The sequence below is a fragment of the Chanos chanos genome, chromosome 1, assembly GCF_902362185.1.
Source record: "Chanos chanos chromosome 1, fChaCha1.1, whole genome shotgun sequence".
NCBI classification, from domain to species: Eukaryota; Metazoa; Chordata; class Actinopteri; order Gonorynchiformes; family Chanidae; genus Chanos; species Chanos chanos.
The window spans coordinates 58732763-58870429 of record NC_044495.1 but is presented as its reverse complement, the minus strand read 5'-3'; the positions used below and the strand labels follow the sequence as shown (position 1 = coordinate 58870429).

The window sequence follows — 137667 nt, the reverse complement described above, 5'->3', positions numbered from 1 at the left end:
AGGGGCAATTTAGCATCGCCAATACACCTAACCTGCATGTCTTTGGACTGTGGGAGGAAACCCACGCAGACACGGGGGGGAGAACAAACTCCACACAGAAAGGACCCTGGCCACCCGGCCGGGAATCGAACCCGAGACCTTCTTGCCGTGGGGCGACAGCGCTACCCGCCGCACCACCGTGCCACCCGCGCCTACTGCATCAGTCTAAGTCCATTGTATCTGTATGGGTCCATAGAATAGGAACGTTATGACGTGCTCTGCAATGTTAAAGACAGTATTTCCAAATATGAGCAGCTGACTGGCTCCCTTTGTCATTCAGACGTGTGGTCACTGAACACTCATCGAATTGCCTCATCACATCAATATCGGAGTCAAAACAACATCAGCAAAAAAAAAAAAAAAATTCAACAGAACCCATTACGTCTAGATGTTCCCATGTGAAACCTCACCGACTTTTTCCGTTCGAACTCAGATCTTGCTTCCCCTTCATAGAATTTTTGCTCTTCTGAAATTTGTATCATCCGGAATTTGTTGGAATGTGAGGTTTCGAAGGTGTTGCGGTTTCATCTATCATTTTTTTTTTTTTTTTTTCTAAAAGGCAAGTTATATTTTGTCAGCTTGATCCTATACAATTTAATGGTTTTCTTTGATGTGTGAACAGTTTAGGGTCAGAACGAAAAGGCCGGTATAGACTATGATTTATGTTCTGTCACTTATTCGATAGTTAATATGTGCTAATATTTATTATGAATGAACTGAAATGAAACTATTTGCATTTTCTGCGCCTATATATACTCTTTTGATTTAAGGCACCTGGCATTAAGTAGATATCAGTGAGAAGGCAGAAAGGTGAGGGTAGCTAAAGAGCTTTCTGCTGCATGAACACTGTCTAATGTGTATGTATGTATATATGTTTGTGTGTAGGTATGTATCTCTCTGTGTGTTTGTTTGTTATTGTTTGCTTGGTCATTTTACAAGAGTGGTTAGATAGATAATCATAATTCAAATTATCCTTAGTGAACTTTTATTTCACTATTTTATTTTACTACTGTATCTTAAGCATCATTCTGGATGTTCTAGAGTGCATGGAACTGTTACTAATATTTCTGGATTCACAAGAAGAAGAAAAAAGATTGCTCTAGAACACTGAGACTGATTAATGACATTCTAGAACATAAACTGTGAGCCTTGATGTATTCTACCCAAACTAACATCCCACTGTTACCCAGCGGCCCTTGTTTGGAGAGCCAAATGCATCTAAAACGCTGGCCCGCGCACAGTTTAGTGTCCGCACTAACGTCAGGGTTCACAGCTGTACAGGCTGTCAGAGGACCTGCAGGAGAAGTTCCACTCTGGCTTATCTAGTCACAAACAATCTCTGTGTGCAACTGCGGCCTTGATCACACCTCACGAGATCTGTGACGTGTCGGGTGGTATCAGCACGCAAGAGCTCGTCTCTTCCCCCATGTTTCCCAGGCACGCCACGGGGCTGTGCCCTGGGCGTTTTTGGGAAGGGAAGGCGAGTGCTAAAATGTGATAAAAAAAACCCCGAATGATCAGAATGTCTCCGCGCCCCTGCTTCGCCGATGGGACAAGGCCAGTAATCATGCACTTCAACACGTTGCACTTAACCGACTTAGATTAACGTCTCATCATACTGCACTATCCGCTTTTCTGACTGTATTAACCTTTTTCACTGTACACAGCTGCAGCCTTTACATTAACCTTAAAACTCAAGACGCATTCCTTTGGCTCTTCACTCGGCGCTTAAATGACAATCATACTAAAATAAAATAATAATACTTATATATCAGTGTGAACTCCACCTGAGGGTCAAATGTAATGGAGTCTTTCTGAGACCCATATTTACTGATAGGCTACTCTTTGTGAACAGAGAGAGAGAGAGAGCGTGAATGAGGTAGAGTCAGTAGTGGAGACACTGCCAACCACTGTACATTCAGTGCCACGTGTGTTCGGATAGCTTCTCTTTCCACCGCCGCTGTGAGCGCTGTCAAAGATATTGATGTGGTGATGTGGGGGTGATTGGCTCAAGCTTGCGATCCCAGTACAGCAGGAAAAAGTCAGAGGATGTCTCAGAGACAAAGGCAGCCGCACCATGCCAGTGTGTGCGTGTGTGTGTTTTGTTTTTTTTTTTACAATTTTTTAAATTAATCATTTATTTATAATATTATTAACCCATCACATATGGTGCAATGTGATGACTGACCAGCACTGACCAAGTAGGGACAGTGAAGGAGAATGTTTCTAATGTTTCATTTTGTAGAAAAAAGATATATATATATTTTACTCATTTTAATGATTTAATTAATAGCACAGCAATCTTCAGAGAGGTGCTTTGAGACAAGAGAAACGTTAGGTGGGTATGTTCAGGCTCTTCTCTTCTACTTCCCCTCTAATGCCCTCGCTGCCGAAAACCAACTTGCTAACTACTAGCAGCTAAAAAAAAGCTATTTATAATACGTGTAATTTCCCTTTGGTTAGACGTGTTAAAAACCTCAAAGAGAAGGAATTATATTTAGCTGAACAACTACCGTGCTTTACAGTAATTAACACACGCCGCAATTTGACACCAGAGCCTTTTTAAACCTAGAAGTCACTCAAACCCCTAGTCAGACGTCAATCATTTCCATACATTAGACAATTCGTACTGATGTGTATTACACATTTGTCATGGTTTTCTCTTACGAACATAAAGAGTTTGTTTTTTACATGCTCGATTATGGCGGCGTTCTTTGAACTGTGCTGGATTTTAGAAGTTTTAATCCGGTTATTTGTCACGGACATTACAGTTGTAAACATAATCAGAAGCGACAGGGTAAATGACTCAAACTAATTGTAAAATGCACTGAGGTGGGAAAAACCCATTAAGAGTTGAGCCCATGACAAAACGCAAAGGTGTACGATTAATTTCAGACAAAAAAAAAAAAATTTCCCTTTATGTGAAAAATGATAAACAATGATATTGTACATGTGAAATAAGTAAATAAACGGTATGACAATAGCTTCCCTTTGTTTCTCATGCTCTTCCACACTCCCTTTTACGATTTTGTAAATTATACATAATAATTCAAAATGCAAATACACTTTTGGATCTTAATGCTCTTTTAGCTCCACTTGGCTTCTTTTTGGGGTTGGAGAGAGAACAGTTTCTTACATGTCCGGGTTTCTGAATGTTCGTGTCATCCGTTGACCCAAATTCATGCTAACTGTCTTAGCACCTGTTTCTAAATTCTCAGCTATGGACAGAGCATAATTTGCTTTCTACTGCTGCAGAGGGTTTCACAGTTGTTTCTGTGATAAATCCAGCAGTATTCTATCAGAGACACATACATTTTTTCACACACAGTGTACACTTCACAGACATAATACTTTCACACCATCACGTGCTCTCAGAAATCCCTCATACAGAAAACACATCTTCTAATAACAGATTCTGCTGTTTGGCTTACACAGGGTAGTAAAAATTCAAAGGTTTTAATCATTTGAAAGTCACTGTTTAGCTTGTCTCCACAGCAGTTGTTTTCATCAAACGCCCGACTAGCAGCTGGGCGGTTTTAGCAGGTCGCTAACCACTCGTTGTGGGAGATGAAAGAGCCACTGTATAGCCGTAACTTCCATGGCGTGAACCGAATTCACGCACTGAAATCTCTCACACCGAGCACAGCTAGTTAGCCCAGTCCAGATTTGCTCTTCCGTCTGTTTCTAATGACTGGGAAAAATACCAGGGCCCTAGCAATCATGAACCAGACGGGAGAGTGATTCCAATTAATGGTGGTGAGGTAGAAGACAAAGGAGCCTCAGATAAAACAAAAGAAAAACAAAAAAAAAGACCAGAGCACTTCCATTTATCTACTGCAGCTCAGAACTGAAGAAGAACTCTTTTCTCCTTAGAAAACAATATCTTTCCTTTTCCGTTTTCCATACAAAAGTGGATCAGATTTATGTTGTGAGCGAGTCACCGAGGAGAAATAAAACAGCATTGAGACAACAGGGCCAGGATTTTGATGGTAAACATCCTGACGTGAGTCAATCAAGTTTATCATGGGCCTCGACTTGGATTATATTCGCACCCACTGTTCTCTCCTCGCCCCCGCGCGGATGGGTTTAAGATTAGTATCGGTGCGGACAAGTGCGGTTCCTTGTCTGCCGAGCGCAGGGTAACACCGATTAGAGGATCAGAGATCACCTAATTAATCTGACTCAAGGCTTTTCTTCTTTTCTCATGTTTCACATTGACACAGCGTCCGCGCTGATATATGCTAATTGGATTTATTAATAGTAGCTACAGACTACAGACCCAAAGCAGGTGACAACTGCTGAGCTGAAAAAGTTTTCACTGTTACAGTGAATCACAGCAGAGGTGACAGCCTTCAAGCCTCGTCATTAACGTCAGAGAACATTCTCTCTGCTGCTAAACTAAACCACAGCCATAATAATATTTACAACAAAACAAACAGACAGAAAAAAAAATGACACAATGTCATTTCTCTAGTTTTGAAACTGTTAACCTTGTATCAAACAGCTCACCAAAACATAAGGAACAACGCTGATATTAAATATCTTTGGGGTGTCTGCGTTTTTTTTTTCGCTATTGGGTCGCGTTTTTAGCGTTTAGCATGTAGCATGGCGTGACAGGGCTTTATCGCTGACAAATGGAATATGGACAGACCATCTTCAGCTGAACAGGCAAGTCTAAGTGAAGTCAAACCTCCACGTCTCCTCTCATCAAGCCCTTGTCTCCCTGTGCCGAGGAGAGAGAAAGGACGAGTTTTGGCTGAATGGAGTTAATTGTTACTGTTGCTGAGCCTGTCAGCTTAATGAGCGCGCTCTGTAGAGTGCCTGCTCTCTCTCTCTCTCTCACTCTCTCACTCTCTCTCTCTCTCTCTCTCTCCCTCTCTCTCTCCCCTTTGCTCTGAGCAGGCACGGGAAAGAATGTTTCCGGAGAAGGCCCGGGGTAAAATTAAAGTAGACAGGCCCGCGTTTGTGAAGACTGACCTGTAAAGAAGACTCAATCAGAGCAGTTAGCGCGGCCGTCCCGTGATTGGTGTGTGGCAGTGTCACTCTCGCGGTTGGCGCGGTGACGGAGTGAGGTCTAAGCAGTTTGTCGTGCGCTGCGTGGCTTCACAGAATGAGCACGCCACTCAGGAGATAACGGAACTTCTCCTTGGTCTGTCCCTTCTCCACAGGTCACTGACAACAGGGCTGATTCTGCATGTTCAAAAGGACATTGATCCTGGATTTGGGCTCTCTTTTGGTGGTCTTTTCAGAGAGTTTACTTCCCAGAATTACACGTATTGCCATGTTAATCAGGCCATTGACAAAACAAAAACAAACAAAAAAAAACCCTCTCAAACAGAAATGAAACAAAAATGGTCTTTGTGGTTCAGTTTGAATATGACATCTGTTGAAATGGATGTGCTCACTCTTTCTCTCTCCCTCTCTCTCTCTCCTCATCTCTGTTCGCTTGCCTGACAAGCAGCCTTGTGCTGGCAGCTTTGTCCATCAAATGACACCTGCTCATCCTGATTGTTTGTTCAATTTCCTGTCCAGAGCTGTGTAGATTAACGTCATTGTTGACTTCCAGCCGTCGTTGTTTTTCCCCCCTCTTTGATAGAATGTCTGTGAAGCCCCCTGAGAATGGGCCGTGAATAATAAATCACACGCACGCACACACGCACGCACACAAACACACATACATACAAACACGCCTGCCAGCACACGTATGCACACACTTAGACATAGACCAGGAAAAAGGGCACATGGTTAGAGAATGAGAGGACAGCGGACAGGAGAAAAGGGAAAAGAAAGTGTGTGTGTGTGTGTGTGTGTGTGTGTGTGTGTGTGTGATAGAGACAGAACAAAAAAGAGAGAGAGCGTGACTTTATCATGTGTGAGTGCTTGTGTGCACACGCACAGGCGCAAGTGTGTTCATTTGAGCGTCGTTGAACAACATACCCACCAAAGAGGGCAAAGAACGAACGGAAGAAGAAGAAAAAGAAGAAGAAGAAGAAGAAGAAGAAGAAGAAGAGAAGAAGGGCAGAATGAGTTGCTAACATACCCCTATCATAACTCCAGTGCAAGACAGACGAACTTACATCACGCGCTAGAACTTTTTCGCTTTTACCATTTAACGTTACCTCGGAGGCCCCGCAGTCCAGACACACTGTGACAGAGGAGGCGCGCTGCCTAACAGTTTGGTGACGTTTACACGCAGCTTAAATTCCCTCCAGGGATGATACACTTTCAAAGAAGCCATTCTGTGATACACGATGTTGCTTAATGCAGTCTAAATAACACAGTAACAACCGCGCTCTCGCGCCGTCCATTGCCCCAGTTACATTTGCCCAAGGCACTTCTCTGTAACCAGGGATGTTTAAGCTTGTCATGATTTCGCAGACCACTGGTTTAGATGAACACATCAACGGTTTCACTCCGACTCCCCCCCCCCCCCCCCCCCCCAAACTGCATCATATAGGTATTCTGGGTCTTTAGCCATTCATCCGAACCAAGCGTTCCAAAGAGCGCAGGATCCTTATCCTCTGCTGATCGGAACAGCGAGCGCGCGCGTTCGGAACAAGTAAAGAGACTGACGACATGCATCATTAATGCGACACGTTCTATCGATGCTCTCACTTCAGGCTAAAACGCTCTGCAGTCATTTTACAATGTCAACAATGCATGCTGTGAATGTTACTGCTTCTTACTGACGTCCGCATTTGTTCTTATCCAAAGACTGTGCTGCCAATGTTATCGATGATGCAATTACCGAATGCCAATTGTCTGTAACCGCTTGCTCTGAAAGGCAGTTATAAGGTTACACATTACATGCCATCTGTTTCATTGCGGCCTGAACAGAGGAGAACTTAAGCTGACACAAAACTGAACTGAGCAACCACTAAATGAGATACAGAAATAGAACAAAAAAATGTAGGCATTCAATTTGAGTTCAGCTTAACCGGAAAATCTCCTGGCAGTTATCTTTTCCAGAACAATTGTATTCTTATTATGACTGCAAGAAAAATAGTCAATGAAAACACACACACACACACACACACACACACACACAGTGTACTCTCCACTCGAATCTTAGGCCGGTTTTGTAATCTTGTTCGTCGTCGAGAGGTTTTTAAATGCACCTAGGCAGTCACAAATGACTTCACACGTGGTGATATCTCCTCACTCATTTTGACAAGCCTGCCACTGTACATTGATTCTAAAACCTTATAGGACCTACAGCTTGTGACAAACTCCTCAGACGGCGGGGGACCAGCTCTCTCTCCTCAGTGTCAGCCTCTCTGACAGCTGCCATTTTCAGTACTGCGCATCACTCCTGTGGTCTGCACAGTCACTCGCTCTCTCTCCACCACGTCGTCTTCCTCCCATCCACGGAATAAAGATTTCAACAGCCGGGGAAAAACGCCTTGTCACAGCCCATTAGAGCGCGGAGCGGCTATAGTTTCTCAAAGCTGCATTTTAACTTTCAGACAAAAAGTCTAGCAGTGGGTCTAAGATGCTTTTTTCTCTCTCTCTCTCTCTCTCTCTCTCTCTCCGGTTACATAGAAAAAGAGACGAGATTCAATGAACGTGTTAAGGGACCTACTGTTCACTCAAAGTAACCATTCTTGAGATAAAAGATGACCTGAATGGACGTGTCCCGATTCTCCTCGAGGCTCCCTTGCTATGTGACTTCGCTCCCGTAATAAACGTGATACCGATGTACAAAGGACACGCACTTACCGTTATAAGAGTTTTAAGGTTATGCCGGAGAGAAACGCATAGAAAAAAAACCGACTCCTGAGCTTCATTCAAAAGTTATGTGGCGACTTTTTTTTCCATTCCCGTTCTCACACCACACATTTCTCAGCTAAGTCATGGTTCTTAAATGTTCTGTCTCATTGAAATTAACGACGAACGAAGCCGCCGTTATATCATCAGTTTTAATTCGTGTTTATTTTGTGTGTTCAAATTCAATGTGTCTTACTTTGATTTGACGAAGCATTAGTAGGCCTTGAAAAGCCAGTTCATCTGATCCATCATCTGGAATTAGTCCTCTATCAGAGTCTCTCTATTAGGGGGAGAATAGTTGGCCGCCGCGCAAGTAGACATCATAGCTGATTACGTCGGTGAATTTACAACACGCATAACACAATTGGGCAAAGCCACAGCTGCGTAGTGCGCATCAGCTATTCTAGCGGTGTGCTCCTCATTCACTATCTGGATTCCCACCAAGCAACCGTGTGTGTGTGTGTGTGTGTGTGTGTGTGTGTGTGTGTGGTGGGGGTCAAACTGGAGCCTCACTCATTTCACATTGCTTTTATAAGGTGTCAGTCATCCTGGACGCATCAAGGTTGCATGAACATACACTAAACAGCACGAAGCGCACGGGCTATCAGCAGTCAGAGTACTTTAATACAGTAGATTTCACCCAAAAAGAATGCTTAACTAATGCCAAGAACATCAGTGAACCAAAACTGGTATTTGAGGTTTGTGGTTTAGGTATTAGCGTTTCCTACATTAGCCTACTGTAAGTATGTGTTTTGTATTTCAAACTGCATTTATGTGCACCTATTGCTTCTTTTGTGTTGTTGATTTGGTCATTCATTGGACACATTGTGCCCAGTTTCTGTAGCACATCTGCTTTTAAAAAAGTTCGTTTATTAATGGCAAGTCCCCCATCCAAGATGAAAACTCATTTTCCACTCTCTTGTAACTAAGAAAGCAGCAAACAAAAAGAAAACAAACAGATGCGTTCTTTGTTCTGTGTGAGTGCCTTTCCGTTTGGGGGGAGCATGCAGCAAGTCATATAATACTTGATCCTTGGCTTTATTTTGATTTGTATTGATTAGGCTATGCGCTCTTATACAGCTGCGCGAGTTTAGTCATGTTGTGATTTACTGTGAATACAATCACTTGTTTTCACTGAAACGTTGCCATTTCGTTAAACAAAACCAAAACATTACTGGGGAGTCGCTCCAAACAAAAGAACTTTTGCTTTGCAGTTTCAGTTGCTCTTTCCCTCGCAGACTGCATTTCTCTATGTGTCACTATTCCTTGAAGAACCAGGTTGGCACAGTTTTAGCCCTCTCATTTTTCCCCCCTCCTTTGTTTGAACTTTTAATACGATTACTGCTTGAACAGGATGACAAGGGTCCCGTGCGTCCGTCTTCCGACGTGAGTATGAGGGGTCAGCGCAGATGACAAAGAGTAGTGTCCGGACCAATCTCAACGCTTCAAAGTTAGTGTCCTTCTGTGCAAGTGTCGTCCATCGACAGGGCCACTAATCTGGTGTTGAAGGATTCTGACGGTAATGAGGTCTGTGGATGGGTGTTACAGTGTAGAAGCGTTTTAAATCGAGGCATTTATGATACCAGTAAGTTCTGGCCAATCTCCGCAATATTTAGCCGGACATTGAGCCGCACAACCGAAGCCTCAGCGCATATTAGCTTAATGCGATCTGAGAGGGCTATTCTATATGGGAAGCTGGACGCTCCGCGTGCCGATGGAATTTTGACCAGCTCTGAGGACAGAACGTTTCAAACTGCACGGACGTGTTGGGGGTGGCCAAGCATCGCTAGCACGCTCGTGGTAGCGCTGTTTCTTGTTCAGAGAACGCTATCGATGTGAAAAATCGGTCGTTTTCTTCCTCGTGCCAAATATATGGGAGTGATTAACAACGAGACAGCAGCCACCATCTTCTCTGGCTACCTTCCTGCTAACACGTTGCATGCACATCTGAAGTCTGAAAAAAACAGCATTGTCACGCAGTTCCCTAGACTGTGAGAGACAGGGTGTACCAGGAGTAGTCAAGACTTAAGTATGCACGGGGAAACAAAGCAGATTAATCTTAATCTTTCATCTACGGGAAGAGGAGGATATGGATAAAGGGTGTAGACTGGTGACTGTTTTAGGTTTGAAATTGTTCCCTGTTGTTGAAATGTTGTCCATTTTCCACTGTGTGGTGATAGCCTGATTGGTGCTTGGCTTCAGAGAGTTTGAAAAGAACACATATTGACCTGGAAACTGGAATGAACTGAGTCATTCTTGAGAGGTGACCTCTGAAGTTGATCATATACCAAAATGTCTCCAAGAGCTAGTCCAAAGAGATTAGAATTGATTTAATTTATGCAAGCTATATTGGGACACAAAGAGGTATCAGAAAACTCTTTAAGATCTTGTGAGTCATCTGCAACCTCTGCTCATTCTCATGAAATAGAGAAAAGTTATTGGTTTTCATCACAACTAAAAAAAAAAACCCCTTGTTTTTCTCTCCCTTGGTAAGAACATCCATTTATTTTATTATTCTCTCATGTCCTTCCGCAATATTTCACTTTGTCTTTTCTTTTTCTTTTTCAGATTTAACTTTAATGAACTTTCTGAGCAGTGGTATCTCTGTGCTAGAGGGTTAAAAGCAGGGCCACACACACACACACACACACACACACACTCACACAGCTGTGTATTGATGTTCTCTCTAAACCCCCTGTTCTGGTACAGAGCATTCCTCTGGAGTCCAGTGTTCAGTGGGTTTGCGGCGGTCTTTGATTCTTGCTCCCTCGGTCGATTCGGGCTAGCAGGACTTCAGAGAGAAAAGGCATCGCTGACAGACCCTCCTCAAGGCATTCACCATTACTTGTCATCTCTCCTCTCTCCAGCAACATCAAAAACGTCCCCCCCCTCCCCTACCCCCCCCCACCACCAAAAAAAACAAAAAAAAAACAACAACCACTTCAAAAATCCACCGCACTGACCCCTGCGTGCAGCCCTGTGGTGACAGCTGATTTTCATTTGTAACACAAAATAAATAAATGAATTAATAAACAACAACAAATACGGTGGAACAAACGACCAGAACAACTCAGGTAAAACATGTAAAAACAAATCGGTGTTTATTGTGGCTACATGAACCATCAAGTTGATGTTCGGTTTTGGAAAAAGGGACGACATCTAGCATTGCCTTCCTTGGAAAATACATAAGTGCAGGTAGAATGGGGTTGATGAATATTCAAAAGTTGTTTGTTTTGGTTTTTTTTCAAATTTGGTCCAATTTGGTCCTGTGATAATGTTTTACTTAATAAAACCTCACACCTCTAAGTCACTAACATCTCTACACTGCTGTCCACACTTGGCCTTCAAAAAAGTTACTACCCAGCACAACAACATAGTTGGTTGTCACAACTCCCAGCATTCGAAACACTTTCTTTTGACAGCGTACGATTCACCTGGACCCTTTTGTCACTCACTGGGGGGGGGGGGGGGTTAAGGCAGCATCTCCAGGAGGAGCAGTACCTGAGCTGTGGAGGTCCTGGTTTGCTCCTTCAGAGTTTGCTCCCTCTAACTGCTGAGGACAGCGAGGCCCTGAGGCTTCTGCAGCCTGGAGCTCTGGGCCCTTGGTGGTTGGGCCCAGGCACGGAGTCAGAGCTAGTTTGGCACTTTGACCGAGGGGACCTCTGGACCGGGTCTTCACTCAGCCCCTATTCCATAGCTTTTCCAACCGTAAGCCTAAGCCAAACAAACCAGTAAAGCCATTCCAGTGGGAAAAAAACACTACTGTGAGTCTGTGGAGCCACTGGGTTTTATCTGAAAAAAAAACCCAAACAAACAAAAAACTAGTTTTAAAGCATTTTTGAAAAACTGCCTTTTGAGTCTTCTGAAACTGTAGTCTAGAGACACACTCTACGGGCACAGGGAGCAGCTGAAGTTCTGGAAGCTAAGCAAGGATGGTTTGAAGGTTTTTCATCGAAATTTCAGTAAATTCTCAATTTTCCCACAGAGAGCACTGCACTAGGACTGTGTGATTAACATGATGATGATGAGGAGGAGGAGGGGGAGGATGAAGGTGATAGCGTTGTAGAAGCCTGGGTAATTTTTGTCCCCGTGAATTTTCATGGAGGTTCAACCCATTCCCAGCTCACAGCACAGGGAGAAAGACAGAGAGACAGACAGACAGACATGGAGAGAGAAGGAAAAGGAGAGAGGGAGACAGACATTCAGACAGACAGAGAGAGAGAGAGAGAGACAGGGAGAGCGAGAGACAGACAGACAGAGAGAGAGGGAGTGCTATCACCTAGCCTAGACAAACAAATCATTCATGAGGTAGAGTCGGGATGTGCAAGCAAATGCCCACATCTCTTTCATCCTCACTGAAATGTTCGCTTCAGAGTTTTGGCGCTGTGTGTCTTCATTGTGCTGGGTAAGCTACAGAGGAATGAGAGTGTGCTCTTTAGAAGTGCTGAGGCTTTTTTTTTTTTTAACTCACTCTCTTTGTCTCTCTCTCTCTCTCTCACTCTCCCGCTCCCCCTTTCTCTGTCTCTCTCGTTCCTTTTCACCCCCCCCCCCCCCCGCCTTCACTCTCACTGTTTTTTTTTTCTCGCTCTCTCTGTCTCTCTCTTTCTGTCTCTCTCTCTCTTTAACTCCTTTTCACCCTCCCCTTCACTCTCACTCTCTCTCTCTCTCTCTCTCCCTCCCTCCCTCCCTCCCTCTCTCTCTCTCTCTCTCTCTCTCTCTGCACAGCCCTTGCTGTGTTTTTGGCTGTTGTAACTGGCCGTCATGTGTGGCAGTGCCAGGTTTTGTGAAAACTGGCGCATATGGCCGCTGAAGTGCCATATGCCATAACAGAATATTTTTGGCTGTTTCTTCATTTGTATAATCGCTGGATCCGGTATAAAAGTGCCTCGTTATTAATTTATTCCTTCCCCCATTTTTTTCCCTTCAGAAGAGCCATTCGATGCGAACCCCGCTCGGAGAGTTAACTGACGGCACAGTGAGGGGAATGAGCTGAGAGAGATCCAGGGAAGGTGCTGAGACAATAACCAGAGAGTGTCCGTGTTACCTACAGGTCATGTGGGTGCTCACAGGTAAAAAGGAGAGAATTGAGAAGATGATACTAGACAGGAAAAAAAAGAACTGTGGAGTGGTCTCTCTAACTCTCTCTCTCTCTCTCTCTCTCTCTCTCATATGCACAGTTAGGCAGAAGCCACTGCCGCCTGTCTTGCTGCTGTGAGAAAGGCTAGGATCGCTTCCCTCTTCTCTTCTGCCCTCCATTGGAAAGACTATGGAAGGTCCTGCGACAGCACGCTCTCTGACAGCGCACTGCTCCACTCACGGCTGCTCCACCGCTGATTTATGGGACCAGTTTTCACAGTAGCTTGACAAAGGCACCCCTTTCACCACACACCGCCACCATCTGACCCAAACACAGTCTCATCAGGGCTTTCCCTCTCTCTCTCTCTCTCTCTCTCTCTCTCTCTCTCAAACAGTCATTACAAACTCAACAACAGCAGAGAGAGAGAGTGACAGAGAGAGACAGAGAGAGAGATTGCTTCAGCCCAACTATAAATTAAAGTACCACCATAATTTGTCTAAAAATAATAATAATAATAATAATAATAATATTAATAATTGCACAATTAGCAGCTAATAAACGGTAATTAATTACAGTATTTTGTTTGTGCAGCGGTAATGGATAACAAGTACAAATAAAGGTACAAACAATATTGTTGCAGGAAAAGTGTTGAATGAATGAGCATGTCGGTGTTCTAACGCCGCGTGGAGTCCAGAGGTGAGGGGACATGACGGACAACTGATAAACTCAGTGAGGAAATAAGACAAGATTAACGTGCGTTGGCCAAAATAACATGAAACATACCCCTGTTAAGCATGTGTGAGCAAGTTACACTGCTCAGAGTTGATGATCGTCACTTTTTATATGACCAAAAACAAAAAAAACAACAAAAAAAAAAAAAACAGAAGAAGACGGTAGCATAAACAATTTCAAACATGCGGTTTAATCCATAAAACTCATATCAGTGTAATATGCAGATGTTTTCGGACCCAGTAACTATTTTCTTCCAAAAATGTAATCATATTCGCGCAGTGTTGTGAACTGTAATTTGATTCACTTGAGTGATTTTAACAAGTCCAAATTTGAATTCAGGTGCAACTGTGTTTTCTTTGCCCTCCCCTCCTTCGCTTTATGCAACCTGTGAGCAAGAGGAAAAAAAAAAATTCTATACAAAAATTGAGAAAACTATGCATTGACAAGTTTGAGTAGCCTTTTCTCTTTTTTTGATTGAAATATAATCCATGCTGTGATCCATAAACAGTCTAAAGACAGAAATCTATATGCAATATGGGTCACGTCAGGATGCTTGTAAATATTAATCATAACATGTATAGTCTTTCTCTCCTTTTATCCCCCTAACAAATCTCCTATTGTAAAAATGACACGCAGTGTATGTTATTCCCAATAATCTCCATGCTGCATCTGTGGCTGTGCTGTATAATTTTACCCATAGCTTTGTCTAATTGACACAGAACCTCTGTTCATCTCAGAGCAGATCTGTTAATATCTGGCCTGGGTCTGTTAATGACAAAAGCTATCATTGTGGGGCTGCCCCAGACAACAGCCCATAATGCAAACAATAGATTTGTGCTTAATCCACAAACAGCTCTAAATCCAAGACCACAATCTTTTCTTTTTTGAATCTTTGTGGTGGGATGATAATCCCTCAAAACAGATATTATGGGCATTAGTCTCAAATGAAAGTGTTTTAAACCATCTCGAGACATTGAGGCCAAAAAAAAAAAAAAAAAAAACTATCCCTCTCTGCCACCACTCTCTTTTTTCCTGGTTTCCTACTGTTTTTTTTCTTTTGCATGCTTGACCTTCGACTGCTCAATTAGCCCAATTTGAGACTACAGAGAAATCTGTTTCTCCCTCTCTCTCTCTCTCTCTCTCTCCCTCCCTCTCGCTCTCTCTCTCTCTCCCCCCCCTCTCTCTCTCTCTCTCTCTCTCTCTCTCTCTCTCTGGGCCGTGCCACACTGAATTTGACACAACAGAGATGGGGGGGGGGGGTGCACAGAGATGAGGCAGCAGGCTCTGTAAAAACACTAGTAGTAAAGAGGGGGGGCGGCATTTGTTTGTAAAACAATGAAACGGGAGGTTGGGGTTTGGGGTTTGGGGGGGGGGGGGGGTGCGTTCTGGCCATCCGGCCTCTGTCCACCACCATGGACTGCAGTTCATGGCCAAGCAGATGGCCACTGATTGGGCAAGCTTTTGCGGCTTTAATTCAGAGCACTGTATGGGAACCGGGCCTCCTCATGCATGGATAGGCGAAAGAGAGAGAGAGAGAGAGAGAGAGAGAGAGAGAGAGAGAGACAGGAGGAGATTTATGGCTAAAAACACATAATTCTTTTTACCGACGCAGATCTGGAGTAAGAGAAAAATCAACTATATGAGGGGGGGGGGCGGGGTGGAGGAGGGGGGAGGCAGGGGTGCGGTGAGGGGGGGTGTAAGATTCAGCATCAGAAATTCTCCATTGCAAATTATCCTGAGTATTTCATCTGTGATGAGGAATCTATTTTGAGGCATTTGCATTTGGATGATGGATTTCTTAGTGTATATGATGATGATGATGATGATGATCTGTCTAAAGATCTGCCCCGTGATGGAAAACAAAAACAACAAAACAAAAGAAAACAAACAGGAAAGACAGAAATTAATCTACGCTGTGACTCAAACCATTGCGCTGAGCTCAGTGAAACCCAGAGATTTAGCCGTATCAGTCAAGCTTGGTCTCGCGCTGATGCCTGAGCATTAGAAGAAGTCACTGTGTTATAAATTAGCATTGGAGATAAGATGAATTGGGAAACGATAACATAAACAAATAGAATCACAACATTCTGCTAAAATTCTTGGTTCAGCGCAATAGGGATCAAAAAGAGACAGACTCCATAAACATTCATTTAATGGGATTCCTCAGTGAATCAGTCAGCTGTGAAGTCAGTTGTCTAATAGGACATGAAATGTCTCCACTAAAAGAAGTCACAGATGGAAATTCTTGAAGACAACATGATTGAGCCTAAAAGAAACCATCACCGTTTCCTCGTCATTTTAAATCTCTTTGCTGAACCTTCGCGAGCACATCGTTTTACACAATTATCTCTTTGATTTGTAAGTGGCCAAGACTAATCAAAAATCACAAATTGGATTTGTTTTGTGACTTTTTAAACAGATGTGAGCACATTTTAGATGTTTTTTTATTCATGGATTTATTTTATTTTATTTGTTCCACGTTGCGGTTTGTCTTCTTGTAAAAGCTGACTAGTGACAAAATCATTTTTTATTGTGGTATAAATTAACTACACTTTAGCATTCTCTACTACTATCCTCTAATATGCTTTGATGGTTTAATACGTGTTTATATGTATATGTATGTGTGTGTGTGAAATAGTAACAGTTTGTTCAAATGAGTGTAGCCTCATTTCATTAGAATTTTTATATGAGATGATCAAAAATATGATATTAAATTATTTTGTGTGTGCGTGTGTGTCTAATTGGACAAAGCAAGGCTTGTGTACAGTGTACAGCTGTACACAGGCGAACGTGCAAACATTAAACAACATTTTCAGGTGACGCTACGTTCATGTATACCTTGCCTCCGCAGAAACTGACACGTTTAGAATTACTGTTATATATTAACTGTCTTAAACAATTTCAAAAGTTTGTCTGCACATTGTGTGCTGCGCTATTCAGACTGGAATAGAAAATGTAATAATTATATTCTTTTTCTTTTTTTTAAAATGTCAAGAATCCATCAAGTTATCCAACCTGTAGATTCTCACTCCCTAACCTTTTAGATTAGATTAAGTCAAAATGACCATCGAAACGGCACAGTAAGAAATGACAAAAATCGTAGGTCACTTCGATGTGTTAATTGAAAGCCGTTTAAATGGGCGCAACACCACGTCAGCTCACGGGAGGTAAATCTCTCATCGATAACAACTTTCTTATTCTCTGAATCAGGGATATCAGTGAGCACAGACCTGGATACCGTCCAAACCCGCCGACCACTGTCTCAATAAACTAATGTCTCTTTTATACACCTATTCCGAGCAGCCCGGTGCAATTATACCAAATGTTGAATCATTCCATTAACATTAAGTGTACGATGAGTAAAAGAAACTACAAACAGGGCAATTATGGGCCTGGGAGCCTCTGGCCGCAAAAAACCAAACAGCGCTGTCCTGTAAACTTAGGACAATAACAGTACTCATTCAATTTTGTTGAATAGCTAGCAGGATACTCACTATTCATTCAAGCAGATGTTGCTAACACAGACATCATGAATCCTTCCGCGCTGTGGTCGGGCTTGTGCTCGTGGTGCTCTCGCGTTGTCCTCTCGTCAGCATGCAGCGCCACAGCAGGTGCTAACGCGCCAAGCCTGCTGGTCGTCTCACCGTTGCTTTGAAGACAGCGCCTCGGGTGTTGAAAAGTTACAGTTCAACAAATTGTTGATGCGCGGTGCATGGGTTTGCACTGTAACATCTCCGTGCCTCACCACTCAAACGGTAGGCGTATATACAGCCATATACGCGCAGAATCTCACATTGTGTTTATAAAAGTAAATCAAAAGTGAAATTATCGGTCGCATTATTGTAATTGTTAGATTGACTGAATCTTCACACTGATTAGCTGAATTGCTAGACTACTGTTCAGAGATGTTGGTAATTATATAGTTAGTGTACGGATAAAGCATTGAATAGCCGTTCAATAATAATAATAATAATAATAATAATAATAATAATAATAATAATATGGTAATAATGACTTCATGTGCACTGTTTTTTGCAAATACATCATCTGGCAAAATATGTAAATTTCTGACCGTAAAACAATGATGAATTACCTGCTCAAACATGTACCCTGCTAAAACCACTCATCTTCACTAAACTGGCAGCTTTGGTGCAATTCATATTTGGAGATTTGGGTTTGCAACAATTTAAAAAAAAAGCATTCTGGTGGTAAATCTTATCAACTGGCTGTCGGTCAATGAAGAGTTAAAGGGAGGAGACGGGGAGTGACACGCCTCATTGGGCAGATTATGCGCAGCAAACAAAAAGTGTGTATCTGTGTGCCAGTCAGTCAGTGCATCGGCCCCATCTGCACGCCGCTCCATGCTCGCGAAATCACAGGGCTATAGGAAGCACTGTCACTGTCAACGGATTGGGAAATGTATTGAGAGCTGGGGACTTAGATATCGAACGTGTTCTTGAAGAAAAAAAAAAGTGATACCGGTATCAGTTGAACTTTGTGGATTATTCTAACCCTGAACAAAAACAAAAGGTGAGTGTATTATTACTATTTTTTTTTTTTAGCTCCCAGTTTTGACAGCCCCGAGGGTTCCGGATTCATCGTGATAACGAAACAGAGCAGCATCCTAGCGGCAGGGTGAATGAGGGACAGCCCCGCAGATGGGAGAGGAAAAAACGCATTGACTTGGAATTCAATACGTTCTCGCGCGGAGAGAAGCAATTGAGTTTAGGCGTAATAAAACCATTGTAAACTTAGAAAGATAATACGTCTCGTACAAAAACCGCTATAAAATTCGCCCTGAAATAGGAGGTCAACGGGTTCCTGTCCTCTATTTTAGAAATGCGCATATATTCCGAGGTCTATTATGGTATTTAGTTGAGATGCATATTCATTGAGCCCTTTGTGTGGTTTTCCCCTGTGAGGGAGCGACCTTCAGAGCTACAAAAGGGAAAATCAGTCTTTGGAGAGAGACAGAGAGATATAGCTTTTATCCAGCAAGGAAACTTTTAGCATTTGCATTCCGTTCAAATCAATTATCGCCTATACGTCTATGTTGTTTAAAACGGCCGCTCTCTCTCTCTCTTTCGCCTCCTCTTTCTCTTTCTCTCTCAGTCTTCATGCTTTAAAACGTTTTCAAGGCAAAGTTTTGTTCAACATCGGACATCGCCAGAATAATAATGTTTTGCGAACGCGCAAAACGGTAGTATTTATTTTATTGTTTTAAAAGGTAACTCCGAGAAATGCGGGCCATTGAACAAATAAATGCATCATAAGAAAAAAAAATAAGACTTTTATACCACTATTAGAAATACACAAATATTTGACCAAATGCAAAATGTTAGCTTATTTAGAGGAACGCACATTGTATACCATGTGCAATGCTCACTCTAATTGAGAACAAAACGCGGAGGAAACGTGCAATTAACAACTGACTTAATTAATGTCCTGACTTGATTTATTCCATGTGATTTACTGTTAGAATGTCGATGCATTTTCACAAAATTCAGCAACATGCAACGTAGGCCGGTTACGCGTTGGGAGGGGGCGGTCGTGAAACAAAACACACAAACCAACAAAAATGGTTAAATATTCATCCACAATGAGAAATTTAACACAAGATAAATTTAGTCTGGTAAAAATCAATGCGGAGAGCATCAGTGAGGAAAACCATGACTTTCCACATTACAGAATCAAATTAATTCTAAATTTGTTTTCTTTTTGGTCAAGGGCATGTTAATCTTCATAAAAACAGGTGGACCGAAGCATTTTGGGTGCGTAACCCAATCTTTTTCGCTTAGCAGGCTACTTAACAAGTTGCGTAAGTAAATAACTTCATGCGTAACAAGATGAGAGAGATTCACCTCATTCGTAAATATGCGTTCAGGGGTATGAAAAAAAAAAAAATTAACTCCGCGTGTTGCCTTAATTAAAGTCTCCGAGGGAAAGTGGTGGATTATGGTAATGAGCAGACATACGTTCCCTCTTGTAGAAAGGAGCTAAAGGTTAGCTGACATGAAATCAGCCGCTCTGACAGTGCACTTGAAATCCATTCGATATGCTCTTCTGATTCTAAATGGACCACACGGTTTCATAAGGCCACATTTTCTCTCCCCAACTCAGTGCCATGAAAAGTCTGTTAGCCTCCGTCCGCGTCAGTTTTTAAGCATGATGAAATACATGTCGTTACTGCAGCTACGATTATTTCTCACGGAGCGCGCAACATAACATCAATAATAGAACCAATTGGTTATTATTATTATTATTATTATTATTTTTATTAGTATTATTATTATTATTATTATTATTGTTGTTGTTGTTGTTGTTGTGGCCGCTTTTGTTGATACTACTACAAATGAAAGAGAACTTCTTCCTTTTTGTACATAAAGAAAATAAATAATTTCGGACGTCGGAAATGGATGCAAAGCAGTACAGCTGAGCGGCAACTTGGCAAATCGACGATTCAGTGATACCCTCTAATTCCTCAGAGAGCAATTTTGTATAAAATCTCAAGTCACACAAAATAAGCTTACCTGACTAGGCCCCTGAGAACCAATTAAACCTATTTATTGTGCTACGTGATGGGGAGGCGTTATTTGGACTCCCAGTGTGTAGTATTATTCACTCTTTTTTTAATTATTATTGTTTGCAGCCAATAATGGAGGAATCCAGTTCCCAAAAACTGGTGTGGGACGGCGATGCCAAAGCGATGCAACAGTGTTTAACGGATATATTCACCAGCGTTTACACCACCTGCGACATTCCAGAAAACGCCATTTTTGGGCCATGTGTTCTGAGTCATACCTCCCTGTATGACAGCATCGCCTTTATCGCCCTCAAATCAACAGATAAGCGGACGGCGCCTTACATATTCAGGGTACGTTGAATGTTTTAGTGTTCATTCTACAGTTTGATAGTCATAGAGGCGCTGCAGCCTTTTCGTGTTCGGTTAAGTACGTCTACTGTGAGTTAGGATTTTTAGGTTTAAGCTCTATAACTGATATGAGTGCTTTTGAGTTTGACAAGAGACCTCGTGCATTGTTTTGTAAAACGTTTATGTCATAAACTAATAATTATCAAAATTGATCGGCATTTGATGTCACGAAAACATGCAATACTAATTACTCACAGTCACAAAATAAGGCTTTAGTTGTCTAGTTGTCTAAGTAGAACGCGTAAAGGTGAGGAGTAGAAGATCAGGTGGAAATTGTTGGCTCTGACCGTTATTTGCTGTCACTGGTCCGCGCAGGTGGACACGTCAGCCGCCAACAGCTCCTCAGAGGGCCTGATGTGGCTGCGGCTAGTTCAGTCGGCGCGGGACAGAGATGAACAAAACCTGGAGGCCTACGTGAAGAACGGCCAGCTCTTCTACAGGTCCCTCAGAAGAATCGAAAAGGACGAGGAACTACTGGTGTGGTACGGGAAAGACCTGATAGAACTGCTGCTACTGAGTTCCGGAAGAACACAGATAAAAAGCAAAGGTAACGTCTGATGAAATGCGTATTCATAACAGCTGGCACTGTGTTTAGCACTAATAATTATTTTTGGCTTGTACGTGGTAACAACATGGTAACCGGTGCGTGGTATGCTAATAGCTATTAGCTTACTTTTAAAGTATGGGTCAGAAATTCAAATCGCAAGACCTTTTCAGAAAAAAATCGGAAAGGAAGCAAAGCAAAGAAAAGAAAATGAAGCAAAATGTTAAGTTAAAACTTAATTAACATCAAGTAACTAAACAGTATGATTTTAAAAAGACGCTTTCATGTATTTGTTTCAACAAATCGAAACAACTCGTGCATAAATCGCCAGAATCAGACGTTGCAAAAAAAAAAAAAAAAAAAAGGGATCTAGGACAAACATTATGTCATAATATCACAAGCTACAACTGTGTGACTCTTTTTCATCCAATTTTTCATGATCCTTACTCCTTGTATGAGTACTATTCTCCCCAGAGGCTCAAGTTACTCAAATGGCGCATTCTATTATATTATATTATATTATATTATATTATATTATATTATATTATATTATATTATATTATGCTTGTAAATGCATTAATGACACACACTCCATCCGTCACCATTGAAACCATGTTCTTCTTGTGTTTGTATAGGATCTCCACCCTACTTGTGTCCAGACTGCAGCCAGCGATTCCAGTTTGAGTTTCCTCTGCTTGCTCACCTGAGATTTCGCTGCACCAAGAGATTACAGAGCCTCACCAACGCAGACGATGAGAGTAAAGACAACGGCGACCACCCCAGCGTGCCCCCTACCAGGTCTAGCCCAAAGCTGGGCAGGTCGGACTGCTTCTCCAGCCCCCAGGATGGCAAACCGTCAACAGACTTCCACAACCTAGCCAGGGACCTGGAGAACAACAGAACCAGTGCGCCCTCTGACAAGGAGGCCGAGATCTCGAGTGAGAGTTCTGGAAAGCGGAAGTTCTCCGAGATGGAGGGCAGCAGGAGTAGCGGGCTTCCTCAGACTCTCAAGTCTAAGGAGGAGCTGGCCAACTCGGCGCAGCAGTACCGTGGAGCGTACGGGTTGGAGGAGACGAGGCGGGCTTTCTCCCCTGCCGGCTCCGAGCCAGGAGAAACCAAACGGAGCGCTTTCACGGAGGTCAAGAAATCCCCTCAGGGCCTGAAGAACAGCGCCAAGAACCTGAGCTCCAACGTGGAGAACAAAGAGGCAGGGAGGCCCGGTAGCAACCCCAGCGAGAAGCACCTGAACATCAGGCAGGTTCTAGGAGAGACGCAGCCGCCCCAATCCCGTATGGAGGGCTCCTCCGTGGGCAGCGCCTTCACGTCCGTCCCCCAGCAGGGAAGCACGGCCGAGAGGAAGAGCGCCTTCAGCCAGCCTTCCCGATCCTTCTCCCAGCTCTCCCCGCTTGTGATGACGCCCAAGCTGCTGCCAGGGGTGGACTGCCACCCAGCTGTGGGGGACACGGTTTCGTCGAGCAGGCTTTACCAGGCGGACCACCTGGCCGCCAAGCTCCAGGGCTCCGAGCTGGGCAGCAACTGCCCCGTACCGGGTGGCATGGCCAAACAGAGTCCGTTCCTGTACGCCACGGCGTTCTGGCCGAAGACGTCGGGACCCATCCAGCTGCAGATGCCCTCGGCCCTGACGCTGCTGCCGCCCTCTTTCACGTCCCTCTGTCTGCCCGCCCAGAACTGGTGCGCCAAGTGCAACGCGTCTTTTCGGATGACCTCCGACCTGGTCTACCACATGCGGTCACACCACAAAAAGGAGTACGCCATGGAACCCCTGGTCAAACGCCGGCGGGAGGAGAAACTAAAATGCCCGATCTGTAACGAGTCGTTTCGAGAGCGACATCACCTCTCGCGTCACATGACCTCCCATAACTGACTTTCTCTGGGTGTAGGGGAGGGGTTTTGTTTGTAAAAGTGGAATCTTTATTCTCTGTTCTCCACTCAAACGGGAATTACCTTGAGACAGAAGCTGTTTGACTGACACATTCGAACACTCACTCACTTTCTAAAAGACGTTACTATTTGGTCTGTTGGATTACTTAAACTGTCATCTTTTTCTTCCTTTATTTCTTCTCTCTCTCTCTCTTTTTTTTTTTTGTTGTGTATGCAAATACATTTTGACTTACAAAAATCTATTTATCATATAAAGCACTTATTATTTGAGAAAAAAAGGGAAAATTAACGATCTGTAAAAAATAACAACGTGTAAATGTACTTTGTATTTTGTATATACATTAAGGTATAATCTATAGAAATTAATTAAGAAGTAGTTCCATTTCACAGAGAACTATTAAATGATTTTTTTTCTCATGTCTATATGCCTAATCAAAGGTTGAATATTGAAAATGATTTGGAAGATGATGTCTCACTATATTTAAGAATGCATGTAAAATGAAATTCATATTGATTTATGATGCAGTCGGTACAGAACAGTGTATATACTTGTTTTGTTTGAATACAAAAGTGTAATATTTTGTGTCTGTGAAAGATAGATTGAGTGTTTCTTCCTTTTGCTGAAATTTACTATTTGATAGTTTATCTAATCATGTTGAATGCTTTGACAATAAAATAGCTTTATTTTCATCAGCGTGTATGGTTGATTACTGCGAGGGGAAAACACAAGCTTAATGGAGTTCATGCATAAGTCGAGGAATAGCTATTTCGTAATAATTGTTGCAACTCTGTCATAAAAGAGACGGTATTTTAATTCAGAAACAGCTCTGTGTAAAAGACATTTCACAGGGGTCTCGTGCTTTACTGTCCACATTTTAAACTCGCGCGCGCAGTATATATTTGGTTTGTAAAACTAACCGTTCACTCCGGTGGCGGTTTTCATATCATAACTTGACGTGTGCCCATTGACCCTACATCGGCGTTAGAAATCGTTTTTCAGCATTATAAAGTGAAAAGCTAGAACAGAAAGCAGGGCGATTCATGATCGAAATACAGTAGAATAAAAGGTTTCATTGAGGTTCCCGACCGGATAATCACTATTTTGTGCATCTTTGAAAAGAAAGGGTTGACCTGGGGTAATCGCTGAACTGAAAGTCTATAAACCCTGGTAGATATTTTGCAATGTAAATCTGATAATACTACACAACAGAAAAAATGCAACTCACAGTTTTCTTTTTTCTCCCCCTTTTTTCCTGTGAGTGAGAAGGAAATGAGAAGAAAGACAGAATCTTAAATGACTTCAGTAAAAAATAATTGCTTTTACTTTAAAAAATCATAAGCGCGAAATATTTAAACGCTTCACGAAGGTTACATTACGTTATTATTATTATTATTATTATTATTATTAATAATAATAATAATAATAATAATAAATGTTTGCGAGTAAATATAGGTGTCAGAAAAAAAAAGCTTTTTTTTTTCAAAGTACGACATGTCTTAAAAATGAAAGCAATGAAAACAATTATTTGTCAATTACACATTATTTTTTGTACATAGATTATAAAAATACAAAAATCTGCAGATCTGTTTTCTGAACATCCTCAAAGGTCTAAAAAATTTCACAAAGAAATTTTTACTAAGAAAATAAATAATTTGGGCAACGGATGCTTTAGAATTTATTATAAATCCCGTGATCGGAACACCATTACGTTTTATTTATTTATTTTTTTCAAATACATAATTTCACACACGGTCAGTAGTTTGAGAAAAGTGCCAACAGCACGATCTCATCTCACTGTAATCATGAAGTGAACGCGCACTTTTTACGACACACCTGAAAGATGATGAATTAATTAATCACGATATGCCACGTGCATCTTGTGGCGGCTCAAACGAATGTAAAATTCCAAAATCATTACCGTCGGAGTGGGGGAGGCCTGACGAATAAGTATTATTTTGATTTACAGTGCTACTGGTCGCGTAATAAACGATAAATACCACCATATGATTGTTTTCTGTGTGTGTAATTACATTCATGAAAGTCCTCAAACAGAGTATGAAAATGGTCATAACCTAGAGTAAAAGGCTACGGTGCACTCCGGATACGGCTCAATAGTGACACCAAGCGTTACAACTGAAGCAATTCATTCATGTCCGGATATTTTTCCCTCTCCAAACGCTTACTTAGTGTTTATTTGAGTACAAGCGCTCCCTCTTTTGGTGCTTCAGTGCTTTACACACTGTTACCAAATACAAATTCACCCTCAGACACCACTACGTAAAAGCACGTCATAAAAAATAAAACCAAAATTCAAAACAGCTCTCTAATTTGTGACACTAATTTACGTCTTTCAAGCTTTAAAAAAACCCCCAGTAAAAATGAAATCCATTCCTCATGCAAACAAACCAGTTTTCTTTGACACGGGATAATTTGTAGAGGGAGATGACAAATTGCTGACCAACATTTGGGGTCGGGTCTCTCTCTGGTTATGAAAGATATTTATTGCCCCGTGCCTTGCGGCTGGAGTCATCCTCGTTCTCTTCAGCTCCTGTTGCTTTTGTCAGGGGATCACTCAACGCCCTCAATCAGGAACAGCTTGCCCCCCCCCCCTCACATGTGGCCAGTGCGGTCACTCTTGGCCAATATCTCTGAGCGGCTGCCCATAGTTCAACCTAGCCTACGTGTAGCGATGTCCTGTGCTGAACCTTACCTCCGTTGCATCGGTCACCTTTCCCTCCTATTCCTGCCTTTCGGTTAACCTTTTTGGCAGCGGATAGCCGCATCAAAATAGGTCTATATGATCTTCGGAGATATACGGAGCATGGACTGTGTGATGCTTCGTTTTTATTAATAGCCTCTCCACACTAACAACGCTGTGACATCTGAGAAGAGTTGACAGTACCGCTGCTGGTCGGTTTGTTGCCCGTAGTGAACTGAAGTTTGTGGCGCTTTGTGGCATTTTCTGCGCTTATTAGACATGAGATAGTACATGCACCTTTGCAGCTTATGTTCAAACCAAAGATATACAGTTTTACTATAGGACACGAGATCCCGAGATTGCGTGATGTCAAATATTTAGAACTAGGCCTACTACTTTCAACAGTTTGGCGATCTTCCTCTTCTTCTTCCTCTTTGCTTTCTGTGGTCATTTGGCACGAAGCTGGGGACTTTACCCATCTCCTCTCTGTTGATTAGCATGTACGTGCCATGTTATTTAATGACTCAAAACGCTATATATATAACCAGGCCTGAACTACGGCCCGTTTAGACTATTTTAATGCAGAGTGCGTTTAATCTTCTCTGCTGCTGACAGGGACAAGTTTACACTTAGAGTGCACTCCAAAGACAATCAATCCCCCCCCCCTCTACATGCCATTGCTCCCCGTTTGCTCTTGCTTCGGTACCTGCCCTGTGTTCCGCAGACTGCTAAATTCTTGGCATAGCACAGACAGAACCTTCTGAACGCTGTGGAGATATTTAGGTTGCACCTGTTTCCTTACTTCAAATCTCTTTTGAAGTCTTTCACGGCTCCGACGCAGACCGAGCGCAAATTGTGGTTTTAAATATTGAAATCGTTTAAACTAGCTCAAAAGGTATTTTGATCAAACCATTAGCTTTAGAATTCATCGTTTTTACCCATTCAGTCGTTAAATTTCGAATTTTAGCATGCTGATGTTCAGCAATAACAACAACAACAAAAAAATAACAAACACAGTTTGATGACAAGTGTTTATTTCTGGTTCATTACATGAGCAGGACTTCAGGGGACAGGCCTCTAAAACAAGTGACTTCATTTTTGGAGAGGTCGCGTGAGTCGACCAGGTCCTGTTTGTTTTACGGCATAATGTTCTCATTACAGTCAAGTCTACAGCCTATAAAGTTACAAAAATGAAGATGCGCAACCGCATGGGCTTCATTTAACTCTTTTATCTGTTAAAAATTAGTAATTCACATCATACAGCCGTCGTTTATGTATTTTAAATGTTAGACATCTAAAATTCTTCACCTAAACATCATGGAAAACCGACAGTCTAGGCGTTTGCAGTCAGTTAGACCTTTGAAACAACATAAAGTTTAGCAGGATATAACCCTGTTATTTTTAGGTCTGGAAATTGTTAAACTTGTTTTCCTTTTATTGTTTAAATTATACAGCTATTATGTCCTTAGACGTGGGACTGCTCACAATGACACTCAAAAACAAATATCTTTTTTCACATTATAAGTCTAGTTGCCTTTACATGCTAACAACGCCAAATACAGAGGAGAAACTGCTTGCAGTCGTATTTTCTTAGCTACAGGTGAAAGCGCACTGACCCCAGGGGATAAATGGTGCACAAGATGTAGCCTACAAAGCTTTCTCCGGTTACTGTATCAAATATAGACCCCCTGTAGCACTGACATGTTTTCTTTGGAGGGTCATGCCACTCGAGAATGTTTGTGTGTCATCAACGGAGACCCATCCGCATGCAAAGGCAGCGGAGATGGGATAGCGGTGCTAAACAGCAATCTCTCGGGGTTACGCGTTGCGAAACTTGGCGTGCCTACCGCCGAATTCGTTGCGGGCTCTTCCTTCGGGTCATCTGTCACAGCGCAAAGGACATTCTTTTCTTTACTACCAGGGAGTCTGCTTTTAAGCTTTCCTCCCTAGAGGGTAAAAATAAAGGCCACAGGAAATCCGGGGTAAAATTATACAGAACTAATCTTTCACTGTTGCTATGGAGGCCTCACAGCATCCACTCTGATTACGTTCTCTCTTGGTGTTCACGGTCAGGTACAGATGATGGAGGGAGAAAAAAATGCAGGAAACCCATGGGTGATTAGAGAGAACATTACAGACTGTTTGTTTATCTTTCTAAAGCCCCCCCCCCCCCCCCAAAAAAAAGATCAGAACAGAGAAAGAAAAGAAATAGAAGAAGACAAAAAAGAAACGCGTTTTCCCTCCCTCGCCTTGAAGGACATACATCAGAGGAACTGGCAATTTCCCTGCGGTGAACTCTGACCCCTGCAGGACGGACCGACGGCGGAGGAGTTGGCAGAGAAATGAAGACGTATTGTATCACGCCAGGAAACAGATGTGCAAAGAGATAATTGATTGGAGAGGCTGCCATATTCCAGCCCTTTCGGCCTCTTCTCCATAAAGAAAGCAGAGAACTTTCAAAAACATTCTTTTTCATAGACAGTAACGAAGTGTGAAATCCGCCCCACCGAAAAAAAAACGTTCTTATTTGTTCAATGGTCTTTTAGAGGGGTGGAAATCGTATGAGCGACACCTATAAACACGTCTGTCATAAAGATGACTTAACAAAGTCACTGAGATGTGATAACAGGTGCTATGACATGTCCTGACTTTGCAGCATGTTAATATTTAAAAAAAAAAAAAAAAAAAGAAGAATGTACCCAACATGTCTGTGATTGTGATGAAAGATAATGACGAAGACAAGGGTAGAAGCAGTACTGTCACTGAAAATGTGAAATAAGGCTTAGTTATAAGCTGAAGGTGATGATTTGACTAATGTTTTATTGTGGTCTTAGCTTAAAATAAATGTATCACTTATAGTTTCAAATAGCTGAGGGTTCTTAGAGCTGGAAACAACTGAATCATATGAGTCCAAGAAACCAAACCACATAAACTGGCATTAAGAACTGCGGCTGCGTTCAGCTAAGGTTCCTGACTCTTTGAATCTTGAAAATCAGCTGTTGACTGCGTCAAATCTGCATTTATAAAGCTGTTTTAAATTAGGCACTGAATGATGGGGAAAAAAATTAATGCTTTTCCCTTTTCCTTCTAAATGGTGTGTTTTATAACTTTTTGTTATATTTTACACAAAAGATGATTTAACATATTAAAACAACCTCAACATATGGAACCTGGAAAACAGTGTCTGCCACTGTCTTCTAACCCAAACTTAATGTACAGAATCTGGCAAACAAAATAACAGAAAAATAAAAACAGTTATTTATATTCAGTGAGGATACAGAACCCTGAATTTCAAGCTGTGGACTCTGACTTAGAGTCAGTTTAACCAAGGTGAACTACTCCGTAACATCTTCATGTCTTGCCGGTATGAGGACAGTTAAACTATTTGCTGTCGGGACTCTTACGCTGACCTGACATACCACCAGAACTTTAGGAATAAAAGTCACCGGACTGTGAACAAGCATTCATCTGTTAACAGAAGCTTCAGCGGAACGCCGGACCAATCAGAAAACCTCCTGAGGCCATAGGTATCGACGCGTCGCTCTGAAGGTTCAAGAGCAGGTGAGGGAACTGTCACTCAGTCGTCAAGGTCAGGAGAGCAGGTATCTGACTGCGCCGTGTACACCTCCGCCCCAGTCAATAACTGCCAGTGGGTGTGTTCTGTTAAGCGGGTCCACGGTTAATGCCTTTATTGGCAGGTGGTCGTGTCTGGAACAAACGAACAGGTGCCTCTTTGTTCACTGTCAACTGCTCTGAGAACTTTTTTTTTTTTTTTTTAAATAAAAATGGGGGTTGGTGGGGAGAGTTTGGACTGGGGGGGCGGGGGAGGGGGGGGCATGGGAGCCTTTCCCACAAATGGATAGTGAAGGTTTCGCTTTGCCAAGGCACATATTCAGATCCATAAGACTGATAAAACACTTCACAGATCTGGGGCTGTCTCTAAACGATGTGTTTGAGCAGTTACGCTAACAACAACGCACTATGATCCACACCATGTTTTTGTTTTTAGTTTTTTTGGGGGGGGGGTTCTGACCTGCTGCCACGACAACTGAGAGCTGACGGGGGGGTGGGTGGGCATGTTCACAAAGCCTGAGAAGTTTGGGAATTGTTTTTAAGGGTTACTTCACGTACAAACTGTTTATTGATTTAATCATACAACCCATGCAGATCAGTGGAGAAATACCCCATGGCTAATGGGGGGAGGACATGGGACTTCCTCTGTCAGACAGCCAAACTGGACAAAATCAGCCAATCAGACATCAGAATCAGTAAGCTGTTTGTATTAGCACGCAAAACAAACAAACGTATTCACTCAGTGAAGGAAAACACATTAATCAAAGAAAAAAAACAAAACAACAGATTTAATGTAGACTTCAGTGTAGACATTACTCCCAGATTTAGGGCACACCAAAAGTTGAGCATATTAAATACAACCTCCCCCTCTCTCCCATCCATCCATACACACACACACACACACACACACACACACACACACACACATACATACATACATATATATATATGTATGTATGTATGTATGTATGTATGTATGTATATGTATGCATGTACATATACATACACACACACACACACATATATATATATGGAGAGAGAGAGAGAGAGAGAGATGTTTGATGTTCTCTTCTTCATATAGATAGATAGATATGAATGGTCTGTGGTATGGTTTGATACAAATTGCATTTAATATGCTTTGCATTGCAACAACGTTTTATTTTTTTGGAAAGTTTTAAAGTTCTACCTGATAAAAGGAGATCTTTAGTCTGTCATAAAATCTTTCTGCAACATTTTTGTCTGTCGTCCGAGTACAAAGGTGCCGTGCATGAATACGGAGCTGTGACGGTGATGATGTGTGTGTGTGTGGATGTTACGCTGTCCTCCAGGATGCCTGTGGGCAGATGTATGAAGGGCCTGAACCCAAAAGACACGCTGGATCCCAGAGTCGTCCTCTGAAGTCTTGAACAGATCAAGCTGACTTAACATTACCCAGACTCTACATACACCAATACCTGAGAACAGACCAAAAAAAAACACACACACAGACACACATCTCTCTCCATTTACCTACATCACAGTTTACAGATAAAGATCTGCCCTGACAAAATAATACAAATGGTAATCACAGGAGTGGGGTTGGGGGGCGGAGGGGCGCGGGGGGGGGGGGGGGGGGGGGCTAGGCCTACATGTGAGAGCGAAAAGCTGCTAAAAGCTCAGATCTTTCCGGAATCAGTCAGGATCATCGGTGGTAAGACACAGCTGGGGATTACCTCAGTGCTGTTATTGGACTGAACAGTCTTTACAGTTCGGGATGTAAACCGTTTCACGTTGTTTACGTTAGAGTCATCAATCTAGTCTCCGCAACAAGTGAAAAACAAAGACCAGACATCGTAGACGCCGTCGTCTAGGACGCAGTCATTAAGAGTGATTAAAATCATAATGCTTTCACATTGCGTTCCTTTAATTTTGCCCTGCAAACCTAAAGACGGACTCAGAATTTTAATTGGATGTGGTTAACCGAAACAGATCTGAGTGTGATAGGTGAACATAATGTGATGAGACCGTAACATATACGTTGGTATACTGAGAGGCCAATGCAATTCACAGGTTGTACAAGGTTTTCTGAAGACTATCTTCTAGATAGATAGATAGATAGATAGATAGATAGATAGATAGATAGATAGATAGATAGATTTCTTTTTTCCCTATCCTGCTCTCCGTTGCTCCCTCGACTGTGTCGTCCAAGGAGTCCTGAATTATCCCAATAATGGAAACAGCTCTCTTTGTTTCTATAGCGTTAATCTTCTTGGAATCCCTCTGGTTTATATTCACACCTCAGCTCGTGAAGATGGCTCACCGCGGACTTTTAAAAGAAAAACGTCAAGGAAGGCCTGGTCAGCCTACTCTGTACAGTGTCCAAAGTGAAGTCCCAGATTAACACATCATTCGCGGAGTGTTCTTCACTGTATATTTATAACACGGCACAGTCTCAACATTGGCTTTATTGGTTTGGAATAAGGATAACTGTGCTAATAATGTCCTTCTCTCAACCACTATCTTGCACCGTGTATTACTTTTCAAGCAGACTCAATTTCAGAGTGTTTTTTTTATCTTGATTGCTACGTAATAATCTGTCACTGTATTCATAACCGGTGCATCGATAATTGCAGTGTTTTCAGTATGTACAGGGAAGGAGCTTTCCACGTGTTTAGTCTGAACCCATATGATAAACGTCAGTGTAAAATATGATCATTCCAAGGATTTTCAGTACCGAGCAAAACTTCAGAGATGGTCCAGACATTTTAACAAAGCGCCACACGCTCCCACGGCGTGTCTACGACGCCACGAGACATGCAGTTATAGTTGTAGCATTTCCATAACGCGGCAGGAGGTTGTTTGAAGACATGGTCTGGACAACAACACATGGTCTGGACAACAACATTGTTTAAGTTTCGGAGAACTGCTGGGAATTCATTTTGAGACGCCTTTATGAGCCTGGGTAAATTACGTAATGTTTTGAAATGATTAAATTCGGTTATTCAGCAACACGTATTTCTACAAAGTTATAAGCTACGTCTCTTGAACCTATACAGAGAAAGTAGCCAGTGAAGGACAAAATGCAGCGCAAATGTAAAACCAAATATGAGGGCAAATGTGTCAGATTAATATAAACTCTAAATATTTGAACAAAATTTTAACGAAATTAACAGGCTATGTGACATGGAGGTTTGCTGTTCCTTACTAAGGATTCTATGGTTTACGTCAGTTTTATCAGAAAATATATTGTAAAACCTTGAAGCATTGACATCCACGACTTAAATATCAGATCTATCTCGGTTTCATCTTGGATGTTAGCCGAACTAAAACGGTGTTGATTCATAAATGAATAGCCTACACTCTGTATTAGCAGTTTTATATGCACAAGATTCGACACTGTAATGTTTAGGATGAGCCCTCACCTGAGGAATTACTTGCTTTAATTTCGCACTCAAATAGGCTATATCACAACTGTTTTTTTGTGAAAGAACTTCAAAGTTTAAATAAAGCTAATCTTCTGTTTGAATGTAGTGCCTAAATAACTGCCCGTGTATTCCTGTCTTTTTCTGTTATAAATTATTTGCGCTCCCGCGCGATCGTAAACATGTTCCCTCGTGCGTAAATTGCCGCGTGCTGTTTGCTCTTGCACGCTCTTGTTGCCTAGTTAAGGTGAGCTGACAAGAAACATTCCCTCGCCCCTGTTCATTCCGAGGTGTATCGATTGGTTGGTGGGGCAAGTCCTGTGAGAGAGAAAAATCTGGATGAGAGTGTGTCCTTCAGGACCCTAGCACGCATCAAGCAGTGAGATCATATGTGTTAAAAATATCTCCTTGCCAGCAGACCTACACTCCTGCTCCTGCGCGCGGGCGAGTGCCCGGCAGAGCTGCCACTGCAAGTCTATGAGCAGAACGAAGGATTACCAGCAAAATGTTACAACTGGAGCAGCACACGTAAAGAAAGTTCTTTTTCGAAAGAATGAACGTTCCTCTCAGCCTTCTACTCTTTGCTCAACTGATTGGAACCGCAGCCACTACGACCACTGGATCCGAGTACGTTTCATTGGAGGACCAACTTCTGGGAGAAGGCAGCTTAACTGGACGAAGGACTGGCAGACTCTACTGTAGGGTTGGCATTGGCTTTCACCTCCAAATTCATCCCGATGGCAGAGTAAATGGAACTCACGAGCCCAATTCACTGAGTAAGTTCACTATTAGCAAGCAGCCTTTGCTAAGTGGAATAGTGACCGTGAAAATTCTGTTTTGTTAAAACAGGCTATTTGTTTGCACGAATTTGTTGCTTTTTTTATTGCGTTTCTTATTGTTAGGTAAGTTACGTTTGTCATCAATATTTCACAACAACTTATATTTCATGCACATTAAAGTTTTCTGTTTGAATTTGCGAAATGACACACAATAATAACAGTAGTAGTAATAGTAGTAGTAGCAGTAGTAATTATGATAATAAACGTTTTATCCGGGAAAAAGAATTAATGACAAAAGAATCAAAGAACGCTTACTCATTTATTAGTTTGTATAAAAGTGTTTTGATAACTGATTAACAAATACTGTTTTATAGTCTCACATTTCGGCGTATTACTTTTCAGACAAGCAGTTCACTAATTACACTTTTATTTAAAAAAAAAAAAAGCAAAGCAAAAAAAAAAAACCACTCGTGTATATTAAAAAAAGTATCACAATGTATTTGGCCATGTTATGAACGTCCGGTCAATTGTCCCCTGGCGTGTGGCTGAAATGCTTAGTTTCTGACTCTTTGTTTATTGGCAGGTATGAGTGACAGGTGCGCGGGCTCATATGAGAATGTTATTTGATTTGGAAGCGGATGGAGTGCCATCCCTGTCATGCCATGCACTAGATTGCTGTTAATGGACATGTCATAGGGAACACATACCGTAGTATTACCATGGTTCGGTTTATGCGCGGCCAATTAAAAAGACGAGCATAAATTAAAATCAACAGGAAAACTAAGATCCGACGAGCCGTCGTAGTTTGTGTGTGTGTGTGCGCGCGCGCGTGTGCGTGTTAGAGTGAGAGAGAGAGAGAGAGGGAGAGAGAGAGAGAGAGAGAGAGAACAAAACGAGAGAGAGAGTGACTTCGTGGTGTGTGATTGCTTGTGGATGTACATATAGACATATGTGTGCTCATTTGAGCATTTTTGCGCCCCCCCCCCCCCCACCCAAAAGCCTCCACCCCTTTGCCTTATTCTGAATCCCAGTCACTGAGAGGGAATCCCTCTGTCTCTGCTTATACCAACAGTGAATAGGTTTTGAATCTCTCCATAAAACTGAACTCGATATCCTTTCGCATGCGCTGTGAAATTAAAACAGACTCTTCTGTTTCTCAGTTCGAGTAATAAAAACAGTCCTGCGAGCCACTACGACGCCAAGCATAGCCTTCTCTCCGAGGGCAAACAGCTTGGTGTGCTGTGTCTGTAATAAAACTATAATAGTTTTATTGTGGACTGTTCTGACGCTAAGATATTTCATTAAGCCCAATCATCCATCCAGCAAAGGAGATTAAAAAATGGCCTATTTTATCTCTACTTCTGTTTTGATTGGTTATGTTGTGACACCCGTTGCTTTTTCCCCCCAAACGTGTACTTGAATAAGCCCTTTCATTGAAATACCCACAATCCAACTGTCTGTTTTGCATGCCTGTAGGTGTGCTGGAGTTATTCGCAGTGTCACAGGGAGTAGTCGGAATCCGAGGCGTCTTCAGCAACCGGTTTCTGGCCATGAACAGAAGAGGAAGGCTTCATGCCATCGTAAGTACAAGCCAAGAGTGTCCTGCGTGTTACGTTTAGATTAACAATACTTCAACCCAAGCTTTAATGGCACGTTTGGTGAGGAATCCACACTGTGAACCGCTAGCGCGAGAAAAAAAAAATCGACTTCTGAGTATACCTTACAAAGGCTCTGGGCCCGTGTGTGATATTTTGGAGGATCTGGTTAAACTCTACAGGCTCCAAATGACATAAAGATTGGCAGAGGACTCGGCACTCAGCCTCCCTGTAGCTTATAAGCAGTCAAACAGCTTTCCTGACAAGCCGCAATGGGGGTGATGACAGTCTACTAGAAGTTTGGAGCTTATTACCATGTGATAATGGGAAAAGCAGATTAAAAAGAGTCTGGGCCAGTTGATAATACAGAGAGGAGTGGGTGGGGGGTATAGGGGGGGGTGGGGGCGCGGGGGCGGGGGGGGGGGGGGGGGGGCGGGGGGGCGGGGGGGAATCAATATGTTGGATAAACAAAGCTGGCCAGCTGCAGAGTTAGTTTGTTTTCTCTGTATCCAGCTAGAAAGAGCGGTGACACACTCCAGCGCTGTACAAAACGAAGTCAAGACACGTTATCCTCTTCCCCGCTGATCTGAGGTCAGTCAGCAAGCTGACTTACAGGATGTAAAAGCTGATCCAGCAGGGGACAAACAAAGCGACGAGAGAGGGTTTTTACGTCCCTGTCGTAAGACTGTGAGGTACTAAGAATGAAAGACGTTTTCACCTCCTGACTGAAAATGGCAGTTAGGCCTAAAAGCCTGCTTTCTGGGCCCCTTTTTCATCTTCTGTTAATCACAGTCAGTCTTTGGAGTTGTCTGCAGTCTCCATACACCTCGTTCTTTTCTTTTCTGTTGTCCAAGACAACCAGCCGCACTAACTCAGAACCCTGTACGATATTCAGATTCAGTCCAACCACATGCATGTCCCTTTTTTTTGTTGTTGTTATTTTGGCTTAGTAGAGCTATGTCTCACATCCCTGCGTCGATCAGTGTGGCCTGAACACGACCCAACACCGCAAGAGTTAGACCAGTTTTACAACACAGGACGCAAAGGTTGCTGAAACAAAAATAGGAGGAAGAAGAAAAAAAAAAAGAAATCTGAACGTAACATAAATCTGGGGATGAGCTTCAAATCCACTACAGACTATCTTCAGCAATTAGACCAGCTGCAGAGTCTCCATCAGTGTTGAATTAGGTTTGATTTTCCTCAGAGCAGCTACAGTTGCACAAGCTTATTTAATAGCGCTGTCAGCTTGCGAACTTAAATCCAGAGCATGGCACTGTGAAGACAGCTCGGCCTTAGCGGAGGGATATCGAATGACTCAGGGACTTAGGTTGTTGCGCTGTCCATCATTTTTAATATTTAGATGTTTTCATAGTGGCAATTTATTGCATGGATAATGACAAGGAGGGCAGACGCGTATCAGGCTACGTGGGCCTACTCAGCAAGACATTCTAAACAAAATCTTTTAAAAGGTCAAAGGGTCATTTGGATTTAGAGAGAGAGAGAGAGAGACAGAGAGAGAGAGAGAGAGAGATGGTTTCTTCTTCATAAATAGATAGATGGTTTCACAGATGGATAGATAGATAGATAGATAGATAGATAGATAGATAGATTGACAGATAGGTGTTTAGTATATATGGATAGGTGTGATAGTATGTATGTTCAGTATATATGATAGATGATTGGTATATACGGACATAAGGCTTTACGAAATAAAGTACGCAGTTTGAATTATAGTCTACACGGGAACAGACACAGCACAGAGTCTCAGTGCCAGTGCTACAAACAGACAGGGACTGTTAAACATTACAGCCCAAGTTACAGTTAAGGCCCCACGGCATAGCCCCGCCGCAGTGCCGACGACACATAGACCGGAATGACGGAGATGCCATTGGATGTCAGGGGACGCCTGGGAAAAGGAGCGTTTAAGGAATAATTGACTGAACGCGGGCTGGCCGCAGCAGAGCCAGGCCGAACAGCTGTGCGAGTAGAATGATTCTGATTCTAAAATGCCTGTCGCTCCCTGGTTCTGGGAACCATCCTACGTGTGAGAACCCTACCTTCATACCACCAGAACCAGAACACATGTAGACGTACAAAAAGAAAAGAAAAGAAAGCAAACAAAATAGGATGAAGACAGCGGCTGAAAGGCGATCGTGACAAAATGTTTACTTTTTAATGGATTGAAGAAAAAAAGAAAAAAAAAGAATAATAACAGATGATATTTTGTCATTGATTTGAACAGTTGAAGACATTGCTGCTTTTCCAAAGTGTCCCTTCTGCATTCTCAAGCAATAACTCAAAATAATATCCAGAGGCATTGTGGGTGAATTAGAAAAACTTTGGGGTTGATCTGGTCTTCTGAGGTTAGGAGGGATCAAACTGTGACTGGCATGTTTGGAAAGGAAAGTAATGGCACCATTTTCTGCTATGCTGCACTTTTCAACAAAGCAGAACCATTTTATTATTGCAGTGTTTAAAGAGTTATGTAATGCACCATATTGAGGAATGGGTAACCTTGGCAACATCTTATAGTTTCCCACCAAATATATTTTTGGTTATTTGACAGATTTAAAATCCTAATTAGCATTACGTGCAGAACCGGCTATTCGTCCCTACAAAGAAACATGATAGTATGTCCTTCCAAAGGCTTGATTAACTGCAATGTGATTAGGGATAATAATGGAATGTCGAATGAATAAATAAGAAATAAATAAACAAAAATAAATAAATGAAGATTTAAATATTAAACATAGAAAACTGACAGTAAACGTAATACTTTCCCTGACAAAAATTAGCAGCTCTACAGAAAGAGTATTTGGAGAGTTTGCATGCCTTTGATGAATGATCATCTCCCGCGTTTCTGCAAAGTTCAAACATCTGTTGAAAAGTATTTCTTTCTTTCATTCTTTTCAAATAGCCAGCATTAGTGAATTTGTCCGTAAAACTCTTTCCATTCAGAAATACATTTATCTTTAAAGAATTCAGTCCAAGATTTGACGGAATTCTTTGACAAATGGACTTTTAAAGTCAAGCGAGTTCTGGAATGGAGCGCCGATTTCGTTTATTGCCAAACGGAACATTCTCTTAATTCTCTTAAACTTCTGCTGTTGAAATTTTATCTGTCAAAAGAGCAACCCCAGTGCAGTACTCTGGACACAAAAACATTTCACCCTGCCAGTATCGCTGACATGTTAAATACCCGTCATTTCAATTACGAATCGACAAAATAACTTGACATGTCTCAACTGCAAGTTCGATGTTTGTAAAAAAGGATCACTCAGTAAAGCAGAAATTGAGCAGGAGACCAGACTAGCAGGTTATGGCTACATTTGTGAAACTCTACCCCAAGAGGGAAGCTTGCAGGGTATAAAACAGGATAGGCGTCGAAAAAAAAGCGCATCTGTCTTTCTTTTCTGTGCCCTGGACGGATAAAGTTATTTCACGGCATAATGAGTTTTTAGCCTGTACAAAGGCAGCGCTGCCGCTGTCAGTCATGGAGACTCTTTGATAGGAAAGTCATTTTGATGACTTTGAGCCATGCCGCAGATAAAAGTAAGACTCGCAATTATTCGGTAAACCCCGTCCACGCTGTGCGTCTGTGGCTCCGCGTCTGTAATCCGCGTCGACGCTTTTCATCAGCTCCTTTTTATGAGGGCTAACTCAATCAGCGCACAAAAGTAGTCTGCCTCCAGCACCTGCTAATGGGGCGTCCAACACTGTGCGCACAGAGTAATTACAGCGAGTCGGGCCTTGTTCATAGTCTCGTACTTCGTCTCTGCATTTTAACTCCGTCTATTTTTGTCCTAACATAGATTGTTGATATAATGATGATGCCAACAATACTACTAGCGATAACTGTGGTATAGCTCACAGGTTATTAAAATGATTAGGGCAACTATTAAGGCGATTAACTTGTTAGACACAGACCGTGATGGCTTCATATTTGTTTTAAAAGAGGGAATTATATATCAGTATTTGGATTTGGATGCTGATCATCTCTCTGCAAAATGAATAGATGTTAATGTAAATGTAATTGTTGATTTAATCAACGAGTCACTGGAACGCTGTCCTGAGAGATTCCTGAGGAAGGTTTCGGTGTAGCTTTCGACATTTTCAGAGTCAAAATGTTTGAGCAAAACAGTGTGGAATATCAAAGCTGGTGGCGAATTAAAAAGAAAAAAGAAAAAGAAAAACTGCTTGCAATTTCTGTCATTGTCATTTATTTATTTAACAGTGTCTGACATTTTAAAGAGCTTGGCAATATTTGATAGCCTTTGTCTCTAAAGACATTACCAAAAAAAAGACATAAAAGGAGGTTTGTCGTTTGAGGGGAGAACATGGTGTACTTTTAAAACTGTGGGTGGGTTAGAGGAGCATAACTATGCTGAAATATATTAGTCATATGCACTGTTTATGTATCTCATTGCGTTGGAGCGCAGCAGTTTTCATACACGGAGATACTAACGTCAACATTCTGGAATACCTGGAAGAGCGCGTTGAAAGGAGGCGCTGGTTGGTCTGATGGGAACCTTCTAGAAAAAAAAAGAAAAGAAAAAAAGGGATGGGGGGCAATTGTTATTTTCTCAGGCATACAGGCAATTATCTAATTAGAGCGCTACAGGAGAAAAATAGCTGAGGTAACATTGTACTAAATAAACACAGTCCCAGATGGGGGCCAGCTGAAGCAAGAGCCGGGATTATTAGGAGGTCTTTGTATCATTCACCTCCACTTGCTCATTATGGTGTTAAATGCCATGGCTCTCAACCCTCAGTGTCGTACCCAATTTTTCTCTGGCCTTCAGACAAGTGTGCTTGCTACTCAAGGATTAATGTGTGTATATTTGCTCAGGGTCTGTCAATGGTATATTGATCTGCTTGCTCTTTGCTAATTCGTTTGTTTTTTCAGGAGAAATTCACAGAGGACTGCAAGTTCAGGGAGAGGTTCCAAGAGAACAGCTACAACACATACGCCTCAGTGACTCACAAGAACCACCGGACTGGGAGGGAGTGGTTCGTGGCGCTGAACAAAAGGGGGAAGGCGAAAATGGGCTCGAGCCCGCGAGTGAAGTCCCAGCACGTGTCCACGCATTTCTTACCCAGGTTGTACCTCCACGAGAAGACGGAGCAGGGGTTCACCATCACGGACAGACACAAAGAAAGGACAAAACAAGCCCCTCCAAAGCCCCCCGCCCCAAAACGCGCCATAAACACTGGACACAAGCGTCCTCAGACGGTCAAGTACTGGCCGAAGTTCAGATTCGGATAAACCATTAATGTCTTAAGTGTGGACAAATGTTTGCACAAATGATGGACAGGTAATCGCTTAGGAAGTGACCAGGCTACCCTCATCCAAGGAGTTTTCACTGCTTATTTTTGTAATAAGCATTCCAATCACCGGAAAAGGTTTCATTGGCGGAGAGGCCGTGCGATGATCCAGCTGCGGGAAATTTCAAGGGCTGAAAAATGGGAAGAATTTTTTTTTTTTTGGAATGCTTTTCGGACTTTAACAAGGATCTCTGAGAGCGTTTCCCGTCATCCCCAAACCTTTTGTCGTTTCATTTGAATCATCACACAAGCAGAGGAATTTGCCTTCCTTAAACATTACCAAAAATAAGAACTCTCATGTCGCCAAATGAAAATTCACACTTTTATAAAGAAGCTATGTCTATTTATGCAATTCCTATTTATATCTGTCTCTTTAAAAAAAATGTAAGTTCATTTCATAGTTTTTGTGTGTGTAGTAATCACGGGTTTATTTTTCAAACGTTAACTTGAAGGACATTGAACACACCAATAAATAATGCTTTGGATATTCCTTAACTAGAACCTCACGTTGTTTCATACAAAGAAAATCCTCCTTTGAAGATTGGTGTGGTGGGCTGAAAAAAAAAAGTTTTTCCTCCAGGATGAGTACGAGATCAAGGAAAGAGCTGTCCGTCAAAAGTGTCACTCAAGCGGCCAGCTGTTGCAAAACAAAAAAAAAAAAACCCCTTTGGTGACCTCAGCATTCCACTCAAGAGGGACGTTCCACCGGGATAAACATACCTCAGATGGCTGCTCTGTGTGTTTTGGGGTGGGGTGGGGTTTGGGGGGGGGGGGGGGGGGGGGGCTGAAGTCATAGGTGTATCAGATAGCCAACAGCCGCCCTATGGCCCCAAAACTTAACTCTGCTATTACTGTCACAGCTGTGTTTCCCACTGAACCTGAATGGCATGGCTGGTATTCCTATGTCCGTAACAGCAGTTTACAGGTGAGGTTTTCTATCTAAAGTGTCATATGTATTTGAAATGAGTTTTGAAGAGTCACCTGATGTGCTCAAACTGACGGAAACTTCACGTGTCTGTACAGTAGTCAAGGTATCCTCTTACCAGCAAGGTTTCTTTTTTTTCTTTTTTCTCTCCTTTTTTTTTTTTTTTGCCAAAGCTGCATTTTTTTGTGCCAGACCCTGAACAGAATGTTCGTATTGATAAAATTCAAAAAACAAATTTTCTGACATGGTTTGTATACGATGTCATTTATGGCACAGTTTTGGTGGTTGCATTGTTCCATACATCTTTCCATTTTGGAGGGGGGGGGAAATGGTTCTGAAGAATTTGAATTTGCGGAAAGAGAGAGTGTCTGCGACCAAGGGGTGATGGGCCTACAGAGTCTCTTTACAAATAAAGAGGTCTTCTTCAGAGGAAAAAAAAAAACCCATGTCTAATATTCTGCCATTGTTGATTTTGTCAGTTTTACGGTGGAAAAGCCTTATGTATGAAATATTAAAGCCAGACAAGCAGTCTATCTCCACTTTAAAAGTAAAGTTTTGGAAGCTGAAGTATTATACATGATGGTGGCAATCACACAAGGCTTTCGAATTCCATAAGATTAAAGGTTGGTGAAATCAAACATTAATAGTATAGTGTTATTGTGTTTAATCCACTGAGATCACCCAGGCCTTGAGACTTACCAAGAGGCCATTAAACTGATTAAAACAAAACACGTGTTGTCGCGGTAACGCCTGAGAACTCCCACGGTTTGCTTTGGCGATGATGTCATTTCCAGAATGTACATTATTCTTAAAGAGTGTTTTGCATTTTTTGATTACAATAGCAATGATTGTGGTTCAGAGCTGAATTAGTGTTCCCAAAGAAACCCTCTGTCAGGGCGCTGACTCAAAGAGAGCCGTACGATACAGGGAAGAGCTATATGGACATACATAAGGAATTTAGTCTACTGGCTTTGCAGCTGATTCCATGAAACACTGGTTGTAGCGGTTCACATTCCTTTGCTGTGCTGGCCTCAGTGGAAATTCACTCCATAATGGGTTTCTAATACCATCTGTAAACTAGCATTTGTGCTCTGGCTTTGGAGAGAAGTAACTAATTTATAAACCTTGAAGTTAGATAAGGTTATAAGTACACAACTTCTTTTCATGGTCAGTCGAATCTCAACCGAAATCTGTACACGTTTTGAAAGCAAAAGGGAAATCAGAACACTGATTGAAACAACACATAGGCGATACAAAGCTCAAAACAGCAACAACACCGATAAAACCCGATGGTTTTGTATTCTCTTTCTTCCTGAGAATGTTAGAAAAAAAGGAGACTTGGCACAAAGGGTTTGCCCTTCCTCAGGTTATGAAAGGGATTACGCAAAACTGTAGTAGAAAGAGATGAATTATTAATTTTTGTTGTAAATAATAAAACCACTAAAATGCCCAGACATAAGACATTTCAGTGGTTTTATTATTTACAGAGTGGCTCTAGAAGAGGTTAAGTTTGCGTGACTTAGCAGACGAACTTTTTTTTTTTTTAAGGGGATTTTGTGATGTCGAGGCTGATGCAACTCGACACATTTCTCTTAACGCAGTGACTCTGTGGCCATTATTGGTCGATACAAATGTGACGTCACCAGGTGAGTTCCTTGAGCTTAACTGTTATGAAACAAACACTGAAACATCTTGGCCAAACTGACCAAAAGTAAGGCTATTCCGCCGCATTTATCCCATTTCACTAACGCTTGAATCAACACACGAATGGGACCGGTCACTGGAAAAATCATATAATTGTTTGAACCTATCAAAATTCACCATGTACCTATGATGTTTTGGCTTTGTCAACAAAATTACAGACATGGAATCATATACATCAGACTTCTCACCGTAAGAATGCTGACCTAGGATCAGTTTTTAGCCTGAAACCAAATAAAAGCAATTATATGGACCAAGGAGACCTGGTCATAGATCAGCACTCTTACACTCAGAACACTGATAAGAAAAGGCCCAGGTTTCTGTCTACATATGATTGGAAAGAATGTTTTTAGGAAAGGCATCTGAGATTACAGTAGCTTTGCTATATCTGTCTGGCATGAGAATGCACAGTCAAAGGCAGATTTTGCCACATTGACTGACAGCTGCTTCATCAGTGCTCTGATGTGTCCACTATTATCCCACTTTTCAGCAGCACTTCTTGTTTTAAGGTGACCATCTTCAAATGTCAGTTTTACAAAGTAGAGGAATGGTGGCATAACAGTGACAGATTTAACCCACCCACAAACATTACAAGTTTCAAGTTTTGGCCTCAGGAACACGGTTCAGATTGCTAAAGGTTGGTTGCATAGTAAGCATTTCGAATAAGCATCAATAGGTCATATAATTATTCCAGTGGTCCACTACCATGGGAGCTAATGAACTGCTGAATCTTGGGTATTTATTTGTAAATGATTTACCATTGTTCATATTGAGAAGGACAGAATCAAATTCCGCTTTACCTCTGAGCAAGTTCTTGTGTTTTAAAGAAGGTTTGCACGCATAACGTCATTTCAAAATTCATCGAATATTTCAGTCATAATCGATTACTAGCTTCGCAACAGATTCTCGATCATCAGCACGTGGTGATAAAACTGACAAGAGAAACTGTACCGTTTCCACAAGGAGGCACGTGATGACAAGCCAAGTTAGTGATGACAAGCAAAAGGGTCTTCATGCACGTTCCATTGGCTCAGAACTGTGTTGAGAAAAGAAAAGAAAAGAAAAGAAAAGAAAAGAAAAGAAAAGAAAAGAAAAGGAAAGCCACCATTCCTGTTTTTGAATTCAATCCGATGCAGTCAGGTGGCGGAATGTTCTTTAGAAATCGTTAAAGTCTTTCGATAGCTGATTTCGTACAAGCAATGGCAAAAATAATAAACTAATATTATTTATTCTCGCAGTTTAAATCGGGAAGAGGTCTGTGACCGGTTCTAAGTCAATTAGAAGGATTCGCCGTTAGAAAAAGCATTCCACAGATTGTAGGCTTTACAGGAAAATCCTTATATCTTCTAAGTGTTATTTGGCTATTACTTGAGTGCAGGACGATGCTACGGCGTCAGCAGTAGGTTGCTACGGTAACCACACGTGCAGGACTGTAAACAAAATGGACGCGAAGGACTCGGCAGCTCCCAGAGACAGAGACATCGTGCAATTCCAGACCTATGAGGATTATCTGGATTCCAAGATTACGCCTTTAGATCTTTACTATCTTGAGGTAATGCTTCACAGCAATACGTTTATTACATTTTATAAAGCTTTTGCATTTACAAAGCTTTCCCCATAGCCAGCCTAAGCACATTACAGCCTAATATAAAAAAATCTACGAATTAAGAATGAAATATCAATCCTGATATTAACAGTCAGAGTTATATTTAATTTACGGACATTTTGCTCACTTGGGTGGTTGTTAATTTTTCTGTTTTGACGAGTTACTGTCGGAGTTGTAACGCTAGATGGCAGCACAAGATCATTTGAGGCAAATCTCAACCGACGTCACATTTCATTGTAAAATCATTACGCTTACACAGCACGATTCATATGGCTTCCATTAATGATTGTATGATACATTCAAGGTTAAGGTATTGGTAACCGTTTCCTCAGGTTATAAACTTAAGCACATCAAAATTTAAAATCTGTGATATTTTCATACTTTAGGGATGTTGGTGTGGCTTACGCCCCTTTAATGGTTAATAAGAATACTGTTGTTCTGTCCTATTTGTGTGCATAGGTGATTTTCCTCTAGTAGGAACAGGTTCATCATAAGCCCATTACATAAGCCCATTCTTTATTACGTTGTTAATGGCCTTTGTTGGGCATTACTAGTCACACCTCATTTTAATAGGCCTACGAGCCCTGATGAGGTTCTCCACGGGAGAGCTGGTGTTTAGCGTTTTCCATATAAACCCCACAGTTCTGTTTTTTTATGGTTTGTTAAACAAAACAACATAAAACAACAAAAAACAAAAACAAACAAAAAAATCTGTCCCATCGCGATGAGACCGATTGTTACGTCGCATGACAACAGTTTGCGAAAAGTTTAAAAAAAAAAAAAAAAAAAGGGCGTAAACTCTCCCTCAGTCTAAGACAAAAGCAAACCAGTCCACATTTACCAAAATCCTGTCGCTCGGCGCGTGTGAATTATGTTCTAGTTAACAGCTCTGTCTCGGGCCCCCCCCGTGGATCCACTGAGGATTTCTAAAGAACATTCCGCCACCTGAGTGCTTGCTTACTTGGGATTTGTTAATGTGGTGCTCCAGAGATGAGGTTTATAAATAATTCAACCATTAGGTCAAGGAGTTATCCATAATAGCGAGCTCAGTGTGTGGTTTGTTAACAATGTAGACCCCAGGGGAACGGCTGTAGACATACGAGAAGGATCAGTTATCACTGCGCGGAGCTGATTTTAGCGTAAGGGAATGAATGCGCCTCAGCCCATGAGAGATGTCTCATGTCTCCAGTGTTGTCAAATTCAACTATTAAGCTTATATGAGCACAGACTTCTGCGGATAACACACACGAGATGTTTTTTTTTTTTTTTGTCATGTGAATGCTTAGCAAAGATTAAATGCAAAAGCAAAACAATGAAACTAGAAATATATCTTACAAAAAAATATATATACATGGTTTTGAATAAATATTGTGAGATGGATTTTCATTTGCACTTACTTTGATAAACTCTGTGGTGGTAGGTGTTGTTTGGTTGACTTAGATTAGACTACTCCTCTCTAAAAGACAGAATGCTTTTACCGCAGCGAACCACCCAGTCAGTAGAAACGGACCTTTTTAAAGATGAACAGAGGGACTTGAAAGGGGGAAGATTTCTGGAAGACAGTGACATTGGACTGAAAATGACATTCCATTCTGTTTGATCCGTGGAAATATATGAGTCATTGAATCCACCAACTATGTCTTCTTCACTACTTTGGTTTAATACTCATTGGTGCATCTGTCAATCCATCGATCCATCCATACATACACTCATCCACCCCCCTACCCGTATATCTGTCAATCAATCAATCCATCCGTCCATCCATCCTTCACACAACTCATCTGTCCATCTATCTATCTATCAATTCATCCATCCATCCATCCATCCATCCATTCAAATCGGAACATGTAGAAACTGACTCGTGCTTGCCGACCCAGAGCACTTCATTTATGGCATGATTTGACATTCCAGCTGCCAAGCCAAGCACACCACACGAAGTCACATCACAGCCCCCACCCCCCCCCCACCCGCATGGCGGCAAGTCATTCCTCGGAGATAGATATTCCTTACATCTCTGAGGCTTTAGTCAGGATGTGTCGTTCTGCTCATCATCATTATTCTCTGGTCTGCGTTTCACCGTCTTTGATCACTGAGAGAAATACACAACAGGACCCCGTTCTTTTCCAATCGACAATCATCGAACAACATTTGGTTTGACTTCAGTTTATTTGTAAATATTAGCAAATAAACAGAACCCTGGATTCCTTTCAAATGGACCTAGGATAATGCCGACAAACAGCTAAACATCTCAACCCAAAGTCGTTGGCTTCAAAGCCACATGAAGGCCATCTGCCCCCTTGGAAGGGAGGAAGGGAATCTCTTATGTTCGCGTTAGGATTGAGAAACATGGAGCGGGCCGCAGTGCCATTGTGGCAAGATCCCCGGGGGCCTTCCTAACACGGAGCTGCCAGCATGACGGATTACGCTCGTGACTTTACCGCCGTGTTCATGGCGACGCGGCCCGAAACCAGCACATACCGAACGCATCACGATTTTTCGTTAGGCCGTCGCCACCACGATACCCCGCTGATTAATCGCTCCGCCGTCTCCCATCGACGTTTTGCGTCGGGTTAACTGCGCTGTTAAAGTTGTTTGAAAATCTTCAAAGTGATGGGAATACAGCTATGGAAAAACAAAAAAAAAAAAAAAAAAGGAAAATGACTGCTGGGACCAAGAATATACAATGCAGGTCATTAAGATTCGATTGTCTGTGAATTCTGGTGTGGTCTTGAATATACAATGAGTAAACAAATTGATAAACAATGAACTGCCACGTGAGTAAACAACGTAAAATACCATAAAATGAGACAACACACTGAGCTTTCTGTTTCGAAAGGCCCAAAGTTTCACGGTCACCGTTCTGTTTGTTGTGTATTTCCTCTCGTTTTTGTTTGTTTGTTTGTTTGTTTGTTTGTTTTCTGCAGGATGAGGAACTTGCTCGCCAGCTCATTGAGTTAGGCTACAGGGGCAGCTCTGGAGTCCTGAAAAGAGAGGAATTCGAGGCCCAGAGAGTGGCTGAACAAGCCGCCAGGCTCTCCAAAACTAACCAACCAAAGTAAGCACACACACACAGTAGCAGCAGAGGCTGGCTCTGAGAATGCACGACCCTATGTGACACCGTGCGTGCGTGTGTGTGTGCGCGCGTGTGTGTTTGTGTGTGTGTGTGTGTGTGTATGTGTGTGTGCGTTCCCATATACCGGAGTAATATGAGAATAAACAAGCAGATTAGATAACATGTGTGTACTATTGTATCAGTGATATGTTAAAATAAAATTTGCTGACTATCTCGCTATCTCATCAAATAAATGGACGTGCTGGCAAAAAAAATCCTCTCAACTGGGAACAGGGGAAGAGTTTGCATGTGTGTGTGGCTCTGTCTGAGTGTATGTGTGTCTGTTTGTGTGTGTGTGTGTGTGTCGCTGTGTCTCTGTGTGTGTGTCTGTGTGTTTGCGTCTCTGTGTCTGTGTGTGTGTGGCTCTCTGTGTGTGTGTGTGTGTTTGTGGGAGCTTTGGGATGCTGTAAACTTGGCCTCTGACTTGGACGATGATTGCATAGCTGGTGTGGTCAGGGTTCAGGAAGCATATTTGGAGAACTATATTTGTGTTTTCTTGTGCTGGTTTTGGTCTGCTCCCCTGTCTAACCACCTGTAGACGTGTCTGCTTGGCTCTCAAATCTGGCTAAACAGCCACACAAATACAAAGTTTCAGTTCAAGCTAAATAATAAAACAAACTGTAAAAAATTGGAAAAGAATCCTTCTTAGTTAGGTTTGTGTGTGTGTGTGTGTGTGTGTGTGTGTGTGTGTGCGTGCTAAACTTTAATTTCTTGTTTTTTGCTCAGAGAGTGTTGTCTTAGATGGTACAGCTTAATTATCATAATCAGATTATGAAAAAGAAAAGTAAACCTTGAGGCTGTGAGGTGGCAATTAAATCTATAAAATTTGTCAGTATCATTGAAACACACGTCAAATTTCACGTTATTCTACAAGAGGACAGAATCAGTCAGAGTCTGAATGAAGTCTATACATCAGTCGATTTCCCTCAGCGTTACAGAGGAATTCTCATTACCAGTGTTGGAATATTCTAGTTTCTCTTCCCATGGCATCTTAGCAGAATAGGATGTAAAGAACCCATGGCTGCAAGTACATCTGCTGGGAAAGGCATTTTGACTTAGTCTGTTCTTCTAATTTAGGAAAGTAGGTGAATGTTTTTTGGATTTCCTAAAACCAATTATAGCGTTGGAATGAAAGATGGAATCAGTAATGAGAGCTGTGACAGGAAACTGTAACTGAAGATGACCTCTCTCTCTCTCTTTTCATTTTCACTTTATCATCTTCTTTTTTGCCCTCTTTCTCTTTTTTTTTTTTTTCGGAGGGATTTTGCAAAGTTATATAATTACGTGGCAGGTCACGAGAAATTCCTTCGATCGGGTGTTTTCACAGCCTTAAAGGAATCGTGCAAAAAACAAGCCGACACGAGCGACCGTTATGGGGGACGTTAGAACGTAACTTGTGTTCGAGAACTGTTTGTGTGATACATCGAGATGCATTCTCCATACTCTCCGACTCCACGTTGCGCAACCTGAGATGTTGAAATACTTCATTAAAGGCCTCGGCGTATGTGGCGCAAGACTTTTAACAGCTTTGACTAGATTCGCTTGAGCGCTTTTCTCTCTGGTTACCACACCATTTCCCTTCATTTGTGACTCTGGCTTTGGCCTGGTCCTGTTTCTTTCTTTCTTTCTTTCTTTCTTTCTTTCTTTTGTTGTTAATGTAAACTGTTCTTTCTGTCTGCATGTGTTCTCTCTCTCTCTTGCCTCGTCTTTTTCTTTCTCCCCTTCCCTCCCTTTCTTTCGCTGTCTTTTCAACCTCCTCGATCTCTCTGAGACCTTTAGTGCCTGCAGGTGTAAAAACAAAGCTGTTTTCAGTTAGCCTTAGCGTTGCCTGTAGCGTGTATCTGATCAATGAATGCTTCTGCACCTGTGCTAATAAAATACCAGGGCAGAGGAGAGATTGTGCACTTGAATGCTAATCAGATGTTGCCTTGTTGTTTGCGCCGTTTAAATCCTGCGCACAACGCACTCCTCCTCACCGGCTGCTTGTGGCACCGTCTTGCCAAAGTCACAGGAGGAAGGAGCACAAATGAAGGATTTTTTTGTTTGTTTTGTTTTGTTTTTGTTTTTGTTTTTCTATAAGAAGTCATTCGTCGTAATACGATACGAGACTCCGTTGAGAAACGTGAATGAAAGAGTTTGCCTGAATGAGCGAAGACGGTTGGCATAAAAAAAAAAGAAAGAAAAAGAGGCTCTTGACTGATCTGATGTGAAAAATGTTCAATAAACATTGTTGATCTGAGTGAAAAAGAGGATTCAGATGGTCGTTTCCCTGACAGATATTCTTATTATGATTGTCATGAATGGAGTGAATGCTTCCTGATTTACGCTTTCGATCATCTGGTCCATTCGTATCTCTGCTCTGAAAAAAAAAAAGAAAAGAAAAAAGAAAAGAAAAGAAAAGAAAAGAAAAGAAAAAGAAGTACACACAGAAGGAGGACTGTATATTTATTTGACTGAAGCATTGTGTTGCCAAATAACATTATGCCTTTTCTCCCAAATTACTGTTTCATTTTTCTTGATTGCTTTGTAAACCAAGCTCCGGTCCACTTTGTCAGCTCTCACTGCCTTTGTAAAATGTACTCAATCAACACAATTGACAAAAGGAACCAGCAGTGACTTATTTCTCTTTTCTAGTTTTTTTTTGGTCCCAGAGTGAGAGACTCAGAACATTCCAGAATGGACAGAGAGCTGAATGCTGTTACAGAGCCCTGATATGAAGCCTTGGCAAGAGCCCCAAAACCGTGAGTCTGGCTGTAACCCAGCGGTAAATGTCAACAGATGGCCTGACCCCGCGTGGCTGTAACAGGCCCCGGGGCCACCGAACACCCCCCCCCCCCCCCCCGTCCAACCACCCAAACCTCCAACCCCCCAGCCCCTGTGTGCAACCACATAGTCCATGTTCTTTGTTCATTGTCTGGTTCCTTTAGAAAAACCCACTTGGAGAATTCTCCACTTTCTCTTCCCCCGAGTGAGTGTAGCCATCGCTCTCCCGCCAAGTGAAGCCCTGCTGTGAACACACACTGTACATATGCACTCCGGTGTTAATCTCCCACTCACACCGGCTGGGAAAAAAAACAGACTCCATTTGCTGGGTCCAGTTGTGCACCAGCCAGCCTCAGGGGTCAAGACCTGCTGACACCTCCGTGACTTCTCTTTTAGCCCACAAACCTGCACCTAGGGTCATTACTGCTTCCCAGAAAGGAAGGGTGTGTGTGTGTTTGTGTGTTTGTGTGTGTGTGTTTGTGTGTGTGTGTTTGTGGGTAGTTTGTCACATCTTTCCCTAGATATCTACATTTTTCCTTGTTCACTTCTATCACTCTTATTTCCCAGTCATAGTGTACAGTCGTTAAACACGACAGAGAAAAACAAATCCTCACATTTTTTAGTTCTACAGTTTAAGCGAAATGGGTTTTTGGAGCTTAGTTTTAACCTTGGTTTGACCTTCGAGGTGGAACGTTGCTTTTGTGCTTATAAACCAGCCTAAATACTCTACATGCTGTATACCCCTCCAAATGACCTCTCATTCAGCTACAATAGCCGTGTGCATGATGTTTCGTTGCAAGCATCAGCAGTTTCGTGATTGGGAATAGGGCCATCTTCTACCTGTATGTATTGCATTTTTATTATGGAAATGGATTTTATTAAAATCAACTGAGTCAACATCCCAGTTCAGTGCGCAGAGGGCCCTGACGTCAGGTTCTCTGTTAGATTTGTTTGCAGAGAATTTGGTTTTTTGGGCCGAAACAAGATCTCCTACTTCAATTTCCTTGATAGAGATTTGCAATGCGTCTTTTCAATCTGGAACGAATGTTCCTGTTTCGACCCCGGCTTGTTCTACGTGTGTCGTGTTGGCCCGATCCGGCTGGGTTCTGAGCTGTTTTGAATGAAACTTGGCTTTGCAGAAATTAGTTAGGCGCACAAGCTTTACTTTTGAAAGGACATACGTGGATTATGATAGAAATATGACTCCAGTCATGAAAAGCATTTCTATACGGTTTCCATATCATATTTGCTAAGGTGCCATGGCAGGCTAAGGTGTTATGAATGGAGAAGAAAAAGTAATAATAATAAAAAAATGCACATATTAAATGCAATTTAATATCATGCTGATTTTCTCTTTCGGAGTCAGGTTTTGGTCTTCCATGTGTTTTCAGGTCCAGGAGTCACGAAGAAAATCTGACTCTTTTCCTGGGCCTTTTTTTTATATCAGAAGAGTTATCAGAAAAAGAAAGATGACCTAGCATAAAATGTTCTCAGTGAAAAAACAAACAAACAAAACAAAATCGGCAGCTTCAATTTAAGAAAACAGACTAATGATCAAACCCAAAGGCTTTGGAATATCATGTCCTCTGTTCCATTCATGATTCCATCCAACAGGCTAACACATTGTATTCTATTCTGTTCTATTCTGTTCTATTCTATTCTACTCTGTTCTGTTCTGTTTGTATTGTGTGTTTTTTTCTATGTGAGACTGTTATAGAGCAGTGTTACAGGACATTGTGTCTGGGACACCCACCGAGCAAGCCTAATGGAGACACGGTCTCAAAATGGAGCCTCCTGTCTCGGGCCTGTGTTCTGGAATCCCGGGCTGGGCTGAGCCATCTGCTCTTTGCGTTTAAACCAAAAGCTTTTTTGGAACACTCAAGGTGCCCAAGGACAGGACCGCGGGACTCAACGTTAGCAATCGAATCACATGTCGCAGGCTGTAGCCGGGCGTTCGTTCAAACAGACAACCCCCCCCCCCCCCCCCAAAAAAAACCCCCCAAAACAAGCACAGCGCAGACTAACAGCCACAGGGAGGGTCCCTGTTTAAGCCACACGACGAGATCCATACGTTTTACTGCGCCTTGACCCCTGCGTCTGTGCTCTAAGGCTCTGTTCTCTTTTCTCTCTCCCGGTCTGTGGGCGATTGTGACGGCCTGCTCTCATCCATAAAGGCCCTATTTTTCCCCCGTTCTGCGGTGGTGCATTTGATTTGCTTTGCTTTAACAGATGTGAACGCCAGATGACCAGAGCTCCGTCTGCCGGGCCGTGCAATCATTTGGGCCGTGTTTACTCCTAAGTGATCATGCTCTCCGCGACCACATGTAACGTCTGCGTGGTCATGCTTTAAAAGAGCTATTTTGTCTTTTTTTTGTGTGTGTGTGTCACTGATTAATCCTTCGTTAAACTAATACCAATACAAGAGGCTTATGGTATTTGTCACAGTTAGCAACTCTAACGCTAATTCATTGCAAAGAATGTTCAGAGAGTTTTGGTAATGTCTGAAATAACCAACTGCCAAGGAGGTCTAAAAAGAAAGAAAAAAAGAAAAAAAGAAAAAAAAAAAAGAAAAGAAGAAGAAATTGTGGATTGGTTTTATTTTTGTCTTTAATGAAAACATCTGTTCACTTGTTGTTCATCTTTGTCATTTCATTACTATGTGCTGTCTGCCGTGCAGGCAACATTTTTGTGTGGTTTTGTGACTGAGGACGTGGTGTGTGTTTGTGTGTGTTCCCTCATCCCCCCCCCACCCCCCCTTCTATTTTTTGAGAGCTTGAGCTATGATCCTCTTTCTTTATAGATTTTTTTTTTTGTAACTACGAGCTGTTACAGCAGTTAGTGACCTGCAGAGATAGGTTTGTGTTCGACTTTTTTTTTTTTTTTTTTCCCTGAGATCCTTTACCTTAAGCTGCCAAGGCCTGTGATGTTTGATGACTCATGAGTCCAGCCCTCCCTGGGCAGGGGTGGAAGTGGTTTTTGCATTATGTAAGCCGTCTCCATAAAGATGCTAGGGAGCACTGTCATCATCCTCTTTGTAGTTTGGTCCCTCTGAAATGGCGGATGTTGGCCTGATGGATTCTGCAGTGAACTGCGGGTATTACGTTCAGTTGACTTTCTGCCTCTGTTCTAACACTTGCCTGCGTTAACAAAATACGCGAGCGTCCAGGCCGTAGGTTTGCGTCGGACAGGGTGGGGGGTGGGTGGGGGGGGGGGGTTGACAGTGTGTCTGCCGGCCGGAGAAAAACCCGGAAATGTAAGGTTAATTGGACTCAAGGCAGGGATGTGAGACAGGATGCTCGATGGGCTGTAGTTTGAGGGCACGGTTACGAGTGGTAATTGTGATACCATCTGCATAGCGACACTGAATGTTTTACAGACATCATTCTGTGAAACAAGGATTGTTGAGTTGCCCATCCGCAGACAAGCCCTTTGATCATTTGTTTACCTTTCTAGCATCTCCCCTGAGGAGCCTACTGATTGTATATTCCTGCATATTGTATATTATAGTGTGTGTGTGTGTGTGTGGGATGGGAGCAGTCACAGATATTTGAAGGTTGGAGAACGGCTGTTAAGTGGAGTTGAAATGAAGCATAGAGACTTCCCCTGTGGCTCCTGAGCATCAAGTTATAATTAAAAGCCGCAAAATTATGCTGGAGGTGAAACTACAAAAGCCGACATGTGCAAGACAGACAGACTTTGGAGATGAGCCTAAACAGATCAAAGTTCTGGTCTAATGATGACATGAAATTACTGATTACACCGCCCCCCTCCCCCCCCAAAAAAAGTACAATATATTGAAGTGAAGCACAGACAACAAAGAACGTTTTAAAAATAAACAAACAAGAGCAGCCTGTGTTTTAGCTTTGCAGTGAATGCTCAGCTGATCGGCTCAGAGTGCAGGTTTCCCACAGATGCACCGGAGATGGTGAATCCTTTTCAGCTCCAAATCACTCCGACCACATGAAGACGACGGTCTTGGGCAACGCGCTTTTGTTTTGAAGCAAATGTTTTGACGAAGTGCAAAAAACTCGAGGAGACAGGAGTTGATTCCGCCCAGCTGAGGACGTTTGATTACCAGCGCGGCAGTGGGAGCGTCACTTTTGCATCTAGGCAGTAAACACCTAATTCTTATAACCGCAGGAAGCCAGTCTCTTTTTACGTCAGGCGCGATTAAGATTAGTCGCTTAAAACATGAAAGCAGTATATGTTATAACTGTCTAACAAGCATGAAAAGACCCAGGTCCAGTCAGAGTGGGCGGCTGAGGTGAAAGCGAATGGAACCGGAGGCCCATTCACGGCACAAAAAAGCACAATGTGTCCGTGCATTTGGAGGGTTTCCCGAACTTATTAAAAGTATCCTTACCTTCGTCGAAACTGCTGAAACTGTATGTTTTGTTAAGAGCAGAGCCCCTTCACGCGCACGCACGCACACCCACCCACCCACACACGCACACACACACACGTTAAAGGCCAACAATGGGAGGCCCAGGTAAAACATGGCGCGCGGTGCATGTAACTGATACATCTCCTTCACCGTAATGGAAGGTGACAGAGAATTTTTTCGAAAAAGGAGTTGAGTAAATTGTCATGCTGTGTGGAATTTCCCTTGACGTTCGAGAGGCCAAATTAATATTTTCCATCAGAATCCCGCCCCCCCCCCCACCCCACCCCCCTAAGAACCCTCAGGAAAAATATTCCATGTACTATAAAGTGCTGATCTTTAAAAAAAAAAAAAAGAAAAAAAAGAAAAAAAGTAAAAAGAAAATCACTGTATTCATGAGAGTTACCATCTGCCAGGATATCAAAAGCCCCCCCTGCCCAAAAAGGGGGTTTTAGGATTGGGGGGGGGGGGGGGGTCTCACACAATCAGTGTCCTGTAGAAACATAATGTGAGCCCTATATTTAACAGAACAGGACTGGAATGGTACTAAGTTAAACATACCCTGGTTTTAAACATATCCTAATCTGGCTCTCTCTCTCTCTCCGTTAAGCCATCCCTTACACAGACTAATTCAAACAATTTCCTGGGATCGTTTTTTTTTTTTCTTCCTGTCTTTTTTTTTTTTCTCCAAAAAAACGTTGGCAAGAAAATATAAAATAATGAAAATAACGACGAATTTTTAAGCTCTTCCCAGCTCAGATGTTTCTAATGACTTTCCATCAATAACAGTCGAAACGATTTGCTGTTTTAAAAAAAAAAAAAAAAGAGAGAGAGAGAGAGGTCTTGGGTGGGAGACAAGCTATTGGTCATTTGCTGATCATTAGGACTTTGTATGGATCAGACTCATTAGGCCTCTGTGATAAAAGACTTTGAAACCGGGTCTTTCGGCACTCTGCTGTATTGAGTTTCTTTTATTATGCATTCCAAGCCGTAAACATTGCATTTGCTCTCAGCTGTGCAAACAGATAGTAAAATGAAGCTGGAGACCGGCTTAGAAAAGAAATCGTTATTGAGAATGTTAGTTGGTGCATATCTAGGCTGCAACCTCTGGGAACACTTTTTGTATCCCGTGGTTGATAAAAAGGTGGATTTTTCTTTTTTTTTTTTTTGTTTTTTCCTTGCAGGGGGACCTCCTTTGGAGAACTCCTGTCGAGTGCTTGTGTGTGTTGAAGTGACTTTATGTCCTTTTGTTCAGTTATCTTTTTTGTCTTCTTTTCTATTTATAGAGATTTAAAAACAAAACAACAAACTTTAGCATTAAATAAGATGAAGGATTATGAATGGCTTCTATTATGTATCTATTCTCCATAAACTCTCTACTGTATCCTTTTGATGCAAGTTAACTTCAGCTAGTTTAAGGGGGAAGAAGAAAAAAAAGCATTCCAAAATGAATAAAAACTTTTCTAAATTGAATTGGACATTTTAATGCAAAATTTCATTTTCATGCCACATATGATCTCCCGCTAGTTAAGGTCAAGGTCAGGTACTATTATTACACTCTGCTGCCATGTCACAAGAAAGAATCTGTTTGAAGTGAGACATCATGTGAAATCTGTTTAGAATGAAGCCCCCCCCCCCCCCCATGTGAGAGAGAGAGAGAGAGAGAGAGAGAGAGAGAGAGAGAGAAAGAGAAGAATAAAATACAGTGAAACATCTGCTTGAGATAGAACAATTTGTGGGGAACTTTGGCCTCCACGTGCCAGTGGTCATCTGTCCAAAATAAGCAGCTCCCTCAGAGTCCTGTTTATCTTCAGATTTCATGTGTGTGTGTGTGTGTGTGAGAGAGAGTGAGTGCAAGAGAGAGAGAGAGCAAATGACCAAAAACAAATGTGCTTCAAAAGTCAGAGTGAATACCGTTTATTTGTAGTAACCGTCCTTCAGGGTTCAGGCTGGGTTATGGTCAAGTACTTTCTTGCATTTCAGCTTTTTAGGACATTGTGATGGAGGAGCATCGTTTGTGTTTATTCAATTTTTAAGCAATTGCCATAACAGGGGTAATTGTTGACCTGGGTTATAGTTTAAGCGATTGCTGTGATAGGGGAAATTGTTGACCTGGGTCATATGTTGTAATTAGAACTGTGTTCAGAAAGCCGACATTTGTCGCTGACATTAGTGAGCAGTTCTCTCTTAGCTTCCGTCTGCCACCAACAAATGCTAAGGTTATCAAAAAGCACAGTGTGAGACCTGTATGTCACATAAGGTTTGTTGAGTATTGGGACTTTGGGCAGCTGTTAATTTCCCTGATATCAGCGTCCTATCTACAGCAAAGTGAATGGAATTTTGGACTTAAAAGGTTTAAATTTAACCGTTGAAAGCGAACGCGTACTCTAGCTGCGGACGTAATCCCTGCTGGAGGCAAATCGGGAGTCCGTTTGACTCCATACGCAGATCCGTACTCCGACCCCTGCTCGTGCTTGCGAACTGTTAAACAAATGTGGCTGCCATTATGTAAGTGCTTCTCAAAGCAGCTGCCATTGGCTTGTTGAGTATGGTATACGAAAGACGCTGCGCTATCCCCTGGATAAACTGTTTTGAAAGATCATCCAAAGAGGAAAACAGTCCGCTGAATCTGCCTTGGACCCGGTCACTGAAAGCATCCCTCACGTTAATATACTGTTTATACAGTTGTAAACACACTCGTGAATGGTTTATGGATTCCGAATCGTCACTGACAGAAGCTCACCCCAAGCAGAGACTGTTTGTAGCTCAACGTCAAACACGGTGCCAGGACGCTGGCCTATTTGCCCAGATCTTCTTGTCAACTCGTTTTTAAACGCTTAAAGCGTTGGCGTTCTTCGTTCAGGTAAGTCTCGGCTAAACATGTCCCAAAACGTCCTGGGATTAGCTCACCTGTTAGATACTTGAAGCGCGACTGGATTCGCTTGATTTTCTCCCACCGTGCTAGAGAAAAAAGTTGCAAACAAGGTGGACTGAGAGTAGACGACGCCCATAAATTGTGCGAAGGTTAAGGAAGCCCATATGTTCTGACGCTACCGCAACAAGAATTGGATCGAGGATTCTTGAAATTCTAAAGGTGCTTTTTCAATTACGGCCTCGGCGGTCATTAGTGTACCTGTGTACGTTTTCCTGTGAGCCTTTGGGGCTGGGGAAAACGTGAAAGCACATTATTATAAATGACCGACACCTTTGAGCAACAATTCGAAAACAGCTTCGGTTCAAATAGCGGCCAGGTGCACCTGATCATTAGCCGTAATAATCACTGTGTAATATCCCAAGCATCGTTTAGCCTCTCAAATGGGGCTTGATAAGGGTTGAACGTGTGGATCTGGAAAAAGGGGAAAAGTTGCTGTATTCACTTGCGTAGGTATTTTTTTTTTTTTCGCTCTCTAAGCGTGACTCTGCGTGTTGCTTTAGCTACTGGATGGGGTAGCCCCGCTCTCTTGCCTCCTCGACACCTGTGTTTACTTTGGGGCCTCAGCTCCCATGACCTAGCGCCAGTACTTCACTCACTCTGAAGATGGAGTGAGCTCCTCGCCTCCAAATATGTGCTGCTCCTGCAGTTTCACTCCTATGTGATTCCTCTAAGACCTTCATTGTGGGATCCAGCCAGAGAGCAGTATAAGTTACATTCCTCCTTCAAATTCTAGTTTATTTGAACACGAGAGAGAGAGAGAGAGAGAGAGAGTGAGAGTGTAGAGTCTGCACTCTGTTATTACTCAGTAAGTACAGGGAGCAAGGAAGGACGTTTTTAAGCACTAGTTGCATTGAGATGCATAAACGTTCTCTGGGTGAAGTGGGGAGGAGGGGGGGGGGGCATGCTAAGGGCGGGGGCATTTGCTGATTCCAGGTAAACCAGGTGAAATGCGGAAGCGAGAAGAAAATGAAAGAGCTTTTATGTCTATCTGTTGGTGTGTCTGACAATATCAGTTGGAGCTGTGATGTGGAGACGTAGGTTTTCACTCTTGGGGTTGTGTTGAAGATGAAGGTCATGGGAAGGTCACTGAAGGCCTATCATTGCTCATCAGTAATGTGCTGATGACTGCTTGGAGACTGGGGGACCTATTATAACAGCCATGAGAGTTGCTGGAATGTTCATTGGTAGATAAGGAAAAAAACGTCTCTGGTTTCCTGTTCCTTCTAGTGTCCCCAATCCTGTCCATAGGCCATAGAGTTTGGGGGTGAAGTGGCTATTTTTTTCTTTTTCTTTAAATGGAACATTCAGAAGGTTAAAAATCTAAAACTTTTCGTCATGGATTTGCTTTTGCCAGTGCGTGTGCGTGTGAACATGGGCCTGTGTGTGTGTACTTGTGAATGTGGGTAGGCTTGCATGCATGCATCTTTGTGTGTGTGTGTGTGTGTGTGTGTGTGAGAGAGGGAGAGAGAGTGTCTGATCTTACCGTGCAGAGAAAACATGTTTCAAAGAAAACATCTGATTTGATTTCATCTGTCATACCCTCATGCCGTCACTTTACAGTAGGTCCCTACCAGTATTCCGATCTTCTTTCTTTTCCTCTACAGATAAAACTCCTAGAGAGAGAGAGAAGGAGAGCGAGAGAGAGAAAGAGAGCGAGAGAGAGATACTCTGCCACACAGATCAAGTGTCCCAACATCAAATAACTCTTGATCTTTATGCAGTCTTTTCCTTATAAAATCTGTCAGTACGATGACATGAACATTTAGTAGTCCTCGTTAGATGACTTATACATTTAGGTCTTATTTATTGCTTGTATTTATTAGACATGCAGGCCGTGCCGTTGTTGTTTCAGAAAGTGATGATTTTAAGAGGTTCTCCTGTCTCCTGGGCCAAACACGTGTTGAGTTCGCCAGCTGCGTGACTGGATATTGATATGCCTTGGACAGAAATATTTCGACTTGAGTCCTGGGCAGAACCCTGGTTGGGTTTTTGTTTATGTTTAAGCACTGAGACCAGGGAATCTGATTGTTACAAAGCCCAATAATTTGTTGAATCAGATGTGCTTCTAAAAGGCTCAAACAAAAAATGTTCTGTTCAGTAGGTCCTCAGTTGAGACACCGCCACCCCCACCCCCCCGGACCAGGCAACCAGATATGAATGTACCAAAACTTTAAATTTGGCAGAAAAGAGAATTGTTACAAAGTACCTGGCTCGAATATTTACACAAGTTGCTGAGCTCTTGCAAAAGATGACTAGGGAGAATTAGAATATGTAAAAAAAAAAAAAAAAAGTGCCGTTACAGGGATTTTTCAATACCGTATGTGAAAACAAATATGCGCCCCCATCCCCCACACACCCCCTCTCTATACCAGTTTTGGAGCCCAGAAACATCTGGAACATCATAGGTTTGAGCTAAGGAGTTCTGACACAGCTAATGCGTTTCCCGACAGCGTTCCGGCACTGAGGGTTCGCCGTACGACACGCAGTAGGATTAGGACCTCGTCAGGAAATCTTCGGTCGACTCGAATCAGCAGGGTCTATTCGTTTTCCGTTCATTTAGCAGAAGTATAAAGTGAGATTGATCTTTTTCTTCCAGTTTCCAATTGTCACGTCTCTGAGTCTATTAATAAGGAGACCCTCAGTTCTAGTTTAGTGATATTTTTTACTGTCCTTAATAATGTTGTTGCGGTCATTTTTTTTTCAGAGCTTCCTTCGGTTGTTGACATAGTCTCGCTGGAGGGTTGTATATCACATGTATGGACCATCTGAAATCCATTTAGAGGAAAAAAACCTTTTATTATCCTTCACTATGATTAATTGCTTCTGTGGGCTCATGGCTAGTCCAAATGATTCCCTCAATTGTGGTCGTGAATTGAAGCTGACCAGTACAGATGTGCTCACAGAGACTCTGTGGTTAAGATGTTTGTGGGGGTGGGCACTGGGGGTGGGGGCTGTGTTTAAAGCTAATGTCAGTGGGGGAGAACGAGCCAAAAGATAAAATGGGTTGTTTTAGGGAGCTGATTGATTCCTAGGACACAGATGTTGTATTACAGGTGTATGAGATTCAGTTCCAGCTCCGCTTGGTCAGGAGGAAGTCTGTTAACATGTCAGTGAACTGGTATGTAACACACATGCACACACACACCTGCACATACACACACACACACACATACTCACACACACACACACACTTTAAATCACTCATCTGAGGCATGCCTTCTATCCAAAACACCCTCAAATTGAATGTAAATAACCAGGCCCTCAGTACACATCCACGCTCGACTTCAAGGGCACTTACCTTGGTTCTCTGTGGGTCGTATATCTTTGTCCAATAAAACGCGACGTTTTCAGTCGCCATGCGACTCTACGTTCCAGACAGCCGAAGGCCTTCCTTAAACCGCCCTTTTTCGATTTAGACATCGAGCCGTAGTCTCGCGTATAAAATCTTTTTCGCGCAACGCAGACGTGCGTTTCTCCCCTCTTGATAGAGTTAGACATAGAAACATAAACCACCATATTCTTACCACACAGAATATATCTGACACTGCCAAAGGATAAAAAAAAAAAAAAAAAACAAGCCCTCAAGGTATTTCAGATATGTGAAGCATTGTGGTCAGTGCTGTTGGACGTAAATTAGGGTACGTTTTTTGGAAGAAGCGTTTTTTTTTTTTCTTCTTCTTTTCTTCATTTTTTGTGCTTTTGTGGCATCTGGCGACAGAATGCATGTGTACTTTTCAATTTGCTACGTAAAACTGTATTTAAAGCCCATCTGTTTGACACACACATTGGAATTTCAACATGGCACAGATGTGAGATCAGTATCTTCCCTTCACGAGCCGTCTGTGCCAAAGACCAGCTGACAGTTTTTTTGTGCAATAAAAGGATCTCTTAGACTCTTAAGACTTAGAGGATCTCTGACATACAGGAAATAAAACATTTCAGCACAAGCAATGACCCATCTGTAGCTTTCTTGTAAATATCCATTAAAACACAAGTTCTAACAGTTCATTGGCTGGACATTCCTCTCCTTTTACCAGTCAGTCGTCAGAATATGAGTTTGCTAACAAACCAAGACATAGAGATCCTCAGCCAATTTGTTCAAGTTCATTTAGAGAACGCAATCTCTTGTAAAAATGTAGAAAGACGGCCTTAAATCTGTTATGATAAATTTGGATTTGAATTCATTCCCGTTGTAAATTTTGAGGTCAGAGTTTGCCTCGTAATCCTTAAGCGTTTTGCAGGATGCTTACATGTCAGTTTTCCCATCAACAATTCGAATCGAACGTTCCAGGATTTCGGCCTCGGACACAAGTCCGCTGTGAGCTGTGAAGATATCTGGCTTGGGATACACCCAGTAGTGCTCCTCCCATTACCTCTTACATAATTGAAACGTTTGCTCTCATCTAATCAATTATCACCGCTTGAGCTCCCCTGTCCGTATAATCAGTAAAAAGTCAAATACGAGTCATCGATAATGAGAGTCTGCCACGTAGCCGGGAGAGTTCCGCTTTTAGTTGCAATTCAACACGGCCCTCGCTGTCGACTGCGCTTCCAACGAAACGCTAAACATATTCCTTTTGAATAATGTCATTCATTTGTCCTGTCGAATGCATACACCGAAAACTTGGAGCGCGTGTGGTATGCATTCTTTAAATAAATAAAGGGTGATGTTCGCTTAGAAACGAACAGAACGGGGCTAATCATTTTCTAACACTTCTCCATAGCGACTTTTAGACTTTGTTTGAATAACGTCTAGTCCACCTGCGTGTCTCATCGCTTTGCAATGTAGGCTAATGTGTTTAACTATGCCAAGAAAAGGCATGATAATTTGTTCTTTTGGTGTGTTTTGTGACTCAGAGAGAAATACGTTTAGCTTGAAATCATGTTCCACATACCCTTCTGTATTTTGTGTGCACGTGTTTGTAATCGTGAAATAATTGTTTTGTTGTTGTTGTCGTCGTTTTCATTTTTAAGTATTAATAAACATGACCTGTGGACTACATTACTCTATGTCCTCTCAAATATGAAACATTAATCATCTGTACAGTGATATCTGTATTTAACATTATTATTATTATTATTATTATTATTATTATTATTATGTTGGGGGAGGGGAGTCTCCAAAGGACTCTGCATTACCGTTTCATATATCAGCCGCGTAACAAGGAAAACTGACCCAGCGTCTAACGGCTGAAGAATCTGAAATCCACTCAAGTGCTCGCGGAGCAAACTGGGCCAACTCTCTGACCAAAATAAATGGCATGCGTGTGTTCCATTTACTCACAGGTCTGAGGGTTTTTTTTTAAAACCCCACTCTTTCTTTTCATCATCCAGAATAAATAGGGAGAGGCCCCCAAGTGCATCATGGTCCGCTAAATCCTTTCTAAGCTGCCACCCCGTTCGCAAAAACCCCCCACCTGCACCTCTGTAACCTGAGCATGACTACAGAGCAAACTTGTTAGCACACACAGAGAGAGAGAGAGAGAGAGAGAGAGAGAGAGGGGGGGGGGGCTTTAAGTACTCATTAGGAATATTGAATCTTCAGGCAAACGCAGGTGCACACCTCCTGACATGGCTATTTGCATAATAGGGGAGTAGAGAATAGGGGGGGCTTTTAATGGTCAACTGGCCGCACACAAAGATGAGACCATTGTCCCTGGGATAGGGCCTCAAACCTCCGTCGCCGCCACCACCTGGCTTTTTAAAACGCCTGTCATTGTGAAGTCCTGTGCGTGCGGCAGGGAGACACACCTAGGCAGCGGAGGGGTCGGAAATCTATTTAAGTGGAGGAATTCTACTCTCTCTTAGCATCCCCAGCCCCGGGCAGTGTGAATGCTTATTCACGTGGTCGCCATGGTCACTCGTCCCTTAGCTGCTCCCAGAGCTCTTCAGCAGTGCAGAGAATAACAAAGATTAAGTCCACAAACCATACAAGTTAAACAGGGTGGTGGTGGGGTGGTAGGTAGTAACAATCTAGGCTGTGTGTGATTAGACTCCCTTCACCATTCTACCCCCCCCCCCCCCCCCCCCCCCAAAAAAAAGTTTTCACCTTAACCTCGTCTTGGTTGGATATTATGTAAACTGTTGAAGTTCTCAGTTACTTGTTTACTGGCATGAGGAGGATTCGACAAGCGTTTTTGAGCACACTGTGAGGGTTAAGCAAAGTGAATTTTGGATGAATGACAAGGCTCTGTTGCTGGTACTGTACTGTGAGAAGCTACAAGATGATTGCCAATGTTTTGTCAGGTGTAGAGACTTTGGAAAGTGCCAGAACTTTTCTTCCATGGAAATGAATCAAGAATGAATAATAAAAAAAAAAAAAACCTCTTTCATAACTCGAGATAAAGTCCAGAGTTTTCATCTTATATCTTTCCACAATATGGCTGCTTTTGGAGACAGTTCACAACTACTTGTTATACAACTATATATATGTGTTTTGGGGGGGGGGGGGCTTGCTTTGTTTTATTTGTTTTTAAACTTACCTGGATCCTTTAATGCTCCTCTGTTTTTGACACCTTTGTGATTTTTGTATGACATAAGTCAGATAAAAAAAAAAAAAGTTTAGTTTTTTTTGCTTTCCACCAAGGACTTGGTGTTGCACCAGTCTAAGGCATGTTAACGGTCACTGTATGAAGATTGGTCTTTCTCTTTTACATGATTGGCCGGTTTGACGCTGTCCTGTGACCTGTTGGTATCTGTGGAAGAAAGAGAACGCTAAACTCCACACAGCAGCCAAAAAAAAACCTGCCGATGCAGAAATAGTCACTGCTGTAATAAATTCGTCCCTGAAACAGAGCGCATCTTTGTGAGCTTGCGAAGGGGGGGGGGGGGGGGGGGGGGGGGGGGGGGGGGGGGGGGGGGGGGGGGGGGGGGGGGGGGGGGGGGGGGGAGTGAAAACTTCGATAGTGAAAAAGTTTAAGCTTGCAAGCCTTTTTTTTCTTTTTTTTTTTTTTCCTAAAGAAACTTCTCAAACCGTCTGAAATGTTGTCTTTTCCAGGACGTTGGCGAGTGCAGGAAAAGAGCTCAAAGATAACTTCCTGAGAGCTCTGGCTGGGCGTGAGGAAGCCAACCTCAGTGGGAAAAGGACTGTGAGTACGCTATTACACCCCTCCATTCGCTACGTAATGGGATTCCCCCAAAAACATTTCGGCAATTCCATTAGGACAGGAACAAAATCCACACTGTGTGTCGTCTCGAGTGGAAACGACCCCCCCCCCCCCCCCCCCCCCAACTACCACCGCTACCACCAACACACCCACACACACACACACACCCACACACACACACACTTCCAAGCTCCCCTCTCCCTCCTCCCGAAATCTCGCAAATGAGCCCTCACCACTTAGGATTTCCTCCACCACCTCACTTTTCTGCCACACACCAGAAGCCCCCCCCGCGCCCCCCCCAACCACCTCTACTCCTCACCCCATTTTAAAGCACATTCTTACACATGAAAAGCAGCAGCAGATAAAACAGTGTTCTTTTAGCTAGTTCTCTTCTCACTTTGACCTGTAACCTTGGACTCAGACTTCATATAGGTATTCAAACTGCGCTTGACTGTGTTTAGCCAAAGATGGATGTACCTCAGTAAATGCTCTTGGATTTCCAAGACTAATAATATACATGAATTCGAAATAACGTTAAACATTATTTTTGGGTACGTCCAGAGTGTTGGTGAGCCACCGTGTTATTGAGTTCTCAACTGGCAGAGTGTGTGTGTAGCATTTGCATTTTCGGTGAAAAGTGTTGACAACGTTAATGGTTAGAAGCCCTCTGCAAAAAAAAAAAAACCCAAGGTGTCCTCAGGGTAACTCTCTAATCGTAGCGCTACAGTTCAATACACATTTAATGTTACTATGGTGAAAGCGTGAGCATGTTGTATTTAAAAATGATGAGGTCACGTGTATTTTGATGTTAGAAACATTAAATGTTTCACATGTTGGATTTATAGCCGGAGTCTGACAGTTAGCAGTGATAGATGATCTCAAATTTCCAAGGGCGGCCTTGTTCTTCAGAATGAGACTTGTTTAGGGACAGCTAACACGCCACGCCACATGGACCATGTCACGGTCGAATTACAGACTTTTGATAAAACCACACTCAAAAAAAAAAAAAAAAAAAACCAACCCCAGAAAAACAAACAAAAAAAGAGAAAACGCAGAATCAGAACGCAAACCAACTCAGAAGTGAGACCGTGTCCCAGGCGACGTTTGAACAAATACGCGATACGCATTCTCCGCCCGTAAATCTGTCGCCTGTCAAAGCAAGCAGAAAGTAAAGGACCAGGGGTGACCTCTCTTTACCTACCCCAAAGGGATTTGGTCACGACCAGACCAGGAGGACCATGGTCGGAGTTAGGTTTGAGTCTAGGCCTCTGAGGGTGTTAATTCTGTAAATGGAGCCCGTGTTGCCATCCAGGTCATAGTTCTGAATCAGTGTTTCAGAGATTAAAAACACCGGGTTACAGCTTTTTTTTTTTTTTTTGCTTTCACAAATAGTCCGAGAAACCGCTGTTAGCTGACTTTGAAAAATAAAAGCTGTGAATTAAACAGACTCTGTTTTACCTTTTCCTGTGTTTAGAGAAGAGGAGGAGAGAGAGAGAAAGAGAAAGAGAAGAGAAAAGAAAACTAGAACAAAACCTAGTGTTGTGTATCAACAGCCACATTTTGCTGACACTATCCTGCTTTTTTTTTTCTCTCTCTCTCTATCTCTCTCTCTCTCTCTCTCTCTCTCCTCTGAAGTGCTTCCTCCAATGAAATAACATGCGCTGGAATAATGTTTATTTTCCTGCACCCCTCCTCTGTGTTTAAAATGGAGCCTACGTTTGAGTGGCTAATGCTTCTTCTCTCAGAAGCTGTTTGAGTAACTGGTTATTATAACACGGCGTGACGATGTCTGACCCCGTCGGTCCGTTTACGTTCCCGGGAACCGTGTTCCAGCCGACAATCGCGCGTTTGCGTCGACGAATAAAAAAAAAAAAACGTGTCACGTGTGAATTTTATAAACACTTATGTCAGTTTAGAGTATGGACTTTTTATTTTTTCTTAAAACCTTTGGAACATGACAATGTTTAATGTAGTGTAAGAGGAGGAAAACAAAAACATTTTGTGAAAAGTATGTCGGAGCAAGAAAATAAAAACAACAACATTCGAGTACGGCATACTGAATCGGATACACTGCAGGCCTCCTCATCACTTCGTCAGTTATGGACTGACAAACCATCGCGGTCTTGCGTGCATTTCGTTCAAAAGTAAACTTACAGACCTAATTAAAGTACGCAAACTTCAAATGGGTAAGTGTTAAACGACCGTTTTAACAGAATCTTCAACGGGATATGAGTCTGACTTTTTTCAAACGTGGAAAAAAAAAAAAACGTCTGAAACGGCGTGAAACACCTTAGACCGGAGGGTTTCCGATTACTACAAACGTAATCTTTGATAAAGTTGCGGGGGCCGAGACCACCCACTGGCGTAAGGTATACTGTAAAGCGGCCTCTTTGAGCTCTCTGATGAAGCACACACGACGCTGCACCGCGCTGTGAGGACCTTTAGCTCAGTGGACCCACCTCTATAAGCACATTCAGGATCCTCATGATCCAAACCGGTTTTTTTTTTATGGCCGAAAAAGAGAGAGAGAAAAAAAAAACCCACTCCATCTCTCGATGTGGGAGTGCGCGTTACAGTTGAATCGTACATCGTTCGTCAAATGTGTCTTTCTGAGGGAGAAAATGCTTAACTATTGAAGAGATTACCTAACTGCGTTTGATTGTTGTCTTCCTGACTCGTGTTTACATCATTTTTAATTGAGAAAGGTGCTTTTGATTGATGTTTATTGTCTGTCTGCATTTCCTGTCGCGGATGGTTGAGCGTCTCCACGTTGCAGTGGAATTGTAATGTGAAATACATCTTTCAATATTTCATCATGGTTATTCAGTCCCCCCCCCCCCCCCCCCCCCCCCCCCCCCCCCCCCCCGGGCCTAAGGCAAAAATGTTCACAAAGAGAAATAACGTACGCTGATTTAAATGAACGCTCTATAGAACCGAAAAGAAAAAAAAAAAAAAAGTCCTGTTTGCGTAGCTTAAGGCTGAGCTGCTGTACACATCAGAATTAACATGAATTTCTGGCACAAGCTAACTTTAAATAGTCTTTTCCAAAAAAAACCCCAAAAACCCAAAGATAATGGCTCTATAAAATGTTTAAGTCTGCTGTTTTCTCGACTTCCACCGTGTCTCTGGGTCGTGGGATTGACTCTTTAGCCTTCGCGTTATCTCTCTTCGTCAGCTGGGCTGTTTAAACCCGAGGCCTAGCCTACATTGTCCTTTTTGTTTTTTTTCTCTTTCGCAGCCCTGTTGCGAAAGTTGTGCCTTTGCCAAAAGTCACACACAAACAAAAGGTGCACCTGGGCAGCTTGGGCATTATTTACCCTGAGTGAGAAGTGGAGTTTTTTTTTTTTTTTTATCAAATCCAGGTCACACCTGTGCTGAATGCCTAAGGGTGTCCCATTGTTGGAGATGAACATATGAAACTGAGGGCACTTTAAACCCTTACCTGACCCCGCCCTTCTCCCCTTTGTTTTTCTCCTTTTCAGCCAGAGGTTCAGCCGTGATGTCAGCGCTGGTGACTGGCCCATAGTTACGCCGTCGAACGGCACCCAAAATGGGTTTGCCCCCAGCTGGCCTTTATTCAACCTGTCATCGTTCATTTAATGCTCGCAAGATTAATGCGATAAACGATTTGGCAATGTTGTGTTTGTTAAATGAAAATGACTTAGATCTATGTTAAATAGACGTGTGTGTGTGTGTGTGTGTGTGTGTTTAAATGCGATAGGGTGAAGAATGTCTGGCATTTGCAAACATGCATATTTACACGGACAGTGTAATTGTTTGTGTTGGAAGAGAAGAATTATGGAATTCCACACGCGTCTCTCTCACCTCGCGCTGGTTTCTTTCGTTCACGTGTTGCGGCGATTTTTCACAAGTGGCTTTGGTTCAGAACCAAGCATTTGAAAACACAAGCATGAACTTGATTTTAGAATTTCAGAGGGACGTTTCATGCGGTGCGTCATTTTTCTCAGCATGTTACCAGACATTAGCAAGTTCCTTTTATCCATCTGTTTATTTTTCTGTTTATTTTCATCTTTTCACTCCATGGTGCCTGTTCTTGCTCACTCTACTCTTCTAGTAAATGTCTTTTTTTTTTTTTTTTTTTTGGTAGGCCTGTGATGCACCTGGTTGTTTTACACCACGTGTATTAGTAAAATAACCAGTCTTTGGTTTCATCCTTACACATCAGACAATGTAAATCAGTCATTATGATGAGTTGTGTTTCATGCTGTTTCCAGTTCCCCTCTGAAATACCATGTAACCATGGCGATTGCAAACAAGCACATTAGACACCATTCATACGCTTTAGCGGCGTAATTAAATCACGACATTGTCCTCTATGTGTATAAATCTTAGACTAACCTATTGTAATGCCAGAGTTCTTTTGGAAAGGACGTGTTCTCACATTGAAAGGAGGACCTTACGTAACCTTCAGGTCACGATAAAATATTGTCTTTGTTTGATATGATGTGGACACAGTATCGCTGTTCCCGTTCAATAGACAGTCCCTCCTAGCATGTTAATCTGAGAACGATAATTAGTCACCTCCAAGGAAAACAACAACAACAAAAAAAGTTTAGCTTTGAAATTACAGGAATATATGGGTAATCTTTAGTGAATAACAGGGTAATATAAGACAGCACTGAGTAATGACAATATTTGACAAGATTTCTCAAAACTGAGCATCTTTTGTTGTTCATTTTTAAACGTGTGCTTCTGAAATGTTTTTTTTTTTTTTTTTTTTTTTTTTTTTTTTAGAATTTCTGAGGAATCGTCATTCAATGGCCTAAGAAAAGATGAAAAACACTTGAATCTCTTTCCATGGGGCTCTAACCCAGTGGAACACATCTTATACAAAGGAAGTGTTTGTCTTGGGTCTGTGGGTTCTAGCGTGTTCTGTATCGATGAGCCGGGTCTTCTGTATGCGTAACAGGGTGGTCAGCCATGCAGTCCACAGATCAGATTCAAACCTCTGAAACGCGAGAGGCGTTCCCAGCCGTATTGCGTTACGGTAAAAAACCGTGCGCATGCGCGTCGCTTCGGCCCAGACGCTTGTCCCCGTCATGCCCAGTAAAACAACAATGGCATGCTGATTTCAAAGCACTTGACCAAAGGTGGAGATGACTTAGAAGAAAGAAAAAAAAAAATTCACGCAGAGGTATCATGTGACTATGGCTTGAAAGACATAAGATGATTTTACAAAAGAGGGGTGGGGGGGGGGGTGGGGGGGGGGGGGGCTATCACCCCCCCTCCCCCCCAGATGTGGACAGAGGGAGCCAGGCCTTTATGTCCTTAACCCAAAACTGGGCACTGAACAAAAAGTTCAGCACCGCTAAAAAAAAACCCCAAAACAAAACAAACAAACAAAAAAAAAAAACCAGTTCCGTAGCTTTACTGCCCTCCCTTACATCAGCTCTGAATCCATTAACAATGAATCAGGCAACATTAACAATTAATCAAGTACACTTAATACTTACACTGTCAGCTAGTGTACTTAACGTACTCTTTTGTGATGATGTTTCAAAGGTGGATTCTGTTATTCAAAAGATGACGCAGCTGAAGGTTAACTTTGATGCAGCCCACCAGTTTTTCTGTCAATCATAAACCGAGGTACAGTGTTTTAGTAGCAGCGTTATACAGTGGAGCAGATGGATGTACAGTTAAGGACATTCCAGACATATCAGGGCATTGCGGCCTTATGCTGTGTCTGGGCATGCTGGCAGGACTCTTAACGATTGTTTTTGAACGTTAATAATTCACGGTGGCCGATTATGTAACTGTGCTGTGCCAGAAGTTTTTTTTTTTTTTTTTTTCGGACAAAACTTAACAGCACACTTGCCACTGTGTTGAAAGGTACTTGATATTATTTCTTTGACTTTCGTCGAAAATTCCACTTGGAATTATTCCTCAGGACTCTTGAGGCACAGCTGTCGTTCGGAGCATCATCTAACGTTTCTCTCCTCGGAATAGCGTCGACAAGAGACACGTACAAAGTCGAACCGCCGGAGCGGGAGCATTCGGGGGGAGCTGACGAGAATCACGAGCGAAATGGACTCCGGAGGAAGGCGGAGCCAAACCCCGGCCCGGGCCACGGCGCGGCGACGCATTCCCAGCCTGCGAGTGTGGCCCTCTGCTCCGGCCACGGACCCCAGAATGCCTGGAAGTTCCCCTCTTTAATTCCTTCTCCCCCCCGTCCAGCTAACGAACAGCTGTGAGGTTCTCTAAACATCTCCTCAAATATGCTCTGGATGATTTTCAGGAGAGATGAAAGGGGTGAGTTGGGGTTGGGTGGGGTCGTGGGCGGGGGGCGGGGGCGGGGTCGTCCACTTAATCTAATCTTTAAAGTCTCTGGGTTTTGTAGTTGGGATCGTGCATTCTCCAAATACATTCAGAGCAACTTATGGTCGCGGACTGACACCAGGGTAATATCTTACATCTGGATTCGCTCTATGGGAGATGTAGATTCGTAATGAGTTGTGTGTTTTGTATCAGAGGAAATGATCCTATGAAACGGAGGGGGGGGGGGGAGTGGCCATCTGGGAGTCTGTGTGTTTTTTTTTGTTTTTTGTTTTTTTTTAAGGAAAAAAAAAATCATGACCTGTCCTATCTGTTGCATTCTTAAGTGTTTTCTGTTCTCTGCAACACAGTATGGAGGAGGTTTACGGACAGACGATGATAAACAGCCTGAATTTTTTTCCAAATGCATTTTAGTTCAGGTCAGAAAAAAAACAGAACCTTATAACACAGGTCAAAATGCACTGTGTTATGTTCTATACAGTTCTGTGCAATATTTAACTGTCTGTTCTAATACCTTTGATGAGGGGAAGTGCATGTTCCACATCAGGGGTCAAGAACATCACAATGCACTGTTACATGCCTTAAACAAAAAAAAACACACATTGAGTATCTTGGAAAGCTTACAATATCCTGCTCATAGCATTTCTCTCACTGAGTAACTAAAAAGTCAGGAGGCACTGCGCATTAAAATGATGTATAATGTCATTTATATACGCAGCTGAATGGTTGTTAGTTTCTCTTTTTTTTTTTTTTTGATTGTTTTAATTGTTTTCGCGAGACGGCCGTTCTCAGTGAGTCTTTGAAGAGGAACGAAGATTTGAGCCTCGCGGTTTTTATCAGACCGTTATTGACACTGCCTTCCTCGACATTCCTTTAACCCGTCCACACTTGATAACTTCACCGTGCACCTGCTTATCGGCCTCGGCCGCGGAATCCCATCTCATCCTCTCACGGACATCGGGATATTGTTATTCCTGCAACCCCCACCCCACCCCAGTTTTACCGGACATCATTTTTCAGGACGACCCTCGGCCGCACGTGATTGCGAGTTTTTTTGGAAGTGTATGGAAACGTTTAAGCACTAGGTGCTGAAAAGTTGCCACCTCTCTTTCTCTCTCTCTCTTTTTTTTAACCTAAGAATGTACCACTGCTGGAGGAAGGGGTCCACTTTTTTTTTCTTCTTCTTTTTCTTTTTTTAGCTGTTAGCGAAGTTAGAACTCCGTGTCGTCAGTGCATCTTCTCGTTGGCACCGCGCGTAGCCCTAATGGATATTTATCACTTTGTTGGCGCTACGTTATATTTATAGCGTTGGTTAAGACAAATCAGTTTATCATCTCGCGTTATTCAGCGGAGAGGAATGAGGCGTATGTTTTTTCAGGTGCGCCTGCTTTTGAACGCCGTGTCTTGCGTCGTAAACTTCTTAGTCGGTGTTGCTAAGTTCGCCGTAACTCGAAAATATTTGCATACAGAGATAAGCGCTTTTCAGTCCACACCAAACTTTGCGAGTGAGATGGGCTAAGCAGGTTCTAAGCACTCCCATGTGTCTGAGCTCACGTTGCAGCCATCGGGGAGTTGCCGTAATAGGTCTGGATGAACCTCTCGTTTTGGTCAACGCTTTTCTCTGTCCGACTGGGGAAATGAGATTACGTGCAGTAAGGCCCAGGAGCGCACGGAGCACATTCTTTGGAATCCTCTTTGTTTTATCACTACACAGTGGCCTGCCTGCATGTGTATTAGTCCACCTGAGTAAATACTGCAGTGCATTTCTCTCACATAGGTCAGTGCGTGTCTTACACCAGCTTTCTCTCCCTCCCTCCCCTCTCTCTATCTCTCCTTCTCTGTCTCTCTCTCTTTCTCTCTCCTCCCTTCTCCTCTCCCCTTCCTCCTTGACCTCCTCTCTCTTTTTCTCGCTCTCTCTCCTTCTTTGTCTCCTTCCCCCTCTCTCTTTCTCTCTGTTCCTTTCTCTCTGTCCCTCCCTCCTTCTCCCTCCCTCTCTCTCTCTCTCTCTCTCTCTCTGTCTCGTTGTGACCTCTCTCTCCTGTTATCTCTGTGTCCGCATCTTTACCTGAATAACAGAATTGAAGTGCCCTCTGCTCTCAGACAAGAGGTCAAGGAATGTGTTTTAATATGTCAAAAAGTCAAATACTGGCCTCCAAAATGTCATACGCTGTGTGGTCTCATCCTCTGAGTTACTGGCTCGGGTTGAACGCAGAGCCTAAAAGTAGTACATTGTATAATTTGTTGTTTTAAAGAAGCTGACGTGCCAAATCCCCCCACATAGTTTGGGATTTCTGTAATGCCTAAGTAACAGGTGTACAGATAGTCCAAAAGCCCCAGAAACGGACTGAATCATACCTCTCACTTCTGCCAGCACCCAAAGTGGTATTTTATTTGCGTATTAAGCCTGATATTAGTGAAATGTTCTCTCCTGTGTTGTGAAGGAAGAATTTTCGAAAAAAGCTTAAACCTCGCGTTTGGCTCGACACCGAAGAAGTCCCAGATGAGTTATTTTGATAAGATCGAATTCTGCTCCTCTGGCTGCAAATCTATAATCACATCTGACTGTGTTTATGCATCCACACACATCTGTCTTATTCCTGGTTTATTAATACTCGTAAAAAAAAAACAAAAACAAAACAAAACAATCAACCCTGACGTCAGGGTGAAAAAAAGTGCAGTTATGCTGCCCAGTGATTTTGATTTTGATTTTAATCTTCTAAATCACTCACTTCAACTTCACTGGACTCTTTCATGTATTCCAGAATGTTCTCCACACGCTGAACATGCATACTCGTTGGAGCATGGTGTTGATGGTGATGATGTCATCTCATTTTCCACTTCAATGTTCCTTCCACCTTTTCGACTTCCCACCCTCTGCCAGAAGTCATGTCGGAGGAGAATCCAAGATATGATCTTGGCCTTTGATTATTTTCACATATAGGCAAAAATGAAATCTCAATGTCCGTTCATCTGCCTCAAAGGGGCAAAGACTACCGTCTCAGTTTGAAGGAGACTGGAATGCCAGTACAGGTAAACACTGTGGAATTGCCAAATTTCTATCATTGTGTTCTCACCATGAAACAGCTCTAAAGATAGGAGGGAAATTAGTTCATTCCACTGGCTATGATCGCTAGGTCTCTGGATGCTAACAAATCATAACTAGAAAAAACCAAACAGATGTATATGAAGGTTATAAAGGACAGAAATTGTGAACTAACCTAAATGGCCACGTGCAGTGATTTCCAGTCAGATGCTAATTGCTAGAATCTTTGACGTCGGCAACGGTAGACTACAGACACCATCAGATATTCATAAATGAAGTTCTTAACATACTGCTAAAGAGAAATTGGTTAAATTTTCCTTTGATTCAGGTCATCGAGAAGGGTTCTCTCGTTAGATGAAACACCACAGAGAGAAAATCACAAACATTCGATTTCTAGAAAGTTCTGAGAACTGAAACGTGAAGCGGCGGTGGGCTGAAACCGGTCGAGTATTTTCGTATTTTGCTCCAGTTGCGTCAAAGTGCACGGCGTGATTTGAAAACACAGAGCGTCCCGCTCTGCAAGGCGTCAGACCCGAATGCCGCGTCTCATCCGCGGGCCTCCGGGAGCTTCTCTGGTCCGCTCGCGGGCCAACTCAAACAGTGTCGTGTTTGAACACCTATTTCCACTGGCGGGAGAGGGAAAAAAAAAAAAAAAAAAAAGAAACAGTCCGGGGCCCTTTAATCAGGCTCTTGAAACAGGCAGCGCTTTGATAAAGAAAGAGCCGCTCTGCGCGTTTATCTTCTCTCTCTGACGGGTACGCTGGCTTATGTCATCCGCTTTGATCCTCACTTTCTGGAACACTCTGTCGGACATATCTCTTTCGGAGTGTAGGCGTTGATAACGACGGTCAGCTACCCCCCTGCCCCCCCCCCCCCCCCCCCCCAAAAAAGGAGAAAAAACTTAAAACCCTCCTGACACTTTGACAGTGTGAGGTACAGGTTATCACCCCCGTGTTTTTCCAATATGGGGCAGATTCGCTGTGCCGTGTAGCTGTGAACTGCGATACACTACAGCCTCTTGGAGCGGCGATGCATCAATATTTGACTTGGACCTGTTCCTGGGGATGTACCGCAGTCGCCACGGCGACTCTGTGTTGCTAGGTGTCAGAGCTGGGTTCTGTAGGTTAATGCACAGGAGAGACACGCTTTAGCAGTAGCTGGGAAAAACTACTAAAACTGCCTCCCCCCCGCACCCCAACCCTCCCCCCCCCACTTTTTTTTTTTCTTTCCTGAAGTTATTTGGATTATTCTCAGGGCATACCCAGTAACATTTCATCGGCAGATCATGAACTTTTGGCACGAGCTGTACGTTCTCTTTGTAAAGTTTTGAAAGACAAAACCCAGCTTCATGAGGTCTTCACCCCGGCTGGTTTTAACGCGTAGCGAGGACAATAAGAATATTTTTTCGAAGTCCAACCTGCGTCTCGTTAGACGGACTGGGGATTACCAGCGGCTTCCTGTTTAGCACGTGATTAGCGAGGGCCCCCAACGTTCGCGTGTTTACGCTGGGGGTGAACAGTCATCCTTGAGAGGTACGATTAAACAAGAGGGCGACAGGGGTGGGGGGGGGGGGGGGGGCATGTTTTTCTTCCCGTGACACATATGGCTGCCACTTATCGAGATGGACTCCAGTGCCCACAGGCCAGGCTCACGGATCAAACATCGCTGCTTAAAAAAGAAAAAAAGAAAAAAGAAGGGAAAACAAAAGAAAAAGAGGGTAGGGAGTGGAGGAGGGAAATTGACGTTAACGGGTTGTAAAATAACTTTGAAAAACGACAGGGTATCTGGGCTGTCTCAGGGCTCTGCGCTTGTTACGGCCGTTTGTCCCTGACGGCCACAGGTGTGGGTTGTTTGGTAATGATCTCGGTGGCACTTCACCTCATTAAGGCTACTCTGCCCTCACCTCCTCTCAACGCCATTTGACACGAACCCCCCCCCCCCCCCACACACACACTCCCCACTCCCCCCTTTATTTACGGTCCCCCCGAATCGGCCAATTTGTCGCAATAATGATTACAGAGGCTTCACTATAGTTAGTTTGAGTGTTGTGTGTATGTGTGTGTGTGTGCTTGTGCAAGTGTGTGTGTGTGCTTGTGCACATGTGCGTGTGTATGTCTGTCTGTGAGCCTGTGTATAAATCTGTAAATGAGGGAGAGTGTGTGTATATGTGTGTGCGTATGTGTGTGTTCGTGTCTGTGTATGTGTGCGCGCGTGCTGTTGTGTATGTGTATGTGTGTGTGTGCGTGCGTGTGCATTCTTTTACACTGACAGAAGAAAACAAATCTCTTGTGTAGCTGTCCGGCCTGCGAGTTTACAGTATGGTGTTTGTCTTCTGTTTTAATAGATACCCAAAAAGAAAGACATGTCTCCTGTAACAGGGCCAAATTTTCCTCTCACCCCCCAGCCCCCCCCCCCCCCCCCCCCCCCCCCAGCCCATGATTGCTCGGATCAAGCCCCGGCTAATCCCTCAGGAAACCGCTGTGTACTTTTAGCCTCAATCTGGCAAACAAGCGTTAGCGAGGGATCTTTCATGACATCAACAGGAAAAGGAAGTGTGAAAACATGCTCAGACCCTGATGTATACGGGGAGCGTTAAAAGATTGGCCATCCAAATTACTTCACGGGAAAAACATATAGTTTTCCCATCAGCTCAAACAGGACGTTTAATGTTTGTCTTTGCCGCTATTGGCCGAAGAATGGTTCGTTATGACTTTCCTAACTTATATTCCACATCCTGGTAGCTGTGGGTATAGGATTTTTATTTCCAGGTTGCAATGCAACTGAATAAGTCTAATTAGGAGTCAGTTTGTGGACAGTAGACAGAAAGCAAACAATCTACTACCTTTAAACTTATCAGAATGTGTGATTATAAAAATGTAATATAATACAATGAGGATGATTAACTGTCTAATGATGTCTAATGAGGTGGTCTAGCATAACGAAGTCTAAACTCAGATCTCGAGTTTGGAGCCCGATTGCGTCTTTTTTAAATCGTCGGTTTTCGGAGCTATTCTGTCCTCGTGACGTTGGATGGCAGTCTTTAAAGAGGCTTCGTGAGGCCGCGAGGTCAGGTCTGGTTTATCCATTAAAAGTCAGAATGCTAACGTTAAACGTCCAAATGTCTTAAACGTTATCGAAAAAAAAAAAAAAGAGAGAAAGAAAGAAAGAAAGACTGCATCGAGCTCTGACGTATATGCAAGTGCTGCTCAGTGGCTCATTTCCTGTGTGTTTCTAATTAATTTCCATATGGAAGGGTTTTGGTGATGTTAAATGAAGTAATGTATTCGGGTCCTAAAAATAGGGGACAGTCGCCGTCCCACTGAAGCCTGACCTGTTTTTTAAAAGGCCTAATCATAGCCCTCTTCCTCTGCTATGTTTATTTTTGTCCACTTAAAACCTTTAATTAACAAACTAAGAATCAATCTTTAACAGGTCTTTCATTTGTTAAATTGTTTTTGACCACCCAAATTATTATCTCCATCTACCCTCCAATAAAACGTGACCACAGTTGCTGGTGCGAAGGACTGATGTGGATGTTCTCTTAGCCCTTTCTTTTTTTTTTTTTTTCTTTTTTTTTTAACCCAGGATTCAGTGCGAGTAGATGGTGACTGCTCTCTCCACATCAACAGCGTTACACTAAAAATGTGTCCAGTTTATCGCTCATGTCTACTGCCGAGCTGGGACTGCTGGTTTGTCCGGCGAGGAAGCGCGCCGGCGTCTGTTTTTCTGACGTTACACTGTCGTAAAAGGCTGTTCTGGCAGACCACTCATGTTTGTGAAGGAGGTTCTGTGTGGTAATGACAGATGTGTTCGCTGCACTGCTGTGAAGCAGTTTCTCTCCACCACACATTATTGTAAAGGAGGTTCTGCGTACTATGCAGTGTTCTAATGAAGATTCTGCACGCTATGCAGCACTGCGAGGGAGGTTCCATGCTCCGTGTGTTACTTTAGTTGATTCTGTACACCACTCCTGTAAAGGAGGTTCTGTAAACTATGTGTTTCTGTGGAGGAGGTTCTATACACCATACATAATCTTGAAGGTTCTGTATTCTGTGTGTTACTGTGAGGGAAGTTTTGTGCACTAGGGAATATGACATTGTGAAGGAGGTTCTGTACTCTGAGCATTATTGCAAAGAATCCTCATTAGCATGTTAGTGCTTTAGCAAAACGAAACTAGTCTGGGAAAACACCTCCATCCAGAATTACTATAGCCAGGACACCAGCTTTGGTGCATTTCAACTTCTTTGAAAACACCCAGAATAACTAGTTTTAAGTAAAAGTTCACATGATGTTTATTGGAGCCTCAGGCGGCCAAACTAAAAAGAAAATAAATAAAAGAATGAATGAATGAATGAATGAATGAGTAGTAAAAAAAAAAAAGAGAGCTTAAAACACTGTTAAATTTGTAAGCACTTTAACGTGGCCATAGCAGTTCCCCATATGGTCAGTTCATTCCTCTCAGATTCTCTTTCATTCCTTGTTATCTTTTATGCTTTCGATTTTTAACAGCATGTAATTATCAGATGGGATTTTACAACCCGCAGGTAAACCGTAAACACGCGCAGTGGAGTTAATCTGCAAACAAGCTAGTTTGAGAATGAGAGTGTCTGCAATTTTGGCCTTGACAGGACACAGGAGTGGGGCAGAACCAAAGTAATTTAACTCCAAGTTGTTTCTTTTTCTTTTTTCTCTCTCTCTTTCTCTCTCTCTTTTTTTTTATCGTTGTTAATGAAGCCTCTCTGTTTTCAGTTTCCTCCACCTGTGAGAGCATGTGGTCAAACTCACCCCACGCTTATTAAATCTCAATGATACAGCACCTGTTTCATGTGTTACGATAACCACAGTAAACATTCATTAAAGAACAATTTTGTTTTATTATGCGGAGGGTGTGGAGAGCGATTAGCGCTTAAACGTGTTTGGCTACACTCCTAGACTTTTGTGCTGAATTTGCTCACTTTGTCATGACTGACATGAGTTGAAGAGGTTTTTTTTTTTTTTTTAAATGCATGTGTTGTCATAGGTGTTGACTTTTAAAAGTGTTAACATCTTTTTTTTTTTTTCCCTCTCACACACACTCTCTCCCTCTGTCTATTTTCACGCTGACACCCATGGTATTGTTCCGCTACAAAGAGACAGGTGTTGGTTGTAGTCCTGTTTTTAAAGGATTACAGACATCTCAGGCTGAAAAACTCCGCAAGTACAATCGGAACACCATAATCTTACCCGGTTTTACACTTTGGGTGCAGTTAATCTGAAACTCTTAAAGTGCTTTAGCCGATCTTGTAAACTTTTACAAATAACCTGCCACTAAAAATTCCAAAGCTCACGGGGTAAAATGCTAACACGCGCCGTCGCTGACTAAGCTAAACTGTAACTAGCCGAAAGTTCTAAAGCGCATTAGCCAAAGTCATAAAATTCCACGGCCGAAAATTCTAGGACACATTAAGTAAAGCTGTGGTGTTGAGTTTCTACATTACGGTAACACAGCAGAATGACTCTCACTCAACAGTCTCAGAGAGCCATCTTAGCATGGCGCGCATTCGATCGGTGTCGTAGCAGACGGCTATGCTTACAACGCGCCACACAAGTAGACATGGGATTAGTCAGAGGAGACCCGCCGTGCCAAGCTTCACACAGCTCTGCCGTTTGCCATGTCACACCAGCAAATATAAATAGCATCGCCAACCACATGAAGGACAGTGAAAGTAACCCTATGCTTAACCGTTTGCTTTTCGGTTTACTGCAGCCTTATAAAGACGTCGCATATGTTAGAAAGGCCGCAGAGCACTCCAGAGCATGTTATTTGTTCATTCTTAAGGAATGACTGGTCCGTCACCCACTGAGGCAGAGATCCCTCAAACGCGCTAAGGGGCTGTCCGGATCTGGGGCGGGTGGCCCTGAAAACGCGTTTCACGCTAATCAAACACGTTGGTCTGGTCATTTGAGCTAAACTCAATAAAAACAAAAAAACCAATGCAGCGTAGTTAGTTGTACTCTGGCACAGAAACACTTTGGGCATCCAGATGACGTCTGTGTAAACCTGTTAAAATGAATGTTTGTGAGGATGTTTGGAAAGCCGCGATATACTAATCCGGAGAGACACAGCGCTGTCCTCTGTTCAAAATGATTAAAGTGAATATTTGTGAAACAGACTGTCTATCCAATGTTGTTGTAGTGCAGTTTTAATGGTCCTATTTTTTTTAAAAAATGTTCACATACTACGTGCCAGCGCGTGAGTATAGTGAAGAGAAACATTAATATTAGTGTTCATTCAAACACGTTCCCTCGAGGATTATCCCCTGAGAGTTAGAGATCTGTGGTTGCTTACTTGTGTCTTGATTGAACATGTTGGAAATTTCAGCCTCAGAAGTGTTCCTGGGCCTTTTATCAGATCTTCATAACTTATCAGTGCTTTTGAACACAATGCTAAATGATGCTTGACATTAAAGCATCTGAAATATATTTTGTTTTGTTTTTTTTTCGGCCGCTTTGTGGCTCTTTATCAGTTTATTAAGATCGCCGAGATAGGGACGTTCTGGGGCAGAAATTGTACCCCACCCAGTACTTTAAAGTCATGCATCTGTCTTTTTTTTTTCCCACCCTACTGCTGCTCTCTGTTCCTGCTCTTGACCATGGCTCTTCTGAAAAAGCCCTGCTGTTGTTTAAAGCTTGAACGTGCTTGTTTGTAAAACAGGTATTTCAGAAAAAAAAAAACAGACGTTTAGTCAAGGTGTTTGGTGTGTCCCCTTTGCTTTTTTTTTTTTAATGCTTGAGATGGACTCGAGTCGCATTTGTGGTCGGACGCAGTTGAGGGATGGTGGTCAGGACGGGGAATTCTGTCGGACGTCAGAGAAGAATCTGGAATAGTTTGATCCTTATTTAGCAATGTGCTTCCACGATACCCGACAGCCTCTTGACTCTGTACGCAATACATTCACACACGCGCGTTCTCATGTCAGCCACATAGAAACGCCCGCTCTTCAAAGAGATGACTTGGTTTCATGGCATTTAATGTTTCCTCTCTTTTGGTATCTTTACCATAAACATTGATTAGAAGAAGTGTTTCAGTGCTAGGATATTATGCGAAGCAATCTGAGCCTGCAACCAAATTACTCAACCACTTAGCGTTCGCAATTCAAGCATTCCCAAAACGAATCCCCAAGGCCCCGATGGGCAGATGAAAAGAATTCCTAAACTTCCAAACACTAACAGCGAACATTATCTGCCTCAAACCCCTATTTCATCACCAGTGTGTGATTCATAGCCTAGAAAAACAAGGATGTGTGGCTAAACTCAAGTGTACATTCACATTTCAACCACAAATTCGATGATTTATCTACATAGAGCCTTTTAAGGAGTGAAATTGAAGTTTGAAAAGCTATTAAAATAACGGCGAGTCCAAAAAGTATGAAAACACACTTTTTTGCAGAGTCGTGAATTATCATCAGCAGTGTCGTTTTCATTGTTACAGATAACAATCAATCCATAACATGGAATTTTCAAAGTCTTTGTCTCTGGTTTGTCCTAGATTAATATTCGTTTGGGTGCTGTAAAATAAATGTTGGGTAATGAATGGTTGTCCGTGTCAGCCAGAGACAGACCTTACCATTCATATATTTTTTTTTCTTTTTCTTTTTTTTTTTTTTTGGTCTCAGACGAGAAGAAAGAAAGAAAAGGGAAAAAAAACCCTTGACAGACGCTGCTGAATATTCTCCTGTGTGGTTGTGATTTAGAGCAGACACAGAGTCAGTGAAAATGTGGGAAATTGAGAGAAATATGCTAAACCCCCTTACACATGACCGTAGCGAGAAGCTTAAGCAACTGATGTCCAACAAAAAGAGGGAAGGAAAATAATTGGTTCTCAAGGGTTTATGGTGTGGGTTCCCAGAAAGGTACTTTGGAGGACAACTCCCTTTTTTTACACACGCGCACACACACACACACACACACACACACACCCTCTCTTTCTCTCAGTCTGAATGCGGCTTGCACCTGTGCGGGCTCTTCTGACACCTCCCATGGCATTTTGGAACGTGTGTCTGCCCCCCCCCCCCCCCCACCAACCCCCAACCCCCAACCCCCCCCCCCCCAACTCTCCTCCTTTCCTGCCTCTTCTTTCGTCTGATCAAAGTGTCCAAGAGGAATCATCTCTTGCGAAGATATCGGATCCCACAGAACGATGCGGCGGGGGTGGGTGGGGGTTGGGGGGGTGAGTGCGAGGGCGGGGGGGGGGGGGGGGTCGTGTTCTCAGCATCTCGGAGAACAATGCGCGGCGGCTGTCACCCGAGCCGCGCGGAGCCGACCCGAGGAGGCGCGGCGTAAACACAGCGAGCACATCGGCGCTAAAAGCTACAAGGCTCTCAGAGTCCCTCCGTCAGGACCACCTGGCAGTGTTGGCAGTGCAACACGAATGGGGAAAGACGAGAAGAAAAAAAAAAACACGCTCAGACTCGGTACAACTCTAACGCCACAGAGAAAAAGGGCCAAATAACGACAAGGCCTGGGGGGTGGCCTTGCTGCTACTGCTGATGTGGCTCCGACACCCTGATCGAACACGAGTTCTATGAAACTCCTGTGAATCACCACTACAATGAGATACAACCACTACAGTGAGATATTTGGTCCTTTCCCATCACATGAAACAGTGGAATTCTCTCTCTCTCTCTCTCTCTCTCTCTCTCTCTCTTTTCTTATCAAACGCCGTTATCTTTCAAAGGTACAAAACCTTTCAACTTTTCTTAAGTTGTAAACGGCTTTTTCGTGCCCATTGTTGAAGGCGAAAACCACGCATACTACAGTACCGCTGGTTTCAGCCTTTTGATGTTTGATTTAATAGGAGACATGACAGCCTCTCGTCTGAATCCAGACCTCAGATTGGTCTGCCTTTCGTTTCATGGAATCAAAGTCAGAAGCAGCCGGGGAAGAAGCTACAGTTTCCGTCTCACGCTAGCCAGGGAAGAGAGCTCTCCGCGTCTCACTCAACAGGAATGTCATCACTGGCCGTTCGGGACCGTCCCTCCTAATTACAGGAGCACAGGCTCGGTTAGGCCTCGAGCTCTGTGTTGTTTCCGTGACTACCACGCAGACTGCATGAGACCTTGCTCTCTGTAGCGACGACTGCCCGTATTGTGTATCACGCAAATGATCTCCCGGGAGTTCATCATCCACATGATAAACATTTATGACAAATCTGTGATTAATCACCTTAACAGAGCTTCAGACTGTGATTAGAATTTAATATTGAGGACTGACAGGCTGTGAATGATTTAATAATGCAGTGCAGTGCAAGAATTCTGTACTATATATAGCTTATAACAGCTAGTTCATGTATGTGATTTAGATATGCATGCAACTTAGATATGATTTAGATATGCATGCAAAAAAACCCAAACCCTTTAAAACAAACAACACAGCATTAACAACAACAAAAAAAACCCCAACAAAACTAAAACAACAACAACAACAACAACAACAAAAAACCACGTGACATTGTCGTGTAATACTCTGAAGGGTTTATGAAATGATCAGAACGTAGATCCGCTTTGCGGAAAATAAACTGTCAAACGCTTGGAGTGTCCTTTGTTGACTGTGATCTGATTTAGATCGCTCTGCACACTGTCACTGGGGCGGGGCGGGGCGAGGGGTTGGGGGGGGGGGGGTTGTTCTGAGCTGCCTGGGCCGTCCCTCCAGGCTCTGTGGTCGTGAACAGTGGAAGGAATGTCAGAACGAGTCCAGCTGCAGCAAACCCGAGTTACGCTCTTGAAGGTACACTCTTAAAAAAAAAAAAAAAAAAAAAAAAAAAGGGCTTCTGAGCCTTAATTACTTCCAACCAATAATCCGGCACCGCGCTCATTTGCCCCTTCTCAATTTTAAAACATCCCTCTTAGTGAAATAACAGGAAGGGAGTAGACTCCAAAATAAAGTTGTTTGTGGCCACCTTTTATGCCCGAGTGTGGAATTTAAGAAGCTTAATTTTCACACAAACGCTCCTCCTCCGCCGCCGCTCGAGACCCGAGTCAGATGGCTGCGTGTGTGGTTTTAAACCGAAAAAGGGCGAAATGATCGAGCGTCAAGTGACTCAATTGTCACTCGACTCCGCCGCCCCCCCCCCACCCCCCCACCCCACCACGCTCTTCTAGAGAACGTAGTAGATCGGTCACATATGTTGAGCTTGAGACTTTTCGACTGAACGACTGTGGCGTCTTCACTTTTGATAGAGCATTAAGAGCGAAATCAACGACTCCACGGATGTTTGAGAATGTCTGTTCTCAGGTTTGGGGGTTTTTTTTGTTGTTGTTATTGTTGTTTTTTTTTGTTTGTTTGTTTTTTTTTCCTGCTGGAGTTCGAATTCAGCTACTGTTTGTATGCCCTCTTTTCTTAGAGGCATGTGCTTCAGGGAAACATTGGACCCAGGTCAGGTTACTGAACTGTAACACATTGTCAAAGATACATAATCCAGTATTCAAAAACCATCCTCTCAAAAGCCAAAGGGAGGACTTTGAATTAATGTTAATTCACGAAGCACATGACTAAGTACATATGTTCTCTCTCTCTCTCTGCCCTCTCTCTCTCTCTCTCTCTCTCTCTCTCTCTCACATCTTGATAAAGGCTGCTTCACAAATCCCAAACTGCACCTGCACAAGCAGGACCCTACAGTGTGCTTAAGTTTTCAGTTTACTGCTTAATCTGCTGTGTTCTTTGGAGACTCTGCCCTGAGAACTGATTAATCTACACACACACACACACACACACACACACACACACACACGAAAAAAAAAAGAGAGACGGTTTTTCAAGTGTGCAACTGTTTCAACAAAGAGGCCATTCTTTACAGAATCTGCCACAAAGTCACCCTCAGGTCAGTTGACTGAAAAACAGCGAGCCATCGTGTGTGATCTCCGGACAGGCTCTTAATGCCAAAGCAATGTGTCAATCCAGTCCAGCTAATAATGATAATAATAATAATAAAGATAGTAGTAATAATAACAACAATATGCATGCATTGCACAAGCTTGTAAGCACACAGGAACACACATACAGATACACACACACGCACACTCTGAATAATATGAAAAACACTTTGCTTTAGGAAAAAAAAAAAACAGGTTTAGAATTTTGCTTCATCACTGACCTCAATAAAGAATAGATTAGCTGTGTGTATTGTCATAATCAAATGTTCTTGCTGTGTTGCATGTTTTTGGTCACCTTCCGTTAACCTCAGTGTTTGGTTTACTGTATTCAGTGGTGCAGGTGCTGATCTCTCTTTCTCTCTCTCTCTCTCTCTCTTTTTTAAATAAAGGCTGACTTTATAAACGATGTTGTTTTCCTGTGTAGCCAGCAGAGAAGAGAGAATTCTTCTTTAGTTTGCAAAAAGGATCCAGGTTCACACAAGAGGACCTGCCTTGTTCTGGCACTTTTCAATGCTTTCTCATAACCAGGGTGGGTAATGTTTAACATTGTGGTCAGGGGAGCTTTTGAAAGGTTTGAAACTCAGAGATTTGGAACACAGAGCTGTGTAGATGTGGATTTGTACCAACATAAATCCACATCTAGGTTTCTGTATAGGCCTATAAGCTTGGTCTAAGTTCAAAATTTAGCCTTGACTAAACTCTTTAGTAGTATTTTAATCTTTCCACAAAGCCATTCCCCCCTTCCCTCTGTTTTTGTACAAGTCTACAATATTTCAACTGCTGCGTCAAGAAACATGAAATTTTATGACTTGGAAAAAAGGTGTCTGTTGAAATGGATGAGTTTGTAATCCTTGAGTGTCATTTTCTGGAATAGTCTTCTGACAGATTCACAAATATGGAAGTCTTTTCTGGCCCCCCGAGGGCCGGCCCAGTGCTGCACATGTTTGAGCTAAACTTAAATTTTCTTTCCCACAAGTCATCCGAAAGCCAAAAGAATGTGGAAAATGATTGTAGTAGCAGCGCTGGAAGGGAAGGGATGCCTGGATCTAGTCACCCCCGGTGTACGAAAAATCTGTAGCAGAGACTTAGCTTGACTGATTTGTGTTTTTGCCATCCAGGCCAAATTCAACTGTTCTATGTTGAACCTGTAATTCTTGATACAATTCAGGCATACGTCTAATTTAGTTTTCCTCTTGGCAGCAGACGCTTTATCCTCTCCGCAGCTTTACGCAAACGGAGTGTTAAAAACCGGCCTCCGAAATAAAACAAAGAAAGAAAAAGAAAAAAAAGTTTTGAGTTTTTCTCACCTGCCACATGTGAGACAGCACACCCTTGACTTGAAAAATGACGGGTTTGAGAAATGCGTTTCCGTCTGGGAAGAAACGAGATACGATTGGCATTTAGAGCTGATTAAAACGGCCAGAATTAGAGGGTGAGGGTGGGAGGAGAGGGGGGGGGGGACCGAAATGTTTCTGGCCTCTTAATTAATTTAGACGAACCTTTTTGCCCAGGCTGGCACAGCTAGCACAGATAATGCTCACCCAATGCTTTTCCTCGTTTGGTTTAATAACGTCTTCCACCTCTCGGGAAAACTCTTCGGAAAATAACGTGACACACTCGTCTTTTGGCCTCGCTTCTTCTCTTTTCCTTTTTTTTCGTCCTCGCGCAGAATCAAACGGAAGCGTCCGTCCGTGCTCGCTCTGGTCTCGTCAGTGGACGAGAGGCCTGAGCACGCGTGTGATTTTATCACCGGGCTCTCGTGCTCCTCTAGGCCAAGAGAACAGCAGATGGTCTGGACACCCATGGCAGCAGCCCTCCCGTGACGCAGAACCGGGGTCCGGGGGGACAAACGCGGGGGGGCCGCGTTTGGAGAAATGGATCAGCCGGGCAGAATACCCTCAGAGCCCTTTGAAGAGCTTCTCCAAAAGCGTGGAGGTCCAGATTAATAACGGTTGACTGTTCAAACTTCATTAGACGTCGTATGAAAGCACTATTAGCTGCTGCTGTTTTGTTTTGTGCTACTTTTAACAGTCGTGTTTTTGTACCAAAAAAAAGTACTTGGTAGTCTTAAACCAAGATTGGGGTTTTTTGTTTTTTGGGGTTTTTTTGGGGGTTTTTTATGTCTGCTGCCCATTGATGAATGCAGGAGTAAAGAGGCTGATCTGGATGCAGCTGTAGTGAGTTGTAGAGGTAATCTTTTTAAATGACACCCCCCCTCCCCCCTCCTCTTTTTACATTTCCACCATATGGAGCTGTTTCTTTCCCCCTCTGTATGCGTTACGATGTGGTTTAAAGATCTGCTAGTCATACACAGGTTTTTATGGGATGGTCTTTATTTATTCCTGATTACGCTGTAAAGTTAAGACGTTAACCAGAGCCGTTCGATTTGAGCCAAATCGCTCCATTCTTGCATATGTAAACCATACACTGCTATTAGCATATTGAAGTGTTTATTGGAAGAAATTATTTGTGTTTTCTTTCTTTCTTACTTTCTTTCTTTTTTTTCCAAACGAAAGTTTGAATCTTTCTGGCAGTCGTAATAATCCACAAGCCCGTTCCTGTCATGGGAGCAATCTTAAAAAGTACAAAAAAAAAGAGAAAAAAAAAAGAAGAAGGAGGTTTGTGTATTTTTTAAACACAAGAAATAGGATAGCATTTTCTAACTCCGAGTCCCTTTTAATTCACTGCATGTGGGCTGCAGCCACTTATTTTGTGGTTTTGGCTTTACTGGAGTCCTCTTCGCACAACGGGGCCAAGTACCCTCCACACAGTGCCAGTCCTGACTGACTGACCGACTCTCTTCCCCTCTGGTCTATGGCAACATTTGCTCCGCTCCGTCACAGGCCTCGGGGCAGAGCTGTCCCAGCCGTCGGCTGTTTGTTTGGACGGATCAGAGACACCTGCTCTCGCGGCTTGTTTTCTTGCACAAACACCCAAGTAAGCTGTTTATGAATCGAAAATGGCAGACACATGGGTAAACAGTTACGCAGAGCAGCTTCTCTTGTTCCACCTTAGCATAAACAACCTCTTTTTCTTTTTCTCTTTTTTTCTTTTTTTTTGTGCTAGTTCTCTGCGTTTCCTGAAGACGCCTGCTTTGTTACACTTAACCGATTACGTTTCTGGACCCCTGCTCTATCTCTGCGTCTCCAAAAAAGTGAGAATCAAAAGCTTCGCCGCCTGTTTTGAATTTAGCATCTAACAGAAACACATCTCCTTTCTCTCTCTCTCTCTCTCTCTCTCTCTCTCTTTTCGTTTTCTTCTTCTTTTTCTCCTCTCTTTCTTTTCTTCGCAAAATTTCTTTTCCCTGAATACATTCAGGTCCGTTTGAAAGCGGCGGCGGATCGCACAATGCTACAATATGCTACAATAAGTAAACACAGATTTTAACGTTTAACCACCGAGTTGAGCACTCTTTCTGGTATGGTTAAGTTGTGAATTTTCATTCCTTTTGCCAAGACATCTGTCTTGTGACACACCCTATAATTATAAGTGAAAGGAAGCAGCATCTTTTTTTTTCTTTTTTTCTTTTTTTTTTTTTGCGTCCTTATTGCAGACATGTGCGGAGACCGCCGCTGATATTCCAAAGAGACGTAAACGGTTTACCTGCCAGGCCACATTCCCGTTGGGTCGCGCGGCTCTCCTGTCAGAGAGAAATTGCGTAGACGATGATGCGTCAGCTCGAGGCTGTTTCAGTTCTGGAGCAGAATTACCACAACCTTTAGCAGGTCCTTAAAAAAAAACCCCAAAAAAACAAAGCAAACACCACCCCCGCACCCCCGCTGAATCAATAGCAAGGTCAGCGATGATGAAAGTACTTGTTTCTGACCAATGGACGGATGACTTTTTGATTTTTAATGTGCAAAAACTTCTTGTGTGTGTGTGTGTCATAGGCATGAGAGACCTGTTTCTTGGGGGGAAAAGTCTCCGTTTTGTAGGCCTTTGAGATGTTCTGTTCATTCTGACAGCTGGGTTTTAACAGTATGACGGTTAGGAACCTTTGATGGAAACAGTGGGTCCACAGTATGAGGCCACAGTTTGTCCAGTTTAAATCTTGGCTTCACTGGAGCTGTGAGGATGTTAATGCTATTTTTTTTTATGTTATTTCATTTTTAAATTCAGTTTGTCATCATAAAAATGAATCAGAAACACAAAAACAAAGCTGTTTTAAAGGGTCAGGACACAGAGTTAAAATGTGGTGTACTGACGCCTATGAACTCATCGGTTTGAATCATGTGATCTGCCCGCGAAAGATTTCATAGTTTAACAGTTATATTTTAGGCGAAACGTCATACATAATACATACTAGGACAGAGCCGTACCAGTCAATCAGAGATATGGCTTTGGACAGGGTGAAGCTCCGTCATGGTGTGTGTGTGTGTGTGTGTGTGTGTGTGTGTGTGTGTGAAGGGGGGTGTTTTGTAGGTAATAGTGGTAAATGATAGAGTGAATGGTAGGGCGTAGCAGATAGTACCAAAGCCCCATAGATCTTCGTGACTCATCTCATTCATCTAAGAGAGTTGCTTTCATCTCATAAAAATCTACTCTCAACATGTTCTGAATTGGTCTAACCACTATATGCAGTTTCAAGATTTGGATCTCGAGTTAGAGAATATCATGGGTGGGTTTTTTTATTTTTTGTTTTTAATTTTTTTTCATGTTTCGTTGTACACTCTGGGCTTCCAACTGGTTTCTGGTTTGTATGGACTCATATTTTTATGCATTGGTTTGATTGCGAGATTATGTCTTGCAGACAGGGAGTAGGCTAACACTGAGGTTGTATTTAGGGACTCTGTGCCCATATTGAAACGATCTATCATTGCATCTTTCCTATTCAATCAAAACAACCACAGAGGCCTCCAGTGAGTTGATAGTGGCTCAAATTTAAATTAGCTTATTTTTTCTGGTTGTTTTCAGAAGGTTTTTTTTGGTAGCTGCCTGCTGCCCTAACTTTGGACCACGCTGAAAGCCACCATAGTCCTTCTGCAGCAGCGTCTGGCACCGACGGAGTTTGATCGAATAAGGCTTTTTTTTTGGCACGGATTTGGTGCTCCCCCCCCCCCCCGCAGGTGAGAGGGTAGAGAACGCACCAACGTGAGCAAGTGTAATTCTGGTAGATCCAACAGAAGCAGCGCACCTCGGCGCACATCTGGTTTCCACCACTGCATCTATTACACAAGTCCCCACTGTGTGAAGTTACGTCCAAGCCAAATAAGCAACCTTCCCCCGTCCCCACCCCTATACCCCCTCCACCCCCTCCCCCCCACCCCCCACCCTCCTCCTTTCCCCCTTAAGGAACACCTTAAGAGGGACGGGGGTAAGCCTGCCAAAAAAAGGACTCCGACCTCAAACATTCCTGTTGCACAGGCCATGTTTTCCTTACCCCAACAAATTTACACAGTTGTTAGTGATGGCCCGGGATTCCTCCTCGAGCTCGACCCACCAATAATAAACAGAACCCAGCTGACACCCAGGGACACCTGCAAGCCCTCCTGACACTGCAGGATTGTTCCCAGGATTCGGGGGGCTCTGGGAGGCCCCCAACTTTCCCGGGAAGAAAAAAAAAAAAAACGTTATCCGCGGCAGAGAGGAGAGGAGGGTGCTTGTCGTACCACCCCCGACGCACGGCTCGCCCTCAGATAAATGCGTCAGTGGAAAAGTCCTACCGGGGAAAACACCCTTTTGCGCCGGGCTGCGCTATGATAAAAGCCATTCAGTCATTTCCTTCGCCTTGACCCCCCCCCCCCCCCCACACACACACACACACACACACACACACACACACACACACTCTTTCTCTGTGCAGTTGGGTGGGTGTGTTGTAAAGAGTGTGTCTGGTGAAGACCCAGGGAAGCCTGCTGTGGCCCTGTTTCACTTCACAGCTCCAGGACACGGTGAGAAAACAGAAAAGGCCTCTTGTTTAAAACGCCTCTCGCTCAACCGTCTCCTTCAACCTCATCTCTCGATTGTCTCGACGATCCGTACATTTCCAAAAGGAAAAAAGCCCGGTATCAAACGGTTCACGAGTCAAACTTCAACACAGGATAAAAGACTAACGCTGAACTAGCTTCTTGACAAACGCTGCAACTGGCAAACCTCTTGAATACTGTTGACCTCCAACACTGTTAATAAGAATAATGTGTTTAATCCCCTGGTTAAAGCTAAACTGTGAGTCGGTAGCACCTGCTCCTACAGCTTGATGGTTTTTGCCGGACACAGGCTTTATATCACTTCACCTCCTAGGGAAACTATCCTCCGTGGAGTAGCTGTGGGCTGCAGGTTTGGATTCCTCGTCTTCATCATCCTCCACTCTGGGTTTTTTTTTTTTTTCGTCTTTTTTGGATCGAAAGACGATCTGCACGCCTCATGCTTCCCACTGTAATTCTTCGCCCCATCTCAGTGATGTCTTTTCAAGGCCGAGAGAGAAGAGGACAGAGGCCTGAGATAGCGTAGCTGCCTCGGGCCTCCGTCTGGCTGTAAACCCGATAGCGTCTGTTCAAAGCGTATGAAGAGGAGTACCCCCTCTGTTTAAACCCCTCGACGCCGGTTCTCTCACTCCTACCCTGTGCAACGTAAAGCAATCCACGCTCGACTGCTCCTCACACAAATACAGGGCTGATATCTACAAATCTGTACTCAAAGACCGGGACTGTTTCACAGCTGAAGTGTGAATCTCTCTCTCTCTCTCTCTCTCTCTCTCTCTCTTTCTCTCTCTCTTTCTCTCTCTTTCTTCTTTCTATCTCTCTCTCTTTCTCTCTCTCTTTCTTCTTTCTATCTCTCTCTCTCTCTCTGTTGTTCTCTCTCTGTTTTGGGCATGTCTGATAACTTCAGAGACAGAGATCTTCTCTTGTGGGCAGACGTTGAAAAGGTTTGTTCTGTCATCGTCTCTCATCCAGACAAAACACCTACTGGATGTACTGTAAACAGTTTGAGTGTGTCAGCTGCCTCTCACTGACTTCCTTTTGTGAGGGAGTTTATCGCAGGGATCGCGGTGACTATAAACGACCATTTCATCTTCTTGTGACATGAGGGTTTTCTTAAAGGAACAAAAGCCTGTTGTTTGTCGTTTGAGTGTTAAGGATTTCGAATGCGTGTGTGGTCAGTGTACTTCTTATGAGAGATGAACTAACCTTTGATCCGTCAGAAAGCGTGGAAAAAACGTAACAAACGCTTAACAATATAACGGGCACCGACATTTTGGGAGCGGTCTCGAAAACAAACTAATTTATCGGCCAGAAACGAAATTGCACGCATACACGCATTGCTACTTTACTCATGGAATATCTAGGTTTTCCATATAACTGAATTTCGAGCTGTTCCAATCTCTCCAAATTGACTGAACAGAGCTTCAATTATTGCTGCTGGAGTTTTTTTTTTTTTCTTCTTCTTCTTCTTTTCCATTCTTAGATTTGGAGGTGTTCTGCACTTTGAGCTTTGATCCTGCCGCTTTTGGTTCCTACGACTCTAAAACCAGACCCGGTTCACACCGACGCTGTTTTTACAGTCGCCCTCTTAGAATGATCCATGGGATGTCCTGCGTCTAACAGTTTCATCGTGGGTGTATCTGTAACAGATACCTCCCCATCTCCCCAATTTTAATGATTTATATCACTCCTTTTTTTTTTGTCTAGTTTTTCAAGATAGCACGTTCTGTCTGGGACTGTCAATTCAGCATAGCCTCCTGTTTTTCTTACAGTCCATCATTTTCATAAGGGACCGAACAGGCCTTGGACAGGAAATATCTGGGTATATTGACTACTCCCACAGACTCCGAACCGAAGACTTTGAACCGTATTTCAGTGGAAAGAAGAAGCTCTTGCCAAAACCGTCTGACTTAAGGTAAGCCCTCTCAGACCGTAACACATACATGATGCATGATTAGCGGTTTACGCTTAAGCCTGATCCATTCTCAAAGGATAAACACGTCCTCTTCCATAAGGAGGAAACTTGTAGTCTCACTGCAGAAACAAGAGATTGATATTGAAGTGGTAAAAGAGTAAAAAAAAAAAAAAACACAAAAAAAACATACCGGTGGTTTTGTGGTATGGATTTTTTGCATTAGTTCACGCTGACACAGACAGACTAATGGGGAAGACTCCTTCTCGTCAACTTGTTCATATCAAATAGATCATTCTAGAACATTAAGGGATCTGTCTAAGGAAGAGAAAACATTTGTCTTTTGTCATGACAGGATCTTTCGAGTTTTAAAACTTGATTTTTACCAATTTTGTCACATCTGGAACTATCAAAAGCAAATTTATAAGCGTAAAAAAAATGGTGAATGGTCCGATTATCTTCAGCCAGTAAACAAGCTCACTAAAATGTAACTGTCGTGAATGAGGAAATGATCGTTATTTATTGAGTAAGTACATAAATAAATAAACACCTGTAATCCACTTTTTTTTTTTTTTTTTTAAATAAGCTTTTATGTGGGAGGAGGGTTTCTGAAAAGTTCTGGCATGGAATCCAATCATTCATCTTTATTCACACATTCCACATGTCTGCCCAGTGGCAAAACGATACATCTCAGACATGCGTTTAAAATCCCATGAAAATCTACACGCCCGGAGGAACACTGATATAGTGTGTGATTTAGAGTGTGTGTGTGTGTGTGTAAGTGTTTGTGTATGTGTCTGTGTGTGTGTGTGTGTGTGTGTGTGTGTGTAAAGGAAAACAACTGCACATCTATCTCTTAAAATTGGTTTCTTTAACTTTCGAACCCAAGCGCTGAAGCACTGTTTGGCCCCCTGCACTGCAGTAGTTGCCTTCACCTGTGTCTGGATGGGCTACATACGGACTGACGGGATACAGTGACTCATGCAGCTCTGTCCTTAAGGCATGACTGCCATTAGACTGAACAGACGCAAGGTTCCATTACCAAAATTGTCCTCGGAGCCGCCGGTTCTCTATCTTTCGTTTAGATACCATCTATTCATGAGCATGCCGACGGCCTAATGCCCCTTTGATGCTGTCTCCTGCCTCGACCAGCAGCAACGGAGGCATGTCTGTTTCTCTGATTCCCTAACAAATAGGCCAGGGATTTAGGTTACTGGTCCCAGTCCGTAAGTGGACAGGTTGAATCAATGAAACTGTGGAAGGACATCTCCAAAAAATCAAATGTTTGTGATGGCAGATGTCCACACCTAAGCTATTTTCAGGATGTGAGATTGCTCTTCGGTCAGAATCGCAAGTGGAATCCTAAACAGTGCTGCTCTCCAAAGGAAGTGTGTGTTTAGCCTCTCTCACCGTTTCCTTAAACATCAGCTAGGTCTCTCCCTCTCTCTCACCCTCTCTCTCTCTTTCTCTCTCTCTCTCTCTCTCTCCCTCTCTCTCTTTCGGGAACAATAACAATGCTTGTGGTTAAGTCTTAAGAGGGAGCATGTGCTGACTGTTTCCCGCACAGTGCACGGGTCCACAGCCCAGTACCACAGTTGGACTCTCTCTCTCCTTGTTCCCTGCTGACCGAAACGACCACCAGCTGGGGACACGTCCACGTACTGCCCCGAATCTGCACGGTCCAGAGCAGCAAAGGGTCAGAGTCCGTGACACCCAATCCACGCGTAAATGCTTTTTGTTTAAATATTTCAGTTCTTACGGGGGCTCTGGACCAGTCACATTCAAGCACAGGCCAACCAGCTGGAATGCCAGTAGTCCAAGAACTGACCTGAGTTTTATCCAAAAAAAATCCACAGTCGCTTGATCATCTTAGAAATCTAACTTCATTCGCGTGCTGTTTTTACATTGTTACGTGTAGTTGTAACTTGAAATAAGCAGATTGACAAAGTGCAAAGTATTTCATATTTTTCCAAGAAGAAATTTTATCTCTAAAGACTGTAGCGTTGATGTCCATAGTAAATTGTTCTAGGGAGTGTTCTAGAACATGTGGAGCGTCCCCTCTTCCACTCGGTAGGGGTAACATACACTGTGTACAGCAGACTTCCTCTCCGTCAGTCTCTGTGTTTACTCTGAGACCACACGAGTGACAGCTGTTTTGATGCACTGTTTCATTTGCTGTATCCCATTTTAACTCTGCAATTTACATACACAAATAGTTTCCATGGAAATAGTATATGTGCTCTCGCATGTGTCTCTCTCTCTCTCTCTCTCTCTCTCTCTCTGTGTGTGTGTGTGTGTGTGCACATATGCACTGTATATGTTTGCGTGTGTACTTGCACGTGCTCGTCCGTGTGTGTGTGTGTGTGTGTGTGTGTGTGTGTGCGTGTGCGTGCGTGCGTGTGTGTACGTGACTGCGTGCAAGCAGGTTCTGTTTGTGACAATACGAGACATTGAAGCTGAAGGATTTTAGCTGAAGGAAAACACTCTGCGCAGCGTTGGCCAAACCCACACCGCGTCTGTGCGCTGCTCCCGACCCGCACCTGTGGCTCTGGCCTCGTTTGCCACTGTAAAAATATTTGTGTTTCTGTCGCTCTTTATTAGCTTCTAATATGAAGAATACGGATTCCAGCCACAACGCTGAATACCCTGGTCCTTCAGCAGCATTGTCTGCGAAACCCCCCTAAAACACGAAGTCCGCCGTCGGCCCTTTGTGAGCATGTCAATGAGACAAGATGGGAGTTCGTGGATAGGACAGAAATTTGTTTGGAGAGAGAGAGAGAGAGAGAGAGAGAGAGAGAAAAAAGAGGGAGTCTGTACTCTGTGCTGATTTTCACACATGGTGAACACACATTTATTGGAAAGTGATTAAAATTCTAATGAGTGTGGCTGTATCCACAGTCAGGGCTGTGTTCAATCAAATCAAATTCCTTCTCGCTGCACCAACGCACTGATTAAGCAGGCCCGCTTCGGTTCACGACGGGCTGCGGTCTCCATCTAAAAACCGTTATTTTGGTTATTTGTTTGTTTGTTTGTTTTGCGTTGATTTACAGATGAAGAAGAGAGAATGCCACACACGTCCACCGGCAGGATAGAACCCTCTACGTTCGCCTTCCGCCGCGTCAGCAGAAATAACGGTTAACAGAGGGCTAACTGGAAACCGTCCGTTAAACGTAACTGAGCTAATCAAAACGAAACCAGTGAGTCTGTCAGACTGAATATTTCAAACAACATTTGCTTTGAAAAAAACCCAAAAAAACAGGTATGACAATACGCAGCAATTAAGTTGATCATTGGAGTGGGCCTTAAGAAAAACAGTACACTTTCCACTAAAACATTGTCAAGATCCTTGAGAACAACGGTTTAGCACAGTAACCATGGTAAGCAGAGGAACACAAACGTTGTCGGTTTTTTCTTTCTTTCTTTTTTTTTTTTTTTTTTTTTTCCCTTTTCCCCTCTCTCTTTCCGTAGCATTGTCAACCGTGATGGTAAAGACATAGGCCCTCTATTAAGAGCAGGGGTAATCGTTTCCACAAACCTCCAGGTTCTTCACACGTTTCGTTCAGTGGGTGGGGTGCCAACCAGCTGTGGCCTTGCTGTTAAGCATTCCTGTTGCCGGGTGACATCTCTGTGGGGACGATACAAGTGCCAATGAGCACATCCAAAATCGCACATGTGTGTTGCATTGCTGATGTATTCCAGTCACGAACCCCCCCCCCTGACTCCTCCACCCCCCCCCCCAAAAGAAAGAGATTGAAGTTGAAAAAGCGCAAGAAAAGAAAAAAAAAACAAAAAAAAACAGCTATTCCAGTTCACTCCAGAGTCGAAGATTTAAAAGCTCTGGAAAGCCTTCTGCCCCATCTTTTCATGTTCTCTGTTAAAATACCTCACATCTGTCCCGTTTTCTTCCACTAAAAGTAAGTGGTTCACCATTGCATAAAAGTGGTCAGCCCAAAAAATGTTAATTGCTATATGGTGTTTCGGTATGAATAGACTCCGAAAATGCTGTCAAACTTTAGTCCAAGAAAGAGGAAGTGTGGATATATCTTTGAATTTCTGTCCCTCTCAACATCGTTTTAAGAACGGCACACACACACACACACGCACGCACACACACACACAAAGAAAACTAAGGAAAAGCAAGAAGGTCCTAGTATTTCATTCTTCATATTTCTCAGTATTTCCTTCTTAAAGATATTTTAGTGTCCGAGTGAAAAGCGCACGTTGGACGGTTGGCTCATTTGTCAAGTTTGGTCACATACATCACTATATTTCCAAACCTTGGTCTTTGGCAGTGTGTGCGAGTGTCTACTTTGTTTACCATAAGGTCATTTACTGACCACTGGAGAAGCAAGAAGAGCTTTTCCCATGATGCTGTGTGGCAGGGAGCACATGTCTGAAGGACATTTTATTGGGGAATAGAACTTCTTTTTTTTTTTTGTATTGATTAGTTTTTTTAGGGTTGTTGTTTTTTTTGTGAGAGTGAGAGGCAGACTGTCTGTGATTCTGCTGTGGGGCAGACTGGAGCACTCTGGTTCCTACAGGAGGAGCGCGATGCTGATCACAGCACAGCCGTGGGGGCAGGGAGGCGTTGGGCCAGTGGATCTGGCCACGTTTCTCTCTCTCTCTCTCTCTCTCTCTCTCTCTCTCTCTCTCTCCTTCTTATTCTCGCTCTCTCATTGTCACTCACTCTGACTCTTTCACTCCTTCATTGACTCTCTCACTCTGTCCTCATCTCTTTCTCTCTCCCTTTACCCCATGAACCTTTCTCTCTCTCTCCTTTCGTTTTTGTTTTTTTTTTTTTAACAAACTGCCCCCTCCCCTCCCCTTCTCTCCCCTCCCCACTGTGTTGTAACCAAGGTGAAGACTACTACAGTGTATTTCTTGTTATTCAGAGATGGGAAATGACCTGTCAAGTGTCAGGAGACAGTGTAATCTGCAGTCGTTGCTTTGATTTACTGACGCTGGGTGTGAGAAGAGGAACCAGTCCAAAGATGGGCGGTGTAGGAATACCAGTAGCTAACTCATCCTTTTAGATTATTTTCCAACAGTCGTGAAGTAACGCACACTCAACACGGGCATATTTCGGTAAAAGATAACGAAATGGTGATACCAGTCGATATGTTGTGAAAATAAGGGTTTTTTTTTATTTTAGGTTGTCTGAATATTTGGTCATAATTTGTAATAGGGTAAAGTTCGTTAGTTTAAAAAAAAAAAAAAAAAAGCTGCAACCTAGATTCAAACGCCTGCCTCTATGTGATCCCCCCCGATGATTGCTACCGAACGAAAAATCCTTCGGCGTCTGACCCACAAGCCAAAACAGCGGTCATTCCTCAAGGTTGATGAATACAAACATTCACTGCTTTAGCCGATTTCTTTTAAGCCCTGAGTCCGTTTTACATTTGACATCTGTTGTTTGTGACATGCCGCGCTGTTAGGCAACCACAACAGAAACACAGAATGTATGGACCATTGGCCCTGGTCCAGCCAGTTGTCCAGATCATGGATGATTTGCTTAGTTTGCTGGTGCTTTATCCTCTGTGTACCTCTTTCCAGATTTATAAAGAGCTTCCTCCCTGTGGTCTAACTTTGCACTTGGACCAGAGAGCACTGCTCGGGAATATAGCGGAGCTTTGATTCACCAGTTCTCCAGCTCCTAGAGGTGTGACATTTGGAGTTGTGTTTCTTAGAGGCAGCTGGATCCCAGGGCCTCAGCCGGCGATGAGAACCGCTGAAAGCAGCCAGTTGGTCTCTCTCTCTCTCTCACTCTCTCTCTCTCTCTCTCTCTCTCTCTTTCCTGGACCGAGCTGAGACCATAGAGAGATATGCATTTCATTATTGTTGGTTGCGTGCGCCCCGATTAGAATCAGATCTGTTCTCGCTGCCGTCTTTAATAGGCTGCCGAATCTCAGGCTTCGTCCTGATTACGGCAGACAGAGAGAATTTCGATCCGCCTGAGATTAGAACATGTAGGCTCGTTCTTTTTTTTTTCTTCCCCCTTCTTTCTGCCTCTCTCTCTCTCTCTCTCTCTCTCTCTCTCTTTCTTTCTTTCTTTCTTTTTTTTTTAAGATGTCATACCTCACTATGTTTTCTTTGGAGTTAAACCTCTAGATTCTGTTCGTTTTTGTTTTGGAAAAAAAAAAAACCCACAGTGCCATTTTTGCTCCAAAAACATTTTCTCTTACATATTTTCAAGCAACCCCCCCACCCTACCCCACCCCACCCCAACCCCCGACCCCCCCTACCTCCCTTGTGTGTCTGTATGTGTGTGTGCGTGTGATTCCTTTTATGACCTTTGATGACAAAAACAATTCCCCGAACCACCTTCACATCTAACCAAAACCATCCAGTCGTCATTGTTGGAGAACCTATGGAAGAGTATATTAGCTTTTTACCTGCTTATGAAACGGAAATGATGTGGGGTTTTTTTTTTTGTTTTTTTTTTCGGGAGCCTGTCGACAGTATTCCTCCGCACGCCTTGTTACATGCTAAAATACACAGTGGCAAGTCTTCCCCAGATCAGATTCTTTGTCTGTGTGTGTGGACTTGTGTGTGTTAAAAACTTCATGAGTTCCCCTGTACGATTATTTCAGCTTCGACACTGATGGTGGTGTGCGTGTGCAAGGGGAGCGCTGTTGTCGTTTGACTTGTGTCAATAGCTGTAAAAGTGAACAGGAAAGGGGGGCGGAAACAATCGACGTTTATGTTGGAATCCAAAACTCGAGATAGATTTCGTTCCTTATTGGCCGAAAGCCCCTGCTGTAAGACCTGGCCTTCTGGACATCCAAAAGCAGCAAAAAAAAAAAACCTCCGTTCGAAATGAAGTCCAGATTCGCCCCCCCCCGCCTCAATTAGTTTGCACGTATTACATTTTGCCGTTTCCTCGTGCTAACGCTATCCAAGCTTCTTCTACGGTTTTTGTTTTCCAGGTAACTTTGGATGAACGTGACAAATGCTATTTAGCCACGACCATATGACTACAAGTCACAATTTAGATCATTAAGAACTAACTCTCTAAACTGTTTTGACACTTCAGCTTCTACAACTGGGAGACGCAGGTGGCGACGTCAAACGACAGCGCGAACTGGGAGGTGATCACGACGAATCCCAACGGTCTGCTCTTCAGGGTCAAACACGGTCGAAAGATCCTGAACGTTGACCCAGAGGTGAGTGAGTTTGGTGTGACTGTCTCGGTCTCTTCCTTCGGTTCAGGTCACAGACACAACTAATGATCGTGACCTGTGCAAATGAGCTAACCTCCTGGCACTCATTAAACTCCTACAAGTCAACAAATCATTTGTTAGAAGCTTTGCACAAGAAGATTAAGCCATTGGACAAGACACTGGACCAGTATTATGCCATTGGACAAGACACTGGACCAGTATTATGCCATTGGACAAGACACTGGACCAGTATTACGCCATTGGACAAGACACTGGACCAGTATTATGCCATTGGACAAGTATTATAGACATCTTACAGGTGTTTTACAACGGTTTTTACACCATTGTTTGTGATAAGATAACATAACTTACTACATTTAATAAGGCACATTCCAACCTCTTCTAATACTGCACTCGTTTCTGTAAAAAATCTGGAAAATATTTTTAAAAAAAAGGTTCTACAAGCAGTAGACCACTTGATAAGGGGTTTGAGAAACTGCTGTTTGAGAGCAGAACTGAACTGGTCAGAGTGGTGGTTGTCTGTCTGTGCAGTTCTCTGAAACATTAAGAACACGGTAGAGATACCATGCAAACGCCAACCAGTCCGACGGCTCTTAGTTTTCTCCACTCTCCGTGCTTGGGGAGTTGAGAAGGCGAGTTATTTTAAAATAGCGGCGAGTTTCAGACGGATGCTTTTGAATGCGAGCTCACTCAGGCTGGCAGGGCCCGGGTTCTGCCTGTGGTCGAGCACGCCCCGACCAGCCGGGCTATTAAAAAACGAGAGGATGCCCAGGAAGCCAGACGCTCAAAACCGCCCCAACGCCCAGAACCGGAGCCCGGCCCCGGACCACCCCCTCCTCCCCCACCACACCCCCCCCCCCCCCCCCCCCCCCCGCCCCACCGTGACTTCACTGCCCGTGTGGGCAGCATTCCTTAAGACAAACATGCAAAACCATGGTTCATACATCAACTTCCGTTTGTTTGTTTGTTTTTGTGTGCCTTCTCTCTCTTTTCCTTTTTTTTTTTTCTTTTTCTTAGAATAATGCCATAAAACTGACCTTAGGTTGTGAAATGCATGTATGTCAGACTTTGGGTGAAGAGATTTAGTTTAGTCTTCTCGGGAAGTCTGCGCACACTTGTCTAGTCCATTGAAAACGTGTGGTTCGCACGTAGACTAAATGCTATAAAACAGTTAAACTGATTTTGGTTTGTTTGTGTGGTTCTCGATCTGCGTGCCCGTGTCGGAGTTACTTTACCACAACTCCAAAACTACCTCATTTTGATTTCTGTCTCTATTTTAAAATAACTCGCCTTCTCAAGCCCCAGGCACAGAGAGCGGACAAAACTAAGAGCCGTCGGACTGGTCGGCGTTTGCATGGTATCTTTACCGTGTTCTTAATGTTTCAGAGAACTGCACAGACAGACAACCACCACTCTGACCAGTTCAGTTCTGCTCTCAAACAGCAGTTTCTCAAACCCCTTATCAAGTGGTCTACTGCTTGTAGAACCTTTTCTTTTTTTTTTAAAAAAAAATATTTTCCAGATTTTTTACAGAAACAAGTGCAGTATTAGAAGAGGTTGGAATGTGCCTTATTAAATGTAGTAAGTTATTTTATCTTATCACAAACAACGGTGTAAAAACCGTTGTAAAACACCTGTAAGATGTCTATAATACTTGTCCAATGGCATAATACTGGTCCAGTGTCTTGTCCAATGGCATAATACTGGTCCAGTGTCTTGTCCAATGGCGTAATACTGGTCCAGTGTCTTGTCCAATGGCGTAATACTGGTCCAGTGTCTTGTCCAATGGCTTAATCTTCTTGTGTAGAACCTAAGATTAGGGTGAACACATGCATGAGGACATATATGGAAGTCAGTCACTCACTCACGGAATTCCAGATTTACTATTACGGTCATTTCAATCTAACACCAGATTCCTAGTGAACTAAAAGCATGCTGAGGCTCTTAACTCTATCTTTAACTCGGCAGGTATCACCAGGCGATAACTTCTCCAGGACTCCCATTCAGACGGACCTCTACACACAGGTTGTCATTTACGACTCCGTCGTCCCGGTACCCAGGCCAATACAGGAGCCACAGTTACGCCAATAAAAACAGATGCATTTAAAAGCACAGAATAACCCTATCATTTTGTTTACATAAAAGTTGTTTTTTTAGACTCTTGTCCCCCCACGTGCTGTTTCTGTAAGCATGTACATCTTCTGAGTCATTCAGACGGATTAAGTTCTTCTTCATGGGAACGAACGAAACACGAGTGCATTTCCTCAGAGAGAGAGAGAGAGAGAGAGAGGGAGAAAAAAGGAGGAGAAAAAGAGAAAAATGTTAGTGGTTTGAATTGTTGGTTGATTCTGTGCGACGGGCTATATTCATATTAATAAACACACTCACATCTGACCGTTTTGGAGAATAATTTCATGCTGTTTTCTTGGTCGAGTGGTGAACGCCAGGTTGGCGTAAAAGGCGGTTTAAAGTGTGTATTTCTGAGTGCGATCTCCCTTCAGCGGTTAGGGGCCTAAACTCGCCGAAAATAAGAACCTTCTTACAATCTCAAATACCACCATTTCTGATAAGCACAGATCATATACCACTCCTAACATGACCATAATTCTGGACTGGAACCATTCAAGACCTGAAAAATGAAACAGAATCAATTGATTTTTTGTTTGTTTGCCTGGCCCAGCCGGTTTTATCGGCTGTTTGTTTGGTCTTCTGAGAAGGACCGCTGAAGCAGGAACCTGCAATGGAGACCTGAAACCACTTTGTAGTTTCACCCTCAGCTTTTGTTTGTCTAAAACAAATGAGATACAGGACGACCCTGAAGATCTACAGGTCTGTCTTTCATGTCTTCCCTGAGGCTTGGGTAGCTCCAACCGGATGAGGAGAATGCCGCTTGTTTCTAAAAGAGAGGGGAGAATTACGACATTCCGCATTCGCGCAGACTAAAACCCATCTTGCCTCAAAGTCCTCCTGCTTTCAAATCTTCAGCATCCTTACAATACAACAGTCTGCAACAGAGAGAGCGGCTGAAGCTGACAAACAAGCTGACTTTTCCGAAATATTTGTATGTGGTGTGAACGAAGGCACGAGAGGGGGGTCGCTGCTACCATATTCAGACTCTCTCTAGATGACTGTTTTGGTTACTTTGATGGTAGGCATCCAAAACGACCAATAACAACAAAAAAAAAATAACGTTGATTGCGTCAAATGGGAATAACAATTTATTACGAAAGTAAAACAACTTGTGAAGGATCTCACGGAATACCAGTGGATTCTGGGTGGAATTTACAGCGCAGGAAATGTGGTCTCAGATGATTATGTCTCCATAATTTGGTTTTAATATCGTTGGACCGAGATGAGCGGCAAAATATAAATCGTTGCAGTTGCAGCAACTTTTGTTTCCTCTGACCTCTCCGTTCACATCCTCTTTTGGGTCGGACCTTTTCTGGAGCTACGCAAAGCTTTTTTTTTTTCTTTTTCTAAGCCTTTTCCCGCCTTTTCAGATATCTGCTTCGAGTTTTCATTTAATCAGGAGGAAGAGCTGAAGTTCTGGGTGGTAAATCGGCCCCTCAGCCACATTTAAAACTGTTTAACTTCACAGGCCGCGATGCCCATTCATGTGGCGATGTGGTGGAGATGACGCTGCCCGTTCTAGTCCTCCAGAACAGCGGGACTCACTCAAACACCTACAAACCAAAACAGCAGATGTGCCGGTGGAAGAAAAAAAAAAAAAAAAGAAAGAAAAAAAAAGTAGAAGAAATGGGGAGGAGAGAGAAAAAAAATGGACAGACACAAACAAAAAGCAAGTGTATGCTTCTTAAAGTGACTCCCCGGATTCCTCACTGCTGTATGGCTCTGTTTAAAGTTAAAAAAAAAAAAAAACACCTCTGGTTCCAGCTGAAACTGCCTTAGAAGCTGACTAATTATTTCCTGAACTGATTAATTATTTCTTCATTTGATTGGATTTGCAGGGAGACAGAACCTCATGGATGAGTGGTCAAGCTGATATGAGTAATTGTGTTGTATTTATGAAGCAGGTAAATATAAGTTCACTACTCAAAAAAAGCATTAAAGGAAAAAAAATCATCAGCTAAAATAATCAAACAAACACCCATTTTAACCCGAACAGTGTTCAGTATAGGCTAGCGTACGAACCTGACATGTTGGCTATATGTGTGATTTGTTGGACTTACTTTTTGCTATGTGTTGTGCTTTGAAGTCATTAAACAACCGAAGAGCAACTTTGTGTCGCTAGCAACTGTTAGGATTTTCACACCGTGTCCACAACGCTGTCTTTCCGTATCAGATAAATCAGGAATTCTCTTGAAAATAACACTATTTGCATCAGATGTCTAGGGTGGAAACGATCACTTCCTCCCGACTGCTCTCGACAAAGAGGCAGTGACGGGGGTATTTAAGCCCTTTACATGAAGCTGGTGTGTGTAGGGGATGCCAAACAGTATCCGGAGCACTCTGCTCTACAGGATGTGTCTGCTTCACGCCATTGAACGCCACAGAATAGTGCCGGGAGCCTTTAATGCCCTCTATAAGCCTCTCCATTCAAAGCGTCAGTCCAGACACACAGCTTTGCTGAGAAACAGTCCGCGGATCTTGCTCTCCTGCATTTGGGACCGTCCGAATGAGCCATGCCGTCACTCACGGAGACAGTTAACTGTGTAATGTTGAGCGTTAGAAGACGTGACGTAAATTTGTTGGCTTTTGACGTTAAGGACGTTGTCGTGGTATTATGAGTTATGAGATAGTGTTGACAATATACATTTAAATGTATTCTTTATTTTAACACGGTATACATAAAGGTATATCTGAAGCTAATTTGTTTGATGAAAATGTTTTATTTCTTCATAAATCTAGAACTATTTTAAAAACAACGGAAGTGCTTAAATCCTTGTAGTTGAGTCGAGAATTCTCTCTCTCTCTCTCTCTCTCTCTCTCTCTCGCTCTCTTTCTCTCTCTCCCTCACACACACACACACGCACACAAACACAGAGAGAGACACACACACACGAACGCACGCACGCACACCCCCCCACCCTTGCGTTATTGCCGTATCCGAGAGGGATACCCAACTGGTCCCACATGCACTATATATTACAAGCACAACATGCTTCAGCTTCAATGAAAGCTGAGAAGAGGTGCTATTGGCTGTCGGTCCCGCGATCTGCCCAAAGCTGAGATACAAAACCAGTGGACTTCTCGGGACCACAACAGCAACAAGTGAGGCGGCAGTTAATATCCCCAACACCAACATCAGAATATTGACATTGGGTGATATCTCTCGCTCTTTCGTTCTCTCTCTCTCTCTCTCTTTTTTAATCTTAGAAAACATATAATTCAGACGTTTGCCTCCGTTTGGAACATTTTTCTGGACGCCCTGTTACAACTTCATTTCTGCACCCAGCTGTTGTGTGTGATGATATCGCCTCGACAAGATAAGAGCTCTTTGGAGAGGCATTCCACTGCATCAGCTTACTGTAACACTAAGTTGCTTTGAAACTATCCGACGCTTTTGAAGCATGGATCGCTGTCACCGTATATTTGTTCTCTTCCTTGGATGGACCTATCTATGGAGCGGACGTTGCGCTATGCTGAAAGATCACTTTCACGGACTCACTAAAGAGGTGGAATTGGGGCGTTATGTGGATGCACGAGACAAGGAGCATTCGGTTAAAGCAGGGGATGACTTTGTCTTACAGGACACATTGTCGGAACATATGCAGATGCTCTACAGCAAATACAACTCCGCTGGATTTCCATTCAAAGATGGAAATACAGTCCGCAGTTTTAAAGCGCACTTGGGTACGTATCTGATCAATTGCAGGTTGAGTTTTTGCTGAAAGATGACTTATCTGTGTCATATGCGCTTGCTTTGGGAAGAGGTATATTTCTCTCTCAAGGATAATGTCCGTTTGTTTCAACAATAGCACACTGAAAACACCATGTTTTTGCAGACGTTGGTAAAAATACACCTGTTAAAAGTCGCACGTCAGTGTAGAAATGAGCGTGTACCGTCTATAAAAAGACTACGACCATGGTACTAGGTCCGAACGGTTAAAAATTGTACATTTTTTAAAAAATCAAAGTAAGAGGAATATTTGCAGTCACTCCTTTTCAAGATCAATTTGAAATTAATAAAAATAAATTCCTTACTAATTGTAACCCCTTTATGAACGTAGTGGTGTGACATTGTAATATAGCAGATGTCTTCAGTTGCGTATCTTGGCAAAAGTACCAATTCATTGTACTTAATCTAGAACGACAGATAAACTCAACGGGTGTTTGAAATCTAACAGTGATTAGCGCGCTTCAGTTGCCTTCAAATCTCTCCTAAAGAGCGCGTGTGGAACACTCGACGCACGCAGATATACCGCCTCCCTCTGTTCACTGTGTGACATCGTTTTATGCGAAGTGTCAGTAGTTGTAAAATGATGGATTAAACGTGAACTATAGACATTTATTGCCATACGTTTGCGTAAACTGCCTATAAAGAAGGCTTTTCACAGTCAAATAAGCGAGAATTCAATTCAGTTCCTCTTTGCTACTCTCCACATAGGGACAATCAACGGAAAACAGCTACAGATCTTCAACCTGACCTCCCTCACCAAATCAGAAGATGTTCTTTCTGCCACGCTGCACTATTACATCGGAGACCTGCAGAATAGTAGTCTCAAATGCTCCAGACCCAAGACCTGTACTCGCCACGGGCCCAGACGTCACGGTCACATCCATCTGGGTATTTGGAGCTTCGCCTCAGTGGACAACAACACAAGGACACTTGGCCATTTTCTTATCAACGTCTCCACACTCTACCAGGATTTCATCTCGTGGCAGTGGCGGGACATTACGCGCGTGGTCAACCAAGCTAGACACCACCCCGAGCTTCTAATTGGGATCGATATCCACTCACAGGGCCGCAGACCCTGGAAGAAGCTCTTATCGGATCGCTCTCCATATATCCTAGTCTACGCCAACGACTCGGCCATCTCGGAGCCCGAGAGCGTGGTGTCTACCCTTCAGCGCCATAAAGGGAACATGGTTCCTGGCCTCCACAGGCTGGGCCTCCACAACCGCAGCGGTTCCTCGCCCGTCAGGGCCAGGCGGTCGGCCAACATCCTCTTGCCTCTGCAGAACAACGAGCTTCCAGGACCGGAGTATCCATACGAGATTCCCACCTGGGATGAGACCAGTCCGTACGACCCAGTCGAGAACAAGCCGGCAAAAAGACCCCGTAAGAAACCGCGCAAGAACCAGCGGCACAAGATGCCGCTGCTCCAGTTCGACGAGCAAACTATTAAGAGAGCGCGAAAGAAGCAGTGGAACGAGCCCAGAAACTGTGCCCGTAGATACCTGAAGGTGGACTTTGCCGATATTGGCTGGAGCGAATGGATTATCTCTCCTAAGTCTTTCGACGCTTATTACTGCTCAGGGTCTTGCAATTTCCCCATGCCGAAGGTAAATGAGATGATTGAGCATGTTTTTCTCAGAGGCGAAACGGTTAAAGTATTCGATAGTTCTTGTTTCCCTGACACTGACTTATAATTATAAGGAATATTCCATTCCATACCAAAATGTAATGCAGTTGCAGTATCTTCTGTTTTCAAAATATTTAGAGACTCCAGAGTATGGTTCTCATAAAACGAGCTGTTCGACAAAGAAGACATGAATGCAACGTTTACATATTTTAAATACAGTCTGCACTCACATATTTCTGACATAAGTTTTTGTTAAAGTAAGAACTTTAAGGACGTTCGAGGGCAGGAGAAGGTAATTTAGGACACGAAGACTGATTTTGGTGTGTGAACGCCATCTTTTGGTAGCATCATGTCATCACAAGCACGACACACATTTTCTGGGTGGCTTTTGAAACACCAGCTAATTAAAATCACTAAACGTCCATACCAGATCATTTTCCCCCTTCATTCATCGTTCATTCAAGACAGATTGTAAACTGAAGTACTTTTTTTTTTTTTCATTTTTGCTTTTGCAGTGCCAAATGTTTGTTACAATATAGGGAATTAGGGAACTATAGCCCAAACTGAACTTCCTGTAGGCATGCAGCATACTTTAGTGTCTTTTGAAGTAGTCTGGCTTAACAGAAATGCTGGTGAACATCTGGTACCATCCAAGTTTATCCTTGGGCCTTTGCCAGCGCAGATGCTCCTGATATAATATTGTATATGCCATGGCTTATTTAACAAACAGTGTAAACATGGAACTAATTGGAAACAAGTTCCTTTCATTTTGGCAGCCGCTACTGCTCTTTGAGGTAAATTCAGTTATAGCAGACTAAGCACTCTATGGGTTTTTGTGTGTAATGAGGTAATAGATTCTTAGTGGAGGCTTCCACATCCCTTGGGCGAGACGTCGGGTTTTAAGTAGGTCTTATATTGACGTAGACATTCTTCAGCTAAATCAGTCCTCAGTCAAGCCTGTTTTGAATAAATTAATCCAGTGAGACAGAACAGAATAAACTTGATTGGCAGAACTTGAACCGAACAAGAACATTCTCCTAGTGTGATCCCTGTGTTTGTTTCAGTACTTTAAAAGGATCAGCCTACTCAACTCAAAGGGATTTTACACCGATGCTTTTCAGCATTTTGACACTCTGAAATGCCTGAAAGTGTCTCAGAATTAGAATGGGGTCTGTGCTAGAGCAGCTGTTAGTTAAGGACAGCCATCCCAGCCAATCAGCATTGTGCTTGGCTATGACCTGCGCCTTTTCCTGGTGGCGGTTCCGTTTAACATGGTCTATGCCTTAAGTGCGTGTTGTAAACTAAACTGACTTTGAGGATGGCAGTGTACATGCAAGAAGGAATGACAAAAGAAAAGTCCCCCTTGGCTGCTTTGTGAAGACACCTCTGTCCAGTCCAGTCTTTGCATGGAGACCCCATGCTAGCGATGGAGCCCGGGACAAGTGACGGAGGATTCATATGTCAGCTGATATCTAACAGTTCTTCTCTCTTCCTTTCATCACACAGTCCCTGAAACCCTCCAACCACGCCACCATCCAGAGCATCGTCAGGGCCGTGGGCGTGGTCCCGGGGATACCCGAGCCCTGCTGCGTCCCCGAAAAGATGTCGCCCCTCAGCATCCTGTTCTTCGACGAGGACAAGAACGTGGTGCTGAAAGTGTACCCCAACATGACGGTGGAGTCCTGCGCCTGTCGGTAATGGGGTTTTGGGGGCGTCCCGTTTTTGACTCCCCCATCCCCCCCAACCCCCCCGCCCCTTCTTCTCCGCTCCCCTTTTGCACTGGAAGAGAGACTGCAATTCCCTGCAGCCGGCTGAAGAGGAGTTATGCCATTATCGAACTGGAAGGAAGACTGTATCTTCTGCTTTGTTGTTGTTGTTGTTGTTGCTGTAGTTGTTGTTGTTGTTGTTGTTGTTGTTGATGTTGTTGTTGTTGTCGCTGGAGAAGCTCAAAGTCTGAAGTTCTCTCCTGAGGGAAAATGGCCCAGTTCTCATTCTCTATTCCTGTCCTCTCTTACATCCTTAGTAAAGTCTCTGATCTGAAAGATAAGTTTTATTTCAGTGCTGAGAACAGAGGATTCAGCGAAAAAAGAGACTTTTTAATTTTTTTTTTTTAATTTTGGCTTCTCGTTAAGTCAGTTCTTGGCCGGCCGGCCTGTTTTCCCTCTTCCCAGATAGCTTTTGGAATTTCAATCCCCTTCAAAATGTTTTCTCCTCTAACAACAGGAACAATCCTGTTCCTCCCTTTTTTACAGGACTCTGTGTTTGAGTACGTGATGTTTTCCCCAGTTAGGCTTTCCCCCCTCCATAAGCAAAGCCGTTTTATTTACTTCTGGAATTGGCTGCTACATACAAAGATGTTTTTCATTCCTGAGAGACATAACCTGTTATTCATAAGGGTTTTTTTTTATTATTATTATTTTTATTCCCAATGTTTATTTAAAATGAATTTTTCGCCAAAAAGAAACCGGCGAAAGGTTTACCGTAAGGCTATGCATTTATTTTTTAAAAAATTATAACATAACGATTGCATAAGCAGCAGTTCGTAATCATGTGCTTCAGAAAAATGTGCCATACATGCTTAGCAAATGTTATGTTTACAGACATAGCTAGTCACATCCGTGAACACCTTCCACTTTGTTGCAGAAATAGCTCACATATGTACACCTCCCTCTAGCGGTAGTTTTTGACATCTGCACCAATAGGAAATTGGCATGAAATGTAATCTTTTAGTATAGGTTCAGATCAGAAGGTAACTAAAGCAAGAAGAGAAATCATAACGGTATCAGCTCAAATATTATTTCCCTTTGCACAAAGGAAAGGAAGTGGGGAATATCCGTGAGAAATGTTTATATAGGCTGTTATTTCATATCGTCATACTTTTTTACAGTGCGTCGTATACGGGCCGACGGAGAGACAGAGAGCTGTATTTTGTTTAAGCTATAAATGACCATAAGTAATGAGTAGATGACTTAGCTGGACTGATCTGGCCTTTTATCTCCTCAATCATTCGTTTGTGCTCTGGAGGTTTTTGCTAGCTGCCATGTACAGTCGCTTTTAGGCATTTTCTTGTTTGGAGACTGTAACCATGGTTACGGAGATACCACTATTGAAGGATAGGATGTTGCAGCTCAGACAGTAAATGTTAGGTATCAGAATACATACCCCGATGTGATCTTACATCTGCATACGGAGTTATGCAAAATCTTTGCCTCAATCACATTTGCGAGCTTCTGAGTTTGCCTCTAACTGCATCATAAGCAAAGATAAAGCTGTTTTCTGTTCTCTCTCTCTCTCTCTCTCTCTCTCTCTCTCTTTTTAATTAAATACTTTTGAGGGTATTGTTAGACTCCAGTTCACAGAAAGGCTCATCTTTTATTAAAAGTATATCAAATTTAAGCGCAATTTATATTCATACAAAGACCAGCAAGCCAAATATTTATTTTTTATCCACACGGTAGGATTAAGAAGCTAACACATAATGTTTGTATATTCGACTTGTATATATTGTCTATTGAGTGTTTTGTTTTTTTGTTTTTTTTGCTGCTGTGTTGACATTTTTAACAGACACAGATGTGCCTCTCTAAAGTGCCTCGCAGAGTCATGGACAGATCGGAATTAACGTAAAGAAAAAAAAACAAAAAACGGCTGAACTGCTGGGGCTCTGGAACGTTACTGGACTCAGAAATGAGGCGAAATGAGTTTAGTGTACGAGGTCTAAAAAAAAAAAAAGAAAGAAAAGAAAGAAAATATATGAAAAAAGTCTCATATGACAAAATTATTTTACTATTTTAATGTATTTTATAAAGTTCATAACAGTTATTTTTTTGTGAAAATGGCATACGATCGAGAATGATAGGCACGTATTTTCTTAATACATTTCTGCACACACAGACACACACACACACACACACACACACACACTTCCCTTCAGCATTTCAGAACCAAACATATTCACACAGAGCTAGCTGCTCACCACATACCACAGCCATGCATGTTCATAAACAGAGTGTCTTTTTTTTTTAATTAATTTTTTAACTGTTTTGCGTTTACACAACCTTTCTGAGATGAAAGCATTCATAGACAGTACATGTGTAAGTGAGGGGCCACAGGTAAACATAACATTTGTCTCACGTGAATGCAGAGGATGAGTGAACCAGAGCAGGCCTTAACGCTTTGTATAGTCTATTTTTTATAGAAGAGCTTTCCCTACTACAACATGTAATCTATTTTGTAAATTTTAAGCTGTAGGTAAAAAAAAAAGAAAAAAGAAAAGAAAAAAAGGACATGCTTGTATAATATGCCACTTAAGAAATTATATTTGTATATGGAAAAATGACAATGAAATGCATTTATTTATTTTATTTTTTTTCTTTCCTATATGTTGAATATCTTGTCCAAGCTCCTGTTCGAGGGGGATCGGGAATTCGGGCGGATCTGTTCCGCGCTCGTGTGATCTTTGTGTCAGGGCGACCGTGTCGTTGTTTAACGGGGGCGACGTGAAGGCCCCGTCATCCGGCGCGACATGGCCTGTGTTCTTTGTGCACGGAGAACTCTCATTGGCTGTATGGTAGGGAGCTTGACAGAGTGAGACCAGGGGTCAGACAGGGGTCAGAGGCATAGCAACCGAAGGAGAGGACAGTCTAAGTTTCCCAAGGAAGAGACCGACGCATAAAAAAAACCCCAAAAAAACCCCAAAGCTTTTATTGATTTCTGTAAAGCAGTAGGAGAACGTTTTTATCGGCTACTGCTTATTCCTGGGGAACATCTCCGTCCTCTCCTCCACCGCGTCGTCCTCTCAGGGGTGGAGAGGGCGTCTCCTGACCCCCTGTGAAGGTCACTTTGTCGCTACTGCTGTGAATGCTGTTTTTATTTTTGTTTGTTTGTTTGTTTTTGTTTTTAAACGGCTTTAGGTCTCCCCACTCCAACCATAACCCTTACTTTCAGACCTTTTACACAGATTAATAAAGTTATATTCGTCAAACGCGTGTCTCTGGCATTTCTGATGGGCTGTTTGTGAACCGTTTCATTCCTAATATAGTTATAGTGTCCCCTCCCTCTGCTCAGCAGGAAGTCGCTGCAGGTCGTTTTGTTTTACGTCTTTTTAAGTGTGAGCTTCGTAAAGTTACAGAAACTAAAGCGTAGACCCCGGATGCGTTCCATCTCATGGAAGGGGGCGTGGCTAAGTCTCCAGGATCCAGGAAGACATCACTCTTTAAGGTTACTTATTTTATTTTATTATTTTTTTTTACATAAAAAATACAGATAAAAAGTAATTTCAATCGAAAAATGAACCAAATCACATCGAACGAATCAAACAAATCAGGAATGAAACACTGAATAAATAAATAAATAAATAAATGCAATTAGAAATAAATAAATAAATTAGGTTTTCCAGTTTAACATATTATGTGAAATGCCTTTAATTTGAAAATGCTTTTCATTTTTCTAGCAGAGAACACTTGGATTTCAAAGTCTTTTTTTTTTCAGGACATAGGAAATTCAACCAGGTAATACTACACTTTACATCAGACAACGTCTTTGGCTCAAATACAGAAAGTCAAGAAAAAACTTTAAAACCTCACATCTGACAGTTTACAAATGCCAAAAAAAAAAAAAAAATCACAGATCAATTTTTTTCTCTTTTCTCAGTCAAGCTTATTCTAAAAATACAATCTGAATAAAATACTTGGGATTAAAATTACACAAAACACACTTTGGAAGCCGTCTCTTTTTGCGATCGAGGGTTAAAACCTCGTCAGTACTGCTGTCGGTCGAGAACAGTTAACACGTTTGAATGTTCAGGTTCCATAGGCCACCGACACCTGGGAACTGTCACATCTCACCTCCTCGCTGCACCAGAGAACGCTCTCTGTGAGGTGAATATCACCTCCCTGGTCTCACGCCTTTCAACGCTGTACCGTAAACCCGTAAGTCATCTGCCTACCAGGAAACGTCAAGGCTGTGTGAAAACTGACCACCGTTAGCTTGTCCAGCATCTGTCATAAAAGCTCTGTGAGTCAGAATGTCACACTGTGGCGCAGCAAGGCATGCTGGGACATGTCCTCAGAACAACTCTCGTCATACGGCATTCTAAACTGTGACCTTCCCCCTCCCCCCTCCACCACAAAGCAGCGAGGAGGTCAAAGGTCAGATCCGCCCCTTTGCGACTGAGAGATAACGGCACACACACACACTAAGTTTCACTGTGCTGTTACCCATGAGCCTTTGCAGGAATGGTCGGCATGTCGGAAAGGCAGTGGGAGCATATAGGCCTTTGAGTGGGGAGAAGGAGAGAGAGAGAGAAAGAGAGGGATAGAGAGAGAGAGGGAGAGAGAGAGAGAGAGAGAGAGAGAGAGAGGGAGAGGGAGAGGGAGGGAGAGAGAGAGAGAGGGGGGGGTGGCGGAGATGGCTGTGTGTGTATCTCAGAATTCGACATCCCAACCAGAGGTTTCATCTGGAGGAATTTCATCATCAGGAGGATAACTGTCAAAATAGCTGTGATCTGTGGGGCCTTTCAGCTACAGAGAGAGAGAGAGACAGAGAGACAGACAGAGAGAGAGAGACAGAGAGACAGATAGAGAGAGACAGACAGAGAGACAGAGAGAGAGCGAGACAGAGAGAGAGAGAGAGAGAGACAGAGAGAGAGACAGAGAGAGAGACAGACAGAGAGAGAGTGATGAGTTAAATGCTGGTAAAGCTGTGTCTTGCACTGTGCTTGGCACATATAGTACATGCTTAGTGCATATTACTTGGTACATATAATGTTTACATATTACTTTTGCTTCTTTTTTTTTTTTTACATAATTTTGGTAAGGTATACATATTCATTTTGTTATATTTTATACATGAATTTTGTTATGATGTCAGTCAGTGTCTGGCATAAGAGATCAGTTCTGTCTGTTTCTGTCGTTGATGCAAAATGTGTCTCTCAGTCATGTATTGCCCTGAGTGCAGAACTCTACAGTCCTTAGAGAACCCCATCCCTGCAGTAGTCATGTGGTTCTGTAAGGTTCAGTTCAATCTCACCTCTCTCTTTAAAGGTGAACTCAAGGTCCTGGCTTTCAGGCCTGTCCAGTTGAAGCCATTGAACCACCTGCAGCACAAACAAAACAGTACACGCCTCTGCCTGTCAGTTTAGTCCCTAGGAACTGTTGGGTTAGTCAGTGTATAGTACTAAAAAAAAAACACAGCTGAGTTTAAAAATCGGTCACAAAACTGACTTTGAATACATCTATAATAATTCAGTAAAGGATGTAAGTAATGGCAAAGACGTCAAAATGTTGAGAATTATATCAGGACAACCCCCTCAATCCACCCCCCAAGCGACGTGATCAATCGATTCTGGAACCCTAAGTCCGCCCATTAACGAGAAAAAGAGGAAATAAAATGTCCTTCCTGTTATGTTACCAAGTTGTTCCCTCGGCCTTAAGGGCAACGATTTACAAATGAGATCAAGGCCCGAGATGTCGCAGGAGAAACACACAAACACACACAGGTCACAATCATTATCACTCCATCTGCTCACATTTACGCAGTGATTTAATTAGAGGCCTCTGCCTTTCACCGCTAACCCCCCCACCACCACCTCTAAACACACACACACACACACACACACACAACCCCCGGTCTGTGAGGACAGGGCTGGGTTACGGAGGAGCTGCCCCCAGGCAGAAGGGACGTAATCAGGCCATTTAACGAGATCCTATCGGCCCCGCCCTCAGAAGACTTCAATCGCACGAGCTTGTCCGTCAAGAACACGGTCACGCTGACAGTGGACGGAGGGCAAGAGCAGAGCTCCGGAAATCTCGTCCTCGGCCAAGAAGCATGGGATGGTCTCATAACGTTGTGAGCAATGGAGTATAACGTTGTGAGACAGAGCAGAACAGGTGATGGAAACAGACTGATCTGAGAATTAGGAGTCGACTTTTCAAAGACAGGAAACTCGTTTTGACTGCTAATGCAAAATGCGTCAAACCGAGTTGTCTTTTTAAGAGCGTCAATAAACTGTCGTTAGCATTGACCTTGCTGTGTTCGGTCAGAGAATCAAACCCGGGGCTTTTTTTTATTGGCCAGCTAAATTGGTTCCAGCTGCAGTTTACTGTGGGGAATGAAAAGGGTGGTTCTCATCTCCTTAATGACCAACAAATAAACCAGGCTCCCCTGTTATCTGTGGATATGACAGGACCGGTTTACCCTTACCTGTGTTTCTTTATATCCGTAATGCCGTTCTTTAGGTTCCCAAGCCTTTCTGAGGGATTTTGTCTGCGCAGGGAACACAGGGACAAGACAAACAATATACTTTCTACAGCACTCGGTCAGTCAGAAGAATCAGTACAACATCAGAATCCAAAACAGGTCGTTATTAGTGTGTGTGTGAGTGTGTGTGAGTTGTTTCGGACAGACGCTTCTACCTGCACAGCTTGCGAATAAAATCTCCAGGACGTTTTGTGATCTTTTTGGGGAAATCCATCTTCTCGATGCCCTTCAGAATGAGGGTGTAGATCATCATCTGATCTGAGCCAGTGAAGGGGGGGCTGGGAGTGGGCGTTGAGACAAGAGCACAATCAGGACACACACACACACACACACACACACACCACAAAAAAAAACAAAAAAAAACCTGTCAGCTCAATGCTAAGATCCAAAATGTCACACAGGCTGAAATATCTGTGGTCAGTTTCCAAACAGCACTGCTGGAAATGAATGTAACGAGATGACACCAAAGCTGCAGTTTCACCATTCATGACTTATTCTATGACTTTGACTTTGTAACCATAAAAAGGACAAAAGTAAATCAGTCGAATGGGGGACTGTGCTTAAGTTATATATGTTTAACGCTGTGACTATAGGACTATATGACAGTGTTTAAGTTATATATGTTTAACGCTGTGACTATAGGACTATATGACAGTGTTTAAGTTATATATGTTTAACGCTGTGACTATAGGACAGTGTTTAAGTTATATATGTTTAACGCTGTGACTGTATGACTATATGACAGTGTTTAAGTTATATATGTTTAACGCTGTGACTATAGGACTATATGACAGTGTTTAAGTTATATATGTTTAACGCTGTGACTGTAGGACTATATGACAGTGTTTAAGTTATATATGTTTAACGCTGTGACTGTATGACTATATGACAGTGTTTAAGTTATATATGTTTAACGCTGTGACTACAGGACTATATGACAGTGTTTAAGTTATATATGTGTTTAATGCTGTGACTATAGGACTATATGACAGTGTTTAAGTTATATATGTTTAACGCTGTGACTACAGGACTATATGACAGTGTTTAAGTTATATATGTTTAACGCTGTGACTATAGGACTATATGACAGTGTTTAAATTATATATGTTTAACGCTGTGACTGTAGGACTATATGACAGTGTTTAAGTTATATATGTTTAATGCTGTGACTGTATGACTATATGACAGTGTTTAAGTTATATATGTTTAACGCTGTGACTATAGGACTATATGACAGTGTTTAAGTTATATATGTTTAACGCTGTGACTATAGGACTATATGACAGTGTTTAAGTTATATATGTGTTTAATGCTGTGACTATAGGACTATATGACAGTGTTTAAGTTATATATGTTTAACGCTGTGACTACAGGACTATATGACAGTGTTTAAGTTATATATGTTTAACGCTGTGACTATAGGACTATATGACAGTGTTTAAGTTATATATGTGTGTAATGCTGTGACTATAGGACTATATGACAGTGTTTAAGTTATATATGTTTAACGCTATGACTACAGGACTATATAACAGTGTTTAAGTTATATATGTTTAACGCTGTGACTATATGACTACACAGCTAAAGAGGGGAGGTGAATAGCGCCAACCTGCCAGTCAAAAGTTCAAAGACCAGGATTCCTAGAGACCAGAAATCCACGCTGAAGCTGTGCCCTTTGTTCAGAATGATCTCAGGGGCCACGTACTCCGGCGTCCCGCAAAACGTCCACGTCTTCTGACCGCACTCGATCTTCTTAGCGAAGCCGAAATCCACCTACCGAGCAACAGGTCCAAAGCATCGTTAGCATTTTTAGCGCCAATTAAAAAAACCCCAAAAAAACCCTTCTTCATTCTCTGGAGCGCTATCACAATAATTAATCTTTAGATATGTTTGGAAATCGTTTCATGCCAGGGCTGGTTTGCGCTGGTTCTAAAATCCTTTGCATAGTTACGTTTTTTTTTTTGGTCTGATATTTATAGTACACATTAAATCCATCATAGTCAACCCAGGAATATTTCTGTGTTAGTTTAACTAAACACCACAACTTATTTATAGCCTCCTGTAAAAAGAGGTACTTAAAGTGATGGAATATGTTTAATGCACGGCCAACAAAAATTCAGCATCCACGTTTTTACCAAAATGGATCAGAAAGGCCTATTAAAATCACCGCTTGCCAGTGCGGCCTACCAGTTTTATGTATCCCTCTGAATCCAACATCAGATTCTCTGGTTTTAGGTCTCTGTAAATGATCCCGTTCAGGTGAAGGTAGTCAAACGCTTCAGTCACACAGCCCACACAGAACTTGGTGGTGTTCTCGTCAAAACTCCCCCTAAAATATCCCAGGGCAAGCATGAGACACAAACACACACACACACACACACACATACACACAGTCTGATCTCAGAGCTGCATGATAAAATCTTTGAGATGTAATCCTGTATTTGGCCAATGACTTTACCATGCAAGGTCAGACTGACCTCAGGGTTTCCGATTACTTCAGAAATACAATTTTTTTTATTCTGCAAACGCATTTCCACTGTGTTTAATTAGCATAAGAGGTCAAGATGACCTCTTCGGGTTTTTTTTTTTTCGTGACTCTGCGTTCTGAACGTGCTGTGAGGCGCGATCTAACCTGTCCCTCAGAAGACTCCAGATCTCGCCGCCGAGACAGGCCTCCAGGAGCAGGTACACGAACTTACTGTCCTTGTACGTCCGGTACATTCTGGACGGAGAAGTTCCGGGCAAGCCAGAAAGCGAAAAAAAAATCATCTGTCAGTGTTCTTTCAACACACACACGCATGCACACACACACACACACACATACAAACACACACACAGCCACACACAAACACACACACACATCCACACACGCACGCACACACACACAGACACACACACGCACACACGCGTGCACGCACACACTCAAACACGCACACACACACACAAACACACACACAGCCACACACAAACACACACACACAGACACACACACGCGCATGCACACACACACTCAAACACGCACACACACGTGCGCGCACACACACACACACAGACTCTCAAACAAGACTGAGAGTGTTCTGGTAGAACGCCGCTGACTCAGGGCGTGATAACCGAATCTACATGACGGACGGCTCAATCAGGGCCTGCTTGGCTGATCCAATTCTGTGGGCAATCAAGTGATTCATAATGTATTTGATGTCTCAGATGGCACAGAGACGTAATACCTCCCTCTGCTGAGGGAACCAATGAAGTTCAGGGGAGGCAGCAGGCCCACATCTCACAGAATGATCCGGAACAGACCGCGATGATGTTGTTTGTTATAAAGAGAACGTTTTTCTATGTGATTTTATTCAGGCACAGTCATGATTCAAGGAGACTGAGCGCCTCACTGACATTGTCTGGGGTCTTAGCAGTCTTGTATGAATGTTAATGAGGGGGAATGTGTCTCACGAATTGCGTCAGACTTGAGTGGTTGTTTTGGTTGCCAATCAGTAACGTTCTCCAATCAACAGCCGGCGCTAAAACGGATAACACTCAATGTTGTTTGGTCATCGTTTGGTCAAAAAAATCAAATACTTTTTAGTCTATCCTAAATCTCTGAATGCGGTCCCCGTATGAACCGGTCTGAAACGAAATCGTGGAATAACTTTACCCACGGTGGTTCTGAGACGTACTTGACGATAAAAGGCGAACAAGTCTCGGATAGTATCCTCCTCTCTGAGTGAATGTGTTCCTCCTGCCTGTTGTCCACCACGTGTCTCTTCTTTATGCACTTCATGGCAAAGGTCACGTTCTCGTTCTTCACTTTCACCTGCGGAGCGCACACACACACCATCAGTTACCACCCTGTCAGAAAACACATCTGCGTTAGCCCCCCCCCCCCCCCCCCCCCCACCCCCCCCCCCCCAATCATAGCGGTCCGCTGAAAAAAAAAAAAAAAAAAGAGCTACGGATCAACGACGAGGAAAACTTGCACCGCAGTTTGAGTTGGATGGTTTTCCTCTAATATTAATTCATTCGTTTATTATTTGATTATTTATACTTTCTTTTCTTTCCTTACCCTCTTTCTTTCTCTTTCCCTCCTCCTCTCTTTCCCTCTCTCTTTCTTTCGTTCACACTACTCTCTCGTTCACACTACAGTCGTGCATTCATACCAAATGTTACTCTACTGTTTAATTTCTCTCTCTCTCTCTCTGTCTCAAAAAAAAATGACACATTACAAATACCAACCAGCTGCAGACAGAGATGTTACTCACCAGTTCCACCCTGCCGAAGCCACCCACTCCCAGCGTGGCAATGACCTCCAGACAGCTGAAGGGCATTTTAGATGCTAACACCGACTTTTTCCCCTTTAGCTGAATCGCGTTCGGAGACAGAGGAGGGCTGGGGGTCTTACTCGCTGATCTTCTGTGTTAAACAAACGAGTTTCAGTTTTCGACACTGACCGCAAAATAAATGACTCATTGTCTTGTTCTTTTTCCCAACAAATGGTTTGGGGGGGTGGGGGGAGGGGGTCTCTCTGCGGGCTACTCAAATAAAAGAATGAAAAATTGTTGGTTTTCACTTTTGCATATTCATACAGCCACTCACTGAACACACAACCACTGATCCCTGAAGTATGTGTTTGGCCTTCTGAAATGAGTCGGAAATGCTAATACAGGAAAAAACACTAACTCTGACCATTTATAATATACGTAATACAAAAAAAAAAAAAGGGAAAAAAAAGAAAACGTCAGTGTTCTTATAGTTGTTCTGAAGAAAAGATGCAGCCCAATAATTTACGCCTTTGTTCTAAGGAAGAGTTTGCAAACTCATATCTGTCGCTTTAAATCACACTGAATCATTCTGCACCATTTGAACATAACCACTTTTAAAATAACAGACGGCTGCGACTAACTTTGCGTTCCTTTTCTTGTCATCGCGGTCCAAGCTCTCCACGTAGCCCTGAAGGTACTTCTGAAGCTCGTTAAAAGTCCCAACAGTTTGATTGAAGGTTCTGAAAAGGAAATGATCGTAGCAAAATGACCGCATTATAAGCACATCTAATTATAACAGCAGTTGCAACGACGGAGGAAGTAAAATCTCTGTGTATGCTGAGAACCATGCTGAAAACTCACTCCCGGTCAATAACGAGACACTCCACTCCGTCTTCTTCGGCAATTATGTTAGCAGACCGGACATCATCGCTATAGCGCGGAGTCAAAAGGACACACACACACACACACACACTTCAGACCTGAGGCAAAAATAACCTTCATATACAATACAAAACACGAGCAAAAATCTGACACGGACAGATACTGAGAGACAGTATTTTTGAGTAAGGGGAAGCATTGACGCTCTTTAAGATACATCTAGATGAATCTAGAGCTGCGTTCACTGAAGACATGTGCGAGATGGTTTTTGAAGACGAAGGTTCAGATAACTCGCAGCCAAACTGTAAACGCTTAGGGAAACGATAACTGGAAGAAAGGATAGCTTTCAACGACGTAACCATTACACTGGGAGCGAAAAGCGCTTCAGTTGATTTTAATTGATCTTATTGGCTACGATTTCAGTGTCTAGAATGTTGTATATGACATCACTGTCCTCGGCTTTACTCTAGACAACCAGTCTGATTCTAATTGTCGGAGAGAGCAGAAAACAACATTCAGGCACGGTTTATCAGGGAAAATAATCATCCAATCAGATGTGAGGGTGTTTGAGAGAGGGGACTGATTACCTGATGAGGGCCTTCTCCCCAAAATAGTCCCCTTTGACCAGGGTGTTAATGATTTGGGGTTCATCGTGGTCCTCTGTGCTTTGGGTCACTTTAACCTGGGTACCAGAGACAGAACAAAACATTAAAACCACACAGGTACATGACATACGAGGAAGGATTCATCTGGGAGGGACAAGCAGTTCAAATAGGTAATAGTCCTATAAAAACGCAGAAAGAAAAAAAAAACCCACTGTGAACTTCAGGTAAATCATACTCTACGAGGCCAAAGACAACAACTCAGATCAAATCCGTATGTGATGTTCATATATTACAGCCTTTTCCATCTCTGATGACATTTCACCTTCATGTTACATTTCACATTAAAGGGCGTTTTCTTTTCTTTTCTTTTTTTGTTTTGTTTTGGCCATCAGCCCCATCAGCAGTGGTTTTCACAGCATCAGCTGTCAATCTTAAACCATCAACCAATCCACAAGCTTTTTGCACCCATATGATAACCTCCCATAAAACCGGGTCATTACTTTTTCTGTGCCTGTGGCTAATTCTTAGCGGCTACTGCTAGCTTCCTATTCCCGGGACACCCGAGGATGAGGTGGTGGCGACAGACTGACGCGAGGAATCATTTCCTGTGCTTTTAAATCACAGTCCGAGAACGACACATCTGTCTTCTCACAATTAGACGCCCGGCACCGAATTAGCAGGGAACGCAGGGCCAGGGCACGTTCACTGCTAATGGTTCATACTGGTTCCCAACGGAGTTTCGTCTCCTCTCCCCTTTAGGGTCATATTACTGACTATATCTTACCGCTCTGACTCATCCCGAGTCTCCAGACAAGACCAGTGTCTCCTCCTCCACCACCCCCTACACCCCCGTCGTCAATATGCTCCGAAACATTACCGATTACTGTATGGCAACGCAATTCATCAGATATCGGGTTATGAACAGAACTGAGGGTTCACGTGAGTTCAAGAGAGTCAGAACAGAGCATGTTGGATCACTGAGGCATGCCACCTCGGCATATTAGCACTGATGTCACAGTTAGCAGATCCCTGCAAAAACGGTTGATTAAAAGGGTTTATAAACCTTTGCTTACAAGAACTGTTCGGGGCGCTGCATTCAAGAATTACATTATTTAACAGGTACATGTTTCTAATGACATTTTCCAAGTGCAGAAACTTATTTATAAGGAACCGTTCAGTAAACAAATATGATTAAACATCCATTGCTGCGGGATAATGAATGATATTATTGTTGATAAGGTAAATGAGAAATGATAACTAACAACTAAAATAATCATTAATAATAGGTTATTTTCAGCGTGTCTAACGGTTTCAAGTATCTGCCATTTGGTGTTTTTGTATTCCTATCGTTTCTTGTTTGTTTTGCCCTGTAGTCATGTTCGTGAAGTAATGCGCAGTTCCATCTCAGTGTTCCTGCGTGAGGTGACAGGACAGGGCGTCCACTGATCGGAATAATTACCTTCCCATTGGAGATGATGTAGAAAGTACTTCCCTCCTCCCCCTCCGTGATGATGTAGTCTCCTTTGTTATAATATTCCTGACAGATGAACACAGGCAAAAAAAAAAAAAGCTCAATTAGCTATTGATTTCCCATTAAACCAACATACTCTTGTTCCCGTGGCGACCGTCCCGTCGGGACCTGACAGGAAGCCTGCGACGATTGACTCAGCAGAGAGATTTAAGTTGTTCATTTCACAGTGTGAATGTCTGCCGTGACTGTTTTGCTTTGGTTTTGCTTTTTATAGTAAGGTCTAAAAAAAAGTAGCGGCAAAAGTGAAATGATTATAAAAAAAAAAAAAGATGCAGAGCTACATTATTTATATGTTTTGCCCCCCTCCAAAACAAACAAATAAAACAAACAAAAAACTGGAAAGACAGAACGGTTTGTAGAAGTTAAGTAAATATGCTTTATGTACTCTCAATGTTGACAAAGTCGTTTAGTCTGAAGACTGTTGTGTAAAAAATAATTTTACAAGGCTGTTAAGAGACTGTGTGCCAAAACGTGTTTAGGAGAAGTCTCATCTGTCCGAAGACTACCGTCTCACACGTGAATCCTTTATGAGAACAAATCCTTTTACGAATGTGAAATACTTCATAGGCCCTTGCCTCTGTGTCTTCGCTCTAATTTTTCTTGTCACAGTAGCTCAGGCACAAATTCTGGCTGGCAGATTTTAACTGCTGTTTTATGGATAGGACTGCGCCAGACATATTCTAAACCTCTTAGCACTGATGTCTGTAAAGCATTCGTTCTCATTCACACAGGGGTCCTTATGGAATCCCACCCCTCTCTGTTTAATGACAAAAGTCCATATGATCGGAATGAGCCCGTCTGGACATCTGGGGCCGATATCGGGTTACATGACTCCTGTCCTCCCGAGAGAGAACCTAATCAGGCCGTTCCGAGGGAGATCCGAACGATGGAATTCTCCCATTCGTCCTTGAAGTTTTTTTCCACAGTGGGAGAAACACAAAAGAGGACTCTTTGACTCGAACCCGACGAAGCCCACTCTCGTATGACGAAAAAGAAAAACCGCTACGACCGGCATATGCGGAGAGCGGTGAAATCAATCGGTCGGCGGACTGTGTCCTGTAAAAACACATCTCGTTCCTGTTTGAGCAAACACTTCTCTCGGCCTTCGCCGCATTACCCTGGTCACAGATTACTGCGTCGCCTGATGACAGATGGAAATGTCTGCCCCGTTTGACTAAATGGTCTTTTGGGGTAACTGGTAGATTTGATGAAAAGCGGAAGTTCAATCCGAGCACACAATAGACTGTTATGACATGTCTTACTGCCCTTCACTTCACATGACTGCAGCTATAACGTGACATATTACATGCACTGAGACCATTTAAACCCTTAAAATCTGAAGAACTCAAGCGTTAAATGGTAGCAAAAAAAAAAGAAGAAAAAAAAGAAAGAAATGAATAGATAGACAAGTAGATAGATAAACAGTTGTATTAACGAACAATAAATATGGATTCCTCCTTCATTTATTTTGTTTGTTAAGGTCTCTTCACATTTTTAATGCTTTCCGGCTTTACTTGGGTTTACGATGTAGTGCTGAACAAAACCCCTCAGTACCATGAAATGGTCCTTAATAAAGCCATAGAACAGGGGTCTCAAACTCCGGTCCTGGGGGGCCGGGGTCCTGCTGATTTTTGTTTTCGGCTCTTAGTTACCTGTTGATATTCACCTTGAAAACAGGTGTGGACACTCTTCAGCCAATCAGAGATTCTATTTAGTTGATCTACAAGAAAAACAGCAGGACCCCGGCCCTCCAGGACCGGAGTTTGAGACCCCTGCCGTAGAAGGTTCCAGGATGTTCACTTACCACTTCCAAACAGTCGACAATCTTACTGAGCTTGTCTTCGGGAAGACTGGCCAGGAGTGAGACACTGTAACAATATAAAGAAAGAGAGAAATATCACATTTGGTCTGTCGTACTGCTAATGCTAATACATCTTATGAGTGTTATTTGAAGGTAAACAGCTGGAACTGTGCTTTCTTCTGCTACTAAGAGACTTAGTCTTGATGTCTCAAGAATAATATCTTCTATACCAAACCTACAGCTCATCTATAGGCTTTTTAAAAAAAACAAACAAACAAACAAACAAAAAAACCTTGGAGGTTCTGATGACTTAGATTTCTTGGGCGACTCCATTAGGGCCTACATCTTCAAGCTTAGCGGCTTAGCGATGCAGCTATGTAGTATTTTGCAATAGCGAGTGTTCTTCCGTTTTGTTATTTCATAGGCTGTAGTATCTCAATAAAAGCCCTTGTGTGTGTGTGTGTGTGTGTGTGTGTGCGTGCGCGCATGTGTGTGTGCGTGTGTGTGCATGTGTGTGTGTATGTGTTTGATGTCTGAAATGTAAGATCCCTCCTTTGCTTGCTGCTGCTAACCTCATTAGCCAGTGGTTTGGGATGGGGCGTTGACAGAAGGGGATTAGAGAGAGAGAGCGAGAGAAAGAGAGAGAGAGAGAGAGAGAGAGAGAGAGAGAGCGAGAGAAAGAGAGAGAGAGAGAGGGTGTGATGTGTGATTTGGATCACCTTCTGAGGAAGGTCCTGTGTTGCTCGTGGCGGGCCTCCGCGGTCATACGCATAATGTTGTGAAAGATCTCTCGGTCCAGGGCCCATGTTTTCACATTGCTAACCGCTGCAACGCAAACAAACCAGCAGGTAAGAGAAACACAACCAGGACGTGAAGCGCCTGACTTGAACCCCCCCCCCCCCTTCCTGTGGGGCCCACTTAACCTCTGGTACGGCCGTGACAGGGAAACAACAGCTGGTTCTAATAACAGTCATTAGGAAATCTTTTGTATGTGTTTGTTACACAGGGTCAGTCAAAGGAAGGACTCACAGTGTTTGCTATTATAAATAGACTGAGGAGTGCCGGGAGTAGCTTAAGTGCTTAGCGCAGCTAACTCGGAGTAAGATGTGTCTGTAAAAATCAGCCTGATCCACAAAAATGTTTTCATTCCTGAAAGTTCTGAGATTGACGAACGAGTCAAAACAAGAGGTGGCAAATGTTAATAAAATAGCGAAGAGGTTAGCGATGATATGTTGACTCAAGTGTTAGCAACTGAAGAATAAAGGTTTAGATTGTCTCAAGAACAACAACAGCCCATACAATTGCTAATGTGTGTGTGTGTGTGTGTGTGTGTGTGTTCTGAAAGACTGGTTTCTATCCAAAGCCAAGAAGAATGCCTGAGAATTCACTGACAGCTACCTGACATCGAGGCTCAGGTCATTGCATTAGAGAGACACACAATCAGTCAAAGCAAATGCTGTAAACTGATGTATCTTAAGGTCAGATTCATAGGACAGGACAGCTAAGGGCCAGCATGCTATTCCAACATCTCATCTGGCTGCTGCACTTTAGATTGACAGACAGCCAGAAGCAGCTAAGAGTAAATATATTCTCTGTTCAGTCTGTTTCCTTTTTTGTCAGAAGTAACAGACTGATATTTAACATTCAGAATGAGCTCCCGACAAACAAGCGGCATTTCGGAGGGAAACAAACCAAAACAAGAACAGCGTGACGACACGGTCTACCAGACCAAAATTTCACTCAACGTTTCGAGTGTCCTCAGAATCGTGAGGATCGCGGTAAAGAGAGACGTTGACATAAGAATCCTTCAGTAAAGACAGTGACTTTGATTATGACCGTGCAGGTGAAACGCGGTTCCATTCAAACGGCTGTGAAGTGCTTGGTGACATACTACACCTTTGACGGATGCTGTGCGGGTACAGTTGTACAGAACGGCTAATTCGCCGAACGTGGTCCAGACTTCTATTGACGTGAGCAGCTTGTTGTTCTGGAAGACATCCAGCTTGCCCTCTGTTACCAACGAAAACGAACAAACAAACCAACGGACATTCACTGATTAACGAACATAGCCATAAATACATGAACATTTTTAGCGTACGAATATATTACTATTATCTCATGCCTCATGTGTAATGCCAGGTCTGCTCTGGATCACACAGATTTATGTTCAACGTTAGAGCATTTAGGGACAGTGAACTGAAGGCCGAATGTCGTTCATGTCCTTGGAAACAAAGAAACAAACATCTAAAGACAAAAACAAAACAAAAAAAAACATATTACATCAAGGGGCCATTCCCAAAAGCAAAAGTTGATACAACCCAACAGGGGACAGATCTAAGGAGCACTGCTATTGCACAGTCTTGACTTTTGACTTATCCTAAAAAATCCTACCTCAGGGATAAAAAGACGGTACTCTCAACGTTGGAAAATTCAGAAGTGAAAAACTGACAAGTATTTATCAGTCTATAAAACATTTAGTTGACTGACACATCTCACGCTGTCTGAAATGGACACTGAGAATGTGCACATGAGTTTAAATAAATTGATACACACGTTATACATTTGTTCATTTAGCGGATGCTTTTATCGTAAGCAACGTCTGAGTGAGGCAGAACACAAGTCATGCGTGTAGCCAATCAGGGACTGTCTGCTGCATAAGTGTCATCACTCAGTTCAAGTTCAAGTTCACGCTCCCGTTTATTTAAAGCCCTATATCACAGTTTACAGTCTCAAAGGGCTTTACGTGCCCACGGTGACTCAGTATCGGATCAGACGCAAATGCAAGAAAAGTTAAAGGAAAGTCAGAGAGCGTTGATTTAACGATGCTAAATATTCCATGCATATGTTCATCGTCTACTCCGAGTAGACGTTCCCTACCTGCCAGCACATAAAGGTGGTTGCCAGGTTCCCCTTGTTTGATGACGTATTCGCCTTTCTCATAGCTCCTCTCAAACATACACTCCACCATGTCTTTAATCTGTTGCGTCTCCAGTCGCCTCATGTACTGGTTTTTGTTCAGAGCGTCCGTCAGCAGCTTCTTCACGCTGTCACACGGACACGGAAAAAAAAAAAAAAGACGTCATGACAGACGGATGTCGACCTGTTAGCACTGTCATTCTGTTACATATAAGACAAGGCAGGCTAACATAACATGTGTATTATCAATCCTTTTCAGTTTTCTCCTTTCATATCTCATTACCTCACTCACTCAATACACAGCAACATCAAAACGATGCAAATTTTGAGAGTCATACTGTTTTGCTCTCAATTTGTTCTTCATTTTTTTTTGATTTTCAAATTAACCAGCACACAGCAGGAGAAATGAAGTTTCCTTGAATATTACCGCCCCTGCTTTGGGGTTTATTTTTTGTTTGTTTGAGCTTTTTTTTTGTTCTTGTTGTTGTTGTTGTTGTTGTTGTTGTTGTTTTTTCTGCCAAGACTGCTCATTTTCATATGATTTTGAGATTCAATACAACCTAATGAGACAAGCACTTTCCTCTCTTTCCTCTATTCGTTGAGAGGGGTTATCCTGCAGCGACACGGAGAAAGCTTCTGAGTCCTTGGCACGGTGTGTGAACATTTGGCCAGCAGACGCTACTAGTATAATGAGTGTTTGCTCAGCATGGTCTCTCTCTGTCTATTTCCATATGAATGAGGTGGATCCCTAATTAGCGTTGCATAAAGTAAACAGCAAGCCTAGCTAGCTCCCTGCAAACGGACGATTTCATACCAAAGTTACACAGGTGACTAGTAAGAACGCAGACGATAGACTCTGGGCTTGCCAGTGCTGCCCCCCCCCCCTCCCTTCCCACACACAGTTAGTGCCATTAATGGTAACAGGGTTGTTCCATTGACTATATGTAGCGGCCTTGTAGTTAGCAATTAGTTTAACAATGAGAGGAACAAGCGATTAAAAGCTTTGGACATTACATTGATTTTCTTTTGTAACAGAGACATAACTAAGTATGTAATTAATAGACACTATTAGCCTCTTTTCTAAAGCCAAGATTCAGCTAGAGACAGAATTATCAGCCCAAAAATCTATCTTTGAACCAATCAGACTCATTTTGTGTTGTTCCTTTCGGTCAACGCTGGCGGATCTCAAGAAAGGGAAGTCAACCCAAGTTGGATTTTCCTTCATAGCATGATGGATTCTCTACAATTCCACAGACGTATATATACAATTTACTCTGAAGCCATGACTTCAAAAATCTTACCTGGGCTCTTTCCAGACCCTGACGCTCTCAAAGTAGAACTTTGGCATTGAACTGGAGTCGTAGGTTCTGGAGGAAGGTTCTGCCGACACGCCCGCTTTGGCCCCTCTCCTCCTGTTGAGGGTATCTCTGAGGAGGTCGCTGACGCGCTGGCTGAACTTGAGGGGCGAGGGCAGGAGGCCGAGCTCTCCCTGACTCCTCACGACGTCCTGGAGCTTGTTGAGCTGGAGGCATTTGTTCCTGAGCGCGTCGGAGATCTCGGCTATGGCCTGGCTCTGCTGCAGGATCTGCTCCTCCAGGCGTTTGATGTGGAGCTCTTTGGCGTTCAGCTCCTCGTCCTTCTTCTTTATCTCGCCCTCCAGCTCGCCCATCCTCGCCCGCAGGACCTGAGGTCCGGCCCCGGGATCCGAATCCGTCTTCCCCCCGTTCCGAGATTTGACGGAACTGCTGACCTGACTGAAGGCTTTGAGCTTCACAGAGCCGTTCCCCATGCTGCCTGCTGGCTAAGGACTCTCCTGAAGACAAAGACAAGGACGAAGACACGGTAACACACTGCAGAGTAGTGGCCGCGGCACGTTTTGGGACGAGACGTGCGATTCAAAAAAAAAATTCTGCTTTGTTCCCGTCACTTTTTCCGTCTTAGTTCTCTATACGTCGTGTCATTAGGGGACTCATTTGAGTATACATATTCTCTGGTGTGTTACATAATCGGTGTCACTTCTGTTTGTACACACCCTGTCTGTCTTGACTCCACGCTGCATTAGGAGACAAAATGCATTTTCAGGCCGCTCGACAGTCGTGCCCTGACGTCTGTGTGTGGTGGACTTGTGTTCAGGAGCTAATGGGTTCATGCGTGGTTTGGTCATTGATTGATTTATGAAGCTTTGGCTCAGTGTTGGCATTTATTCCCTGTGGCACACACAGCTCTGTTTGATGGCAAAGGTCATGCCGTCTCTCTCTCCCTCTCTCTCTCTCTCTCTGTGCCTCTTATCTGTTTAACACAACTGTGAGAGCCCTAGGTAAACACATCAGAGTAAAAATCAGAGCTGTATGTCATGTTAGCATATTAAAAACACAACAAGACACACCCTGGAGCTGTGGGTAGTTAGAGAGAGAGCGAGCGAGAGAGAGAGACAGAGGCAGAGGGAAAGAGGGAGGGAGAGAGAGACAGAGAGAGAGAGAGAGAGAGAGAGAGATTTGGAGGAGAGATTAGTGAGTTCCGGTGATCTACTTTCTTAATCAATTATTCAAAAGCTGGTGGGATATTAAATGGCATGAACACTGTGAAATGACTGTATGGGCTCCAGCTTCCAAAGACACCCATATAAAAACACATAGCCAGGAGCTCCTTCATACACACTCTAACCATGAAATTCATACATAAATCCATGCATGTTTAGCATGTTTCATCCACAGGCAAACATATACAGATCTTCAGAGCTGTGTTTCACATGGCTCTCCCTTGTTTTGTCCAGCACAGTGATATATGAGAACAAACAGTGCATTTACTGTAATGGACATTTGAATAACTGCTATGCAGACGCCAACACAAGCACACATACACAAGGGGACACACACACACACACACACAAATCTCTGATTCAGTCAAGGCAAAAGCATTCAGACACAAGGAATTCTCTATCAGTCTTTTGTCTGATTAAAATTACATGTGTTCACAATGCAACTACGCATCCGTTAATCTACACTTTCCAGGAATGCTAGAAACTGGAAATGAAAAATATCACAAAAACAGCGTTCTCTTTTGGATCCTTTTGGGATACTTTTCACAAAATCAATTCTACAAAGAGATCAGTAGCCTATATTAAAACAGAAAGCTCCGACCATTAAAATATAAATATTTAATGTATCAGGAGGATTTCACTTTCACAAATGCTCCCTTACGCTGCTTAATAAAATCGGTTTCTGAGAATGAATGACATATCTACTTACCGAAACTAAACAGCGATTATGTTTGAGATGATATCAGAGGTACACCCAACACGACTGAGTCACTGTAAATTTGGGTCTGTTTTATTAGGCTGCAGGAGCCTGTCCATAATAGTATGTTTCTCTTACGAAAGTATAAACTGCATTAAAACCCGTCCCTTTGTATTTGAGGTCAGTGAATCATATGTAAAACTATGCGACCCCGTCCGCATTTTGGAAATATACTGTTACTGTTCAATAATAATTTAGAATCACTTTCATGATGGTATTAATGTGAAAATTAGTCATAGTACTAACTGCCGTAGTATATCGATAAAGCCGATGCCCTTTTTACTTCGTCATGCAACAACATGAACTACGCGAACAATAAAAAAAGCACCTGTTCTCTTTCTCAAATCAGTATCTTACCACATAGACAAACCATCAACAGTTTTTTTTATATCTTTAGCTGAAATAAATGTGTTCCGCTGTAGCTTACCGCCACTCTTGGTTCACGAGGTCTTTGTTGAAAGTGTGAAAATAAAAAACGAAACAATATCAAAGCGTTCCGCCGGTGAGATGTGCACCAAATGTCGCGCCCTCTCCAGCTCGCGCTGGAGTCTGATCTAGCCAAGTGTGCTCTGCTATGGCAACATAACGTAGCCCACTAACTCAACATGTTTTGATCTCACTGGACAATTCAGCAAAACGCCCATCACCAACTCATACTATGTCGTAACGATGATGATGATAATGATTATGATGATGATGATGATTTTGCGGGTTATCAACTGAATTTTCTGGCTCAAGATATGTACCCCCCTACCTAACACCGCCCCCCACGGCTACTTTTGGGACACGCTATAACAAACAAATTGAGTGGAGACCGCATAGTTATCGGGGAATTCCCCGAATCCATTAACAACCGCTCTGAAATACAGTAGACAGTTACTATCATTTCGGCGCGTACGTTAAAATGATGTTGGTTCTTGTTTTAACTGCTCCGATGTTTTGCAGGGCCTACATACGGGGAGCGATCACACATAGTTTCTTTTGTGAATATGTTTTTTCGTTGACCCATCAAATGTAGAAATATTCACAGCGTTGAAATATTCTCGTGTGAAAACACAAGCCGAAATGCTTGTGGACTTGGGCTTTATCCCATTGATGCTGGTGTACAGCTGGAAACACGGTGGCTTACATCTACAAAACACATTACATAATTACGCTCGATAAGTTTTGTAGATGTAAGCCACCGTGTTTCCAGCTGTACACCAGCATCAATGGGATAAAGCCCAAGTCCACAAGCATTTCGGCTTGTGTTTTCACACGAGAATATTTCAACGCTGTGAATATTTCTACATTTGATGGGTCAACGAAAAAACATATTCACAAAAGAAACTATGTGTGATCGCTCCCCGTATGTAGGCCCTGCAAAACATCGGAGCAGTTAAAACAAGAACCCAACCGCTAATCATATTGATCCTTTTACGCATCTCAGTTTGACCCGAGTGTTACGTCATAGAGTTCCGAGCTCCTGGCGATGAGCATAGCCAATATACTGTATTGCCTCTCACAGCAACACTGCTTACACACATCTGCATGTGAATTTTACACAACATCACATTCGGACCTCGCTTAGAAAATACAGTAGTAGACATCAGTAGTAAATGCGCATTGGTATGGCGGTCGTCTCATCTTTTGTACTGTGTACTTTTGCGACATGCAGAGAAATGGGAATATGCTTTTCCCTTCATTCAAGCTTTTAGGCATGTTCCCTTGGAGACGTACCTGAGTAACCTTCACTATCGTTCACGTAAACTATTTACGCTCGCCATACTCTACCGTTACGTTTCTCCTTGTTGGATTTTTGTGTTCTCTTGAAGTGCACTTTTAAAAACGTTGGCTTAAAATCGAATTTTACAATAGCATTCGCCAGTCAGTGATGACTGGAACAATCGAATTACTTTTTTTCTCCCGACCACCTGCTTCAGCTTTCCTGGTATATTTGGACTTTTCGGGAAATATCAAATTGCGTGTCCCACTGCCCCTAAAATTAAACTCATCTCGACCAGCTTTCTACTGACCCACCAGAAGAGGGCGATAGTCCCTTACGTTTTTAAAACACACATATTTAAGAACTTTGACAAACATTAAATTTATTTTCCTCATCAAACTTGACTGTGCACATGTAGCCTATATTTAAAATGTAACATTTTCCATACAAAGCCAGCGTCGGAAAACGGTCAGACATTAAAATAATTTAAGTGGCCGTGTGTGTGTGTGTTAATGTTTTTTTTCTTTTTCCCTAGAATATTGCTACAGTACGGTTTATCTCAGTGCACATTCTAAGTATCATAAAATTCAAGTTGTAAATAAACCGAGACTGTGATTTTGAAAAAAGAAAAGAAAAAAAATGAATCTCTAAACGCACAAGAATCGTCAACGTCTCTGAAGGAATGACACGCGCAGGAAAATAAAACTGATGAGCGACAAAACAGTGCTTTTTATACTCTAGAGATAACGAGTTCCAGCATAAGGCTCAGGTGTTGGAGCAGACTTCTTCTTTGGTGCCCCGGCGGAGCACGGTGAGCGGCCCTCTACTGCCACCTGTTTCTTGGTGCGCCTCATGACAGCGACACTCAAATCAAACCAGCGTCTCGGTGTCTGCAGGATCGGAGAACTAGAGCTAGTCTTCGAGTTTGTTATAGAATTGTAATTACGCCACCATCTTGTTGAAATTAATCTTACAATGTCTTCATTTGTTCTTGTTTTTGTTTTTGTTTTGTTTATTCTGTGCTGGTTTTCTGTCGTTTGTTTTTTAAAAGACTTTTCCCTCTTTGTTAAAGATTCAATACTTGTGTTTATACAAAACTGAAGAGAGCACGCCTGAGGGTTTTTTGTGAGCATCATTTTTATTGAATTCCTTCTGTCCTATAGCACAACAATATCAGCAGCCCTGAAAGCCATCTGAACAGTCTACTTACATAACCATAACACACAGGGGAGGGAGAAAAAAAAGACTTCATATTTACATAGAAAACCACATTTCTGTGAGACAGTTCTTTTAAGAAAAAGAAAGACAAGGTAAGCTAGACATCAGTTAATATCTTTAACTTCATAGTGTGTGCTAGTACCCTGACGTTTAGCTTCCCATATAAAGTATTATAAATATTATAAAATATTAGTTAGGGCAATATTTGGTAACTACAAAATATGTTATGTACCTAGTACAAAATAACGCAGGAGAATTATAATAAAATAATAAATGCATATTAACAAATTGATAAAAATACGCAACTACACAGACCAGTTTGGGGGTACATAAATAGGGCATTTCGAAAACACATAGTAAATAATAATAGTAGAAACAATAATAACAATAATGATGACGTGGAAAATAAAGATAAAATACTTCATAGGAAAACTCAAGTTTTAACTTGCGAAGATACGAAAATCTGACACCTGGTCATGCGCAGTCTCACCTTCCACTTCTTATATTTCTCTTTTGTTGCACTTCAGAAGCTATACCACCAGGGGGCACTGTAACAAAGTATATCTGCGCTTAAAAGAGCTGGAAGGGACGATGGGCAAACTCTCCCACAGGAGTCCTATCTGGAAGATAGTGGCTAATCGTCCTTCACTTCCTGGCTATATTTACTCCGTTAAGTGGTAGATGGCGAAACATTAATATAACACTGATTAGAAGAAGAGGGGGGACATGGTAACTTTCCGCTAACACTTCATTTAAGCGCAGGAGAGGGGGATAAGAGGTAAGCGGGTTCGCTTCCTGTTTTAGTGTGACACAAAAAAACAGGTTAACACTCTAAGAACAAAAAAAATGACATTTTGATTTTCATATACACTCAGTGCATTAAGAGAGGATCGTTCGTTCAAATATATGCTCATTCACACCGATCAAGAGAACACGTCACTCACATCATACACGTACGTATAAAAGTGGTCAACATACACAAACAGACAAATAAATCTATACATAAATTAATGCTGTAGATACAATTTTAATGTACAGTACTGATACCCAGAGCACATAATGCTGGTTTTATGTTTTAATCAGGAATTAATAACTCCCAAACCTGACCGAACTTTGTTAGCCAACCAGCGGCTAACTCCCAATATCTACAAAGAGAAAATGGGGTCTTTTAAAATGAAGGGTGTTTGCATCGAATAGTGTCTGAATCCCGTGCACAAACATGCACAGTTTCTCTGAAAAGCTGCACATACGAAACACGATCAATTTCTTCTTCTTTTTTTTTTTTGTTGTATTCAAAAATAGCAGTGACGCTTTACAAAGAGATGAAAAAAGCCATTCTCAAACGTCCAGCCAGAGATGCCGAGAAGAGAGGCACCTCCAAGGAACACGTTGCCGTAGGACAAAAAAAAAAAACCTTTTCAGTCAAAGTAGAGATTGTCGTTTCCCTTCCAAACAGGGATACTCTTCACTTTTTTGGGGGGGGGGGGGGGGTAGGACCAAAACAAAAGACAGCTTGCTTGTCTAGAGGTTCACTTGATCTTGCCTTCATCAAAGGATTACGATCTACTTAAAATTGTTGACCTGTAAAAAGAGAGAGAGACAGGTTGTTAAGAGTCTGGACAGAAATCTCTTGATTACGACAGTTATAACTTTTGTGTTGTACAACTGATAGATTTCATCCTTTGTGAAGTATGACACATTCTTAACAAATACAATGTCTTGCGCTGCTAGATTTCATTGCGTTGCTATGAAGTACAAACAGTGGCAACTACATTTCATCAGGACCCAAACAGTTACTTTCCAGCCCACTTAAAAAAAAAATAGCTTCAGATTAATAATTTCTTTTTCCTCCCTGACTCATCAGCTACTTCCTGTTACGAACGCGCTCTTTCCTTGCTAGCGAAGAGGTAACTTCCTCTTACAGAAACGCTGATGGCTGTGGTCACGTATTCGGCCAGGCACTTTCTGCTGATAGAGCCAGAAGGCAGGGATGTGACAGATCTTGGCAGAGTGGAGACAAAATGCCTCTCTCTCTCTCTCTCTCTCTATCACTCCCAACACTGGACTGTTATCAAGAAACGTGACTAAGCTCTGAGCCAAGTGGCCTCACCCCAGTCGCACAGTGGGGACAGACAGTGTGTTTATGCGTGTGTGTCTGATAAATTTATGACACACACTGTTCTGACGGTCCTCGGTTTACCCTTTAACACAGAGGAACACTGCACGAACTGCTCCCTCCCTATGCTTGAGATCAGACACAAGCGGCCTGTGTGTTCACTTCTCTGTACAAGTCTCTAAGTCTTTGACTGAGAGAAACCTCAATCTATGAAATATGGGGAATGAAATATGTATGCCTCACCATCAGATATGTCGCTATGGGATCACAGAGAATAATTTGTTTTACACGAATCGTTATCGTTACTTTTTTTTTTCTTTTTTCAAATGTTCACCTTCACGTCGCGCTATGAATCCAGGTCACGACGTTGGTCGTACATTTACGGCACATATTAGGAACGACTGTAGTTCAAGACTTCTTTCGTGGCAAACGTCTGATTCTCAGTCGCATTGATTAAAAGAACTCTTTGTCCCGTCTGCTGATGCAGGATCAGAAGGAACCCGCTGACCTACTTCCCTGACTAAAGTCTATGCAAAAAACACACTGTGTCGATTACACTCAGCGGGGTCAAGGACAGCACGTTATCAGATCATCATGCAGTGGATGCAGCGTGTAAGCATTGTATTCAGTGTGTAAGTGTTTGGTCAGGGGTAAAGGTCAGAGACTGGATGAGAAAAACCGTTCCGCGCAGAAGGGAAGGTGATGGGGTAGAAGAGGAACGGAGTGACCGAACGAACGAGTGCTGTACTAGCGGCAGCGCTAGCGAACGACAGGTAATTACAGGTAATTGCGATCGTGAGATCGGCGAGAATGCCGCGTGACAGCTGTGACGCGGGAGGCTCACACTGTCCCGTCATCGTACACACCTGAGTGACTTCCACCTGTCCTTCTCCATGTTGTTTTCCGGACTCTCGCTCTCGTACGACGCCAGGTACAGAGCTGCAGGGAGACAAGAGAGAAAGGGTGGGGTTACAGAACCTGTTGTAAATCGCTCATGACATAACTCGTGTCGTAATCTGCAAACACAACGATTTGCACCTTGCGATGTGTTACGCAACTCCAGAGAGAACGTATCGATGGCGTGTGGAGGGACATGAAACGGCGCCCAGCATGACAGTTAATCTGTGTAGATGTTAAACAGTTTGGAGTCTAATCTGGCTGACAATACTAATCTGGTGTCAGGTGAAGGAATCTCTCTCTGGCCTGAACTCACGCAACTGAGAACAACTTTGAGAACAATTTTATTGTCAAACCAAGGGAGGAAAACTGTGTTCGGGTCTGTCCAGTCTTAGTAAACACTCGTAACAATACACTGAATCTAAGATGCATAATCACAGGGGGGGAATAAAAAAATAAAGTTGTACTCAAATGGTGAAATCTCTTTGGCTTAAGGCAGCAGACTGAGGTTGTTGTACTGGTGCCATCCAAGGTTAAGAGGCTTACACGG

The 137667-nt window shown here is 42.8% G+C and overlaps 6 protein-coding genes across 8 annotated transcripts in view; 4 read left to right on the top strand and 2 right to left on the bottom strand.

Annotated features, from left to right (window-relative positions):
- Positions 1-20270: 20270 nt before the first annotated feature.
- Positions 20271-22975, top strand: prdm8b (PR domain containing 8b). The gene is made up of 3 exons (XM_030789621.1): positions 20271-20489; positions 20862-21093; positions 21726-22975. The coding sequence occupies exons 1-3, from the start codon at positions 20271-20273 to the stop codon at positions 22973-22975; spliced, it is 1701 nt and encodes a 566-aa protein (XP_030645481.1).
- A 10243-nt stretch (positions 22976-33218) lies between these two features.
- On the top strand, positions 33219-40305 carry fgf5 (fibroblast growth factor 5). The gene is made up of 3 exons (XM_030790211.1): positions 33219-33441; positions 34921-35024; positions 39946-40305. The coding sequence occupies exons 1-3, from the start codon at positions 33219-33221 to the stop codon at positions 40303-40305; spliced, it is 687 nt and encodes a 228-aa protein (XP_030646071.1).
- Positions 40306-44431: 4126 nt separating this feature from the next.
- On the top strand, positions 44432-102670 carry cfap299 (cilia and flagella associated protein 299). The gene is made up of 7 exons (XM_030766320.1): positions 44432-44542; positions 47521-47651; positions 64785-64875; positions 92834-92976; positions 100007-100136; positions 102123-102206; positions 102656-102670. The coding sequence occupies exons 1-7, from the start codon at positions 44432-44434 to the stop codon at positions 102668-102670; spliced, it is 705 nt and encodes a 234-aa protein (XP_030622180.1).
- A 3015-nt stretch (positions 102671-105685) lies between these two features.
- On the top strand, positions 105686-109339 carry bmp3 (bone morphogenetic protein 3). Its single transcript, XM_030787792.1, has 3 exons — positions 105686-105968; positions 106723-107621; positions 109148-109339. Exons 1-3 carry the CDS (start codon positions 105686-105688, stop codon positions 109337-109339), a joined length of 1374 nt encoding a protein of 457 aa, XP_030643652.1.
- A 4724-nt stretch (positions 109340-114063) lies between these two features.
- On the bottom strand, positions 114064-129674 carry prkg2 (protein kinase cGMP-dependent 2). 3 transcript variants are annotated; one of them, XM_030782938.1, is made up of 18 exons: positions 129187-129674; positions 127847-128013; positions 126866-126979; positions 125689-125794; positions 124973-125036; positions 123097-123174; positions 121620-121714; positions 121015-121083; positions 120795-120893; positions 120154-120304; positions 119572-119708; positions 118530-118619; positions 118085-118226; positions 117507-117670; positions 116053-116175; positions 115841-115903; positions 114668-114734; positions 114064-114159 (listed from the first exon to the last, which is right to left on the bottom strand). In XM_030782938.1, the coding sequence occupies exons 1-18, from the start codon at positions 129672-129674 to the stop codon at positions 114064-114066; spliced, it is 2313 nt and encodes a 770-aa protein (XP_030638798.1). The 3 variants fall into 3 exon arrangements, with proteins under 3 accessions (XP_030638798.1, XP_030638804.1, XP_030638811.1); XM_030782944.1 differs by having other exon boundaries at positions 124976-125036; XM_030782951.1 differs by lacking the exons at positions 120795-120893; positions 121015-121083; positions 121620-121714; ... (4 more) ...; positions 127847-128013; positions 129187-129674 and having other exon boundaries at positions 119572-119696; positions 120139-120192.
- A 5900-nt stretch (positions 129675-135574) lies between these two features.
- The window catches only part of rasgef1ba (RasGEF domain family, member 1Ba), a 24137-nt gene continuing 22044 nt past the window's right edge, over positions 135575-137667 (bottom strand). Inside the window, exons 13-14 of the mRNA XM_030771147.1 lie at positions 137087-137159; positions 135575-135685 (exon numbers count right to left, since the gene is read on the bottom strand). Coding sequence (XP_030627007.1) covers positions 135661-135685; positions 137087-137159 — 98 coding nt within the window. The 3' untranslated portion in view covers positions 135575-135660. The remainder of the gene's footprint in view (positions 135686-137086; positions 137160-137667) is intronic.

Coding starts and splice junctions, on each gene's coding strand:
- bmp3 (XM_030787792.1), top strand. CDS start 105,686: ATGGATCGCTGTCACCGTATATTTGTTCTCTTCCTTGGATGGACCTAT. Junction 105,969..106,722: donor CAGTTTTAAAGCGCACTTGG/GTACGTATCTGA, acceptor CTCTCCACATAG/GGACAATCAACGGAAAACAG. Junction 107,622..109,147: donor GCAATTTCCCCATGCCGAAG/GTAAATGAGATG, acceptor TTCATCACACAG/TCCCTGAAACCCTCCAACCA.
- cfap299 (XM_030766320.1), top strand. CDS start 44,432: ATGGACGCGAAGGACTCGGCAGCTCCCAGAGACAGAGACATCGTGCAA. Junction 64,876..92,833: donor ACCTCAGTGGGAAAAGGACT/GTGAGTACGCTA, acceptor TTTTTCTTACAG/TCCATCATTTTCATAAGGGA. Junction 100,137..102,122: donor TCCTGAACGTTGACCCAGAG/GTGAGTGAGTTT, acceptor TTAACTCGGCAG/GTATCACCAGGCGATAACTT.
- prdm8b (XM_030789621.1), top strand. CDS start 20,271: ATGGAGGAATCCAGTTCCCAAAAACTGGTGTGGGACGGCGATGCCAAA. Junction 20,490..20,861: donor CGGCGCCTTACATATTCAGG/GTACGTTGAATG, acceptor TGGTCCGCGCAG/GTGGACACGTCAGCCGCCAA. Junction 21,094..21,725: donor AACACAGATAAAAAGCAAAG/GTAACGTCTGAT, acceptor GTGTTTGTATAG/GATCTCCACCCTACTTGTGT.
- fgf5 (XM_030790211.1), top strand. CDS start 33,219: ATGAACGTTCCTCTCAGCCTTCTACTCTTTGCTCAACTGATTGGAACC. Junction 33,442..34,920: donor TCACGAGCCCAATTCACTGA/GTAAGTTCACTA, acceptor GCATGCCTGTAG/GTGTGCTGGAGTTATTCGCA. Junction 35,025..39,945: donor GAGGAAGGCTTCATGCCATC/GTAAGTACAAGC, acceptor TTGTTTTTTCAG/GAGAAATTCACAGAGGACTG.
- prkg2 (XM_030782938.1), bottom strand. CDS start 129,674: ATGGGGAACGGCTCTGTGAAGCTCAAAGCCTTCAGTCAGGTCAGCAGT. Junction 121,084..121,619: donor GGGGAGAAGGCCCTCATCAG/GTAATCAGTCCC, acceptor TCCGCGCTATAG/CGATGATGTCCGGTCTGCTA. Junction 120,894..121,014: donor TGTCTCGTTATTGACCGGGA/GTGAGTTTTCAG, acceptor TTTCCTTTTCAG/AACCTTCAATCAAACTGTTG.